General features: G+C 38.4%; 4 protein-coding genes across 4 annotated transcripts; 2 read left to right on the forward strand and 2 right to left on the reverse strand.

Moving 5' to 3' along the window:
- Window positions 1–48,450: 48,450 nt before the first annotated feature.
- Window positions 48,451–74,022, reverse strand: LOC140243076 (major facilitator superfamily domain-containing protein 9-like). Its single transcript, XM_072322811.1, has 6 exons — window positions 73,924–74,022; window positions 71,670–71,757; window positions 67,005–67,048; window positions 59,503–59,632; window positions 49,990–50,199; window positions 48,451–49,163 (listed from the first exon to the last, which is right to left on the reverse strand). The coding sequence occupies exons 1-6, from the start codon at window positions 74,020–74,022 to the stop codon at window positions 48,451–48,453; spliced, it is 1,284 nt and encodes a 427-aa protein (XP_072178912.1).
- Window positions 74,023–77,505: 3,483 nt separating this feature from the next.
- LOC140243042 (akirin-2-like) lies at window positions 77,506–96,337 on the forward strand. The gene is made up of 5 exons (XM_072322781.1): window positions 77,506–77,897; window positions 84,877–85,184; window positions 86,006–86,093; window positions 86,751–86,822; window positions 89,664–96,337. Exons 1-5 carry the CDS (start codon window positions 77,729–77,731, stop codon window positions 89,672–89,674), a joined length of 648 nt encoding a protein of 215 aa, XP_072178882.1. The 5' UTR covers window positions 77,506–77,728; the 3' UTR covers window positions 89,675–96,337.
- Window positions 96,338–102,203: 5,866 nt separating this feature from the next.
- LOC140243131 (ribosome production factor 2 homolog) lies at window positions 102,204–112,376 on the reverse strand. The gene is made up of 8 exons (XM_072322860.1): window positions 112,262–112,376; window positions 108,588–108,758; window positions 107,793–107,914; window positions 106,743–106,819; window positions 106,242–106,341; window positions 105,420–105,522; window positions 104,447–104,591; window positions 102,204–103,931 (listed from the first exon to the last, which is right to left on the reverse strand). Exons 1-8 carry the CDS (start codon window positions 112,273–112,275, stop codon window positions 103,716–103,718), a joined length of 948 nt encoding a protein of 315 aa, XP_072178961.1. The 5' UTR covers window positions 112,276–112,376; the 3' UTR covers window positions 102,204–103,715.
- A 1,882-nt stretch (window positions 112,377–114,258) lies between these two features.
- Window positions 114,259–123,445, forward strand: LOC140243132 (osteopetrosis-associated transmembrane protein 1-like). Its single transcript, XM_072322861.1, has 6 exons — window positions 114,259–114,639; window positions 115,440–115,542; window positions 117,991–118,091; window positions 119,195–119,323; window positions 122,232–122,394; window positions 123,156–123,445. The coding sequence occupies exons 1-6, from the start codon at window positions 114,259–114,261 to the stop codon at window positions 123,227–123,229; spliced, it is 951 nt and encodes a 316-aa protein (XP_072178962.1). The 3' UTR covers window positions 123,230–123,445.
- Window positions 123,446–128,471: the final 5,026 nt, after the last annotated feature.

The raw sequence follows: 128,471 nt of genomic DNA on the forward strand, positions 1-128,471 counted from the left end.
GAGTCGCAACAACACAAGCAAAACGAAGGAGATGATAATGTCATTACAACTTACTATCTTCATATCCGTTTGTGATAAAACTGATACTGTTTGAACCATTTTGCTTTATTACTCTGTTTGTGTGGTTTGTTCGTTTTTGTTTTGTTTTGTTTCTTATAGTCAATTTGAATATGGTGTGGAGTTTCCCGTTGATGGGACTTTGGACCCTTTCTTTGATTTGCTTTGTATTAAAGGCAATTCACCAATGTGAATTTAGTGAATGCTGACGTATCAATGAAAAGCATCAGCAAAGCTCAGGGGAAATTGGGCAATCCGTTCAAAATGTATGAACTACTAGTATAGTGGGCTGTTGTTGTTATTGTGGTTAACTTTTTAATCTATTCGCCGTCTCCGCTAGATCTGGGGCATTTCATGAAGCGTTTTGTCAGATATTTCGTCTGACAAAATGTTAAAAGCTACTGAAATCCTTGCATCTGAAAGTTGGCTGAGAGCAAATTTGTCCGACATGTTGTCGGACAAAATGCTTCATGAAATGCCCCCAGAAGTTCTTGATGTCACAGTACACTCCAAGAAAAATAGGTTCAACTTTGCACCTTTACGTGTGACACAATATTGTAGCACCTTTCAGACCAGAAAGGTGAAAAGTTGTACCCACAAAGGTACTCACTGGTCTGAAAGGTACAAAGTTGCACCCATAAAGGTGCGTGCATTGTGAGAGATCGTTTTCAATGTAATTCAAATATTTTCAATTTTTAGCATCATGAGAGAATACTTAACTTATCTCCTTGTAGAAGATGGGAGGAATAATATTACCCCTGATCATGTCAGCAACACGTCGAGGAAATCTGTATTTTTTATTACAAGAATGAAATCGGAATTTTGTGAATTCCGTTTAGAGTACAGGGGGATCTCCCCTCTAAACGTTAGTTCTTCCTCTTGTTTGCCCTCTCTGTTTTCATTCAGGGTGTATAAGTGACTCACACTATTGTCCAATTCAACAACAAAAAAATTTCTCCACCCAATGTATATTACTTGTACAGCTGTACCTGACCCTGTCATTGCCGGTTGCATAAAAAGATGAAATCAATCATAAGTCAGAAAATCAAACGTAAGTCAGGGACCAGCCAATCACAATTGAGTATTCAGATACTTATGTTTGATATTTGACATGAAATGTGTTTGATTTCAATTTTTACACGACAGGGCCCTGGTCTATAATCATTATCCCGCACCTTCTGGAGTATCAGGGTTTGTTCAAGACGTTACACTTTCCAGTCTTTGATACACATTTTTGGCATGTTTGACTTACTGACGTGCTCGTAGTTTTACGCGAGAAGGACGCATTAGGACTGATTAGGAGCCCTGTTACTCTATCATGGCGCCGCTATTGCCGTAGAGTTCATACATAAACCCATTCTTTTTTCTCTCTCTCCCTCTCTTTTCCAAATCCCATCAATTAACTACAGCTTGAGGTGACAGAAAAGGAACATCTTTCACCCGCTTTAATGCCACCACGACGCAAAGAAAACCCACATCTCCTTTAAATTTGTGATGGCATCCCGTCATTTATACATTGCCCTAAGAGTGTATAACAAACTATACGGATAATCTTAGAAGTGATAACTGCTATGGAAGTACAGAGTTTTTGTATTGTTTCTATCAAATAAAATGCGTAGCAGACATTTCACATTAAACATGACTTATTCAGATAAATGCCAAGGTTACAATTTTAAGGCAATGTTATACTGAAAGGGTTTTGTTTTGTTTTGTTTCACATGAATAAAAGAAAAAGCAGCGGAGGGAAGAGGGTTGAATTGAACCTTTTGAAATTTATAGTGATATAATATGAAAAAAAAAAAATGTGCAGAGCAGAAAAAAGGAGACAAGAGGGGTGACAGAGGTTGACATTGGTTGAGTTCAAAGAGTCTTTCAAAATTTGACAAATTTAAAGTCTCTTTCACATTGGAACTGAAATATCTCTCGAAACTGGACCAAATACTGAGTTGAATTCTTGTCCCCTTGCATCAAATGCATGAGAAAGTGACAGACATCCCGATTTTTGATCAGATATTATTTGCAACAATGGCCTTATGAAGATTTCTTTTTATAACAAGATTTTACTTGAGTTTCCACAGTGAACTCCAAACATAACTTTGTATTTTGCCAGTATGCATGTTGTTAACCATTATCTATCATGTAAAGTTGAATACACGCCTATGTTATAACTCCTGATTTATTCTAGGTTATGTTTTGCTGAATAAGAAAGAATGAAATAAAATGAATTAATGAACTTGAAATCACGGGCATCAATACGTTATAATCCATCTGTATCTGTATCAGCATCGGACACAACTTATTCCAAACCTGTATAGTATGATTTTCCAAGCACTTCCACAGATTCTCATGTGGAATATGCAAATTTGGGGACCTTTTTAGCCTGCAATCATTAAATTCTGCAGACCCAAACCATAATGGGTCTCTGGCAATTTTCGAGAGACCATAAACTCCTCGCTGTTATGAATGTCAAGAGGGAATTATATTTCCTCTCGTTTTTGATGAGGTTATCGAATTTTAAGAAGTGTGTTTACGTTGTATATCAGACTCATTGATATAATAAGAGACCAGTGATTTAGAGTCCATTATGTTGTGAATGTGTGTGTGTTTGTGTGTTTGTTTGTTTGTTTTGCATTTCTGCATCCATCTCTTTTTTTTTTATTGAAGACGCCATATTGACATCTCTGATTTGCCGTCCTGAATCTTAGTTTTCTCATTTCTGACCAATGCCTTTAAGTTACTGTCATGCCTGTTCTATCCGCTGCAGGCAACGTACTATATCTTCCGACCCAAAAAAAAATCCCGAACATTATTAGTCTCACATCCTGTCTTGCGACAATGGACCATTAAATTTCAAAATGGAATACGCCCACTTAACATACCAACTATCAACCCAAAAGCACACACACACCACACGCACACACACACACACACACACACACACACACACATACTTCCTGGTACTTCCAAAATGTGTCAACTTTATCAACAGTGCACTCAATCAGATCGCATCAAAGTGATAAAAAGTTTATTCAGTACACGGTTAGCCAGTGACGTATAAAGCTTAAGTACGATCAACTGCACGTCCGTTGATAAGTGGCGGATGTCGGATATGCGAAATTATATAGTTGAAATTACCTTGCGGTGTACATACTTTATGTCAAAATATATCATAATAATACTACAATTATATACATATCTACAGTATATACATACATACATACATACGCTATAATGCCTCCCAGCTGGATAGTATTTGATGCATTTTTTCATCGAGAAATATGAAAATAAATTGAAATTGAAATTGAAATTTACATACAATCAGTCTATGTATGTTATGTTTTTAGAACATACGTTGTATACAAACTATCCCCATCTATGTGTATATAATTAATATTATATATATATATGTATATGTATATGGATAATTATGTTTCGAATTGTCAACAACCTTTTACTATAGCCCAACTTTCTAAGTACATACATCATGATTCTCGAGCAAATAGCGAGCATATAGCGCTCGATGTGATCAACAAACCCAGGAAAGCCGCTTGCCTTAATCCCCCGGGACCATTGATATAAATCCAAACCACGATGATTACCTCACCCCCTCTCCCCTCTTAATGCCCACCTCGCCCCTTCATTCACTCCATAATTCACGACATGCTGGCGGGCAAAGTTTCGTCGTACACAACTCCCCGTCTCCCACTTTATATGCCAAGAACACAAGAACAATGAAAGCGAATGTAAGAGAGAAACTTTCATGGATAGAGGAAAGAAAGAGAGACGAATAGATCCCGCTTCTCATGATCATTTCATCTCACGCCTAGAGCATTTCCTATTATATCAAATCCAATCCACGTTCCTACCCGTGCTGCCGTTACTGTACAGTTTATGGCGAGATATCAAATTTATTGCAATGGATGGCCCTTCGACCGCACACTCTTACATAGAATGGCACTGTGTTCCTCTCCGCAGTATATATAATAGCATGAGTTCCAGAAACTTGAGTCAAATTAGTCCGCCACGTGTATGCCCGGTGATTCGGAGTGTGTGTGCGTGTGTGTGTGTGTGTGTGTGTGTGCGCGCGCGTGTGTGTGTGTGTGTGTGTGTGTGTGTGTGTGTGTTTGTGTGTGTGTGTGTGTGTGTGTGTGCGTGTGTATTCATGTGTGTATGCTTTGGGTTTGTGTAAGTGTGCAATAAGAAAGAAGAAGACGAAAAGGTAGAGTTAAAAAGGATATGGTGAATAAGAAAAAAAAAAGTATAGCAAGAAACATGTTGCCAATTTGCTAATGTTTCGTTTTTAAAGCCTATACACAATTTATCGGTTTTGGTTTTGCTCCCTAACTAAAGAAAGAAAAAAAAAGAAAGACAATAGAAATTAGATTTTGTTGCCACTGATACCTGTTTGATGAACGCAGGCGTGTCATATCATTATATGACATATTTCTCTTCTCAGCGAGAATAGTCATTTTATCAATGTGCATTTGTATTTTTTTCGAAGCTGTGTTCAGCAGCGCGCATACATTTCTCTCTCTCTCTCTCTCTCTCTCTCTCTCTCACTCTCCCTCTGTCCCTCGTCTTCTTCTTCGTCTTTTTATCTATCTATCTATCTATCTATCTATCTATCTATCTATCTATATACCTCTATTCATCGCACTTAAATGCTGCCCATTAATATTATTACGCAGTACCATCTCTGTAAGACGTTTATGCGAGTGTGAGAGCTGGTGAATAATAATGGAAATAATAAGCACCCAGGGGAACTAAGAGATGACCTTTGATATGTTACATATCACACAGTCGTTCACGTATTCATGACTTGTTCTCTGCGTTTATTTATATCGTACTGTATCAAATATACTTATATAGTCATAATTACTATCTGCAAGCTTACTTGGTCAAGCACTGAAAAAAAAGACCCCCGTTCAGTGAGATTCTCAAAAAAAAAAGAATGAAAGCATTTTGTATCGGTAGCCTTTGGTTTATTACTCGGACTTCCCTATTCAATGTGACCGGAGACAGTATATCCCTCCTTTCAAACAAGAATAAAAGAAAATCTGTACAGAGTTAGTAGTGAGATGACATTTTGTATATAAAAGTTTAGCTGAAATCGCTTAAGAATTTATTACTGAAAAAAAAAGAATCATACTTGAATGGACATCGGCATGCACGATGCATCCTCCAGTCAGTGAGATAGAGAGGGGTGGGGGAGGAGGGAGGGAGAGTGAGAGAAACAGAGAGAGAGAGAGAGAGAGAGAGAGAGAGAAAGAAAGAAAGAGGATTTGTTGACTTTGATTCAACGCCGTTGAAAAGTATGTTGTGATATATCTAGGCTACAAACTAAATATATAATGCTTCGTTTCCTTTTTAGCTGCCCATCCTTTGATTTTCATTTTGCTTTGATTTTATTCTATTTTGTTATTCCTCTTCCATACAAGAATATACCACAAAGTCGATCAAAGTTATTTAGTATAGTATTGTAATCTAATAGTGGTATTACGTGGAAACAGCTAAATAATTGACTTAAGTATGTACAGCACTTTTTCCCCTGCATAATACAAAATGAACACGAGCAGGCGCCATTTTATACGTATTACATGCATGTACCCGCGGTTCAAGTGAATCTATAAAGAAAGAAGATTAAGCAAATCTATAAAACGTAATAGAAATGCAGGAAACCAGTCTCATTGACAGATGCTTGATCCCTTCACAGCGGGTTGCAAATGAGTTTCACAACATTTGAATGGACGGCAGGCAATTTAGTGAAAGTTGTCTCTGGCGGTCGTCTGTAGCGCGCGTAATACAATAATTGCACCGAATGAACAACTTGCGTAGAAGTTAACATCTAACGAAGACGACGCACAAACACGGAACGCCACCACCTTATTTACATTGCACGAATCTACGGTTCGTTGTCCCTCTCTCCGTACATTCGTTGAGAATTGATTTCGAGTTGGCGAAAAGGTCATATTCGGGGACCCACCTATTAAAATACAATGGACTTCTTCTTTTTTTTTTCTCGCGGTCAATAACATGGTCATGGTCATGGTCAGAGTAAGGCACAAACCTTTACTACTGAGAATTGGCTTTTAACTTTTTGCGAGATATCAAGAAAACACTTATGATGTAGTACAGAGCATACCATTTTAAGAGGAATTCAAAGTTTATTTGATGAAAATCGGGTTTGGAATGACTGAAACATCCAAAAACAAAGTAAAACAAAACGATCGTAATAAAGTGTGGGTCCCACACTTCACTCTTTTTGGATATCTCAGCCATTTCAAAGCCAATTTTCATCAAATAAACTTTGAATTCCTCATAGAATTACATTTTCTTTCATATTTCATAAGAGGTTTCTCATTATCTCACCCAAAAATGTTAGAACCCTGAAATTAGTTCTCAACCAAAACTATACGATCCCTTTAGGCCTATACTATTGGCTTTAGCCCATCTAATTCTGGGGGAATTTTGCCTTCGAAAATTATTGTCTTGTGATTAGTTTCCCTTTATATCTTCCATTGTAAAAAGATTAGACGAAATTTGTCAAAATCTTTAAATCTGAGCAATTGTCATATTTTCTCAAGTGAGCCCACTAATCATTATTCACGAATTCACTCAATTTACAAGCGAGCAATAGTCGAAGACAATGATGAGCATTGGAGCAAAATCTTTATTTGATAACTTATTATATGGGGACAACAGATCATTTAATTCAATTTTTCATTTTAAAAATTTGGTGTAGAAATGAATATGAGAATACATGTACAATGATGCTTGGATTTGAATAGATCCACTGGCAGGATACTACAGTTCATACAAATAAAAAACACACACACACACACGAGTTAAGGTGCATTTCCAAAATGGCGTCCGTTTTATTCTTGTTGTACGTGCTGGGGTGACACAAAATCCATGGAAACCATATATCACCAAACGACATGCGTGGTCACATGAAGGATCTCATACATAATTGTAAGTCTTCCACAATTATAGAGTGTCTTGTTCATAGTGGTAGAAAAAAGCTGGCAGTTTAAATATGGTCGTTGTTGTTGTTGTTGTTTGTTTTTTCTCGCTGCAGCTCAATCAAGAGTGCCAGTTAGAACTTACTTCAAATAAGTGACTCCTAGCTGAAATAAAGGTATTGCCAAAATTAGATTCTTGTAGAACGCATGTGATGAAATCCATCCACTTTCAAACGAATCCCGCTATTCGTTGAATAATATCATATATGGTGACTTTGTATGTTTATCACGAGAGCGGTTGGCCTATTGAGAATACATGAAAATGACAACGAGCAGTCTTCTCAATTCTTCTCAAAAACATTACCAATATTATTGCTCTCTAGCCTCAACAGAAAAAGACAGATCACAGTCGCGTTCTGAATCAAGAACCAGACTCGAACGAGCGAGAACGTCGATGACAGCACACGTCCTTGACAATCTTGTGAAGATTCCGTGATCATGATTAACATCGGTAGATTCCAAGGGGTATATACGTCATGATTAGCAGGCGTCTCCAATGGGCACGAGGGCACGAACGATCTGATTGGTTGAACTGGAAAGATACGAATGAAGCGGATTGGTCCAACATATTAATTGCGTGATTCTGTGAGGCATTGCTAAAGAAAGAAGGTGCTTCCAATTTTATATGGCTGCGTAAAGACATATAAAAATGAAATTCCTTCATGTAGAGTTAAATCTTAATGTTCTATAAAAAAAATAAAAAAAAAACAAATGGTTATGAGACTCTCCTTGTCCTCGAAGAAGCTGAAACCATTCATGAGAAGAAAAAAAAAGATGAAAAAGAAATGCAACGACGACAAAGATTGTCCGTGGCCATATATATATCAATTCACTTCTCTTGAAGACAATATCTTGCAGTTTTAGGGCTTTACGACTGTTTGAAGATTAACATAATATCACTTCTTGCGATCTTCCAATTAAAGTCAAAAATCAAAATTTGAGGGCATGTGAAATTAACATTTTGAGTATTATTCGTGTTTCTTTTCTTTCTTTCTCTTTCACACTTTATACAAACACACATGCACACAAACATAATAATTTCTATATTATATACTGAATGTCTTACTTGTGTAACTTTAGAATACAATGTTTTAATTCTTCTAAAACATTTTCATGTCAACACACCAAGGAAAAACATATTCCAGTTTGATTTACTCCAGTGCATTTTAGACTAATGATTGATAATAATAAGGTCCTATTTATTCAGGGTAGCCTCTTCAATGTTGCCACTGTTCTACAAGAGGCCCTGCCATTATCATTACCCTAGCGTTGCCAGCTACCCATCTATACACCTGTATGGGTCGAGAGGGACATGGTGGGTAAAAACATCTTGTCCAAGGACGTGAGCACTGGGCGGGATTCGAACTCGGGTCCTCCGATCGGGAGTCGGGAGTCTTATCCACTATACCACATTATACAAAAAGTAAAAATCCAGACGTGCAAAAAACAAATATACTGTACATCCAGTGATGTCTGTGGATATCTGAGAGGCATGCAGGGCTAATGATATGAAACATGTAATTCCTATGAGGACTTTACAGTTTATTTGATGAAAATTGGTCTTGAAAAGGCTGAGATGCCCAAACAAAAGCGATCCCCAAAAAATGTGACAGGCCACGACTTTCATTACGATCTCTTTGTTTTACCTAGTTTTTGATATTTCAGTCATTTCAAAATAAGCCTTTTTTTTTTTCAAATAAACTTTAGATTCCCTTCAGAATCGTATGCTCTTTAACATTTCATAGAGTGGTTTCTAAATATCTTGGAAAATGTTAAATGCTGAATCTTCACCTCACCCAATACTATGCCATCCCTTATAGAAACATAGGGACAAAATAATTGTACAGATGAGAGGAAACTGAGCGAAGTGCGTTGGACAATTTGGACATGGGGAATTTGAATCATCAATTTAAGACTGCCATACTTCTCAAACGTTATTTAGATGGGAACAGAGAGGGGGAAGGTAGTCCTATGAGAAGTTTTCCAGTAAGATGTGTACGTAATCAGAGAGAAGTGGAAAAAAGACGTATAGAAGAAACAGAAAGAGAAGTTTACCTATAAAAGATCATGGTGCCATGGCTTGCTTTGGTTTTATTTGATATGGTGTAATTTCTGTATCATTTTTAAATTTCATTTGATTTGATTTAATTTGATTCAATCATCTCATTTAATTTTCTTATCTCATTTAATCAATTCCACTTTGTATTCAAGCATAACTGAATCACAATTATTATTACACGACAATAATGCCACGAACCATGAAATCCAAAATGCGCATGTCATGATAAGAGATGGGAATAGTCATGGTGATCATAGTCGCATTGATCATAGGCAAAAGCCTTGAAGTGACAAAATAATGAGGCACTCTCATGACCCTTTAAATTGCCAAAAAGAAGTCTCAGAAGTGATTATTATCTATTTCCCAGCACCAGCAATGTTGAATAGTTGATTTTGCACATGAAAAAAAAAAGTTGTCAACTGTTGATGCAGAGCACTAAGCATGAAATTGACATTCCGTGAAAAAAAAAAAAAAAAATCAAAGGAGATATTTTCACACATACGGCCTTGGAATCTCATCGCCTTTCCAGGAACTGAAATAATTTCGATGAAGATTTCTCCAAAGCGTGATGGTTTACTTATCACTTCTCACTTGTTTTTGTGTTTGTTTTTGTTTTTGTTTTATGAAGGATGATTTGCCTTTCTTCTGCTTTCGAAGATTAGTATAATGTACCTTCTTGGTTTAACCAGGGAGGTGATACATTTCTCACCTCCCTGGTTTAACCAAGGAGGTTCTCTGCGCGTTGTCTAGGTTTTCTGAATTTATTTATGTGTATACTATCTATTCTTTGCGTGGATCTGTGCGTGTGTGTATGTGTGGGAGAGAGAGAGTGTGTGTTGAAAAAAAAGTGTGTATGTGCGTGTGTATGTATGTGTGTGTGTGTGTGTGTGTGTGTGTGTGTGTGGTGTCGTGGGTGGTTGATGAAAGTCAACTAAAGAAAAAGCTCATCTATGGATGACCTCACAGGGGTTTTAAAAATGACATTTCAAAGCATTTTTCCTGCAGTTTAAATTGACAGAATATCATATACCTGTGGATATTTCAGCGATGATACCATACTGTATGCACAAACATACACAGATAATAAATTAATCGCAGGATTATAATCCCATCACACACACATCTACATCCACACAGACTGTAAGACAGACAGACAGACAGACAGACAGACAGACAGACAGACAGACAGACAGGCAGACAGAGATGATTCTTATTAACAAGACCAACACTGATGAATAACTGATTCCGGCGGACACTTTGCTGGCATGGTGGAATTCCCCCCCCCCCCCCAAAAAAAAAAAAAACAACAACAAAAAAAAAACAAAAACAAAAACAAACTGTGTATAAGAATGAGAGAGGACTTAAGCGGCACAGAAATTATACGTGTGGGTAAGAGAAGGAGAGAGAGAGAGAGAGAGAGGGAGAGAGGGGGAGAGAGAGAACGGGCACATTTTTAAAGTATTAGCGACGAAAATTGAAATCGTGGCGCCTAACGATATGGACCCGCCTTGCCGACGTCCTTCTCGAGTTTCGGCGAGAGTTCATCTAGCGATCACGCTCGCCGCTGATCATTTCGCAAGTTTGCCGTCGCCCTATTGGGTGAGATCTGCATCGATGGCAGGCAAGGGGGGGGGGGGGGGTGGTGGAAGAGACGCATGCGTGACGTTAAGATCTCGGGGGAACATTCACTTGCTGTCGTATCCCTGATCGGCACGATAGATAGGAGCAAAGTGGCAAAATGCTTCCAACTGCTGCCATCGACGAATGATAGAAATGGTCGTTAACGCCGTGGTGTCGTGTCTGCATTTTAGGAGTCGTTGGAGCGGTCGCACGCTGACAGAAATTGATCATGATTCGTGTATGCATCCGCTATCATCGTTTGTGCGTGCGTTGGATTTACACTTGCTTCATTAATCGGATGTCATCGCTTATACTGACGTAGATTGATTGCGCTAATCTCTAGTGACGTAATATCGATATAAGTAATCACAGAACACTGTCAGGCGGCGAAACGATCAGAAGATTTTTTCGGCATCTGTCCTTTGCAAAGGCGCCAAACTTTTGATTACGATGTACCGGCATGTATTTCCCAAAGTATGTGGATAGAGTACAAGTTGTGTTGTTGTTGGTACGTGTCATGAAAAAAAAAAAAAGATGGGACCCCTTTGAAAACTGATTTGCCCCAGGCGATTCTGAAATCTAATCAAGCTATATTATAAGAGATTACACAAAAATGAATGTGTCCGTATGGGAGCTCATAGGAACAGGGAAAGAAAAGAGGAAAGGGGTCTCATATAACAGTACAGAAGAAATACGACGACGAAACAGTCTCCACGACGTTGAAACTCATGAAATATCTATTTTGCTTCACTAAAAGTACCGAATGTTTTCTTCATGACGAAGAGAAGGCTGTAAGAGATTTGATTAAAAAGAAAAAAGAAATTCTTAACCAGAATTCTAAATGTTTTCAAAGTATATACGTATATATATATATATATATATATATATATATATATATATGTATATATCTTATACAATTGCCATATTTCGATATGTCTGCTTCTTTAAAGACTAAGGGGCGTATATATCTCACTGGAAGAGACTTCGCCTCGACTGCTGCAACTCGTGCGACTCGAATGACAAAAAAAAAAAAGCCTTGCGCTCTCACCAAAAAGGCGACTTTATGGCGACTTCAGAGACGTCTCCAAATTAGGTGATAACATATTCATTTGTCCAGAAGTCGTGGAGACGTCGCCGCGACTTCTCCGAGACATCTTCTAAGTCGCGGAGACGTTTCTGCGACGTCTCCAGTCTAAAGGTCTCCAATGGGACTCTGCAAAGTCGCGGAGACGTCTCGGGGACCTCGTGAATAAAATTATTCCCCGCGACTTCGCCGCGACTAGAAGGAGACGTCGAGGAGATGTTGCCAAGATGTCTCCATGCTGGAGACTGGAAAGAGTCTCCGAAAAAAAAAAAAAAAAAAATCGAACATATTTGATTCTCTCGCAACTCCCCGTAGACTCGCCTTAATTCCAGGAGACGTCTCCGCGAACACCTTGAGACTGGAAAGAGTCTCCGAAAAAAAAAAATCGAACAATGTTCGATTCTCTCGCGACTCACCAGAGACGCGGCTACATTCCAAGAGACGTCGCAGAGACGTCGTGGAGACGTTTCCGCGACCACTCCGGGGCCAGGGAGACTTAACTCGCCGCCAACCACGAACCATAGTCTCTAGCTCATTGAGATACGCACTAACTTTTAACCGCATTCCAAAACTCGGGCCTCCTTATCTTTATAAGATAATTTCTAGTAAGGGATGTGCTGTTGTAGCATCGTTACCTAGGTCTGCTGAGTTTAAAAAAAAAAAGAGGAAAAAAGAACTGAGGTCATGACCCCATTGACTTTACCGCACATGTATCATCTGCTGGGAGTCCCGTTAATTTCACAATTAAAACGTTCCCTCGTTTGAGCGTGCGCCCAACTTAATTAGGACTAATTAAATTTGAAGAGCCTACGGGACTCATTAATGTTAGCACGATATATTCTCATATCACGAGATAGGAGAGCGGAAGTAGAGAGAGGGAGAGAAGGGGAGAGAGCTGAGCGTATACTATGAATCTGTGTGTATGTATTTGTGTCAGAGGGGGAGATGGAGAGAGAGAATGAGAGGAGAGAGGGGGAGAGAGAAGAGGGAAAGAGGGAGGGGTTTAGGTTGGCTAATATCTCGTCTGTCACGCGACCAATTTTGCCTCCGTGCAGAAAGGTCACTTCGCTGGACTTCGCTGTCGATCACGTGATTTAGAAAGAGACACAAGGGTTCTCATGCAATTCAATTCTTCTTAAGTGAAAGCAGGAAAATACAATCAGACAGGAAGGAAATAAAACCTGAAAAAGGCCAGGTAACTTTAAGATTGGGGTTTCCCGGAAAACAGAATAAGATTTGCACTTGTATACAATACTAGAAGCGCAAAATAAAACACAATTGATTTACATTTACATACAATATGCCTAAACAACCACTAACAAAGACAAAATATATTTGTTTTGTTTTTGTTTTTGTTTTTTATATGGTGTGAGTTGTTGTTGTTGGTTTTTTTCATGTGGGTATCACGTGCATCAGTGATCTACAGTCAAAAAAAAAAAAGTGCCATGGAACGAAGAGGTAGTGTGCCGCTGAGGGCTCAATTTACAAACGTCACAAATTTAGCTAGAACATCATCCTGTAGATTAGGTGTATTAAGTAGCTTACACAGGGGGAATGTGTGGGCAAGATACCAGCAGCTGAAATTACTGCAACAACAACAACAACAAAAAAAAAATACAGAAGGACGCCGTCTGTGAAACATGCAATCGTTGCCTATGACGTGGGTCTATATCTGCTTCCCATGAGCAGCAGTAATCCAGGTGTTCTAGACAAAAGTCAAATCTTGTGTTGTGTTTGCAAACAGAGAACGGGTAAAAGTTTTTTTTTTTTTACATTTTTTTAAAACAATATTGAGTTTGGATTATGAAAAGCTGTTAGTATTAATATTTCAATATCATGAATTCGATTATGTGAAGTCCATATCATAAATGATGAAAAAATGGGGGAAGAAATAAAAATCCCCGACATCAAATGAGAATGAAACAGGAAATCAATTACTCTTTTCGAGGAACAAGGCCAAACATAAGACAACCACGTCGTACAAAAACAAGAAAATGAAAGGCTAATATAATACCATAATCAGTCCATATATAGTGCAGAAAAATTGAGGTTGTATCTTCAGGAGTGAAAAAAAGCACTTGGATCTTACTTTTACACTACATCCTGTTTCCGCTGATTGAGCAGCTGCTCCAAATTACGTTTCTTATTTTACAGGCACTTATTCGACTACAGGTTTATGATACAGGTGATTTTACGAAAGTCATCAGAGTACCAAACAGTATACTAGACAGTTTACGATAATGATTTTATGTAAGGATACATCGCTTGAGGACTTTAGAGCTTCAAGCTATGCGATTCACCAAGTTGTTTCGCCTAAACACCTATACTCAGATGTTTTTATCTTTCGTTTGCTATCGAGATGTGCCTCGAATTTGACGATGCCTACAGCTTATGGTGTCTTATTGGCATTTCACGCGATACCTACATCACGTCCGGCGCCACGTTTTTAAAAGAGGGGGCCCAGTTTACATTTCTGGTGCCACTTCCGGGTTTCTCCAGGTTTCATCGGCTGGCAAGAGAAAAAAAAAAGTCCCTCTGGTTACAGTCTGGTACAACTTCCAATCAGCTTCCACTCGATATCGACTTATACAAGCAAATCAAACAAAGCTTAGCCATATTGCATTGCATAGCGACAATACACATTTCCTGAAATGCTTCTGAACGATGAATAATGAATTAATATTTGACACATCATTCATACATTAAAGGTATTGTTTATCATTAGGCGGAGTGATTAAAAAAAAAATGTTCGAGTCATGACATTTGATGCATATAATTATGTAGGTCAGTTGTGTCACAAAACATCCTCCCATATTAAAAAAAAAATCGCAATAAAGCCTAGATTATAAGGAGATTAACTATTGTCCTCAATAAACCATAACTGAAGACGGTTTATTCTAAAAACAATTTTATCACAACTATTGTTCACATTTTGTCTATTCAACAATACTTAAATCTATCACACTGATAAGCATTTTTACATTTGTTGTTTCTTTCCTTAACTCACATTTAAGAACTATTCTGAAGCACTAAAGCAGAGTTTTTGTTTCATCTGCAATAATGCTAAATAATGCCTTTAATTGAAATATTTCACTGGTTGTTTTCCAACTAACGAATGAACTAGCGCAACTTTCCCTTTATCATTATTTGTTTTTAATTTTCCCTTCCAGTGCGTAGTTCATTATCTTTCCACGTTTTCTATCATTGTCATTGTTTTTTTTTTTCCTCCCTCCCTTTTCATTACATCACTTTTGTTTTCTCTCTCCCTGATATTTTCTGTATCTCTCTCCCTCTTTTTACCTCCCTCTCTTTCTCTTCTTCTCCCCTCTCTCCGCTTCCTTCTCTCTCTCTCTTTCTCTCTTTCTCTCTCTCTGTATATAAATATATACGTTTATAAGTATATCCCTTTCTATCTACATTTGCAAGCACAAAATGAGTCGTAGTCTCCGTCTGGGGAAACGTATTAGTCTTAATGCCACATCTCAGACATCGATCGGTGTGAAACGGATACGCGTGAATTGTTCCTCTCCATTCATTCATCAACTCCTATAAGACTCCCCATTTCTTCGCTGATGGGCATGCAGGGCGATGATTTCCCGATTCGAATTCCGGTTAAAGTACCCGACGTCTCTTGGGAATAGGCCCTATGGACCTGCCTATATACAGTATTGTCATGCAGCTCCAAGCGGCAGCTCCGTCACTGTCTTGCTGATTTTGTGGTGCCACCAAGGGTATAGGGTGAGGCTATCTAACTTAGATTGTAAACTACAGTGGAACAGGTAGATCTTAGTCAATTTCTTTTTAGACCCATGAGCGACAGAACGTTGTTATCTGAGTAGATAGTGGTATAAATGTTGACTCTATCATTACGCAAAATGGCATCAGTACATTATGTGTACATAATATGCGTATATATACAGTGTACGCATAATCATGTTTTCATGTATTTTATCGAGGAAACTCACGTGGACTGAAACTTTCTGGAGAGAGTGCGATCATACACATGGCGCTCGAGAAAATATATATATATTTTCAATTCCTCCTAAATGTCCGGTGGAGATGAAGCCATATTATTGTTCGGGTCTCACAGATATAACGAGTGTGCTCTTGATTACATCATCTCCTCCTTGAGGTCATAAGAATTGGGGGCTTGTCCGGGAATGTGTTATGACTATGCATTAATGCATGATTATTCATGTATTCATGAGTTTGATCGAGGAAGTCCACATTAATGGAAAACTTCCTGGAGAGACGGAGAAAACACACATGGCAATCAAGAAATAAAGTTTTTTCTTCAATTCCTTCTAAATGTCCGGTGGTAATAAATAGCACAAGCGTCATTTCTGTGAAACGCGAATATAAGCAATGGATCTACATTTACATGATTCTAGTAATGTATAGTTTATATAGTTAACAATTGTTTTTATCGTCCCGTCGAATTTTTGTAATGTATTTCTTTCGTACTTCCTATTTACAGTACGTTGTATTCAAAGACGTTTATCATACCTCCCAATTTTCACACAATCAATTATCATGATACAGATGTTTTAATGTTTAATAAAATCATTCCATTTTTAATGTTTTTCTTCACTTCTATTAAAAAGTCACCTATGAAAGAAATTTGATGAGTTTGGTGGCCCGAACGGGACCAGGAAAAAAGTTAGTGTCGAGCCCTGACATATATATATATATATATATATATATATATATATATATATATATATATATAATATGTATATACTATGCGCAACCTTGAAAGGTTCGAAGATCACGAGATCACAAGATCGCATTAAGACATCACTAATTATATCGCTAGTGTGTATTATTTAGGCTATGGCACTGTGAAAATTTTGAGCGGCGACACCGCAAGCTATCGCTTGCTCGCCTGGGAGCCACTGGCGAGTAACGTGTGAGAACAGCGAATTTTGATAAGTATCCGCTGGAGAACTAGATATCTGCTGCCGTTAAATATCTATGAATTATCTATCAAGTTCATACATTCCAGAAAGGTAAATTAGGCCAGTACATGAGCAGTTCTAACTGCGATCTGAAGTGAGTGAAGGTCCATGAAAGAAAATCGGTCAGAATTTAAATCTCGATAATTGTCACGAGCATGCCAGGGCCATCGACTTTTCTTCAGGTTGTGACTTGAGCTTGCTTGTAAGAGTCACAGTTGTGTTAGCGATTTAAACATAAATAAAGACAAGGGGAGAAAAGGATTTTGTGTCACCTATAAGTTAGTTGATGATATAAACTCTGAATCTGGTTTGCAATTGAACTAGGTGAACTAGTATATTCTAGTCTTCTTCCGGATGAGACCGGAATATATATTATACTAGCTATACTAGCCTATGATAATGAAGTAGTACTTGAGTCCAGAATTTACCACAGTCTAGTGAGTATTGGTCCTTTTCGGGACCTCATCCGTTTCAAGCAAGATTTCAATTGATGCACCGGAAACCAGCGGACCAAGATCCTCTCGCAATGCAAACTCTCAGAGAACTATGGCTGAACTATATAATGAGCATCATGTGAAGCGTCTAATATGAAGCATGTTTCAAGGCTAATGTGGGATGCATCTTTCTCGATCCCTCCCATTTCCTCCCCGGTTGATGTTCGTTATTCCACAGGTCAATCAAAATATAATTAAAAAAAAGAAAATAAATATAAAAAAGTGCATAATCACCTTCGGAAATACGAACCCATAATTCGTTTTTGGATTAACGAACCCTCAGAATAACGAACTGTAACTCTTGTTACCATGTGTAGGTCCTATGTCATTCCGATTACGATTTGGGAAATCAGGTTGAGTCGTAACTTTCTTCATTATGTATATTATATATATATGTATATATATATATATATATATATATATATATATATATATATATATATATATATATAAGGGCGTGTGTTTGTATTCATAATATATGGGGTTTTTTTTCTAAATATTTTCTAAAAAGGATGATAAGTATTGTTTTCGTCAAGAAAGAGGATCTCACAAATCTTTATTAGGGTTAAAAAAAAGGATATCCAGAATAAACAATCTAGACATAATGCCATCAATATAGATGCTGCATATGAAATGCTGCTATGTGGAAATACGGTTCTCTCTATCACCCAGCAAAATGCCCAGCTGCAGCTCTTCATCATGCATATCATAATTTTGCTGCTCTCCTTCAACTTGTTCATTCATCCATTATCATGGTATTAGGTGCAGTAAACGATCGTGTGACTGCCGCTTACCCAACTCTCTTACTATCCGTGACGCCCAAAGGATAATTTTGACGCACTGAGATATACATAATTATGTATTATAGTTTATAATGTCTCTCGGGCTCTGAAACAAGGGATTTACAAAGTTGATAGATGCCGGGCCGGAGGCACGTTATTCATCCTTGGACACGATATGCTGTCGTTCCCACGGCGACCTTCCTCAATTCCCAGGTGTGACTACAAATTGATACCTGGCAGCTCTGGGGGTATACGATGATCATGACCGATTCCTCGGATAGAACATTGACAGCACAAATGCCCCTGCCCTGGGAAGACAGACTGTAACACACACACACACATACACACACGCACACACACACACACACACACACACACACACAAACACACACACGCACACACACACACACAAACACACTGACGCTCACACAATCACACACGTGTGCTTAGATAACATTAAGTAGGTAGATAGGGGGTACTGTGGCATAGTGGATACGACTCTTGACTCGTGAGAGAACCCGAGTTCGAGTCCAGTCCAGTGCTTTACGCCCTTAGACAAGATGCTGTTCTCATCGTGTCCCTCTTCACCCAGGTGTATAAAATGGGTACCTGGCAACGCTATGGGGTAATAATAATGGCAGGGTCCTCTGGTCGAACGGTGTCGACACTGAAGAGGCTGCCCTGGATAAAGAAGACCATATTATTGTTACTATTATTAAGGGAGAAAGGAAGAAAGATACATACATACATTACATACATACATACATACATACATACATACATACATACATAGATTGGCAGATAGATACAGATAGATAGACTGACTGATTGATAGACGACGCATACAATCATACTCTTTGTAATCTACTTTGGCCTTCGGACTGATTGCCAAGGTTGCTTTCAAACCTGGCAGTCACGTGTTGGCGGATTATCCGCAGGGGGGGGGGGGGGTAATCACTTCTAAGAGAAGCGCGGAAAATGTTGGCATTATGTTCATTGCCGCTACACTGGTTCCAACAGTCGAACATTCAAAAGTGGAGGAAGAGACAAATGCACACGTAGGTGTATATTATTACTATATGGGGAATGCAACCCGTGCAATGCATGATGGCATATTATACTACAATGATATTAACAAGATAGACTCTGCTGCTACCAGTACAATGCATGATGAGAATGATAACAGTGATGATGATGATGATGATGATGATGATGATGATGATGATGATGATGATGATGGTGGTGGTGGTGATGATGATGATAATGATTGTGGTGGTGGTGGTGGTGGCGGCGGTGGTAATGATAATGATAACAGTCAAGATAACAATAATAATGATAATGGTAATAGTAGTGATAAAAATTCTAGTGTAATTATAATTATTACAGTAGTAATAAAATAGTAGTAATATAGTAATAAAATATCAATGTAGTAGTAATGATCCAGTATTGTTAATGGATTGTTGTTATTCTTTAATGAGAAAGTTAAAGTGGAGTTTTTGGAAAAGAAATTAATAAGGCTCTAAATGAATTAAAGGGTTATGGAGTAAGGAGAATGGTATAAGAAAGGAAGGAGATGTGTTTAAGAATCAGGGGGAAGGTAGAGAGAGAGAGAGAGAAGAGAGAGGGAGAGGGAGAGAAAGGAAATAGAGAATGACTTAGTACGAGGGACAGATGAGGGAAAAATCAGAAGAATAAGACAAAATCGTATTATTAAGATAAAAATGCATGCTTTAGAATCAAATATTGCATATTTTATTCGTTTTGTGTATAAATGTATTTTAGGTCAATTTGGTCGTGATTGTGTAACTGTGTTGAGTGTGTCTTTTATTATGTAAGATTTATTTACATGTTATGCTGTATTGTCCCTTGTCTTTCCCTTGTGTCTCCTGTTTAATCCAGAGGCAACCTAGGCCCTTTGTGTCACATTATTCATACGATAAAGAATGTTGAACAACAAGTAATGATGATATTAATAGCAATGGTAAGAATACTAATGATAATAATGATGTTCTCAGTTCAATTCAATTCAATTCAATTCAATTCAATTCAATTCAATTCAATTCAATTCAGTTAATTTCCATTAAACAAAATGTGATACATAATACAAATTAAAACATTTGTCAACTCATATTGTTGAGCAAATTAAAAAAAAAACAGTCATAAAGTGATCTGCTAAGAAGCGAGGCTTGTACATAGATCATTCAAAAGAATAACACTTTATTATCCTCATTATCATTACTATAGTAGCTATAGCTGTAGTAGTAGTAGTAGTAGTAGTAGTAGTAGTAGTAGCAGCAGCAGCAGTAAACTAGTAGTGCGAGTTAAATGAATTAAACTGATTATCAAAGTCACTTATTTCATGATACTTTCATTTTAAAAAAAAAATCTAACTTGCAGCATGTTTTATTACCACTACCTGTTGATAGCAGCTGCTCTAGTTTGAATTATATCTTTTTCTCCAAGCAATATTACTGAATAAAATAGTGAAAAATCTCATGGTAATGATAACGTTTTACATCTATGCAGTAAAAGTCGCATAGTTTTCAGTCATTCCCATGTTTGAATAAAAAGTGTCTTTTCTGACCAGATACGCTGACAAGTGTTTTGAGGGATATTATTGTTTTCTTACCACCCAAATATACTACTCGGTTGTTGCCATGTGAACAGACTCATGCATATACATTTTAGTTGCATGCTCTCTCAAATTCCTTCCCATCGGTGTTTTTCCTTCCACTTCTAGTAAGACCTTGGTCGTGTCGCATAGTTTCCCCTCCTTTCTTTCTTTCCTTTCTTTTATGCATCATTGCAGCTGGCTGGTATATCACATAAGGGAATTGCAATTGACTCATGTTCTCCATTTTTCAAATCTTTCCCCGTGTCTATGGAAGCCGGAATGTTTAAACCCTAAAATTATATAGTACTTAAGTATTCACGTCATTATCACTCCCATGTCAAAATTGCTTTTAGAGCAACTGCTATAGTGTGCAGCATGTGGTTACTTGTTCTCATTTTATCACACACATAAATACATGTGAGAAGAATCTTCTGAGCCTCGAGTAATAGTCATTCTCTTTTATTTATCCTTACTTTTGGTCTTAATTGTACCCGTGCTCCTCATCCTGTTCCCCTTACTAGGCTTTTGTTGGGACCTACACTCAACAAGCTTTGCTTTTTAGTAGGTTCCATCGTATTTCTCTTCGCATCCTTTACTTTGATTGAAAATGACACATCGACCGTTATGTATTACTTTTGTATTCCTATTTCGTCATGTATATATCCAAGCTGGACATTCTGTATTATATTTTGTTATATACCATGTATTTTCCATCGAGAAATACGAAAATAAATTGAAATTGAAAAAAAAAAATATTGACACGTTGCCGGAACCACGAAATCAAATGATCGTACACATTATTGTGATGTCAGAGAGTGCGTTATTGCCATCATCGACAACATTTTTGATGGATTTTTCATACTTTTTATTTCATTCTAACTATTGCAATATTTATTTCTGTGACCTTTGCGCACAAAAAAGGCATGCAGTTGGCGAGCGGAAAAGGGCATTTTGGCGGTGCACGAGAGTAAAGGATCAAACGCACGCACACACACACACACACACACACACGCACACACACTCACACACGCGCATATTGCACAGCCCCAATAAATCATGGAGGGAAGTACGCCCGTGAAAGATGCGCCGGGGCCAAATTAATGAGTCGGCGAGGTTATACGAGGGGTCGCCATGGCAACGGTTTGACAGACGCAAGCACATCGGGGAACAAAGATTTGGCAAGAGTTCGCGTTTGTGGCGCCACGAGAGAAGCTAGTACATAATGTACTATGTGGTTAGTATGACCATGAATGTGTCACGTCAAGGTCTATAATATCAACTCACTTGAAAGCGAAAGGGTGCGGGGGACAACGATAGGGGGAGGGAGGGGTCTCAATGTAACTATGTTACGGCATGATAATTTAAAGTCTATGTCATAAATGTAAGGTTTACTTTTTGCCAAAAATAAAGAAAGGTTTTCCTTAGGTCGCACGTCTCCTTTCAGTCTTCATCAAGGATTGAAGCAACGGCCTCGTTCATTCATAATGACGTCTAATATCAAACAGCATTATTGAAAACTGAGGACTCTTGTATTTTTAGGTATAGTTTTAGTTTTTATTTATTCATTTATATATTTTTTTTATTTATTTATTTTATTTTATTTATTTATTTTTTTTTATTTTTTTTTTTTTGCTTGACCTGGCTTTACTTAAAGCATGAGCTGTTAGGGAAAATAGAATGGTTTCCTTCATTTCTTTTTTTTTTTCTTTGCCTGCTTGCTTATTCATTTTCATTCAAACCTGGATTCATTTTCCAGCTTTCAGAATTATTTACATTATGACAAACATATCAGTCACAATCAATATAGTATTGCTTTAAATCCCATAGAGCTTATGGAACACATTTTCATCGTATATTGTAGCAATTTTTGTCGCCTTGACGCTATCTCCCTTTCTTTCTCTCATGATAGCTATTAACATGGACATCAAGTCAAAACTACTCATATCATGTAATTTTGCACGATGAGACAATGTTTCTGTTTGTTTGGTTTTGGTTTGGTTTTGATCTTTGGTTATGTTTTTATCTCCCTCCCTCTCTCTCTCTCTCTCTCTCTCTCTCTCTCTCTTGGCTTTATTTAGTTCTTTTATTTGGGATTTCGTTTGCACTGTTCTTGTTCTGGATCATGTCTCTGTTGTTGGTTTTGTTTGTCAGCTTGCAAAATTTCAAAAAAAAAAAAGAATAACGAACGAAGTACGTTACAACAAGTGGTGTCGCCTTGTAAGTTGTGCGTCAGGCGTCATATCTTAGTCATGCCGCTGAAACAGAGTTGAGAATCACGACAACCGAGAAATTCACATGGTTAGGGATCGAGAACTCCTTATTTTGCTGGCTGGTTGCCTGCCATGACAACAGACTTGGTTTTTTTTTCTCTCTCTTTTGGTTTGTTGCTTCGTTTTTTGGCTTTGTTGTTGTTATTGTTGTTGTTGTTGTTGTTGTTGCTACTGCTGCTGCTGCTCCTGCTGTTGCTTTGACTCTTTTTCCGCGTTGTTTTGTTTTGTATTCTATGTTTAGGGATTGAGAACGCAAAAAAAAAAAAATAGTGTTGAAGAAGAACAGAGGTACAAGCAATCCAACAACACTAAAAACAACAATACCAACAACAACAACAACAATAAAGATTTGAAAACTCTGCAAGTTGCACAGAACAGTGTCACTGGAACGGAACAATGCGTGCCAGCCGAACCACCACCACCGCCGTCAGATGAAAGCACGTTTACGTGGAGAATCTTTTCGCTCCTAATCGCGTGGCGCGAGCGCAGCACTAAGAGATGAGCGCGCCAAAAAAGATATCTTAATGATGCGATGATTTAATGATGAGCCATCCACGCCGGGGTGCCTGGGAGCGTTGAGTGGCGAAATAAAGGAGATCACTTCACCCACCCCCCTTCAAGCATGCCGGCCCCGAACCGCATCGGTGCTTAAAGGGTAACTCGACCTATTGTGGGATTGTTATAAAGTAAAGTGAAAATACAAGGAATGGATAGACGTGTCATTAAAGAAAAAGACAATATATCTCATGAAATAAAAAGACAATAAATCTCATAAAATTATTTGAAAAGAATGTAAGGGAATTCAAATCAAAAATCTGTAATCATCAATAATCAAAATTTTCTTTTTGTTTCTTATCTTAAGCAAACATTGATATATCTTGATCGAGATCACATAGACACAAATGTGATGTCATCGTTTGCAACCCTCCCTTGGATTGAAATAAATTTCTTTAAATACATATATATACACACACACACACACACACATATATATATATATATATATATATATATATATATATATATATATATATATATATATCATATATATGAGTATATATATATATATATATATATATATATATATATATATATCATATATATGAGTATAATCATATGTATGAGTATATATATATATATATATATATATATATATATATATATATATATATACATTGATATATATCAATGATTTGTAATTTCTCTGCTACAACCTTTGGCGGCGCCTAACACCAATATGGCATCAAGTGGTGTTAGCCATAAGAGAGATAGAAGCCTACCTTTCTTCATGCTTAATCACAGAATCAAGAGCCGTATATTCTCTCCAATATGATGCGTTGCTGTTATTTTCACTCTGATTATCATTGTTATACTCATTTTGTCATTATTATCATCATTACATAATCATTATTATTAGAATTAGCAGAAGCAGAAGTAGTAGAAGTAGTAGTAGTAGTAGGATAAGTAATATTATGTAGAAGTTCTCGTTTTATAATTATCATATTTTTTTTTTTTTTTTAACTGGGGTGTGAATAAACGTTTCACTGAGGTGGGCGTTAAATAGCTGATTGACGTATCAATTCGCCAACTTCGATGAATATTTTTAATGCTGAGTGGGTGCGCCCTTCTTTAACATCGTCGCCAGTTACATCATAAGGCCACTAGGTCAAATCAGGAAAGAAAAAAGATAAGACATAATTAATGATGTAAGAAATATGAAAACCTCCATTGGTGAATCAGTTTTGAGTGCGTATGATATATTATATAATATATATATATATATATATATATATATATATATATATATATATATATATATATATATATATATATGTATATATATATATATATATAATGGTGATGATAATAAGTACAGCATGTGTAATGCGCCATATATATATATATATATATATATATATATATATATATATATATATATATATATATATATATATATTGATATATATTGATATATAACCTCTGACGTGCAAACGCACGCAAGTGAGAAATATGACAATTTCCTGAGTTGTTGCATTAAGAAGAAATAAATGAAATAAAAATGAAAGTTAAAAAATTACTCATAACTGTGATTTATTTTATTTTTTAACATCAATGTTTACAATCATGATGGACGAGTATAATGGTGTGTGCGTGAGTGTATGTGTGTGTGTTGAGTGGTGTCATGCTGGCAAAAAGCAAATAATCTTCTCACATACGCACTTCTAAATGTCATCAATTATATATGTGTTCCTTACATATTCCGTATTACACAAAGGCACAGAGAGAGTGAGAGACAGGCGTAAGCACTGACACCTTATCATTTGATGAAAATGTCTTAGTAATTAGTAAGTTTCTCAGGTCATTAGAACACTGAGCCCTTCGTCAGATCATTCCCTACCAACGTCATCATCCTCTTGAAAGTGTTTAGGGGTACACAGGCAAAATGAGCGCAAACTCATGATAACTTGCACAATCAAACAAAACTCGATATAGTCGTCCGTATATTGTTCAATTAGATATCTTCTCGCTTGCGCAAAAGAACCACAGTTCAAAGATGAACCAAAGAATTGCAGGGAGGAGAAGGAAAAAAAAAAGGCAAATAAGACAAGCAGGCAGGTAGTGGAGTGGATACGTCTGCTCATATCTAATATTCCGCATCGCATTCATGCAATAACCAAATATAGGTGCTGACTTACGTAGATAGCTGCTGACGTTCAACGTATATCAATACAAAATGATGAATACGCATCGACCGGGCATTAAAGCGACTAGTATACTCAAGATCTTTTTTTTTTTTTCGTTTGAGGACGCCACTTTGATCGCGCGCGCCGGTCTTCCAAGCTCACCACCCCCCCCCCCCCCCCTTCCTTCGCCGCGCCGTGCCGCCGCAATGATCATTGACAAATTGTTCTGACGTAATTCGGGGCGCGGGTCACTAGTGTGCTGTAATGATTACGCAGACGACGAATCGTCGGCATTTTGGCGGAGTTTGATTGTCAGCAATTACCGTGCAGATATAAAATTTATATGCAGTGCATATTTCTATGCAAGACGATGATGCTGCATACGGAATTACATACAACATCAGCTGGTAAATATCACAAATACATGTAATAGATATTTATCTGTACCTTTCCAGCTATGTGTGTGTATGTATGCATGTAGGCCTATCACATTTGTTTCATTTCCATCTGAGAAGATGGCTGGATAGCCCATATTCAGTTGCATGTACATCATATATGTATATATATCTATATGCATGTATATATATATATATATATATATATACAACTTCATATATGATATATATATTCAATTCAATTCAATTCAAATGAAATTGTATTTCCAATAACACGTCTGTTGTACAAATTCAATGAAAACAAAACGTACAATGTAAAACAACAAAAATGCATATATATTATGGAATTATATATATGTACATATATATATATATATATATATAAACAACTTTATAAATGATATGTATATTCATTTCAATTCAATTCAAATGAAATTTAATTCCAATAACACATGTTTGTTGTACAGATTCAAGGAAAACAAAACGTACAATGTTGAACAACAAAAATACATATTTTATGGAATTAATTATAAATATATATATATACGTATATATATATACATATATACATACACGTATATGTGTATATATATATATATATATATATATATACATATATATGTATATATATAAACGTATATGTATATATATATATATATATATATATATATATATATATATATATATATATATAATGCAGCCATCATCAATTTGTCATCTTTTGTGGCCGAAATAAGTACGAGATAGTTTCTTAATTCAAATGTAATTTTGCAGACACTGGGGGAAATCTACCATCGTCCCATGCTGCGACTTTGCCTTTAGTCCCGTGCACCACTGATTCTTTTGTAACATTATCGGTCGTTGAACGTGAAAGTTTAATGTTCTTCATCAATATCACAGCTTGATAATGAGAAGATACTAGGCATGACAAAGAAGCCAAGCAGTGAAGACCGAAGGTTTTTTACTTTCTCTTTAGGTTTTTTTTTTTCATTTTTGTTTGTTTTGCTTTTGTTTTGTTTTGTTTTGTTTTGTTTTGTTTTGTTTTGTCTTGTCTTGTCTTCAGTTTTTGTTTTTGTTTTTAAGTACGGTGCCAATTATAATTATGCTTTCAAAAATATTTCCATCATTCTTGTCTCGGTCTATAGGTACCTGCATCTCCGGACACACTGACATCCAATCTTTGGTAGTCTATAAATTCAAACTCGCCATGTGGTTTTCCATTTCATGGCTTGGGTACGAGCTCGTATAGTGTCTCAGATAATTTCTTGCAGCATAGTCGTCGTTTTAATTTGAATGTTTTTAATACAAATGTTTTAAATGATATGAACGCTAGTTATTCCTAATGTCTATTTGATTAACCCTTTCTGTTCCATTGAGTCGAATATACACAAATTTCAACACAGATACCTATGGACAGAAAATAAACGTAGCAAACAGTGGGTTAGTAGCCAGTGGGCGATACTACAGAACAGCTGATCCTCGTTTCTCCATAGACTAATCATTGCTAAAAAGGTTGTGTGCACTCGGCAGTCCATTCACCAGACACACTGTCACACACACACACACACACTCGAGCACACACACTCGTAGCCTGGCCCCCGTGGTATACACGGCGCCCGCGGCGGATAATCGAAATCTAGGTTGTGAGATGCTGCGGGCATGTGACATGACGATAGCTCAATCGATTACAGACTAATCTTGGTATCGCCGCCCCGCAGTACTGGCTCCTTTGCTGCGCAATGCAAGACTTGCATGCATTCATCACGCAAAATGGCGCCCACGTGAAAGTTTGTCCCATTGAAACGTCCACGCTCCTTGGGGAAAAGCCTGGTATATCAGTTATCATTTTGCAGAATGAACGAACTGCTATCATTTTCAGCTGCCTGACAGTCCACGGTATTGTTATTTTTGAAGGCCATGCAGATGAATTATTTTGTTCACATGCTGGTGATCGATCTGATGCAATGTACTTTTTTTTTTCAATCATATTAATGAACTACTTTATGGTCATTTTTGAAGACGTTTTCGGCTTGTCCACTCAATCTTTGGCTTTATCAAGCATGCAAGACATGAAATCGACACTTTCTTGTTGCTGGAGCTCACCAAGTTTCATAACGAAACCTCCCAAGCGTCATACAGAGGGAGCTATGGTAGAAAAAGAAATGCCACACCACAACATTTTAAAGAACATCAGCAAACAATATTTTTCTCAAAATGACCTTATACTCTGTCGATTCCTCACATCACATCAGCGTGTGCGCGTATTTCTGCCAAAGTGTTCATCAGTGTGAAAATTGGTAAATGGCTGGTCCAAAGTTTGCTGTCATACGGTGACGTAAATGCGAGCTAATCAATACGAAAAGCTTTTGAGACTGAAATGATACTAATACTCATCATCATTATTTTCGGGGGTCGTCAAAGCTCCGTCGCGTAATACAACCCAGGCACGCAGTCAATCGCCTCGGAGTATCATCCGTTGTTATACTCCAAGTCGGCCAATCAGTGCTGAGTAAAGACGGACTGTTGTTGCCATGGTAATAGCTATAGGGGAAAACTATGGCTTCATGACACGAGGCCATACAGTGACATAGAAATGAATATTATGTATATGACTTATAAATTTAGATAGATAGATAGATAGATAGATAGATAGATAGATAGATAGATAGATAGATAGATGGCTCCTCCATTTTCTCTCTTAGAATTGCCTTTTTTTAAATCTTTTTTTCCTCTCCATTGTGCTTGTTTTTTCTTGTACATGGGTATTGTATACTGTTACCAAATGTAATGTTATTATCTTCGCCTTGTTCTTTGTTACATGTATATTTTAATGAGAATTTGGAAATAAATGAAATGAAATGAAAATGATAGATCCCGGAGATAGATGGATAGATAAATAGATAATATAGATAGATAGATAGATAGATAGATAGATAGATAGATAGATAGATAGATAGATAGATAGATAGATAGATAAGATAGAGAGAGAGAGAGAGAGACAGAGAGACAGACAGAGAAAGAAAGAAAAATATGATCATCATCATGAAAACTTTTTACACCTCAGTACTCAAGGAGTATCACACACGTCCTAGATTTTTTTTTTTCAAGATCTTAATCTTAACATTGCATAAAACACCTTAGCTGAAAATGTAACTTGAGCAGATTGCAACACATAATGTATTCTTCCATGAGGATGACAAATTAGCCTGATTTTTTCTTCCTTCGCCCTCAGCACTCAAAGTTTTTCCTTTTCAGCATGTCACGTGTTGCTATGAGTAGAGAACATCGTGATATTGATAACAGCAGAAACAATACATGACACATAGAGCTGTACAGCTCTGTGACATGACATGAACTTGCAATACAGTTGTATAATGGGAAGCGCTTCTCGGTAAAAGATCCCTTTCATGGCCTGTTTATAACAGCGCCCCCCTACACTGCCTACTAGTAATTCTTGAGAGAGTAAGTATGGATAAGTATCATTATGATACACGCAGGATGGATGGTTCGAATGCAAGGAGCAATGACTGAATGACACGTAACCTGCAGAAAGATGCCGGAACAAAACAAAACAAAACAAAACAAAACAAAACAAAACAAAACAAAACAAAACAAAACAAAACAAAACAAAACAAAACACAATAATACATTTGGCACAGTCTTTTCCGGTTTTTGCTTGAAGAACAATACCAATCAACACATTATCAATGATACTGTGTTTTTTCCGCTTGATATAAGAACACATTTTTGTCCTCTTTAAACACTTACATACATAACACATAGTAGGGCTCAACACTAACTGTTTTTTTTTCCCTCCGGTTGCCATTTTGGCCAATAGAATCTTTAAATCTGAAATATTAGTGACCCGAATAAAAGGAAATATAACAATCCATGTGAATCTTATTTGCCCGATCGGGCCACCAAAAGGTAACATTTTAATCTGGAGTTTGGTGACCCAACATCATTGTTCGTGCCACCGGGCTACCGCTGTTAAACTTCGGACCCTGCATATAAAGTGTAATATTGATGAATCACATACGAGCATCTTTTTGGATTGTTGTAAAGTTTCGTTTTCGACATGCATCAACAGAATCGAATGATCAGTATCCATGGCATTATTATAGGCCTACTTATTATTGTTGTAACTACTACTGTAATGATAATAAGGATAATAGAAATAGTAGTAGTAGTAGCAGCAATAACAATGATAACGATAATAATGATACTAATTATGATAATAATAATAATGACAATAATTGTAATAATGTTGATGTTGATGTTGATAAATTAACACACACACACACACACATATATATATATATATATATATATATATATATATATATATATATATATATGTATGTATAAATATATGTATATAATATATATATTATGGTTGTTATTATCATTATTATTATCATCATTATTATTTATAATCATAACCATAATGATAATTTTAATCTTAATTTCAATTACATTACATAATTCCTTAGAAGTTGCAATATATCATTATCATTTTTTTTTTCATCACCATCACCATCATCATCATCTTCATTATCATCATCATCATCATCGTCACGGGCACGTAAAGAGAATTGCATGGAGCTGCTATAAACAGTTAATTCGGAATCAGTGATTTGCGGTTGACAAAAATTTCCATTCAGTATTCAATGATAAGATTCTACTTTCAACGTTCAAAACTGATGGAAGAAGGTGAATATATACTTCGTATACAAACTACAACCAACCATCATTATGCAAAAGCCTCTAATCTCTTGATATCGTTACATCAATGTCACGTTTGTTTCCTGCCCGCCATTCAGATTGAATTTAAAACTATATCGTAATAATATGAGATTGATCTATGTCTGTTTTATTTGTTCTCTGTGAGATAGCCGCGGTCAGTTGAACTTCACAGCACCATTAGCGGATGTAGGCCTACAATTAGTCGGGTTCATGCGTGCGGATGTGCATGGAGGTCCTCCTGGTAAAATAGAGGGTCTATAGGGCAATTACCCCCTGGGCAATTACCCCAGACCCTTCCTCTAACTCTAACCCTAATCCTAATCCTGAACCTAATCCTAACCCTATTAAACCCAAATTCTAACCCTAACATTTAGTAATCTTTACTCTAACCTTATCATTAACCAGTATTTAACGAGGGTATTGTCGGATGAGGGGGGTGGTAATTGACCTGAGACGACAATTTTAGGCGTTTAATGGCTCGTTGAAATTTATTTCCCCGATGTGCCACATTAAGTATATCTAATTTGAAAACGCTTTATAAGCATCAATAAATTCTCCGTACAGATCAGTCAAGATAGTGAAGAAGATATTAATGATCTCGCCAGCCTTCGAGAGAGACTAGCCAGCTTGTTATTGGATATCCCATATTCCTCCGGCGCCCTCTCACTTCCGCTTTGGTCGATCCCGGCAAATTGGGCCATTTTATGGTTTTGACCCATATCTCATATCGCAGCCTTCTTCTAACTGAAAATTAATACATGTACTGCCATTGAGTGAAGGAAGTATAAAAGTCGTGAATATATAGGTCTCGTGGATCCTCCCTCCCATTTTCCATTTTCAGCCTCCCGTATCCTCCCCACTGAACTCTCGATACTCCCTCTGGCATTGGAATCTTCTTCCGAAATCTTTTGACCTAAATGCTTAGATTACCCGACTAATTTGGCTGCAAACACTTTTACAGAACAAGAAAAAAAAAAGATATGTGTGTAAACGTTACCTAATGCTACCATTTATGCAGATTACATGCATAGGATCTGGTAGGGCTGCGATCATAACAAGTAGGATCTATACCTGTCCAGTACAAATTGTATAGTCAACCCTGAAGAGACTATAGCACAGCTTGTTATTAAGTTCATCGCGGATCATGCAATCATAATCATGATTATCATCATCATTACCTGCGTGTAGATATTTGCACACACACACACACACACACACACACACACACATATATATATATATATATATATATACTCCTAGATGGGTCATTTGGAAGACATTTCCATTTGTTTTATATGCAATTTTATTATTACATGTTCAATGGCAGTTTACGCAATGGAGACACGAAAATTGTCTCCTTAATGACCAGTTGTCTCCCTAATGAAGACACTTCCCCCCAATATGTCTCCCTAAGGTGCCAACTAGGGATATATATATATATATATATATATATATATATATATATGTATATACATATATATAATATTCATATATATATATATATATATATATCTATATATCTATATATGTTGATTAGGTAATCCACGTGTTGGCAAGATAAAAAGATAAGTAACAAAACTGGAACAAAGTTCATGCTGTATCACCAACGGTTTATTTCTGCACACAAATTTTCGAGCGTCTCGCCGCCCTTTCTCAAGTGTTGATACTATATATATATGCGTTGATCATAATATATATATATATATATATATATATATATATGATATATCTATGTACAACATTACATGTGGATTTATAGTAATGCTCTCAATGGAGGAAACGATCCTCTTTCAGCTGTTTCTCCCCCCCCCCCCACACTCTTTTCCTTTTCTAGACCATAACAGTCACTCTATCCAACAAAAAATGTACAACACAGCACTATACTCGTATATCTTGAAATCGAAAATGCATCAGGTATCATTATCATAGAGTGGTTTCACCTCGTGTCGTTAAACATTACCGCCTATAATTAATAATACAGGCCTACATTATCTGTACATAATATCCTTTCCTTTTGACGCTTCTTCCTTGTAGGTCATTCAACCTCTCCGCTCGTCCCTGGTCACTGTGACGACAAAGACCTGGAGCTACTGAGAGAACCTTTAAAGGAAAAGTCCATATTCTTTAAAGGTGGATTGAGTGCAAGCAGCAATGTTAGAACGCATCAGCGAAAGTCAGCGAAAATCAGACAATCCATCCAAAAGTTATGAATTTTCTGAATTTCGGTGCCGCCATTACTGGAAAAGGAGATAGCCACACTTTATGACATTTTTGGCAAAATATTCATCTATGAATGATACGCAAAGGAAATCAAAAGAACAAAGAAAAAAAAAACAACCACTATGGACAACGTTATAAAGAAACTACAAGGATAATTCAACAAAGTTTCATTTTTCATGAGAAGTACAAATTCCATCAACGTATTTACTTATAACTAATATAATTTATATTTTGAAAAGAAATATGTCAAGTGCTTTTTCATGAAACTAGAAAAGTGATATGTTGAATTATCTTTATATTTTCTTTTTTAGTAATTGCCCATATAATGACGTCATGAGGTCTCCTTAACCAGCAATGACGGCACCGAAACTTAAAAAAATAAGGAAAAGTAGAAATTACGCGGTGCGTAATATATGTCCCCGCCGGAAGTAGCATTTTGTAGCAAAATGTGCAATATAAGTCAACAATCAAGGTCAAAGGTCAAAGAAGTCAAAGGTCAAAATTCTGTGTAGAAGTTTTGAAGCCCTCACCTAGTGCCATCACATAAAGCAAACGGAAACAAAATCGGGTTAGAAATGGCGAAGGAGTAGCATTTTGTAGCAAAATGTACAAGCTAGGTCAAAAATCAAGGTCAAAGGTCAAAGGTCAAAATTCTGTGTAGAAGTTTTGAAGCCCTCACCTAGTGCCATCACATAAAGCAAACGGAATCGAAATCGGGTTAGAAATGGCGAAGGAGTAGCATTTTGTAGCAAAATGTACAATATAGGTCAAAAATCAAGGTCAAAGGTCAAAGAAGTCAAAAGTCAAAATTCTGTGTAGAAGTTTTGAAGCCCTCACCTAGTGCCATCACATAAAGCAAACGGAATCGAAATCGGGTTAGAAATGGCGAAGGAGTAGCATTTTGTAGCAAAATGTACAATATAGGTCAAAAATCAAGGTCAAAGGTCAAAGAAGTCAAAGGTCAAAATTCTGTGTAGAAGTTTTGAAGCCCTCACCTAGTGCCATCACATAAAGCAAACGGAATCGAAATCGGGTTAGAAATGGCGAAAGAGTAGCATTTTGTAGCAAAATGTACAATATAGGTCAAAGGTCAAGGTCAAAGGTCACGACTGAAATTCTGTGTGGAAGTTTCAAAGCTCCCATGTAGTGCTATCATATAAAGCAAACAGAATCAAAATTGGCTCATAAATGACAGAGAAGTAGCAAATTGAACATTTTGATCACACATGGACGCACAAACGGACGCACGGACGGACGCACGGACACACACACGTACGGAGCCCGTTTCAGAGTCCCCTGCTCGAACTCGTTCGGCGGGGACAAAAACTACACACACTTTTGAATCTATTGTCAGATTTTCCTGAAACTTTCACGGATGTGTTCTCCTACACGTATTTGAAATACAGGTATGTTGCTTTCAGCATCTATATTTGTGCTGTGGTTTCCTTTACGGAAGGAGACCAACTGCTTTCCATAATAATGAAGGAAATTGAACACTAGGGCCCTCGCGCGAATCGAGTCCGCTCTCGAATCGCCGCCACGTTCTCTCCACGTTCTCTCCACTACGCGTGAAGTGCGTCACACGGCAAGGTGACAAGCCGACAAGTGAAGGGGAAAAGGGCAGGCAGCAGTTTTCTCAAGTCACTTCATAGAGGGCGCTATTCCGTTTGAAATAGACTCTGCAAGAATTCAACGAGTCAAACTTGACACACTATCGAGACAATTTTGCTATTGATGATGATGATGTTGTTGTTGTTGATGATGATGATAGTGTTGTTGTTGTTGTTGATGATGATGATGATGGTGATGGCGCATTAATGCCCAGAAGGGTCCTGCATCACAAAATGGATGGATTCAGATATTGATGTTGGTACCTTTGCCACAGATTTTAGGGTAGATTATTCCAACATAAATATAAACTAGAAATGTCGCTATGGCGACTGATGCCTCCGCCATAATGCATGATTCTTCCAATAGGTGTATAGTACAATGTCTTCACAATGTGTGATGACAGTTTTACATAACTGGCAAAATATTGAAATGACAGTTTGTCAGAAATATCTTGAATGTTCACTTTCCTTGAACTGGGTATGCTATAATTGTCTAAGAGTGCAGGTACACATATTTAGGGAATTGAGAATTTTTATTTGACTTCTGATGGATCCTTTTATAAGTTTATGCATTGAGTAATTTCCAAGGTATGAAGAAAGAGTGTAATTAAAGTACAAAATAGTTTTGGTTGTTTGTTTTTTTTTGGGAGGGGGCATTGAAACCTATCCTTTGACCCTTAACCTTTGACCTTTGACCTTCTGGCTGGAAATTTCCCAGAGAATCTCCATTAGGTAATGCATGTATATATTAAGTTTTAAAACTAATAATGCAAGCATTGCATATACTAGTATATGAGGGAAATAGTAAAATTTTGAGGAGTTGACCTTGACCTTTGACCCCCCTGACCATTGACCCACCACCCCTCAATTCCCTAGATAATCCCTGCCAGTCAGTACATGCGTATGCACCAAGTTCCATGAAGATACATTGAACCATTTGCGAGAAAAGAGATATTGCAACATTTTCACCTAACCTTTGACCTTTTGACCTTTGACCTTATGACATGAAACTCTCTTTGGAGAATCTTTACGCAGTAGTACATGTCTACACTAAGTTTCAAGAAAATACCTTTGGGCATTGCATAGATATGAGGGAAATAGCAACATTTTTAGCATTTGACCTTGACCTTTTGACCTATGACCTCTTGCCGATGTCACTAAAATCTACTCAACTAATTGTCCCATCATACATCATCCTTGGACCAAGTTTGGTGAAAGCTGCTTCATCCAGTTTTGAGTTATCACGTCAACAGATAAATTTTAGGATTTGACCTTGATCTTTGACCTTTGACCTCTGTCCGATTTCAGTAAAAAAACTTATCAAGTAATTGCCCCATCATACATCATCCTCCGACAAAGTTTGGTGAAATTTGCTCGATCCAGTCTTGAGTTATCGCGTAAACGGATACAATTTCATGATTTGACCTTGACCTTTGACCTTTGACCTTTGGCTGATTTCACCCAAAATCTTATCAATTAATTGCCCCATCATACTTTATACTTGGACCAAGTTTGGTAAAATTCCAGTCAATATTACTCAAGTTATCGCGTAAACGAAAGTGGACGGACGTACGGACGGACGGACAACCCGAAAACATAATGCCTCCGCCACCACTTCGTGGCGGAGGCATAATAAAAGTACAACGTATATAGAGGCATTGTATGTAAATATTAATTCTCCACAAGATTCTGTTCTTTTGTTTGGAGTAAAAAAAAAAGAAAAGAAAAAAGAAGAAGGTAGGCCTTTTAAGTTCAATTTCTTTCCTTTTTTTTTTTCTTAATTCCTGAAGATAATTTAGATACCTTGCACAATGGATAAAGGGCATAAATATATAATCTCCAGCTGTCTATTTCTGGGCCAGGGGCTGGGAGATGCAATTCAGGTGATGGTAAAAAGTTGGATACATAGAGCATGATCACGGTCTAAACCTGAAATTAGTTTCATTGCCATCACAATGACGACAAAACATAACAAAATCAAAACATAGGGGAAAACAATTCGTTATTAAGAAGGAAATCAGACTCAAAAATCATGCACTACCTCAGCAGTTGGTTTTGATCCAAAATATCATTTATTCCCAGAATACTCTGTCACTTCATCATAAAACTACAATACTGAAGTCACTATGTACCAAAATATCACTTATTCTCAAAATACTCTGTCACTTTTTCATGAAACTACAATATTGAAGTCACTATGTATCAAAATAGTTTTTATCATATTGATACATTATATTCAGACTGAATTGCTATAACAATCTTGTTGGTCATGATAGAAAAAAAAAACAATACTTTCAACAAAACATAATTAAAATGTTGTGCTGTAAAAGTGGACACTTCACATGACTATAGTGCAAGAGAGATCAACTTTTGCATGCAAATATTGATTTTGGTGACCATTGACATAATTATTATTTGTTAAAGTAAATCTTCCACATGGCTGAACTGTGGTATAAATGAATATGATGTTCACACTATTAATCAAATGTACTAAAGTTTCCACTGCAGGAATTGATCCACATTTAAAGAGATATCATCATAAAATGTCATATTGTAACTCTTCCACACATGATCTCCTCCACATATGAATGTATAGCATTTTTTGAGAACAAGAAAGAATTTACCTCCACTGACAATGCATGGCATTTGGATTTGCATCCTTCTGCTTCTCATGTATGACAAACAAGGATACATGTTTTGCTATTTACAATTTACTCCATTAAAAACCAGATAGCAAGGGTAGACTGCGCAATGGAAAGGTTTGTCCAACGTGGATAAATCCTGATTTAGTGCACCTTTATAAGCATCACACATTCAGCCCAAGAATGTTGACCGGAGTTGAACGTTACCCAGGAGCATATGCTTCGTTGCACATATCCACTGACAGGAAATTCTGTTCCACCAGGCCTGCACAGCAGTAACAATAGAAATTTTCATGCATTTTGTGCAACCAGAAGCTAGCGCCAAAATAAAAGCACATGAATATTTTTGCATGCCAAATGTTCCAGTAGTTTAATGTCCTGATTCCGCGGAAGCAAAAACATGGGAATTTCATTATACCCGGCCGAGTGTGAAAAATTACTTGCACGAAAATATCCACTTTTACAGTAGTTGTAGTTATCGGAGGCACCCAGTAGGCAGCGATCAATTCCAATGGGCCAACCTTCCCACCACACTCCCAGCCTCCCCATTTTAATGGGTTTTTAACCACTAACCATTGCACCATTTCAGCTTAGAGACATAGAGATGATAATTACCGGTATGATAGTGAAGGACCTTTCAAGACGCAGAGAGGTCACTCTCCATCGGACATGCTACACACCCATGTCCAAACAAGTGGTTTTAGAGGTCAAATTTCACCAAAGAGATTCTCGACATTCACTCCTGCACGTTGTCGTGGATTACATACAATTAAATGTAACATCCGTTTCACTGAATTCCTTATTGTATTTCAGGAGAGTGGTATTTTACAAATTTCAAATGCCATTCAGGGTATTGTACTTGGTACAATAGTGAGATCCACCATTCAGGGTATTGCACTTGGTAGCATAACAAAATACACCAGTTAGGGCACCTGACATCCCTAGTGGTGCCATTTACGGGTGTGAAGTTGATGTGCTGTAGGGTCCCATTTCTGAGTTGTTAGGATACAGGTAGGTATCACATTTGTCTGAAAGCAGTGGCATATCCAGGTGGAGTGCGTCGGAAGTGCACCCCGTTATATTTTGTTAAAACAAAAGAAATAAAAAGAAAAAATGGGGGTGCATGCCCCCCCCCCCCCCCTTTAATTTTTGTAAAGGCATGCCCTCTTTAGGGAATTGCTGGACCCTGGAGAGTGACCAATCAGACTAGATCACAGCTGCGCTCTCTTCTAAAAGAGGACTCAAGAATATCAACATGAAGTTAAAATGGCACAAAATCACTGCTGACCACACTGGTTGGCACACATATGCCCTTCTTCTCAGGGTTCTGTACACTAATTTTACAGACAAAGTTTTTACATAATGTTAAAAGAATGAGAGATTGCAGTCCTAGACTGAATTCTTCTACAGACACACAAACTTTTGATGACTGTACTAAAGAAAAAAAAGAACACTTTGAACAAGGTTTTATAGGTACTGGAGGTTTTCCTCCTCAACACTAGGCAGCATGGTTCACTGGAGGCTTTCCTCCTCAACACTAGGCAGCATGGTTCACTGCAGTTCACATTACAAAGATTTGTTTGCCTTTCTTGGGTTTTCTTTTCTCCCTACAAATGCTACAGGTAGTTTACACATTACATCAGCACAAGGTACGGTGTTAGCAAGAGATATCTAACAACAAATCATATACAAGCATTCAAGTTGTTGCTATGACAGTCAAAAGGCCTGTCACTCACAATCACCACCCATCTCTTTAAAAGCAGGGCCCAAGAAGTAATGCCTCACAAGAATTTTTGTTACCATCGCCAAGGCAGTTAACTTTTTGCGTCATTTGTTTGTTTGGGTGTTTTTGTTTTTGTTTTTGTTTTTTGTTTTTGTTTGTTGTTTTTTTTTTGGGGGGGGACAGGTATAATGTGTGACTGCTAACAATACTACTTGAAAGTTAAGCACAGATTTTGTATTATATTTTCAGGATATGTCCCCTGTAATAAAAAGGACAGGGTGATTAATATTTGGTGGTGTTCCTTTGCAGCCATGTAAAACAGATCATAATCATACTTTTAACTCAATCTCTGATCAAATCTTGACCACTGAAGATTTACACACAGTTACAATAATCACTGAATGAATACTAGATACAAGTTTATCAAACATGCTACATCATATTGATAATGGGACAATTAACTCATTTAATTCACAGCAAAAAAATACCAGGTTTGCTGCAAAGTTTTAATTACTCCCGAAACCGCCCGAAACCACCCGTCCACTTTTTTTTTTTAGTTTTATGCTTTTCTATTTTCATTGTTTTCATATAGAATATATAATTACATAATTTTAAAGAGGTCAAAAGTCAACAAAAGTACATCAGAATTATTTCTGCGACACACAAGTCTCTTGGTAAAGTCTTAGTAGGCTTTCAAATAAACATAAATTATAATAGACAAAAATAAACATGCAGTGATCTATTTTGCATAATTTAGAAAGTTGTCGAAATGAGAGTAATATTGCTGTACATTCCAGGGAACAACAGCTGCCAATATGTGCAGAGTCTTCAGTTGCAAAAGGGTTAATTTCACAGTGACACACTAAGGTCCACCCCCCTTCCCCTCCATCCTAAAATAAACAGAAGAAAAAAGAAAAAGAAAGTGATTCACCTTGACCTACAGAAGACTGAAAGGGAAATTATCGCCATCTACAGGATAACCTCCTTAAAAATATATACCAAATATACATCTGTATTTGATGCTATTCAAAATTGTCAATATATATGTATGTGTACACGAATATTGCACTTAAGCAAAGATTCTCTGTTGTCACCTCGCTTTACCTCGGGCATTCACGCATTCCGAGAAGGCGACTTCTGTTCGGGTTTGGGGCAAAAATGAAACAACCTGCCAAGGCAAGAGCCATGGTCACAAACCCACTTTTCTTGAACTGCGCATGGCACTTTAATGGGTGTGTACAGTTCTGGTCGAGGTGAGGATTTAGCTTTTAACGTTTTGCGAGATATTCAGAAACCACTGTATGAGATGTCAAAGAGCATGCAATTCTAAAGGGTATCAAAAGTTTATTCCATAAAAATCGGTTTTAAAATGGCTGAGATATCCAAAAACAAGGTGAAACAAAGAGATCCTAATAAAGTTGTGGCCTGTCGCCTTTTATTATTATCACTTTTTTGGATATCTCAGCCATTTCAAAACCAATTTTCACCAAATAAACGTTGAATTTTTCTTAAAACTACATGCTCTTTCAAATTTCATAAGAGGTTTCTCATTATTTCACTTAGAAATGTTCAAAACATGAATCCCTTACCTCAACCAGTACTGTACAGTCCCTTTAATCATGAGCAGGGCTGCCACTATTCATGCATCTAAGCCAGACAGATTCCAACAGAGGTATCAGGGGGATATACTCTTGCGCAATGTGCCATGCATCTTAACCCATTGAGGAGGGGCTGATTTTGCTACAACAGGCATTTGTCACAGACACCTGCCCAAGTATACTCGGGACTAGTCTTCATCACGTTAATAAAGTGAAAATGACTCTCAAAACCACTGAGGCCTTAATGTTCTTCTGCCCGGATATGAATTAAAATTACAGGAAGCCTATTGCAGAATTAGAGAGATATGGCAGACCTTTCAATGACAACCTTGCTGCAACAATGCACCAAACTTGGCACATTTTTTGAAGTATCATACATTAAATGGTAAAAAAGTTGAAAAACTGAATACTGTACAGATAGGGATCATATCATGCTGAAGGCAAACACCTTGATAAATACTAATTTTTGACAGGTACGGGTCAAGGAGATGTATTTAAATGTCTCAGACCATCACAGTGTAGATGGATTTAGGGTTATGAGGTGATTGACTGCTTGTAAATGCATTTAAGCTCATAACCTGAGGTAAGATTTGTACATCAATCATGTACTGCATGATATATACAGGCACATTAGGTGACAACAGAACATCCAGTCATGTCTTTAATTTCTCAGACATATATAATATCAGACTGACAAAACTGTAAAAACAGTTTGTTACTTTTAAACTAGAAATGTTGCTATGGCGACTGGTATGCCTCCGCCACATTGCATGGTTCTCCCAGTATACAGTACATCTTGACAATGTGAGACGACAGTTTCACATAATTGGCAAAAAATTCTCGGTATCGATAATACCTACAAGTCGTGTAGGTGCCGTGCACAGAGCAGCGTTTTAGATGCATTATGGGATGAAAACATAATGCCTCCGGCGACACTTCGTGGCGGAGGCATAAAAAATGGAGTCAACGACCTACAATTCCAAACCTCAGTAGTAATTACAATTCAAGTATAAAGTCATCACACATTTACACTTGCTTCAGCAGGTATACAACTAGAAAGCACCAAAACATTCAACTACAATACATTGTCATCCTTCTTATTGCATTTTGAAATTTAGAATATCCATTCAAGTTAAAAAAAACAAAAACAAAACATACAATATAACAAAAGCATCATGAATGATCAAAACAAAAAGAGATAACAGTAAACACAAGTAAAAAGAAAAGATAGGCTTTCAATGAAGATTTTGGCCTCCACAAAGACCCGTCATTCGATAGCATTACTGAAATAATTATTTCCTCATATCATTAGCAATGCAGCAGGAGTAGAAAATGAAAGAAGACACCACACTCACACAAATCTCTCAAGTTGGAGGACTTCAGCAGCATTAAAAAAAAAAAAAGAACAAGAAAAATACGAAACAAAACATCGTCGGTGGTTCTTAATGTAGGGATGAATACCCAGTTTCAACAAGTGGGAGTTTCAAGTTTTCCATCAGAACTGAGACTCAAGAGTTCTTCTTAGTCACAGAGCACAACTGCTTCACTCCTTACTTACAGACTGGTCAGCATTCACATCAAGGGACGCTTCAAAGAGAGAAAAAAAAAAGCACCAGACTTACGGTAACCTTTGAATATGCCATTTCATAATGAGTGCAGTTCTCCAACTTGACGTGGCCTTGAGAAGCAATGCCAGACAAGAACAAACCAAAAGGTAGAGGTTTCATAAAAATCTGACCTAAAGAATAAGCGTACAGTGAAATAACCAAGTTTCATGTGGTCCTGGGAAACAGAACTATTAGAAGCAACCTCATTGGCAACTGAGATACAAGGCAGCTGTATTACAGCCTCACAAGTCTTCCTTGATCTACATGCAAATCTTGACTAAATTTCCTTATTTCGGGGAGGGGTTCAGGAGTTGACCTGGGCACCACCATCCCCCCCCCCCCCCCCAAATACACACACATGCATGCAGACTCATACACACTCTGGGATTAGAGGAACCACAAACGTATTCCCTGAATCTCTGGTAAAGGGATACTTTTTGCACGACAAAATCCAGACTGAGAATTGCAGAAAAAAAGGGTGAGCATTTGACTTTTCTTTCTGAGATTTCTTTTCAATAGGGATGGTGTTGGGGTTTTTTTTTTCCTCTCTCTCTCTCTCTTTCTCCTTGGAATTCTGAGAAATTTGAAAAAGGGGGATATATGATATATTGAAAAATCAAAGAAAAATTGATAAAATCTTGAGATCAAATTCCTGAAATTCCTGCCGGTTTTGAAAGCTCATCTTTTGTTACAATTGTTTAATTGGTAGTCAGATGTATGGTAAGATTTAAGACACTTTTTTTTTAAATTTCTCTGCATACTTTTCATCATACATGATAATCCATAATCACCCGAGATAGGCAAAATAGGGGTTGTAGCAATGTTCAGGATTTATGGTGGTCTCCAAGGCAGAAAAAGCCTGCAAAAAGGGGAGAAGGGGGTTCTGAAATTTTGCAAGTCCTGAGATAGGGGGTGTTTTCAAAGGGAAAAAACAAGCATTTGTGTACCCTACATAATACTGGAGGGGGGGGGGTGAGGAGTTGATGATATCATCACCTCAGCTACTGTTTGCATATCTGGTTTCAACAAATATGACTACAAATGTACTTGGTGAAAACATGTGAATTTTATAGCTTTCTGACGTAATATTAAGGTTGAAGAACCTTCCGTTGTTCTGCTCGTGTGATTTCACTCCGGTTATCACAGTTGCCCGGAACGTGGAAGTGGGAGTGCCTTTTAAACACACCTGGCAGGGTTCCAGGGTCAGTCAGCACACTCATTGATACTTGCACTCTATCTCAGCTTTGATGCATAAAGTGCACTACAAAGTGTTAATATAAGGCAGCCATTATCAGTCCTGAACCCCTCTCTGGCTCCCACACCTCCCCTCCCCCTTTTCTCTCACCTAATCTCACACTCTATTAATCCCTCTTTCTTTGACAAATTCACAATGTGGTTATCTTCATGTTAGTGAATAAGCAGTATTCGTATCTTTTTTTTTCTTGTTGTTCTTAATTTTTGTCCAGGACAAAAGCCTAACACCTGGGTCTCAAACCCTTGCCAAAATCTCAAGCATTCTCTCACCCACTGAAGAGTTCGATCAGCTGTAGAGTCGATGTGATTGCCTCACGTCATGTGACTGGTTTTGAAAGCCTTTTAAAACATGGCAATTATTCCCCCCCCCCCCCCCCCATAATAAGCACCTCACCTGCATATTGATGCAAGAAGTTTGTATAGAATTTCCCAGGTGCGTCTGCAAAGCAGGCTGTACTTGTAACGACATGTCCGCGTGGTGATGGTTGACCTCACCGAGACCTATAATATACAGGCAATTACTGATGTAAAGATCATGCAGCAACTTGCCTTCAAATAGCCCATTAAGTTCAACAAACTACATATTTCTGTGGTCTAGCTGAGCAATGTTTCTTTTCCTTGTCATTTTTATGATCTATTTTCAGTGGTTCAAAAGGTGGAGTATAGAACTTTCTCTTTCTTTTGAACCATTCACTGTTCATAATCATAAATCATTGTCTGTTCAATCATGGAAATTTGAAAAGCCTTTAACTGATTACAAAGTTGGCAACATCCTGTAGAAAATCAGACCAGGGAGGTGCTAGAGAAGGAGAGGCAACTAAAGCTCTCCTTTGAAGTCATGCGCGGCACCGCCGAGAAGTTATGCGTTCAACTACAGGTGTTACCCATGTGCTTTGACAAAAGAGAGTGTCAATAATTGGGACTAGCGCTCTCACATCCAGAAATATTTGCTCCTACTGCAATTCGCTCTCTCTTTCAATGTGATGGCAACAATGAATTTGTGTACCTTGAATTGGAGCAGCGAATCAAAATGCAGTGTAAAACTCATGATTTTAACAGCAAATAGTTTAAAAACACGCTGGAACACGCTTTAACGGAGTACTTTATTTGAAAGATCAAAATATCCCCTTATTAGCAGATAGAAAATGAACATGCGGAAATATGCCCATTATAGAAAAAATTAGGTTTTAAAGAGGGCCTAATTTTCATTTCCTTTCGATTTGCGAATTACAAGGAAACTAGAAATACATGTTAATAATAATGAATTCTTTCCTAAACTATTCTAAATCAATTCGAGTATTTCATTTAAAATTTTGCGGTGAAATAAAGCTTGTAATTCAACGAAAGGTGAAATACATTTTTCGCCTCCGAACTTCGTCTTGCAACTAGAGCGGTGCTGAGCATGACTTCAAAGCGTAATGGAATGCTAGACATCCCATTGTAACGCCTTGAACCCAAGCATGTGTTTGCATGAATTACGAAGAGTTGCCACTCCATCTTTGTAACACCTCCCTGATAAGACTTCCTATTTTGTTCCCATATGGCCTGATTTTGGCACACTTCTTTCTGATATTGAGCAGTTCTATCTAATCCTTCTTCAACTAAAACCTAACCAGGCCGGGCTTTTTTGGCTGTTCTGTAGCCGGGGTAGGGTTGATTCAACCCCCCCCCCCCGATCTCTGCCATTGATCGCGCAATCACAATGAAAATTGGCACATACATTACCTGTCGCGTAATCTACCAATATAAATGAAAAAAAATGAAATTTTCATTTTCTATATTTTGTACTAATTAATATGCGTGATATCATACATTTTGCTCTAACTCAGAAAATAAAGCTACGAATAATAATTTTGGGTGATATTATTCTTTGTCACATTCCTAACAATGTACCTGACAAAAAAATCTGGTATCAAAATTTATTTCTTATGTATTCTATTGTTTTATGAATTTCTTATGTATTTCTTTGTTTTTTTACCTTTTGGTTTGTCGCTTTTTTTCTACAAAACTACAGAACCTATTCTAAGTATATTCATGCTAAAATTAATTGATTTCAGCCATTGAAAGTGAAAATAATTACAGCTTTTTGAATAAGGTGAGAAAACTCTATTTGCATAGACTTTGTACACAAAATCACGTTTTTGAGCCATTTTCGGGCTGACAAGCATGACAAAATTATTATTTTTTTTCTTTTTTGCCTTGGCAGCAAAAATTCCTGCTGAACTCGGTGGGATAACATAGCCACTGCTGCAGGTTTCCATCGTGCTGCCATCATGGACACACCATGCTCAATGCTGCCCAGGCTCATGCCCCGCTCAAGACCTCCAATTCTGCCGTCAAATGCCACTGGTGCTGGCCGCACAGTGCTTTTCAACATCTGGCTGCCAGCTGTGAAATGCCCGACATTTCTCGCCTAGTACATGTTTTGTTATCTCGATTTCACTTTCTATCTGTCCATGGCAACATGGCTGGTTAACCCATATTCAGCTGCACTATTGTAGTGCTACTGGTCTTCAATGGAGACCAGTTGTATGGATTGTTTTGAGCCTGGGGCGGACCACTTCAGAGGGTTTTGCACTGAGTTCTGGATAATTTTCAACGCATTGTATCACTGCAAACTTTTTCATCCTGACGGGAACACTTTCGATACGAAGTTACTTGAGCTGTGAAACCTACATCTCAGGAAAAAAAAAAAAAAAGTCTTTTAAAAAAATAAAAAGTTGCCATCAAGCTGATTTATGAGACTGCTACTCGGCCTATCGTGTGTTCAAAGTGAATGAAGACGAGACGCTGATATGACCATGACTACCTCACTCTTCACCCAAAGTTTTCTTCGATTCTTCACTGATCTGTGACTCTTACGGGGCAATTTCAATTCAAAACTTTTCAATCTTTGGGGTGGAGTCTCCCTTCAGTGAGACTCTTAAGCCCCAGTCAAGTAATGCTCTGTTTCTGGCATCGCCTCCAAAAAATGGTCAGGAGGTATCAATTTTCCTGGATGGTCTGCGACAAGCTACGGATAGTTACGTTCACTTACTGATAGTTATGTTTAGTTACTGCTACTTGTAGGTCTGCATCCGTGACAACTCTCTGCGAAATTTTGAAACTTTCAAAATTTCACAGGCTTGGCGTTGTTGCGTTTCATAAGGGATCGGTTATGGACATTCGACCCTGCGGATGCCTGCGTCCACACTGTGTCTGGACCACTTATTGGTTTCCATCCATGGTGGGCATAACTCAACGTAAGGAACTGTGTGACTGGGGCTTTACAAAGCTAGGTCATGCATAATCTATTGCATTGTTCTTGATGCCTTGCAGATAGTGTGGTACAGTTAACATATCATGCAGGAACCAGTTAATCTTGTAAAGACCATCAACTATGCAGCTACATGTACTTTGCAAGCGGGACTATAAATGGGGCAAGATTCTTAAGTTGCTCAATGAGGGCATCAAAGTTCATCCAAATGTCATCGAAAACATGTACATATTGACTGCATGTACAGCCACATAAAATGTAATCTCAACAAAAGTGACTTGGAAAAGGAGAATGAAAAGGACTCAACAATGTTCTATGACACTACACATATTCCAGTGACTCTGAGGTCTGAAACTATAGGCAGACTTTTTGATAGTACCATCAAATCCACAACTTCTATAAAAATTTGTTACATAGAGACAGTTTCACTCTCTAAAGAAAAGGAAGTATTTAAGGTATACTATGTCAAAGATAAACCTTTTTGAAGCCAAACTTAATCTTCCCAAAAGAATCCAGTTTGACGGAATAAAATGATATCATTGGTGTTGGTATTTCAGACCCTGTATCTCTGTGACTGTTTGGCAAAACGGTCCAAATAATGAAATCAGCTTCACAATGTTGAATTCTCAGCTGAGGATACACTCCCCAAAAATGCAGAATGTGCTCAGAACCAAACATTTGAAAAACTCCTAATCTTGACCTCGATTTGACCATAGACCTTTGCTTGAGGCCTCACAGATTAACTCTCACAGGAACAAAATTCACTGAGTGAAGGCCATTGACATTGTACATGACCAAAGGCAATGGCAAAATTACTGGACTTCTTTTTTTCATCATACCATTGACATTTCTCACCCAAGAACAGAGGTACATCTTTGCTTACACAGATAATTATTTGTTTTATGTACATGTCTATACCTGATACCTTATTTTTCATGCAGACTATAATCTTGTAAATTTTGCATCTATATGCTTTGGGGGTAAGACAAGAATGTATTTTTTTCTTTGCCATGCATGTTTGTTACTTTCTTGTCCTCTTATACCTTGTAATCTTCTAAAACCACAAGAAAAAAACAGTACCAAGTAGGCAAATCTTATCCTGCCATATGCACATACAAGCCATTGTTCACCCAGCGTTTTCTTGTTTTTTTTTTATTGTAAATATAGGAAATGAACATTATCTATCTCCCAGACAAGGTTGACAGTACTACAGCATTCAATGGTGAAGATAAGAAATTATTTTCTCTTTTTTTTATGTTATAAAGCACACTGCCTAACAATCTCAAAATTCACTATCAGATGACCAGAGCTGATAGGCTTGTCAAAGTTACAATCTTACCCACTGACAATTTATCTACCACTCAAGGCACATGTGTTTGTGTTTTTGAAGGTTTTTCAGGGGGTTTTACTCAGTGAGTTGCACGTACCGACAAGCTCACCGTTTTACAACATTTCAGCAAATGATGGATGGAATGTTTCAACTGTTACATCACAAATCTTCATGATTTGACAAAAAGTTCAATATAAAAAGACAGACAAACGGAAAAGACAGGCACACAGAGATATATATATAAGTGTATCAATTCTTGGTACTACTAGCTAATTCCCTTGATAAAATGTTACCAACGTAAGATACCTATATATTTTTCTAGAAAATAATTACAAAAATACAGGGATCAAGCTGTTTGACATGTGAAAATAGAGAATAATATATTTTGTTTTTGCCGCCTTAAGAAGCAGCACTTGACATCGGTGTCAAGGATTTTTCTTGTCTTCGGACAGTCGTTGCTTCTGCCTCAAGTCCGTGACGGCCACGAGGGCGGTGTTTCCCAGCGAGACGACGAAGGAGAGGATGATGGGCCCGGATACGCTGACCTCTTGAGTAACCCCAGCCACGAGGGGTGAGACGGTTCGACAGACCGACATCAGGGACTGGGCCAGCCCCAGCATGGCCCCCGTATCCTCCACTTTCCCCCGCTCGATGCTCAGGTTGGTGATGCAGACGCGGGCGGAGGCGCTCGTCATGGACAGCAAGAAGTAGAACGCCATGAAGATGTAGATATTTGGCACGAAAACCAGACCCACCAGAGCGACTACACGGAGGACGTTCGCATGGAGGTATAGCCGCGGCACATCGCCGTAGAGCCGCACAAGATGCCCGACACCCAGAGCACAGCCGGCGCTCGCGATCGAGCCGAAGGAGATGATGCGGCCGTTTTCGGCAGGCGTCGTCTGGAACTTTTGCTCGAGGATGAGCATGAAATTGCTGCGGAAGAGCGTCGCCGACAGCCCCTGGAGGAATCGCATGAAGAAGAGCTCGGGGCCAGAGCGGACGATGTTACGAAAGGTCTGCAGCGAGTTGCGGAAGTCGGCGCTGAAGTCATCCTGCATGAAGTTCTTGACGGAGTCGGAGGTGGGTAGGCTGTTACCGCGGCAATGGTGATCTCTCAGGAAGAGAAGCACTACAACTGCACAGGGACATATCATGAAGTAATGAAGAACAGCAAAAAATAGAAATTAGCAACTCTTCATTCATCCTGTGTCTTCATTCCTTCTATAAGGAGGAACAGATCAAATTGCATATCCTTTCAGTGGCAGCATATATTTCAACTGTAACGCTTTACTCAGTTTACTGATGTGTACAATTATTACAGATCATTTGACATGGGCTCCGAAGCTATCACACACATATTTCACTTTTTGTATTAGTAAAGGAGTTTAATAGAGCAATATCTGAACAATAGAAAAACAGCCGATGTATTAAAAAAGATTGTGTGTCATCTGGGGGGCATTTCATGAAGGAACTTGTCGGATATAATTGACTTGTCAGGGGGGCATTTCATGAAGGAACTTGTCGGATAAAATGTCCGACAAGTCAATTATATCCGACAAGTTCAGAGAAATCAGCCAATCAGACTAAAGAATTTCTCGAAACTTGTCGGATATAATTGACTTGTCAGATATTTTATCCGACAAGTTCCTTCATGAAATGCCCCCCAGATATTTTATCCGACAAGTTCCTTCATGAAATGCCCCCCTGGTTTCCAATCCATGCTCAGCCAACACTTCACTGGCTGCACGCAAGCAAGCCAGCATCATGTTTCAAGACAAAAGTAATTCAAATTTACCGCAACGACCTTAAACCAGCCAAAAATCTCATCACTTGCACTTGACCTGGAGTAATCGGGTTTCATTGGACACTTGTATTCATTATTCCCCTAAAACCAAGTTACGATTACTGTTCGAAATAAAGGCCATATTGGGTGGGGGGGAGCAAATTGTAGCACTACCCACGGAAACAGAATGCAAAGATGGAAGACGTTGCTACGGTGACGATGAAGAAGCCGTTCTCCAGCTCGGCCAGGTGGCCTCCGACCAGGGGTCCGATGATGAAGCCCATGCTGGAGAAGCCATTGAAGTAGCCCAGGGTTTTGGCTCTCTCCTCCTTGGGTGTGGACTGGGTCAGGATCGCCTTGGTGATGGACACACTGTGCTTACAGATGCCTACATCAAGAAAAGACAAGAGAGCATTCAGGTAATGATATTAAAGGACAAGTTTACCTTCATAAACATAAGGGTTGAGAAAATGTAGCAATATTAGTAGAACACATCAGTGAAAGTTTGAGGAAAATTGGACAATTGATGCAAAAGTTATGAATTTTTAAAATTTTTGTGTTGGAACCGCTGGATGAGGAGACTAGTAAGGCTTGTGATATCGTATGAATACAACAGTATAAAGAAAATATAAAGAAAATTCAACATATTTTCACTTTTTTCGCATAATAAAAGAGCACTTGACTTGCCTCTTTCTAAAGGCAATGGGAATAGTATTACCCATAACATATGTCTGTAACGAGTCAAGGGAATGTGTACTTTTTTCAAAAGATGAAATTTTGTGAAATTCTCTTTATATTTTCCTTATATTGTTGTACGCATGTGACATCATACACTGCAGTAGTCTTCTCATCCAGCGGTGACTGCACAAAAAATTCAAAAATTCATAACTTTGGAACGAATTGTCCGATTTTCCTCAAACTTCCAATGATGTGTTCTACTAATATTGCAACATTCCCTCAATCCTTATGTTAATGAAGGTGAACTTGTCCTTTAAGATTATGACAGTAATACCAGAAGCAGTCATCACAATTATTATCATTTCCTTCATTATCATTATCATAATTCCTGTTACAATAACCACAATTAGTGGTAGCAGTATTGATAGAAGTAGTAGAACTATCAATATCTTTTTTATAAGCATCATTAACCTCATTACTATGACTGTTACTACTTCTATCACTGTCAAAAGATCACTTTTCTCTTTTGAGAATGCAAATCTCTGCATGTTCAATCCACAATCACAAATGATACACTGTAAATGAACAAACCAAAGTACTGATTAAGCATAGTGCACAGAGGTAAGGTAGCAAAACGAAACTCTTCAAGGGGGAATGAACATATTATAAGGTCATCATGTCTGTCCATATTATGATTCAGACAGCATGCTTTGCTACAGTTGATGCAAAGCGCGAGTGATTTGCGTCCTGTTACCTTTGGGAGCAGTGATTTAAAAATGTTCAAGATATCTCTTTTGATGCATATGTGTAGGTCAGTTGTATCACAAAACATCCTACCAAATGAAATTTTTGCAATAAAGCCTAAAATATAAGAAGATATCTCAATTTTTCTCATTAAACCATAACTGTAAATGGTTCAGTCTGGAAACATTCTCATTATAGATATTATTCACATTTTGTATATTTAACAATACTTAACATCAATCATACTGGTTCAAAATTGGTTCAAACTAATTTCTTTTGAAGCACTAATGATGGGTTTTTGTTTCATCTGCAAATGGTATTAGTTGGTTGCTATCCAAGCTCATGAATCAACAACAAAAAAAAAAAAATGATCTCTTTAAACACAATATTCTGCTTTTTTGGGTAAACCCCTTTCCAAACAATCAACTACAACAGCACAACATTCATCAAAGGCAAAGGCACTGTCAGGGTCAGACCAATTCCCCCATCCCCCCCCCCCCCCCCCGACATGGCTATAGCGTGACAAGCTAGTATAGCAAACGTGGCTGCGTTACATCAGCGGTCCTCCATGGTAACCTTATAGCCACTTGCTTCCCCACTCTCCTCTCGTCTTGCTCCCATATCAGTTATCAGCGTGAGGAAATCTCCTGGCAGCACAGACTACCATCTTACAGCCACTTGACACAAGACCTGTTCTCTGAATGCTGCATTCAGCGAACACTTATTCCAAGAAAGCCATTGAAAAAAAAAATACATATATATATATATATATATGCATCCATATTTTCATGTATATATCTATAGATCTATGCACAGATAAACAGACACGTACATGTCTTATGTACACACATATTTATATACATGATATAACATCTATACACATATGTTATATGCACATATAATAACAATTCACAATATTTATAAGATTTACAAAACATATATATTTTTTCAATCTATAATGACATGTACATGTATACTATATTTGCACATGGATATTTACACTAACACCTGATATCAACAATATATTGTTGAATATGCTTTAAATCATTCAAGATTTGTCATTTGCATCAATGAACAGGTCTGAAAGGTTCCTCTATTGTCACAGAACATCACCAATACCCCATTTAGACAGGGCATTTAGAGCGCTCCCAGATTACTCCTGAACCCCTCACTCTGCATGGACAGACAATCAGGTCCTGGAGCATGCTAAAGTTATGCCCCTCTAGAGACTGGGCTCAGGAGCACTCCTGAAGCGCTCTAAACTCTGTATAAATAGTCACCAATGTTTAGAGCACTCCAGAAGTGGAGGGCAGTGCACACTGCGCATAAAATTTGAATAAGAGGAATTCCCGCACATTCAAAGGTCACCACGAGTTATACCCTTCTCAGCCACTTTGCATGTACATTAGTCTCAGCAAGCAGTGATTCTCTGTATGAACGGACACAGATGGACATATCAAAAGTCGAAGCGCTTCCAGGAGCACTCCTGGGCGAAATTTTGTGTATACAATTGTAAATGGGGTATGAGATGTCTTTTGGCTTTCTGTTTGGAGGATGGGAGAGGATGGCTGAGGATAGATGATGATGGGTGCGGATATGTGAGGATAGGTGAGGATGGGTGAGGATTGGTGAGGATAGGTGGGGATGGGTGGGGATGGGTGAGAATGGGTAAGGGTACGTGGGGATGGGTGAGGATAGGAAAGGATAGGTGAGGATAGAAGAGGATAGGGGAGGATCTATGAAGGGTCAGGATAGGTTGGGTTAGGTGAGGATAGCCGATAAGGATAGGTGAGGATGGGTGAAGATAGGTTAGGATAGGTTACGATGGGCAAGGACAGGAGAGGATGGGTGAGCATAGAAGAGGATAGGTGAGGATTGGTGAGGATTGGTGAAGACAGGTGAGGATGGGTGAGGATAGGTTATGATGGGCGAGGACAGGAGAGGATAGGTGAGCGTTGAAATGGATAGGTGAGGATAGGTGAGGATTGGTGAGGATTGGTGAGGATAGGTGAGGATAGGTGAGGATGGGTGAGGAGAGGATAGCTGAGGATAGGTGAGGATTGGTGAGGATAGCTGAGGATAGGTGAGGATGGGTGAGGGTGGAAAAAGAGAGATGATGACGTCAGCATTTGACTGAGATCTTCCAAGAAAGTTGTTACTGGTCAATCTTAAAGGGGAAGTTAACCCAAATATAGTATGTGGATTGAGTGAATGCAGCTATTTTAGTATCTAGAATACATCAGTGAAAATTCGCAGAAAATTGGATAATCCATTCAAAAGTTATGAATTTTTAAAGTTTTAGTTCTGCTACGGCTGGAAGAGAAGACCACAAGAGCTTGTGACATCACACCAGAACAATATACATTATGATGACATCCATGTGCAAAATATGAGGGTGATAGGTATGGATAAACCAGAATACATATTGAAGTACTTTTCACCCTTGACCAGTTTTAAAGGGATGGTACAGTATTGTGGAGATGAGAATTGGGCTTTTAACTTTTTGTGAGATACCAAGAAAACACTTATGATATAGTACAGATGACACCATTTTAAGAGGAATTCAAAGTTTATTTTATGAAAATCTGGTTTGGAATGACTGAGACATCCAAAAACAATGTAAAACAAAGTGATTGTAATAAAGTGTGGGTCCTACACTTTATTAGAATCGCTCTTTCTTGGATAAATATCTCAACCATTTCAAACCCAATTTTTATCAAATAAATGTTGAATTCCTCATAGAATTACATGCTCTTTCATATTTCATAAGAGGTTTCTCATTATTTCACCAAAAAATGTTAGAAACCCGAAATTAGGTCTCAACCAAAACTGTACGATCCCTTTAATAGGCGCAGTCAGACTGGCAAAAGATCAAGAAGATTAAGTTCGCAATCTTTAAGATCTCAAAGTTTTGCCAGTGTGAATGAAAACTTCCCGCAAAACTTCTCGCAAAACTTCTCGCGAAACTTCCAACTCCAACAAGGGATATTTCCCTCATCCCTGCCAAACTTCTTGATCTTTTGGCAGTGTGACCACTCGCAACTTAAACATCACGATATTTTTCACGTGACCAATCCACCGCATGTTTGCAGGCAGTGTCTCTGAAGCACAGGGCCATTGTCATATACAGGTGTGCATTGTTACATCACAATCACGAGCCATCAGACAGCACGCTCTTTCTTCTTTCTTGAGCGCATGCACCAATGACTCAAACTTCTCGATCCACAGATTAAGAAGTTTGGCTGCCAGTGTGACCGCGTGACAAAAGATCACATGAAGACTTCGTGATCTTAAATTTCTCGATCTTTTGCCAGTCTGACCACACCTATACTATATATTTACAGCCAAGATGATATCCGATCAAGATGTTTAATAGTTTATATAAAATGATCAATGCAATCCAGCAATGATTTATCTCTCAATTTAAGTATACCAGGAACCACCCCTGGGGGTGTTTCATAAAAGCTGTTCTTAAAGTTAGGAACAACTTACGAGCGACTGGTGATCAGTTCTTGTGCTGAATCATTGACATTCTGGTAAGTATATAGCACATCACAACTGATCACCAGTCGCTCGTAAGTTGTTCCTAACTTTAAGAACGGCTTTATGGAAACACCCTCCAGGTCTGTCAAACTGTACTGCCATGAATCATTGGGTGCCTGCACATGAACTTCAAATAGAGTCACCAGGTGATAAACCCTGGGAGTCTCTACTACCTGTTTTGTATAGCTCCCTGAAGTTTTTAAATGGACTCTACTGCACTGACGTGAAGGTGTTTAAGCACTTCAACTCACTGGTAAAATGTTATCACAACGATGAATGAAAATGGTAATGATATAATAAATGAATCATTACGAAGTTGATAGTGTTGATTTGACATCTGAATGATGATGATCATGGCACAGATGATGATGATAATGATGATGATGGTGATAATAATAATGATGATGATGGTAATGATAATGATGATAATAATAATAATAATAACAATAACAATAAAAATTATAATAATAATCATTATCATTATCATTATCATCATCATCATCACCATTGATCATTATCATTATTATTATCATTATCATTATTATATCAATAGTAACAATTACAATAACAGAAATGATAATCACAATAAAAATACAACAAAAACATTAGTAATGACATAGTAACGATCAATACAGAAAATATGTGTTAGTGTTTTGGGCTGTACACAATATTATATCATAATGGCATTGCAAGGATATTGTGCAACAGTGTATAAAGTACAAAGTTTTACTGTACATGATTTTGCCTCTGACAAAGATTCCTCTGGGATCGAAAGCTAAGGCCCTTTTTTGTGGGTTAACATTCTTGGCACAACGCTAGCCAAATGAAGGTTAGATGTGGAATTCCTCATAAACAGGAAGGAAATTATCTCAAACCAATCAAATGACTTAGTTTGAGGTCACCATATTGTACAGACTCTTTTTTGGACAGTAATCAAAACCTCCAATCGGACGGTAGATATTCAGCATTAAGGGCCAGTCCATAATTCAGACTATAAAACACGCCTCATCACCTAATAAAACACAAAGAAACAAACAAATCAGCAAACACAAAATCCTAAAACAGAGTTAAGGAGTGAGGAGCTTTTCTAGTTATGAGGTAAACCAACATGGGGTGTCGGGTGAAACAAAATCTTTTCCAGACAACATTTAATTCATTTGGACCTAAACAATTTTTTTTTTTTCTTTTTGGTCTTTTCTTATACTCATCATTACAAGCACTCCATAATGACATTGCACAGTTTCTGGGCAATGTCCAGGGACCTGGGTGAAAAGCGATACCTAAATTAAATTGTGTAAATGCCTTGCCGGCATTCGTGGGGAGAAAAACGATACAGGGGGTACGCTTTCACGCTGAAACTGGAGAGACGATGACTCACTTGAGAACAATTAATCAAGGCGATGCATTTCAGTCAGTGTGAGGGACCTTGAATGTGACACTGGGCTGACCCATTCATCTGTAGGGGTGTCCGGTCTTTTGTTCTCACAGCTGACTTTAATGGTGTGACTGCTTCCTTGAGTAAACTAGTTCATCAAGCTGTTTCTATCTTAATTCTGCTACTTTTTCACAGTCAATGCTATAGGATTCACCTTCCCACCTCTTCAATAATCCCTCTTCAATAATCCATCTCTCTATCTGTGTTTAGTATTCCATAAACTTCTGGCCAACTTTACTTTTTTGTGCAGACTCTGATATCGATAGAACCGCAAGATCTAATCTGTGTATACTTCCTTTCAAACACACATGCTGTTCCTGTTCCCTATCGATTTCTCTTGTTCTGTTTCCAGCAACTTCTCATGTGACTTCAGATCCAATCACTCACACCAGAAAATGACCTCTTTTAAAACTTGATTTTGAAATGTTTTGCAAAAACTTCACAAACTTCGCAAACACATCACAATTTTTAAAAAAGTCTATCTCAAGTGGTTTTGTTTTACAGCTTCCTGATACAATGGGTACGTTATGTATTTTGTCTTGTGCCATGCAAAAAAAAAAACAACAACATAGTTTCACTTAAATAAAAGAAAGACATTATTCAGAGGGGTGAAGGTTCAGGTGCGAGTTTCTTCAATTTGTCTCCCTCTACAAATTATACAAATATGACTTTTTTCCGACATGTTTGTTAACTTACAGATCAGCAGTTGCAATCTTAACAAATTTAATTTGTAGAGGGAGACAAATTGAAGAAACCCACACCTGATATTTTCACTTTTCTAGCAAATTATAGAGCAATTGTACCTCTTCCAGAAAGCAGGGGGAATAACATTACACTTAATATACATCAGGAGCAAGTGCAGGGAATGTGTATTTTTCATTAAAAGAGAAGAAATTTGTGGAATTCTCTTAATATTTTCTTTATATCGTTTTCTACGTGACGTCATTAACTTTAGCAGTCCTCTCATCCTGCAGCGGTGGCATCAAAATATTTGAAAGTTCATAACTTGTCAGCAGATGGTCTGATTTTCTTTAATCTTTCTCTGATGTGTTCTACCAATACTGCTGCATGCACTCAATCCATATGTATATTTGGGTTTCATTCCCCTTTAGAGCCCTCTGCATGCAACATCAATTTCCTGCCCATAGGTATGTGTGTGAAATTTGTGCATACAGTCAAACCTGTCTATAGCGGCCACCCAAGGGAGACGAAAAAAGTGGCCGTTATAGACAGGTGGCCGCTATCAGATAGACAGACAGGTTATCCAACTTTGTGTGCATTGTCTACATGTATATGTATCATCGTTGTACATACATCTATACGTACTTACATGTATGTGTGTACGTATGCACACGTGTGTTTCATGCCTTGAACAATGCCGATGTTTATGAAATTGTTGCACAGCAGCATGTGTACAGTCGTGAAGAAAGCTTAACACTAGTGCAGTACTATGACTGAATGAGTGATGAATGCAGCAGTGGCGATCACTGCACGTTGCCCAGGAATGACGGGCACGACTACGAAGCAGAAAAACACACTGAATTACTGGTTCGGCTACGGCTCCATCGGGTCTGTGGCCACTATAGACAGGTTAAAATCTACTGCGGGAAACAAAATTTGTGACCACTGGCCACGTTAGACAGGTGGCCGCTATACATAGGGTCTTTAACAGGGGTTTTCTCTCAGAAGGGATTTTCCAGTGGCCACTATAGACAGGTGACCACTAAGTCAGGTTTGTCTGTATTTGATTAATTGGCACAGATAGGGTAAACTCACCTAGTGGTATCCTGGCCAGCAGGTATAGTGGAAGAAGTTCCGTTACCTAGTGGTATCTTGCCAGGAGGTGGAAGAAGTTACTAGTGGGGCAGATATGTGAAAAAGATGCTCACATCCGGGGGAAAGTATGAAATTTTGCACATAGAGGTATTTTGGGGCGCTGATTTCAAAAATTGCCGGAGCCAAGAGATCTGACCACGGGGTCGGTCGCCATTTTGAATTCCAATATGGCCGCTGTCAAAGATCCCTATCTTCAGTTCTGAATGACATAAGCCATTGAAATTTGATACATAAAAGCATGGTGATATGATGACTTCAATAACAGACTTATTTGATATGTCTGACAAGCTGCACGGCAGCCAATTTGAATTTTCCTACATAGTTGCCATGTTGGAGTGTTGAAAATCTCTATCTTGGGTTTGTAAATTAGGCTACCTGATTGAGCGCGCGTTTGTAACTGATTGAGTGCGCACTGCTGTATTTACATTGTGACGTCAGTGAAAGGTGCATTGTGCTTCATTTTTGCTGCACTTTTTGGCATGCCTGTGAATGTTAGTCGTGATGTTTGTCTTCGCAGCCATATTGGAATTCAAAATGACGCGCATTGCGTTTGTTAGACACATCACATTAGTCAATTTTTAAACTCAGTATGTTAATATACTTGTTTGCACCTAATTTCAGCGCCACTCACCACTTAGAACTCGAGATAGGAATTTTCAACATTTCATCAAGGCGGCCATATTGGATTTCAAAATGGCTGCTATTCGATGTTTGTCAGACATTTCAAATTAATCTGTCATCAAATTCAATATGTCAAAACGCACTTGTGTACCAAGTTTTGGTACCACAGGTCATTCAGAACTGAAGATAGGGATCTTTAAACTTGTTTTGTGATGGCGGCCATATTGGAATTCAAAATGGTGGCCGATCCCGTGGTCAGATCTCTTGGATCCGGCAATTTTTGAAATCAGCGCCCCAAAATACCCCTATATGCAAATTTTCATACTTTCCGCCGGATGTGAGCATCTCGACCAATTTTTGCTACATATCTGCCCTACTATACTAGTAACTCATCGAATGGTACTGTATACGCTGTTATTTTTGCGTATAGATATATTCGCAAATGATGAGGTCATAAACATTTTCGCGAGATGTTGTTTTCACGAATCGCCGCTGAAGCTTACATTAATGCTCTATTTACACAGCGCAAGGAGTCATTTTCGCGTGTTGTTTAATTCGCGATCCAACTGTGATTCGCGAAATTTGCGAAAATTAAACCCTTGTGAAATTCGCGAAAATTAAACCTTCGCGAAAACAACAGCTTATACAGTATCCTAGAGAATCCTTGCCAGCAGGTGAGTAGAAGTTGACCCACATAGCGATATCTTAGCCAGCTGGTAGTACTAGAAGTTGACCCACAAATAGTGGTATCCTAGCCAGCTAGCAGTTAGTACTAGAAGTTGACCCATCTAGTGGTATCCCAGCCAGCAGGTATAGTGGAAGAAGTTAACTCACCGAGTGGTATCCTAGCCAGGAGGTAGTAGAAGATGGAGGGGGCCACGCCCATGAGGATGTACCCCAGTGAGGTGAAGAAGAGACAGATTAGGAGGCTCCGCCTCCTCCCGGACACGTCGCTCCATCTCCCCTGAAAGGAGGATAAAGCAAGAAGGCATGTCATCACATCCAAAGCTCTTTCATTTTTTGCAGAATCTCTTCCATAGTGTGCTGTTTAAGAAGATTATTACCTCCGCCAAGGGAGGAGGTTATGTTTTCGTTACTGTTGGTTTGTTTGTTCGTTCGTTTGTTTGTCCGTGTGCAAAATAACTCAAAAAGTAGTTAACGGATTGGGATGAAACTTGCAGGAAAGGTTGAGAATGACATAAGTAACAAACAATTAACTTTTGGTAGTGATCCGAGAATTTTGGGGGAATTTATGAAGGATTTTTTATATTTTGGCAGGTAGGGTCAATGAACTTGGGAGTTCAGGCTGCGTGTATTTGAGGTGTGCATGCGCGCACTAAAGTACGTGCTCTAGTTTCTGCTAGAGCAAGGCGCGCTGTGCAGCTGAGGGTTTATGACGTAACAAAGGCTTCTATATTGGGAAATCGGGCGACTTTCAGCACACAATGCTATATATTTAAGTACGTATGGGTGAAAATCACCGATATCTCTATGGATGAACAAAATCAGTAGTGGAAATGAGCTGCATGCTTGGCGGAGGTCTGCGCTCTCAGAGTGCTTTTCTAGTTTGTTAAAGGTCTAGTTGATGAACCTGTCATCAGGCTCAACACTGTTCATTGAGTTGATGATGGCTGATGATTCAACACTGACCATAATGTGAAAAAGAAAATTTGAGGAATTTTGGTGTTTCATATGTCCCCCCCCCCCCCAAATAAAAAAGGTGATAATGCTCACATTACGTATCCAGTTCAGCTGAGGTGTTATCACTACATCACAAATCTTCCATGTAAATAGAATAGAAGGAAGTCTCAACAAAACTACATATAAAAATGATACAAATGGTGGAATTTTTAAATTTCATATGTTTACACTAAACATCATCTATCTGCATAGCCAAATTAGCTGAGGTGATAATGTAATCAAGTCATAAAGCTCTCAATGATTTCTGCATAAACTGTCATTAAAATTTTATGTGCGTGTGTGTGTGCGTGAGTGTGTGTGTGTGTGTGTGCAGTAATTTTGCAACTACAACCCTTTCTCCCATAAACAATGTCACCATAGCAAGGTTATTCTTATTGTTACACAACAACACATTGATACAAAGCATTCAAGTCTGTTTTCATCTCACATCAAGGAAAGAAATTTAGCGAAGATTTGTGTGAAAGTCTGCAGAGGCCTTATAGCGCAACAACATCATCACAGAATCTACATGTAATTTACATACTGTAAAAGTGGACATTTTCAGAGTGTTTAAATTTTCGCGCATTTCACGCAAACAGAAACTAGCGTGAAAAAAAAAGCATGCGAATATTATTGCTTGCCATATGCTCCAGTAGTTGAGGTCTTGATTCTGTGGAATTAAAACATAAGAAACTCTTTTTATCCAGCGAATGCAAAAAAATTAGTCACGCAAAAATATCCACTTTTACAGTATTGAAATGCAGTGACTACTTCAATCACTGCTTCATACAAATGAACTTCTTAGGGTTGGCTTTGATGCAACCTTTTCTGGCCTGTATGACTAACTGAACTCCTCACGAAAGCCAACATGAAAATGGTGTTGAGTAGTACTGCAAAATACAATGGCTTCCATTTACCTTAAAGATAATAAAAAGTTTTGGTACCTCAAAAGTTTCCCTGAATTTCCTTGTCTTAGTTTGTGTTTCAGGTTAAAGTACGTTGTCTGTGAGACTTACTCGCCCCAAAGTGCTCTCATGTCTTAGTAATCATGCAATAATGGTTTCGTACCAGAGCCGCCGCCGTACGGCGGCGAGGTAGTATTGTACGAAACCACTGACTGCGACCAGCAGCGTGCAGCCCCACACGCATAGCTAACTGCGACCAGCAGCCCCATACGCATAGCGTAATGGGGCTTCGCATTGTAGCATTTAGGATCATGACAGATTTAGTATCGCGGGTTATTATCAACTTAAAATCCAAAAATTTCTTCAATTTGAAGACTTACCAATTAATTTGAAGTATTGAAAACAGGCTTCGGACAACGTTTGGTTCTGCCAATAGTCCCTTTCTGTTCGAATTGATGACTGAATGTGACAAGAGGACCTTGGGAGGCCTACACACACTGAATACTACGGCCAGCGCATGCGCACACAAACATCTTATCCGTTCATGGCTTTGAAATTTGTGCGCATGTGATGTGTTCGCGATCGCATGCACTGGCTGTAGTATTCAGTGTATGTAGCTCTCCCAAGGTCCTCTCGACCGAGTCAAATTCAGTCATCAATTCGAACAGAAAGGGACTATTGGCAGAACCAAACGTTACCCGAAGCCTGTTTTCAATACTTCAACTTAATTGGTAAGTCTTCAAATTGAAGAAATTTTTGGATTTTAAGTTGATATTTACCCACGATACTAAATCTGTCATGATCCTGAATGCTACAATGCGAAGCCCCATTACACTATGCGTATGGGGCTGCTGGTCGCAGTCAATTGCATGATTACTAAGACATGAGAGCACTTTGAAGCGAGTAAGTCTCACAGTGTTAGTTATATGAAAGGTACTTTAACCTGAAACACAAACTAAGACAAGGAAATTCAGGGAAACTTTTGAGGTACCAAAACTTTTTATTATCTTTAAAACACATGTCAGTATCACTTCATTTCTTACAGTATCAGATCATGATTAGAATGTGCTCCCTGAATGAGGCTTTTTATTTCAAGGCTACAAAGCAAGTATTAATCTATTTTAAAACATAGCATTCATTACAAGTTCGACCACCGGGAATAGAAAGTCTCCCATTCTTTGTGGCACAGTGAGCACTTGGAGCTTTATGCCTTGAAAGCACTCGAACATCTTAATGAGGATAACCATGCCATTAGAAGGCAATCATGTATTCCCCTCAAAATGAAAGTAGGTATGAATGGTCATTCTGGAGATAGTCCAGCGAAAAGTCCCATTTCTTTAATGACTTATCCCATCACAACTGAACTCAAACAATACTTTCCTGACTGAGGGTTATTATGCCGCCCAAAAGTTTCAGTTTCATCTTCTAAACAAAATGAAATAAATTTAAATATCTCACTGCACTACAGTACTTGCAATCCTATGCTATAAATTGCAAGCACAGGCTTCTTCACAGTGATAGTCTAATCACCAGTTTGGACTATAGAGGGGGCACTTGCTCTGTGGGTGCTGGTACTAAGTGCACACATACATGCCCACTAAGGTGGGATTCTGAAGTTCCTATGGCCATATTCTTGATCTGGAATTAAGTGTACAGAAGTGGTAAGAGAAAGCTGTAAACGTAAAAATGATGGAATAAAAAGACACAAAAGCTAAAGAGTCAAAGTTGTGTCTGTTTCATCTGTTAGTTTCTGGAGAAAAGAGTTTGATTTTTTGATGTCAAAGGTGAATGATTAATTATGAATGAAAAACAATCCTGTGGAGCTGCCTTCCAGCTATTAAACATTTGATCCATGTGACTTCCATTTTTTTTTTGGATCAACTGCAAGTATTCAATCCAGGTATGCTATGATATAACCCTGAGGGAGATAGATCATGGCATCTCAGAAGTAGTGAGTTACACAACACCCACACAGTTTCAAACAAGCACTAAACATGACAGCTGTCCAGCATTTACAGGCAGAGTGTGTGCATTGTCAATTATGGCACTTTATATAACACCTTTAGATCCTTGTCATTTGATTGGTTGTTTGACATTGATCATTTGTCCCATTTTACTATGCCATCATCATTCGTGCTATTGTGGCTCCATTTATCATGCAATGTCGGATCTACACGATTTGCTCCATTGCACACCGAGAGCCAGGCGCATTACGTATGTGGAACACTTGCGCTTGCAATGTGTATGCAAGGTGCTAGCGTATAGCACCCAGTGAGCATTCTCTTGATCTCAGAATGATCTCGCACCTTCTATTTTGTTTCCAAATTCATTAAACATCAAATGACAAGGATCTACAGTTCGACCTCCTCTATTATCCAGATGCGTTCACACAGTGAAGGACTTTTTTTTTTTATCCAAAAATTGAGAAAATTTACAGTGACTTTAATGGATCTATTTAACTAATTTCATAAGATATGCATGATAGGTTTCTCAATATCTAATGAGGTAAAACATGTATGATTTTCACATAAAGATATACTTTATTTTTGTGAAGAAGGGACTACAATTTTGCGCAGGCTAGCATATATTACAACACCGTTGCTGGGTACGCTAGCTGCCTAGCTGCCTAGCTGCCTAGCTGCCAGTGCACTGGGACGGCAGCTTGGACGGCAGCTATATACATCAACATTGTGTCTCCCATATCTGGCCAATTCGCTTATCCGGATGAGCGCCGGTCCCAACATGGTCGGATGATCAAGGTCGAACTGTATTTTTTGGCATCATGTAAAACAAATAATAAATGTTCTTCATTAGCGCAATGGACAGAATATTTCATTCAGTGAAAGATGAAATTATTTCATTTTTCACCTCATGAAATATTCTGTCCATTGCACTCATAAACATTCATTATTTGTATATTATACAACACCTATTTAGAATGTAGCTATCCGATTGGTCGATTGCCCATCACGTGACATTTAAGGAAACGTTCTATTGCACGCTCTGGCTGTTTCAGCCGTGCAATTTTGGTTCGACCAAAATGTTCTATTGCACGTGCTCTGATGTCACAATAAACAAACATGTGCCACGCGCACTCAACAATCCCCAAATGCGCTTACAAGCGCATACTTTTGTCAATCATTTTTGTAAACAACTTTGTTTCGCATGTACGTACAATACGTACATACGTACACATGTAGTGTTACACAGTGACTGCGACCGTGAAGCTACTCATTCGTCTTTCTCGGAAACTGGTTGCCATTTCTGTGCTAAATTCAAGAATCTGTGAGTACTTAATATGTTGACGTTCGAGGTGTTGTATAAAACAAATAGTGTATGGTCTTTACTCGTGCAATGGAACCAGATTTCGCACTCGGTGAAAGATAAGGCGCACTACTCAACTCGGCTTCGCCTCGTTGAACAGAGCGCCTCTATCTTTCACCTCATGAGAAATCTTGTACCATTGCACTCCTGACCATTCACTATTTGTATACTATTCAACAAATATACATGTACGTTGTATATCCATAAAAGAAAGCATTTTAGGTACTGGGCATTCTGTCGACACATGCCTTGAAACCACACCCTCTTAAAGCCATCTAATTGTGAAAATGTGGTTAAAAACTAGGGGCTCACTACAATAAAGACACATGTTACTCATTCATAGACTTGAAAGTAAATTAATCATTCAGAACCATTTACTAGATTTGAAAGTTATGGCAATGTGAGAGCAGGGGCACACGGCTTTCTCACTTTCTATGTTACTTTGCGGAGTATGTTACTTTAGCAGTAGAACAGAAAGAGAGTGTGCCCTCAAGATACCAAAAGCTTTGGGGAATCCCAGTCATTGCTTCGCATTCTGGTTATGAGACATAGGGAGCTCTATGCGCTAAATCATCACAGCATTATGATGCAACTTACTAGAAACTCTTCTAAAGTATGATAATAATAACAATGCAGTAAGGTGCACTGTAGAAGATACATATATCGATAATTTGTGATCACTGGGGAGGAGGAGCCCTGTCTGACAAAGCAGGATTTTTTTTTCTTCTTCTTAAAGGCACATTCACAGGATGCCCCCTCCCCAAGTTTTTTTTATTTCTCTCTCACTCTCAGCATTGCTCCCCCCCCCCCTTCTCTCTATCTACCTATCTATCTATCATTCACCCACATAGCACCGTACACCTGTGCATGACCTCTGCTGACCCCATACATTGATGACAAGCAGGCTATAGGCATCATAATTGCACAACACATCCACTCTTTTATTTTCCCCTTGTATTATGATTCACCATATCCCCAAGGTTGAGTACCTGTATTGCTGTTGGAAGCATTCTCTACTGCCTGTGTATGACAGATTGAAGTTTGCACTATACAAATCCAAGAATTTTCAGGTGCACAGCACGAGACCGACACCCACGAATCATACATACCACGAGTTATACAGCCCATGAGTCATACAGCCCATGAGTTTGACACTGAGCAAACAAGGCCCACGAGACCGACACATCAAGCCCCATTATGTACTGTATGTGTCGAACTTGTGGGCTGTTTTTACCTAGTGTCAAACTCATGGGCTGCATGACTCGTGGGCTTTACGACTCCTGGACCTCATTTCAATGTCGTACTGTATGACTCTTGGGATGACCCCGAATTTTCTGCTCTTTTTCCAGATATACAATCGACAACAGACACTTGTACGTTGGGTGACAAGGCAACTTGTTGAAAATCGCCATGGCACATCGATGAGAATGAGAAGGCAAGAAGGCAACTCCTCAGAACGCACCAAGGCACCTTGCTTGACAAAACAAAGAATAGAAGAAAAAGGTGCCTCACTACCTAGGCGAGTCTTAAAACGGTGTTGTCTGGCCATCTTGTCCTCAAACAAAGTACCGAGGCCAGTTTCTCATCTCCTCCTAAGGCAGCACCAGGGCAAGTTCTAACAAGCCACCTCCTTGCCACACATTGCAAACTCCCTCACAAAGCAGCTTGCTAACTTCTGCCTACATTCCGCAGCAGCTTACATATAATTTCAAATACGCTGCTGAGACTGGGCCAGTTAGCACCTTCCTCATTAAAAGACAATAAACTTCAATGCATCCTGCTGTGCCTAGGGCTATATTTCCTACCATGGAAAAGACTTACTTTTTATCTATGTGGGACCTCCATTTTTTTTCTCTCTCTCTCTTTCTCTCTTTTATGTGTATATATGTATATTACATCAATATCTAAGTGTTATTGGGCTCCCCTATCTATACGCATTGCTTCTCCTGGGGTTCCCACCATCAAGTTCACATCTTCTTCCTTTGTTCTAAGCTTACTTCTTGTATGGCACAATGTGCCTGGTTGATATGGTTGCTGACTACTGCTAGTCACCCTGGAGTGAACCACGAGGGGTCAGCATCATTTCCCATTTTTCTCATGGGGGAAGGTTGGTGGACCACTTCACCTGGCTAGTGCCCCGCTTTTTGCAATAAATGAATGAAGCGGGTTCTCCTACATGCAGAAGTCCTGAGTAACTTACACACAGGACATACATGTAATGTCCTATCAGAGAGACAGAGTGTTATGCCTATCATTAGAGGGGACAGTGTGATTACAGGCAACATTGCTCAGCTACGAATCGAACCTGGGTCATTTGCATAGGGAGGCTGATGCAGTACTGACTGAGCCAAATCACCACCTTATGGAAAAGATTGAACATTGTAATCAAGAGTTTCGACGGATACGCATCTGCATCTTGATACTAACCACAAGTGGACTCGAAAGCAGCTGAAGAGTCCCGTAAATGGAACCTGAAAGCAAGAAAAAAAAAAATTAAACACAGACAAATAAATGGTTAGTCCTCTTGGTAACAACAAATCCTTTAAAACAGAATGTACTGGTAGTCTTGATAAATTGCACCATCGAACCCTCGGGTAAACATGGCCTTCAATTCTGGACAAGTGGAATGCTATAGTGTCTTGGTAGTGCAAGACAGAGGTATCAAATTAAGAGAATTTTATAAATAACCATCAAATATATTCAAGTAATGTGCAGTTCAATGTTTCCAGGTTATCATGCCTGTACAGTGACGGGGTGATCGTCAATGGCCGGTTAATGATCGCCTTGTCGCTGTACACACAACAATAGATATATAATGTACTCTTAAATGAATCCCACAAGGATGGGAACAATCATCCCCAAGCATTCACACTGATCAGTTACTAGCTATCCCCTTTAAGGCTTGATTTCATGTGGTCCAGTACAATGTCTTTGCAGCCTTCTTGACCAAAAACTTGAGTTTTACAATGTTCCCATTTGACAATGATCTGCATCAAAGGATGACTATCCCCCATTTTCAAAGAGACAAAACCTGCAGACAGAATTCATTTGTTAAAATCAGCATAAAATGAAATAGTATATTATGTCATGAATATTCCTTATTTTTTCTCCTCCCCCACCCCCCTCCCCCCCCCCTTGCTAGAAAAGAATAGAAAAAAAAAGGTGTGATATCTTTGCATGGACTTGCATAATGATACAGCATACAAACATGTCTGGTTGTAGGCTCATCAAAGGTATTTTATCATATCGATCAGTCCTTCATTGGACACAAGGTGGCGCTCTTACAGGTAGCACTATTACAACTAAACTTAGAGTTTGATTGCAAAACATGTCAATTCCATTTGTGCTCATTTGAGATATTTGTGATTAAAGCTGTCAATGATCCCTCGCATTTATCCCCAAGTTGAATTATCCTTCTGGTTTATGCCAGGTTCAAGTGTGTACATGTACTTGTGTGTCACACACAAACACATTGCTATAGCTTCTGACCATTCGAGCATTGAGAATTTAGGGTTTCTGGGACGAACACTGAACTAGGGCTTTCTATAGCTCAGTCGGTAGAGCACTGGGCTAGCAATCCAGAGGTCTCGGGTTTGAATCTCAATGGAATCCCATTTTCTTTGCCCAATATTCCACTAATAAATATTATTCATTTCTGGTCATTTTTTTTTTTTTTTGTGTTTGTTACACTCAAAAAGCTGCATCACTTCGGTGATCCCTCGCATTTATCCCCAAGTTGAATTATCCTTCGGGTTTATGCCAGGTTCAAGTGTGTATGTGTGTGTCACACACAAAACACTGCTATAGCTTCTGACCATTCGAGCTTTGAAAATTTAGGGTTTCTGGGACGAACACTGAACTAGCTCTTTTTATAGCTCAGTCAGTACAGCACCAGGCTAGCAATCCGGAAGTCTCTGGTTCGAATCTCGATGGATTCCCATTTTCTTTGCTCAATATTCCACTAATAAGTATTATTCATTTCTGGTCATTTTTTTTTTTTTTTTTTTTTTTTGGTGTTTGTTACACTCAAAAAGCTGCATCACTTCGGTGATCAGTTGCATTTATCCCCAAGTTGAATTATCCTTCGGGTTTATGCCAGGTTCAAGTGTGTATGTGTGTGTCACACACAAAACACTGCTATAGCTTCTGACCATTCGAGCTTTGAAAATTTAGGGTTTCTGGGACGAACACTGAACTAGCTCTTTTTATAGCTCAGGCGGTACAGCACCGAGCTAGCAATCCAGAGGACTCTGGTTCGAATCTCGATGGAATCCCATCTTCTTTGCTCAATTTTCCACCAATAAAAAATAATAAGAAAACATGGGGTATTTTCAATCATAACTTTGAAGAATATTCCTTGTTATGTAACAAGTGAAGCACTGCTGGAATTTCACTCAATCTGATGATGGACTTACTTTAATATGTTAATATCTAAGCGTGGGGGCAACCATGCTGTTGCTTGTTCACTCTTTTCCTTTCTTTATCCCTCTGTTGTTCCTTAAATATCTGTTTGATGTTGCCTCCCTATTCATCCTTATCCTTCACAGGTTGCCCCTCCCCCCCCCCCCCCAATGGTCCTCGGGATCATCACTGTCCCTCCTCTGCCTTTTGTCTGTCTACCCTCCTGCTCTAATCCCCTCCCTTTACCTGTTGGGCTCCTTGCCTATGAACTCCTACACTCCCCTTTTGTTTTCTTTGTGTCCCTAGCCCATCCCTGACTGTTCTTGTTGTGTGAAGTCCTTATGTGATTGCTTTCCCTGCCTGTTTTGTCATTTTGCCTCTGACAAAGATTCTGCTAGGATCGAAAGCTCAAGCCCCTTTTGACTCTATGTTGAACTAGGCAAGTGCCAAAATGTGCCTCACCCATTCACAAAGAAGAAATTAATATTTTTTTTAACTCCCGGAAGTTCATTGACCCTGCCTATGACCGTTGACCTTGTGGTGACCTTCAACTCCCAAGGGACATTTACCAGCCAAGTTTGATCACAAACGGACATAGGGATCAAAAGTTTTGAGCCATAATGAAAACGCACCGTAAAAACTTAACATTGGGCCCTAAAAGTTCGTTGACCCCTGTCTGTGACCTTTGACCTTGTGGTGACCTTCAACTCCCCAAGGGACATCTGCCATCCAAGTTTGGTTACAAACGGACACATACATCAAAAGTTATGCGCCATAGTCGAAACGCGCAGTATCAACTTCACATTGGGCCCTAAAGTTCATTGACCCCTGCCTATGACCTTTGACCTTGAGGTGACCGTCATGTTTAGCGAAATGTGTAACTTTGTATAACCACTCTTCCCTCCAAGTTTGATTGAAATTGAAGTCCTCAGTAGAAAGTTATTCAAGTTTTTGTATCGTTATAGACGGACGAAGGATGGACAGACGCTGCAGGCGATCCCTTAGTCTCCCCGCACCTCCGGTGGGCTCGACAAAAATGGCGCTTAACCCGTTTTGCAATCAAACTCTTCCCTTCTTCCCTTCTCTTCTGTCCCTTTCTCTTTATCATTCACTTGTTCTTCTCAATTCTCCTCTTGCTTCCAAGTATTCTCCCTGCGTCAACACAAGCTCAAATTCTGATAGGAATGGAGAATGCAGTTTCACCCATGCTCAACTTGGCTTTGAAACAGTGTACAATCAATTGAATAGAAAGTCCAAGAGAGGTTTCATCACACCTTGACCTGAACTGATAGAGCTTTCAAACTTGAAATCAAACTTAAATTTTCAAACTTACAATGTAACATAATTTTCAGGGAAGTGATACTAGTTAGCAGCGACCATATATGCAAATCAGGTAAGGCTATGAGGTACATGGTTTCACAAGCCTCCCCAGTGACCTACGACACACAAAACTTCACAACTTGTCCCTTCTTAATGTGGAATCAAAAACAAAAGCCTTGTCCTTCCTATCAAGTATTAGCTGCATATCAATTATCCAGCAATTATGACCTTCAGGGAGAAAGAACTGCAGTCACTAAATCATAAATAAAACATAATTCTTTTAATTTTTTTTCTTTAGTACGAAATAGGAGAGTACTCAGCGAGTGTGTTTATGACTCAGTTGATATGAATAATTCTAAGTGGGTTTGTAACTAATGTCACAGTTATGTGAAAACATGGTGAAAACTTTTTTTTTAATCCAGCTTTTTTACTTATATGTCCAATTTTGATGATATTTCCATCATTTTCTTGATCTGATCTTACTCTTATTATTGCAGTCATCTCTGATCTGACATGTAGTGTCATTTCACTGCAAGAGTAATGCTTAATGTTCTGTATCAAAGTTATGGTAGGAAGCAATTTGAAAATTTTAGGATCTTATTTACGAGTTCATGTGATACAAATGTTAAAATAATACATTTAATGAAACGGAAAACTCATATGCTCTGAGATTAAAGAGGAAATCCAGTCCAAATATAAGTTAGTCTGATAAAAAAAAGAGTAAAATTTTATGAGTTTAGCGGTAAAAATTTGACTGAAATCGGATGTAAAATAAGGAAGTTATGAAATTTTTACTGTTTGATAATTTCTCCAAAACAGTTCTTGTACAGTGGGTATGAATTTAGTAATATGCAAATAAGTGAGCTAACCATGCCATACCCTCACAATTTTTCATTGATCATGTACAACAACAAAAAATGACGACAATTCAATGTTTCTGTCCTTGAAGTCAGAAATATGATACTATTCCTGGTTGAATAACTGATCAGTTAGATATAGTGATCAGTTAGATATATGAGGATTTGAGCCTCGAGCATAATTGCGTTTGAATAAAAACCTGGAAATTTAAAAAATATTATGTACAAACAATATGGTAAGTTGAGAGGGAATGACATGCTCACTTTGTCATTTGCATATTCATATTGACTGTTGAAGAACCGTTCCCCAAAAAATAGCGAAATTTCAAAATGTCATAACTTCCCTATTTTTCATCCCATTTCGATCAAATTTATACCGTTGAACTGGTAATATTTTACTCTTTCTTATCAGACTATTTATATTTGGACTGGATTTCCCCTTTAACATTCTTTTTTATTCTGTACGTGCTGCTGTTAGACAGCACGTTTGGCCTCTTCGGACTTAAAAACTTACCTGATAAACCCACATATGTTGGAGACCCACCCAATTGTGTGGCATGTCTTGTAATGTTAGGAACAAGCAGTGCAACAGCAAACAAGTCCTGTTTAAGATAACAATGAGGAAAACAATTAGACAATTACTTGTAGAATGAACATATTAAGTAGATACTGTTACTACTGTAATTCAAGTTATAAATACAGTGTAAAATACAGATCATCAAGTTTCATCAAAGCCAAGCTGGACATCATCATCATCATCATTTATACAACCCCTAAAAAAAATGTACATATATCTGATTGGTCGATTGCACATCACATGACATGTAGTTGAAAGTGCCATTGCATGCTGTCCCTGTCAGCCATGCAATTTTGTTCGAGCAAAAATGGATATGGCCCAAATGACGTTATAATACCAATTTCCTTTGACTCCCAGTTAAACTCATGATCGACTCATAGTTTTTGTTCTAGTGCAAGGCTCTGACATCACAATGAACAAACACCCTTCACACACACTCAACAGTTACAAGCACATATATTCTGTTAGTCATTTTACTGTCAACAACCGGTAACCAATCAGTTCCATGTACAACTTAAGATTGACTGTACTCTGTTTTCTCATTTACCTTTCAAAAAAAATGGTTGCTATTTCTGTACTAAATTCAAGAATCTGTGTGGACCACATCTGTTGACATCTGAGCTGTTGGATACAGTTTGTGGATGAATTTTTGCGGTACATAAATTTTGTGCATTTCGCGCTACTTTTGGCCAGCACAAATTCTAATACCTGCGAAAATATCTTCACAATTTTCTCTGCACATTTTGAAAAATATCTTCACAATTTTCTCTACACTTTTTGAATGGGTAACAATCATGTAGCGCAAATTCAAGAACCTGCGAATATGTTTATGATCTGCTCAGCGCAAAACAATTAATTGTGCAAAAATTTTGATGCTTACAGTAAAACAAATAGTAAATGGTCTTAACTCATTCATTTGAACAAGATTTCGCACTCAGCAAAGATGACATGCACTGTTCAACTTGGTTTTGCCTCGTTGAATACACAGTGCCTCTATCTTTCACCTTGTGTCAAGTTTCTACCATCTCACTCATGACCATTCACTATTTGTAGTTGTATACTGTACGGTAGGGAAGGATAGTCCTGGGGCTGTGAATCTCCTGGTCAAATCTGCAGTGTTGAAGACTTTACATGGCAGGGTAGGCAAACTGTACTCTCTTGTGCGTGGACATCAGAGAAAAATAAAATATTTGTGTACCAAAACAAAACTTACCCAGACTGTTTTTGAAAATGGCTAAACTTTTTAAGCAGTATAGTAAATATAAAACTGTAACTACAACTCTGGCAGACTATACCATGCATATTTTTTTTTCACTAGTAAAACAGCATGATATTGGTCAGAGGCAAATATGCAATTTGATTAGAATAGGTGATGATGTCATCACTACATAACCCTCTCACCAACTTCATTGGTTTCTATCCCAAAGATTAGAAAAAGTATAGACAGAAGGGTGAAAACAAACATGATATGTGTTTGGCTTGAGCTTGGTTGATAACTTGCCACTTTGATGATATAGGCCCAGTTAATATCAATGTTCTGTGGTGAAAGCGTGTGAAATCTCAAAAATCCAATTTACAATTTAGTCTAGAGATGGCTATAGTCCGTAGACCTGGTCTACCTAACCTTAGTCCAAATTAACACTCATAACAGACAGCTGTTAAAGATGTTTACTCTACACAGCAAATTTGTTAGTGTTGTGGAGAATCGATGTTTCACTCTTTTGAACTTTTTAATTCAGAATTGTAAATTTATTGTTGAACATCAGCTTTCAACTCATGACATTGACATTTAGATCTAGACTTAGAGCATTTTACACACTTAAATAGCGAGTTTTGTGTTATTCGGTGAAAGTTGAATTATGCATTCAATACGATTAGAAACCTAGGTCAAACAACATAGCATCATGTTTTCATGAATCATGATCATGCCGGTTAGTAGTTACGTAGTACGGGTGGTAGCGTACAACGAGCATAATTTAGCCGGAAAGTCCGGGGGAGATGATTGGCAGTGGCCGGGCGGCCCCCCGGGTGCACCGTGGCGAGTCAGTGACGGATGTGCTGGCTGGTACGTGGCACCATGCACTACCGGCCGGCCGGTGAAGAAGTCAACACGTTGAATTATGAATGTATTATAAAGTCACATTCAGATTGCGTAAAGTTCACAAATATTGCTATGCTGCCTTATACTTACTAAAAACCCGAAGGCGTATAAGCTGTAGGTTAAGAGACGAGATCTTTTCTCGCCTTCACTTGTAGGAGAGGAAGAATTTTCACAATCAAGGTGAACCATGTTGACTTCTTGATTGCATTAGTCTAGTTTACCATCCGTCTTTTAGGAAGATCGAGTGGTCGTTTAGGTTTCAGCATGCACATCAAGCAATATCAAGCAATACAAAAAACTGGATGCCATAGACTAGTACAAAACACGGGATAGCTCTCTACTTTCAACTTGCACAGTGCTACCAAAGTCATGAGTCTGGTCACCCTATTCATTATTCAAGCCCTTTAGAAGAACTGCCTTGGCAATTTCTTTATTCTAGCTCTTATGTAAAATGACAACACCTGGAATCAGTTTGACATGATGTAGCACTACTACCCCTATGCCTACCCAGTTTTACGGCAGCAGTGCAGTGGAAACAACCATTTGAACCAACATGTTGTTATTATCAGTATGGCGATGTGAAGTTGAAAAGACTTCATAGTTCGATCTCAACAAAAATGCAATTCAGTACCAATATCGATAATGTTAAGGTACCCCTAATGAATTATCAGTTCGTGATGTGCTTTTTCCATGTTCAGCGCCCTTATATCCACCGTCGATATAATTATCACCATGTGTGTCTTTTCGTATGTGCATAAATCACAACTTTCCGTCTCTTGATAGATTTTCTTTTTTTATCAAAACAATAAGATTTAGTACAACCCTTTCTTAGTAATACATTGTACTGATAGGTCTGATCATATCCTATATAGTCGTAGGAGTGGAAGCTATAGAAACGATGATAACAGTAACTTGAAAAAATGATGATAATGAATTACATAATTAGTCCTATCATCAGATTCAGATTTTAACTTTTTGTGATGTATACATATATTAGAAAACAATAGTATAGGCCCCTATGAAATATGGAAGAGTATATAATGTTAAGGGGAGTCAAAATCTATTCAAATGAAAGTCGGTTTTGAAATGGCCGAGTTATCAAAAAAAAAAAAGCAAAGTACCACAAAAACAAAACAAAAAACCAGGTCCCTATATAAAGTAGGTCCCACCTTTTATTAGAACTTTGTTTTTGGATTTCTCAGCGATTTCAAAATCCATTGTCATCAAATAGACTTTTAATTCCTCTTAGAATCGTATGCTCTCATAATTCAAAATCCGGGGTTCAAAATCAGGTTCATTGACTCTATTTTCTACAAATATAAGTATAATAAGTAAAAGTAACATATGCGATCAATTTGAAAATGCTTGGGGCACATCTCTATAGAAGTTTAAAAAAAAACACAAATAAATAAACAAACAAACTTGTAACGGTTTCTCATTATCTCTCGGCACACACAAAAAGTTTGAAACCTGAAGCCACATCTCACCCCAAAAATATTTAACCATTCCTTTGAAAGATGACTGGTGCATCTTGCGACTTCAGCTGTTCATGGAGATAGGAGAGAGTTTTGTGTGTGTGTGTGAATTATAATTTCTATTAATAAGTGGGAGAAAAAAAAAACACACGAACAAACTTAAATCGGATCAGCCCACTAGACTGTCAGTGAATGGACTGACAGGTATAATAGCGTGGTTAGATTTCTGAGTTAAGTATTCGCTTATATTGCAAGTCTGATTGAGGAGTGTTCTGTGTTTCTGTGGAGTTCCTTTCAAAAATCCACTTTTGATGTTAAGGAGAGGAATTCATTTATTATCATTTTATATGTTTCTACGTTTTTATGCATGCAGTGATTTTATTATGTCCCGTCACTGATTTTATTAGGCCTTACCCTGGGTCCGAAAAGGAATGAAGAAAATTTACACATGCCTCCGAAAAATTTACGTGACTACACTAATTTTGAAGAATTAACGATTTTTCAGATATTGTGGATTTAGCACCTTTTGCAGCAGAAATTTTAGCTTTAATAAAGCGTAAATGATATATAGTTACTATATAATAGTTTTTCTGATCTTGTGTATTTTTATGTGATGATTTGTTATCTCCCTACATTCTCCCGCCTGCTTCCTCCATCTCTCCGACGAATTAATCATGTTCTCTAAAAAAATCGAGTGAAAATATTCACTCTTCTGAAGGAGTGAATTAAAAAAGAGTGAATTTAGAGTGAAATTGGAATGAATTTTGAGTGAAAATGTTCATTTTCACTAATTTTGGAGTGACCTCAGGGATCATTCGAAGATTTTGAGTGATCCCTGAGGTCACTCTAAAACGAGTGAAAATGAATATTTTCACTCAAAATTCACTCTTTTTAGTATCCACTCCTTCAAGAGTGAATATTTTCTCTCGATTTTTTAGAGAGTGGACATATAGAAGTGGAACATTTCACATGATAATCATGAGATATATAATCTGCATATAAATCAACAAAGATATTTAGGAGCGCTGACAAGCCTGCATGGCCTTATAACAAGCACTCTGGCAATGTCTGGGGTCAAAGTGCGGTCAAGCATGCATACTATCTTGTTTGTGATTGGATCCTGCTGGATTCAGCCCTTTATTTTACAAAACAAAAATTGAATTAACACCTTTGAACAAAATTTATATTCCATTGCTTGATTTATCCATTTTCACACAACACTTTCAATACTTTGAAGAGTTTACTTTACAGGACTATTGAAAATGGACACAATAGATGTTAATTAAAAAAAGTTCAATTCAATGAAAAAAAAAAAGATTTAGCACCTTTTTGAAACAACTCTTGTCATTTTCTTATTTAATAATCATTAATAACGGTGAAATATTGGAGTTGGGTAGTCCAAGGAGTAAACTTTCACAATGGCAAACCTGCCTAGTTACTAATGTTCCTGATTTATATGATGCGAAGGGAAAAAGATTCCTTAAAAAAAAAATACACTATCCTCTTAAAAAAAAAAAAAAAAGACAGAGAGAGACGTGAAATTACAGTGGAGATTTTTTGACACTAAGGTGATGGCATCACTATCTATTTAATATGCAGCAGTTAATGGGGTGGTGCCAATTTTCATTTTCTCACGAAAGCATGCATGTGGTAAGCAATTACACCACCATGCATATTTTTCTTCTTTTCTTACCATTTCAATGAAAATTCTATTCAGATTAGATGATCGTAAACACAATAAAGCATAATTTATTATTATACCTTGTATCCGCTTTTGAGTTTATGGCATCTATTAACTTGCATTGTAGTGAATTAACCTTGGATATTTGCGATAAAATTACATACCATGTACATTTTGACATCACATTGTATTTCATGGTATGTCTTACCTAAAAAAAAATAATTTCTTATAATAATATTAGTTTAGTAACCCGTTGCTTTATTTTTGTTTTCTTTTTAGTCTTGACCTGCAAAGACGCAACCTAAGTTATTCTGCCACATTCTCTATGCTGGTCCAAGACACAAGAAGCAATACAGCGCCATCTGTTGAGTACAATCTGCCATTTGTTTTGTTCTTTAGAATACTTCACACACAGCAGTTAGCAATACGCAGAGCTTTTATACACACTCCGCATACGTACCGGTTAGCTATGCAAATTGCTGCTTAGGCAAAGTGTACGTACAGCGACGACGACGAGAGTGGTTGACAGTTGACCGACGTACAGAAACCGTGGATCGGGAAAGCGGTATCATATTTTTCAATCGTCGATCATCGCCATATTTCACGCAAATTGGGAGGAAGAATCGTGCTTTTCAGCTGAAGTGGAATCCAATCCACTTGTTAACCTCCCTCTGAGAAGAATTGGCCATCGCGTCGGTGAGAATTTAAGCCCCGAAGTGCGGCTTTCTTTGGATAGACGATGGCCTGTGCAACACTCAAACGGACTCTAGATTTTGACCCACTTCACAGTCCTGGCACATCACCTAAACGAAGGCGATGTTCACCAATCATTACACCGTCAACCCCTTCATCAAAACCTAGTCTTCAGCAATCACCGTTTTCACCAGTTACTCCACGAATTTCACCAGGTGAGAATTCGACATAGAGTTCTGGAACGGAATGTTTTATTCGAATAAAGGGGGGGGGGGTGGAGTTGATTTGGGACGAAGAGGAAACACAGTCGATGATCTACTTCCGGGGTCAAGACTTTTTCGCTTTATTGGGACGACGAAAAGCATTTTCTCCTTTTTTTTTGGGGGGGGGGTAGGGGGTGGGAGGATGATACATTTTAGGTTTAGGCCGTCCTTGTTTCCTTAATCACTTGACTTTTGTCATTGTGTAAGTTCGTGATATGGTTTGGTGTCCTACGATTGTAACAAGTTACCACTCCTAACGTTAGCAATGGCTGAACCTAAATTAAAGCAAACTGTCCCAAGTGACCTCGCCTCCCATGCCAAAATTCGACCACACGCAAAAGGCTAGCGTTATAGTAGCCCGACCAGACGCTGTTAATACGCTACACGAATACAGCGTCTGACCAACGAGCGGGCACCTACAAAGTGGGGAACCACAACACAACTACACTGCCTACAAAACTTATGAAAATTTATACGTTCTTTATAAACAATGTAGGGTTGGGGGTACCACGTATCGACACCCTAAGGATCTGTAGCTTGTTTATTCTAAAAATATAATACAAATCTGCCTAATTCTTACCTCAAATATGCCATAAATACTGCAGTTTTGAATGTCGTGACCGTCTCGTTGATTATGAATCTCCGTTTTAAAATAGCGCAATTTTAGTGCGTGCGTTCCGTTTTCTTTGCGCAGCTAAAAAGGGAACCTTGCGATCGGCACCCCCTCTCCTCCATAGGTATACACGTGAATTTCACAGCATAGGTAATACACGTGAATTTCACAGCCATGCGTCGTTACTGATCGGATGTGTAATTTTTAGCTTGGTTTGTTTGAGTTTGATTTTCGTTTCTTCGCTTTTATTGTTTTTATAGCTAATGACACTTAATCCCGCGCGTACTTTTTCGTTCTATACGCAAACAGCCATGATACGCAGGGTGTCGATGGGAAGGTGCCCTGTCGATAGGTGGTGCCCCGACCATACACGTTACCAAACGTTTAGAATACTCACCTTCAGTGCATGCTTGTATTACAGAAGGTTCGTACAGTAAGTCCATTGAGAGCCCTCGTGATAAGTCCGTGGAACCAAAAAATGATACTTTCTGGCGGATTCCCTAACACCGTTAGGGTTCATCGTTGCAGAATTCAAAATGGCACCTTGATCTCTGCGGAAATCTTTTGCGTGCGTGCGATGCGCTGCTTGAGTGTTGGTGTAGCAGCACGGTCGACAGCGCGACCTTTTGAAAGGGCATTCAGATCATGTGACCTCCCGGATATTGGAAATGGCCTGGCGTGAAAGACGATGTACCGTTCCTGAACCGTTCACACATGCTGCATATAACCATCATTTTAGGTAAGTTATTAAATCTAAATTTCAATATTCATAGCATAGATATGAAGTCTCATTATCATTTTGTTCGTCAGATGAGTTTGAAGTGACAAAAAAATGATCTAAAGTATCAAAATTCAATCCGATGGCATGCGATCGTTGGACCCTCTTCGTGTTTGGAGCTTCGTTGGTACAGCCCTGTCGCGCTACGTATGTACAGCGGCGACTGGGCTGTGTATAGTTAACGTTATAGGTTTTACAATACATGTAGCGGGCAGTCAAATTTTTGGGGGTGTTACTGTTGAATTATGGGCGGCTTGCTTTAATGTTAGGATGGGGGGTCCTGTCCGGACACCCAATGACTGGGTATAGAGTAAGTGTTGCAGTTAGCGGCCGTCCGGCGGTTTGCGGCCACTACAGCATAATTATTTGGTTATATAACGCTGCTGAACACAGCCACACACTTTATACATGTATACCACACATTCACTAACACACTATCATTCTACAAAAACCAACCAATAACATGGAAAAAATCTCCAACAAAAGTGAAATTTTCTCACTTAAATGATGACATCTCGCATCAAAAACTTCATTTTCAGTACTTCTTAACATCACAGTTAAGGGTTAAGAGTCTAAGAAACTGGATATTTTGTCGTTTTCCCGATGTTTGCGGATTTTGAATACATGTCCTCACCTAGAAATAGAATTTTTGCGAGCCGATGTGGGCCGCCATTTTTTTCCGGAAGTGGATGTTACGACTGAAAAAATAGGAAAAACATGAGAAAGACAACAATAACACTGCCATGCCTGTTCGCGGTCAGTGCTAGCGCGCGAGCCTTTTTCACGTGCTTTCGCAATGGGACTTGGCACTTATGCAACGTTCGCGAGCCAAAATGAGGCGTTCAGCAGAAGATCGCGGAGCACGCGCGTATCGCATAGGAATTGTACATTGGGCCGCAAACCAGACTACCACGGTCACAAACCAGGGGACGCTCTGCCGGATCGCGGCCGTGGTCTTTTTTTACTATCGCGATGGACATTGGTCTTGCGATTTTCACAATATTGTAAACTGGTAAGTGGTCAACCGCTATGATATAACCTGGGTTAAAGCAATTAGCAAGTTTGCATTTCAGAGTGGAAAAACCCTTATGCGGCCGCAAACCGCCACTTTTGCTCTACTTAGATTTATCTATAAAGATTTTCTTCTATTCTTTTTCCTCCTGTTTCTGAATACGCTATGCGTGTGTGTTCAATTTCAATGTGTACATCATTTTAATATCGTAAGGGCACCACATATCAGCAGGGTACCTTAAAATCGGCACCCTGCGTATCATAGCTGTTAGAGGTTAAGAATGATAAAGTACGCGTGGGATTAAGCGCCATAAGCTATGAAAATAATGATAACGAAGACACAAAAAACAAACTCATAGACAAACTAAACTAAACACGGTTCAGTTATACAACATGTGTACATCCGCTTAGTAAATTGCAAACATGACGCATGACTGTGAAATTTGTATTATATTGTACCTATTGAGGGAGGGGGTGCCGATGTGGAGGTACCCTTTTAAGCCGCACAAAGAAAATGCATCAAACACACTAAAATAGTGTTTTTTTCACTAAGGAGATCGAGAATCAACAGGACGGTCATGATATTCGAAACTGCAGTATTTATGGCATAATATTTGAGGCAAAGCTTAGGCAAATTTGTTCTGTACTTTTGGAATAAATAAGCTACAGATCCTTGGAGTGACAATATGTGGTACCCTCAGAAATACAGGTATGATATTACCGGACAGCATAGTAATTCCGGACACGCACATTTCTGTGTACTAATGACATTCAACACTTGCAGGACTTCGTAGACTAGCCTCACAGAGCCTTGTATGGACCGAAATCGCAAAAAAAAAGCTACACAAAAATTAAAAGAATAAAAAAACACGCTCAGAAATTCACATTTCACCTCAGATTTAGAAGATGTTGATCTATCACAAGATTTTATCTCGTGAACTGTTCGAAATGTTCATGTTAGACATTTTACCGTAAAATACAAAATTTGAGCCTCATTTGCCCATTTTTTCTTTGTCGTCCGCTCAGTAAGAATGTAAGAAGCATTGCGCGTACAGACAAACATACACGTATGAGACTACATGCAGTACATGTAGTTTGTATTCTTCACTAGGGATTTGAAAATATCTGAATATTAGTAAAAAAAAAAAACCTGATAATAAACATGATCAACAGCAAAACAATGATACCATAGATTACCTGTTGGAAAATTATGTGCACTTCACAAGTATCGGTAATAGAGGATAGGGGTGTTGGTTTCAGATTACGGCACAGCTACAGTACACAATGTACATTGTAAGTGCGTCAAAATAAAACCCCATGGCCCAAATTCACGAAGGTGGTACAAATGAAACCATGGTTTAAACCATGGACAAAAACCATGGAGCGCCAAGTGTCGCATGGAATATTTCGTTACGAAATCAGTCATTTCGTCGATAAAATGATTATTTTGTAACGAAATGATAACATTTTGTAACTAAATAAACATTTCGTCCACGAAATGATAATTTTGTTAAGGAAACGGTAATTTTGTCTATGAAATGACCAATTTCGTAACGAAATATTCCGTGCGACACTTGGCGCTCCATGGTTTTTGTCCATGGTTTAAACCATGGTTTCATTTGTACCACCTTCGTGAATTCGGGCCCATGTGTTCGAAGCACTTATCCTAGAGCGTGTACTGCAAATCATTTTTTTAATGTGCACTTGTAAATTCGGAGTATTTTCTTTACATGTGAGTAAAATTTCAAGCAAATTGTAAACCCATGTAGATTTCTATTCTACAGATTTGTAAGTTTCTATTGATAGGAAAACGTTAGGGTGTCGATGTATTAGACACCTAACCATACCTTGTTGGCACAAAGTGTTCATCAGAGACTTTGCGGCACCCATTTGTGGCCAAATTCTGGCAAGTTGGCACTTGTATTCAACCCTTACAACTGTAGATCTGTATTGGCACCCGCACCAAGGTTCGACCTCCCATGCCAAGGTTTGATTGCCGCAAAAGGTATTGGGGTTTTTACATATACATGTACATTGTATATACTGTACGTGTACATGTATAGCAGGCGGTCAAATTTTGGATGGCGTTTTGGTCGAATTATGGGCGGCTTGTGGTACATTTACCAGGTAGTAACTGCATCAGCGTGTACACTTTATGGGGTTTGTTCTTCTCTAGCTTACTAATGCATTGTGAGTGCTTTTTTTACACATTAAACAGCTACGGCTCTACGCATTCATCGAGTGTAAGCCAACCAGTATTCAGCCACTGGCTAGAATTCGATCACCTACCAACAATTAGAAGCCAGCAAATTCTATTGTCACAACACACGCATATCACATCATTTCACATATTGGCACTGCATTTTACAACAGGAAAGTCCCTTTTGAGTCACCGCCAACAATCCATCCAAAATCCCAAAGTTTCCCACCAGACTATGCAAAATCAGTGCAACTTTTCCAAAATCTGTGGGAATTCAGTCCAGCGTTAAGAATTAGGGTCACCAAAAAGTGCTAAAAATCAAGAAATACACTGCTCTGTTACAAGATTACAAGATTACAGGAGTGTGACGGTATCTGCAAAAATGCAAAAGAAAAACAAAAATCTCCCTATGTGTCAATGCAATGACTAAATGTACGTACAGGGGTTGAGTACAAGTCAAAACTCGGACACCAACGTCTAATGGGCGCCGCAATGCCCTTTGTGCAACCTTACGCCAACAAGGCATGGCACGGCACATTTTTCAGTGGCTTGAATGTGCATGCCACCTGACCGAATTCTGGCGGGGGGCTGTTGTATTCTGGTTATCGTCTAGCGATAATTTTGATTTTCTGAAATTCCTCAAAATTGAGATTAAAGGGAAGGTAAACCCAAAAAGCAATGTGGATTAAGTGAAAGCAGCAACATTAGTAGAACACATCAGTGAAAGTTTGAGGAAGATCGGACAATCGATGCAAAAGTTATGAATTTTTAAAGTTTTGGTGTTGAAACCTCTGGATGAGGAGACTACTAGAGGATATGACGTATGAGTGGAAAACAATACAAAGAAAATATAAAGGAAATTCAACAAAAATTCACTTTTCTAGAATTATGAAAGAGCAATGGACCAACCTCTTTCAGAAAGCAGGGGGAATAATTGCTACCCCTAACATATGTCAATATCAAGTTGATGGAATTTGTAATTTTCATGAAAAATGGATTTTTGTAGAATTTTCTTTATATTTTCTTGGTATTGTTGTCCACTCATACGTCATAACCTCTAGTAGTCTCCTCGTCCAGCGGTTCCAACACCAAAACTTTAAAAATTCATAACTTTTGCATCGATTGTCCGATTTTCTTCAAACTTTCACTGATGTGTTCTACTAATGTTGCTGCTTTCACTCAATCCACATTGCTCTTGGGGTTTATCTTCCCTTTAAAGTTCATAAGTTTGATATATTTTACATGTACATTGTTGTAGATTTAATTTTGTATGTACATGTATTATTTTAGTTTAAAAAATATTGCAGAAAAGCTAAAGCGTCCGAATTCTGGTAGGTTTACTCTTTTCATGTTGTTAATTACAAATCCATATTCCTTAATACAACAGGACTGTGATTGTGTCTGTGTGTATACATGTACATGCACATCACGAATCAGGATCATACATACATAACAGGAGTGAATGGCATTGCTGTAGGCAACAAGTCTGCATGTATTGTACACATACACCATACAGCTGCATGCATGCACACACAATCCAGCTTTGGGCCACAAATAAAATACCATGTGATGGCGATGTGTGTTATAAACGTGTGCACGGATGTTACCATGGGGCCTTGCATACGTATATGTAGTCATGCCTAAAATGTTGGCTGCATCACAAGAATGATGATAAGAGGTGTCCTAAGGTATTACATCCACTTGAAGACATACGACATTGTAGAGCCAGCGAGAAATAACTACACCGTCGAATTCAGCATATCCAAAACTACGTACCTGCATGCCTCACACTGGTTCATGTACGGAAGCAGATGCTGAGCTTTGGGATTAAGTGTGATTCTAACAATGTTTACATCAATCTGTTGTCAGACTCATACCAGCGCTCTCATAAGATAGATGAACTAGTTCTTTCATATGATACCAAATTTGGTAGGATTCACTCGCAGCTAGACCTGGAAAATGCAATATACTGTAAAACACAATATTTTCGCGAAGCCGATGGAGCCAATGGCCTTCTTCACAACATGAAATTTTCGTGAGTTGCCTCTAACATTTAATGCGTATAGTGTAGACAAGAACTTTCATGTGCATTTTAATTTTGCAAATCTTGGCTCTTGTGAAATTCGCGAAATTAAAATGCATGCGAACATTCCTCGTTTTACAGCAGGCAATATTTGGCTCAAAATTGCGGGGGTATACATGTGTACATATATGGGGAGGATCCGTAAGTGTGAATGGAAAAGGAAGGTGGCTATTCTGTGAAATATGTGGCGTAATTTACATATGATTGAGTTTAGCATTCCCTCTGTCTCACTTTGATGCTTCACAGGCCAGCTAGCAGCTCACATAAGTCAAGAATGGCGGCGGATAAAGAGGAGGAGGCGGCTAGAAGACTCGTACACGTCTGACGCTTCCCAGTCCGAGGAACACAGCCACATAACATCACAAGTGGTCCACCAGGCCGCCATGCATGCCTCTCCTGCGAGCTTTGCCTCGGCTGCTGCGGGGCTTGGGCTGAGCGCCACCTTCCCCGGTGTGGGCAGCTCAGCACCGTCCACCTCCAGCGCCTCGCCTGGCTTGTCGGTTGGGTCGCTGTCACCGCAAACCAAAGATCAGCCAATGTTCACTTTGAAGCAGGTGATTAATGTTAGAACAGTTACTGGGAGCTTTCTGTTGTCCATCCTCCACATGCACATAAACACACACATATGTAAAGTTGTCATAAAACATCAATATAGTTTATCTATTTTGCTATATCTGACATGCAGTAAATATTTATCGTAAGTACAGGATATATTGTAACCATGGACCAGTGTTTCCTACTAGCACGGTCACAGTTTCATGTCTCATTCTATCATGTTCAGATACATATACAGGGTATTATATTATTACTCATCCTTTGACACAAAAAGATGTTGATTCCTTCCCAATCAAACAAGGAAATCATATTTTAGTTTTGAGGAGAAACTACACATGTACTTGTCACTACCTTGGTAGTTTTGTTGTCATTGTTCAATTCTATTGTATGACGTGGGGAATAATTTTCCAATTAGAATTTGATTAGCAATTTCAGCTAATGACTAATATTTCAAGTGGTGTTCTGTACACTTTTGTTGAAAAACCGCTGCTACGCAAATTATCTTTTGTGTAGCAGTGGTATAAATATGATTAGCAAATTGCAATGCAATGTGAGAAAAATTATTCCCTGTGACATGCCCTAATTGCAAATCAGTGTAGTGAGGGAAGTTTGGCTACCAAAAGAAAAAATATCAATTTTTATAAGTGTTTTACCAAGGTTTTTGGTCTGTGATAACCAGTTCTCTTTTAACAAGATTTTGATGATGAGCTAGTCTGATTAATATGTAGAGGACTATGTCCAGTTGCCGAAGAGTTTCCCAGGTTTTCTTTATGAATCATATTTTGTTTTTCCTTTAACTCCCACGTGTTGTTGTTCACAGGTGATTCTGATATGTGAGCGGATGCTGAAGGAGCAGGAAACTAGGATACGAGAGGAGTATGACAGAGTTCTAACTTGCAAATTAGCAGGTAGGTACACGTGCAAGTTGGACCTTCTCCCGTGAGCTCACCACAAAGTGCAGTGCCACTGTGCTTTAATTGGTATGGAGTGCCAAACTTGCTGTGCTTCTATGAGGCAGTAATCGTAAGCTTTCATCTCTACCTCTTGCCATGATGATAGTCTTAATTTCCCCACATGCTAGCATGCACCAATATTATTGGTCATTCTATGGTCATTTGTTCTGCAATTTTACCTGCGAATTTGTTCCTTAGTTGGGGAAAATGCAATTATTTCTCTAATATTTGTCTCACAGTCTCAGTAGATAGGTCTTGCTCGATATATCAGAGCCATTAGAGGGCATCTTGTAAACGTGAAGATTAAAATTGAGCTTGAGAATTTTTTGTCATAGTTGTCCCCTTCCTTGACATAAGTACTCTTTTTAGATTTCTATTTAATATGGTACTTGTCTTGTTCGACATGCACCCTCTGTTGATTCCACTTGCACCCATCTTACCAAGTTTCATTCTAGTTCAAGTGCAAAACTGCTATTCAGACATCGATTGAAATTGTACTGTGTGATTGAATTGTCACACAACTGCATGGTGAGGTGAAAAAAAAAAAAAATGGTTTTGATGGCACTCCTACAAGTTGTTGATACACGCCAAATCTCGTTTCCTCATTTGCAGAGCAATATGACGCTTTTGTGAAGTTCAACCAGGACCAGATTCAGCGTCGCTTCAGCGCCTCCAGTATGAGCTGTGAGTAGTGATCCCCTCCTTTCTCTCTTTAATCCTCTTGTCTCTCCCCTTGCTCTCCTGTGAAGAGGGTTCTTGCAGCACATTATATCTAAATCAGTGGACTTTTGTTAGGTGGGCGAATCTGTTCATAGTTTATTTGCCATTGTGGTTTGATCAGAATGCACACCTGGTAACTGCTTTGTGGCATGTGCAAAGGTATGTTAAGCCACATCATGAAATTGTTTAAGAAAGCAAGACCATTAAAGTGAAAACAAAGTTCTGGTAAGGGCCTGAGAACCCGTCTGGCACCCCCTCATATTTGCTTGCAATATATCGAAAGAGTCTACAAAGAAACTTACCTGGCTGACGCGGTTTGCCGGAATGATGAGTCGTTTTGGAGTATTTTGAGAAAAATAATAAAAGTCGGTAGACCGACTTTTATTCCAGAAGGCTCCAGACTAACTCGGTCTCAGGGAAAACTCGACCCTATTTCAGACAATTTACACACAGTTCGTGATCGCCATGTCAGTACTCTATACTACGGGTACCAAACGAGGCCTTGATGAGCAGACAGGAAAGTGCGTGCTTATCCTGTACAAAACAAATGGACAGCGCGTGGTCCTCAAGCCTATATAGTATACGCACATCACCTCAGTTGCTAGCTGAGACGCGCGGTCTTTGAAGTTTTTGTTGTTGTTTATCAAGCGTCTTTGATTGTTTTTAGAGGTGCTTGAGAGGCGCACACTAATTTTGCATGCGCGCCAAAGAGGTTTTTGATGCGCGCGTTGTAACAACTCGGACCATTACTCCTTCACCAATTGCATATAAGAGGTGGGGTTCATCCTTTCAAATTTTAAAGGGAAAGATTCCCTCTCTGAGATTACTGCAAGGATGTGGTGAGCTGGCGATCCCCACTACACTGGAGGTGTCTGGCAAAGTGTGAAGGCTGTCTGTAATGTTTCCTGTGCCTCTTCATTGAACTCTCACAATTAGAAACTAGAGAAGCACTCTTGAGAGCACAGACCTCTGCCAAGCAGCTCAATTCCACCACTGATCTTGTTCTTCCATAGAGATCAGTGATTTCCACCCATACATACATTGTATGCATGCTGAAAGTCGCCTGATTTTCCAATCATAGAAGCCTTTTGTTACGTCATCCAACTTCCAGCTACACAGTGCGCCTCACCATAGCAGACTTTAGTGCGTGTATGAAAACCACAAAAATATGCAGCTTGAACTCCCAAGTTCATTGACTCAACCTGCCAAAATATTGAAAATCCGTCATAAAATCCACAACAGTTCCCGGATCACTACCAGAATTTAATCATCTGTTACTTGTGTCATTCTCAACCTTTCCTGTAAGTTTCATCCAAATCTGTTCACAACTTTTTTAGTTATTTTGCAAACAGACAAACCAAAGCCGATGATCACTTAACCTCCTCCTTCCTTGATGGAGGTAAAAAAGACCAAGCCTACCACTTCTCAGAATACGCAGAGACGGCTGAACCTTCCCCCCCCCCCCCCCAAAGTGTGGTTGAATAGTTTGCTAAAGTCTAGTCATGTACATTTATGCAGAGTCAGTGTAATAAACTTTGCAAAGCAGCTTCTGTAAAAGTGGAAATTTTCATGGTGTGTAAATTTTTTGCACATTTCGCGGTATCAGAAACTAGCCAAATATTTTTTGCTTGTTACGTATACCACTATGCAAAGTCTTGATTCCACGAAATTAAAAACATATGGAACTCATCTTAATTGGCAGAGCGCAAAAAATTACTATCTTGTGCACTTGTTTTCTGTGTCAGTAGATGCAAATTTTAAAATGTGAAGCCTCTGATTACCTCATTTCTTTCCTTCATTTGAAATACAAAACAGAACACTTTATAACCTCTAAAAATGAGCAGTTTAACGCTCATTAAAAAAAAAAAAAAAAATTAAAAAATTCCAACTTTGATTGTAGGCCAGGTACACTGTGTTTATCATGTTGTACATATATGTGCATTTTTTATTGATTTATTATATATCAATATAAAAAACAAAATATAAAAACAAGGAGGGACTTGATGAAAAAAGTAATTGTCTATTAGGCATTCTGTCAGAGAGATGTTTGTTGTCATAATTATACTAATTCTCCCCACATCAGCAGTCCAAACTTATTGCGGAAACGGTCAGTAGTGATGGGTTGTTAGGCAAAGCTCAGTCTTCTGACAACGTTTCAGTGGAAATCATGTGAAGAAATGATTTAAAAAAAAAAAATGAGGAAGTAATGGACAATGAATGACCTCAAAGAGCTGCAACTACTACATTGTATCTTCAACTTCCAAGTTTCGGTTTTGAAAATCACAATGGGGTAAGTGCGAGCACCAGAGGGGTTCTCCACAGTCATTAAAAAATAAGAAAAATAAAAAAATAAAAATCATTCAATATGTCACAGGCACAAGTTAAAAAATGACAAGGAAATTGCTGGAAGACCATTATGATGGTATGCTTTATTCTAACCTACTAATATTGGTTTACAACTGAATAATCATCCCACGAGTCTTTCATGTACATGTATATTGTAAAACTAGAAATTTTCGCGAGCATGAAACTTGAGAGGAACCCAGATTCGCAAAAAGTAAAATACATGCGAAAAGTCCTGTGTACAAAATGCATTGAATACCTGTGACAATTTGCCAAAGTTTCACACTCCAAAAAGACTGTCGGCTCCAATCCACCAAAGTTTCGTGCCGCAAATGTTTCTGGTTTTACAATGCAGTATCTATTTTTGTCTTGATACCAACTTGAAGTGGACAATTTTCCACAGGATTTATCTCATCTTTCCCCCCCCCCCCCCTCCTACTTCCAATGTGCTTCTTCAAACAGATGTATCATAGATCTACCCCAATGTGCAATCTTGAGGGAGTTTTTGAGAACCTCGTTCGACTCGCTTCTCTTCCAACGAACCACTGACAACAACAGAACTGAGGGCGCACTTCGGGCTCTGCCAGCCAGAGAAGGCAGCCACGCTGACGCCAGTACACGGCATCCCCTCTCTCCAGCTGCTTGCGGACAAGAAGCTGACCCTGAATTTGCCGTTCCTACAAAGTGTAGTGGTGGAACATGTACATACAGTGTATAAGAGGACCTATTTCCGTTTGGTGCATTTTACATTTTTAATCTATCGGGTAACATAATTTAAGGTAAAGGCTCACCTTCGCTCAAGGTTACATTGATGTCAGTGCCTCCCCTGATTGACTGTTCTGTGATATCATTGTGAGCTCTTGAGCTTAAAGGAAGTAGAGTTTGTGTATGTGCAGTCTGGTTCGCGTGGAGATCTCATTCATTCTATAATGTAGGCACTGCAGTGCCTGCAATCTGCACAGCATTGTTTACCGATTGTTCAGTTCACTAGACAAGCTGCGGAGTTTCTCGTAATTTGGAAGCTGTGATTTCATCAAAATCCCAGCTTACCCTCCACTTCCATAGAAGATCAGAAGAGTTTCTTTCTTTTTTTTTAGTCTATTTTTTAATCTCTTCTATTGTGAATGCATTCATGTAGCTATTTTCACACTTTTATATTTGTGTTTTTGTGCCATTCTAGATAAAGGAAGATGCAGGTTTAATTCAGGTAGACGTTATATGTACTGTGATGTATTACATCTCATCTTTGTGTAAATATAAAATATGCAGTCTCCATGTACAATGAGACTGATGAGCTAAGTCATTAATATGAAGAGGAAAAATATGTATATGATCAATAATTGTAATATGCTATGTCTCTGCTTTTCTTACTTTGATCATCAAATCACACTTACATATATATGAATATATTTTTTCTTCTTCTTCTTCTTTTTTTTTTGTTGCATCATTTATATCTTTTGGCCAGTGTTAGACCACCTTTGCAAAAATGGTAGTTGCTCATGTTGAGTTCTGCTCACAGTTGTGTTTTCACAAATTTTCTGATGTTGATGATTGAGGGCGTTAACCTCAGCAGTGTGTTCAGATAGTTTCACGGATTAGTTTCCCCATCCGTTAAGAATCCTTTTGTAGCATATGTTAAGACTGTAAATAATGTTTCCATTGCCCCCCCCCCCCTTTTTTTTAGTAGTGTCGATATCAATGTTCAGTAGGAGGAGTGAGAGTTTGTTTTGAAAGGTTTTTGTGTTTGCTCGGTTTGCTGGGAGCATACGATCGTTGCAAAAGCTCCCATGCGTGTCAAAAGACGTGAAGTATGGCTAATTACAGGGCTAGCTGTCATAAATGTTGCGATAATGATTTACAACAGATCTTCACTGTGTTCTCTTGTGTGGTGCATATTGTGTATAATGTCGATGATTACACAAACATTACAATATTACACACATCTAAAGGATGTACAGGTACTACAATAAAGGAAATTTAAAAAAAAAGGAAATTTCATTGAAGCCTATGATGAATGCGAATCTTATTTTATTAGGAACAGACTAAAAAATTCCAAAGTGATGATGTCGTAGTCTTTTGTTTTAGCAGAGTGCTCATTCCAAACAAGATGTCCTTACACAAGGCTTCGAGCAGTAAATTGGAGCTGGGTATGAGCATGCTTGGCAACTGTTCTGTTCTCACAAATTTGGGCTAAGTTAAGTTCTCTCAAGTTTGGGCAACGTTGGGTTGTTTGGAACCAGTTTCCATGGCAATGAATGGATGTGACGTCACACTTTGGTACTCTGACCAGTTGAATGTTGGCATGTCATTTAACATTCTTGGAGGATGCTCCCAATATAGTCACTTTGGTCTTGTGACTGCAGTATTTGACAAAGTACCTCTCATTTGGGTAGCGTATAAAATGATAAAAAGCTGATTTTTCTTCTGTGTGACCCTCCTGTCTTGCAGTATGTACAAGAATGTGACATCCCAGAAGTATCTTTTGCAGAAAAATTTAGAAAAATTTGTATTGGGTACAAAACCCAAAACAGGCATTGGTTATGTTTTGTGTACACACTCACATACATGCACAAACATAAGTTTCACACCAGCAGTATTGGAAGTCATAGGCTCTTCCCCATTGTTGGATGCAGACAAACCTCTTTGGTTGATTTGCCAACATTCAAGTGGTCAAGGTAGTTTTGGTGTTAAAACCCTGTTTCACAACATAGCCTCACAATATTACCTAAACCAGGGCTCCACACTAACTTTTATTTTTGGTGGCCCAAAGGCAAACATCTGACCTTTTTTGGTGGCCTGATCAGGCCACCAAATTCTTCATTTCTGAAATTTTGGTGGCCCGACATGCATTTTTGGTGGCACCGGGCCACCGTTGGTGTCAAGCCCTGCCTAAACTATTTGTTACCAGTGGCCATTGGCAGCAGTGTTCATCAAAGGAGCTGGTGTAACACAAACTTTTTGTTTGCATTGTCACGGCAACATCTTACGAGTTCATCACAATATGCCGTGAAGAGGAAGAGGAGATGATGACAGCTCCTGATGGTGGATTGACTGTATTCAAAGATGTGTCGTGAGATTGGGGGGGGGGGTGTGATAGGGGCATTTTTGTACCCCTCAGTCTAGAGTTGTGCAGTTAGTAGTACTCTTCATGTGATAAGCCAAGAGGGAGACTGCTGTTGAGTTTTCTGTGATGCAAAAGCGTGTTGACTAAAATGTAAGTCTCAGAAGAAGAGGCACTAGATCTACAGTATTTATTCTATCATTTATTCTAACATAAGCTTGTCTGTTCCCCATGTTATATTTTCTGTTGATTTGTACAGCTGTGATTATTTTATGCATAAATTTGCGGCCATAACCTACAGCAATATTCTAGTAAAAGAATTTATATTACGCTTATGAATTGCTGCATGTAACAGAAACAGATGGAAGATTTCATAAATTTGCATGCAAGACTGAGAAGCATCTGTTTCGTTCATAATCTGTGCTTGTATTTGTCAGGGTATGTAAAGCCCGCCGCACACTACACAGCCTGAGGTCATACAACATTCCGACTGTCAATTTGATGTCGCCAAACACCCAAGTGTTGGGTCGTAGGACTAGGCCGCATGACCTGATTGGAAGGTTTTGCCATGTTGAATTTGTTCAAGTGTTCATGCATTCATAGCTAGCTGCGCACGCATTGTGTGCTAAAGCGTGTGGGAGGCAGGTTGCAGGTCCCAAGGTCAGATCACATGCAATAGTGTGCATTGCCAGGTCATATGACTTGGTCTCATGGTTGGACGGTCGTACGACTTCAGGTCGTGTAGTATGTGGCGGGCTTAACTCGTCTTCATTTACTTTTTTTAATGGAAAGGAATAGAAACCCAAAAGGCAGGTAGAAGATTGGCAAGGCTTTTCAAGCTGGAGGAAGGAATGCTATTTGTGTGGACTGTCGGGCCACATTGAACCACCACATGATTGAAAATGCATTTGTGTGGAAATGATAAAGGCCTGTAGACTGTGCTTTCGATGCAGAGGGTCACTATACATGCATTTTACTAATCGATCTGCCTGTGACTGTTGAGATAATTCCATCCAGGGACATTCAGTGTTTTGTTTGTTTGTATTTTGCTAAATTTTTTTTTTATTGTACTGTAAAAACTTGTTTTTCGCGAGGGTCTAATTTTCGCATATTCAACAACACGCGAAAATATTGCCCCCAGATGCACTAGCAGAGTGAACAGACAGGCATTATAGCACCTATGATATCCTCAGTGTCAAATCGCGAAAACATCTTGCAAAAAAGTCTGTGACCTCATTCACGAAAATATCTGTATGCGAAAATAACAGCATTTACAGTAAGTTGTGATACTATGGGCTTATGTACAGTATTCAATGTCTGTCTGGCATCAGTCTTGCGTGTGGAATCGGTACATCAAGAGGAGGGGAAAAAAATTCATGTTACTCTATTATGTGTGGCTGGCTTTCCATCATTGCTTCGGGGCCCTGTTTCATAAAGCTGTTCTTAAAGTTACGAACAACTCACGAGCAACTGATGATCAGTGCTGATGTGCTATGCTTATCAAAATTTCCATAATTTAGCATAAGAACTGATCACCAGTCGCTCTAAGTCGTTCGTAACTTTACAAAGAGCGTTATGAAACACCCCCAGGTATAATTCCATACCTGAACACTCTCCAGGTTGCCAAACCTCCCCCCCCCCCCCCACGTGATATGATGTGCTTGGATAATGCCACATCTGTGTATTGTGGTGTTACCTGAAGTGCCATGTGCTCTTAAACCAGCATGTGCTATCTTCACAAAGTTGTTCTCTTGCCTCTGGTACTGTGGTAGATCATTTAGCAGGCAGAATCCCTGTGGTTGTGTACTGGGTATCCCTCCTGCCTAACAAACAGTGAAACAGAAACCCCCCAAGGACCACGATCTTTAAATACCATGGACATCATGTTGAAATAAGTTAGAGATGGTAAATGACGGAGCCATTTCTCTCTCGCTTTGAAATAAAAGAGGCATGGGTTGGAAGGAATCTTGCACATCATGGGTTAAAAGATTTAACAGCCCTTCACAAAAAAAAAAAAAAATTAGAAGCTTATGACATAAGGTCTGTGTCACCCAAATCTTGTAGAATGTAAATGGCTCTTTGACTGTGCTCAGAGTTTTCGTTGAAATGGGGTGCACACAGAGAAATATACCAGCTGCAACACATAAGAAGATTGAATTTCAGAAATGTTGTTTTTACAGTGTGTAGATTACTACATGTTTGACCGAAAGATCAGTCTGTAACTGGTCGTCGGGGATATGTTCCGCGGAGACTGCGTCTGGCTTCACGGAATCCCCTCCTATTGCCCACGGAGGAGAGCGATAACGTCAAAAAAATAAGACTTCTCCAGACGGACGGATCTTTCTAACTACAAGTATACTTCTTGATGAAGATGTACGGTACCCAACTGAGCCACACATGCAATAAGACTTTATGCAGAGACATGCAGCCCTTTGTATGGGCTGTGGAATCGCCGTGCAGTTATCCCCCCACACAGAAACCATGGTCTGCAGAGTTGTATGGCACAAACTACTTTTCTGTGTGTGAAAACGTGATGTGCAGTGTTCTGAGATTTTGGACAGTTTGGCTGTTCAATACAAGTACAGCTGCAAATGAAGTCATAGTATTGTGGCTTTGAAAGAATGGGAAGGGGTTGCTGCTTGTAATATTGCACCCACCACCACCATTGTTACATATGCACGTATGGAAGTTTTTTTGATCCAAGTGTTTACCTTCAGGGATTGGTCTTATTGCGAGATTGAGTTTTGCTATAAGGCATTGAAGACTAGCCTTTCTTTCTTCATTTTTGTCATGCTTATTTCTGCTGTACCTAATATTGTTTCAGTGAATTCCCACCTGCATGAAGATAAAGCATGTTTATGTGTCCATCCAATGATGTTGGAAAAGTGTATGTATGTGATATCCGTAGCAGAAACTCACCTCCAGTGGTATGGTATGTATGATTCTGTGCTGGAATGTCGGTGTGTTTCATGAAAATTGCTTGGTAACTGTATGCCTGTCATCTGTAGCGTAGGAGATGGATATAAAATGCCACAACCAATTTATATCTCATTTCACACGAAAACCAAAAATGTTCAGTTTCTTTGTTCATTGCCAATAGCCAATCTCATTTGTAAATATTGCTTGGGTATTAAAAAAAAAAAAAATGAGATGTGTGGATTACCTCTATCCAAGTACAGATATTCTGTATTTAGATTTGCTACTGTACATGTTTTCGAAAAGTAGTCAAGACACTTGTAGTTTTTACCTATTGTATTAATATAGAATATGTGGAGAGCAGTATTCCGGAAAGAGATTGTGCGTAGGGAAAAAAAAAAAAAAAATGGTTCCACCAGATGACATAGACAAAAACAGTAGTGTGTAGTAGATGAAAGACTAGCTGTAGCTACTGTTGTGGTACTAGAACCATGAAAGCACTCTGTTGTACTGCATTTGAATCTATGGAGTGTAAGTGTCCCGTTGTGCCATCACCCAACCCCACTTCAACAGAGAGAGAGGGGAAAAAAGTAAGGCCTTCTGTCAAGATTTGTGGTGCAGATAGATATGTACAGAAGAGGATACCATTGGAGCAAATAACTTGTTTCCTTTAAGCTCCGTGAAAGATGGAAAGAAACAAGTAACTTGCTGAATTCTTATTAATGTTCAATTTCAAGCAGCAGAGCTCTTGGACAGAAAGAAAGTGTATGAATGCCCTCTTTCATTTTTTTTCCCCTTCTTGTTTTTGATAACAACACATTGTACAGACCCAAATGCACATACGCTTGTATTGTGTTATCGATAATGGAGAAGCGATAGTAAGAAAAGAATATTTTGTTGGTAACAAGATGTGAGAGGAATAGAGAGATAAAGAGAGAGAGAGAGGGAGAGAGAGATAGGTGAATATTATAATGCAGAATACCTGTATGTTTGTGAACGGCAGGACATGGTTAGGAGACTTGCCGGCAAAATTGGTCTAGATGACAGTGGAGAAGTCACAGTGGAGTAGGGTTGGTCTTTTTTCTCTCTCCTTCTTTCCTTTATTTGAATTCTTGTGTAAAGACTCAACTATCTAATAAATAACATAATCAAAACAGAATGTATGGTGTCCAATGTGTATGTTGCCAAATACGGTGTAGTTACATGCTGTAAAAGTGGAAATTTTTTGCAGAGTGAAAATTTTTGCGCAACCAGAAACTAGGCGAAAATAAAAGCATGCAAATATTTTTGCTCGCCAAACTTTCCAATAGTTAATGCCTTGATTCTGCAGAATTAAAAAACAAAAAAATCACGCTACCTGGCTTTGTGCGAAAAATTACTAAAGCAAAAATATCCACTTTTACAGTATACTGTACAATGAAGTGTTTCTGATGGCTGGCTGACAATGGATAGCAGTGGTGGATCCAGAGGGGGGCGCACCGAGCGTGCGCCCCCTCTTTATTTTTTGTTATTAAAAGAAAAAGAAAAAAAATGAGATGAAACCTGGAAGCAGCACCAAAAATATTTTTTGCAACCCCCTTTTAGAAATTTCTGAATCCGCCCCTGGGTAGAAAGACACTTTTTTCTACAAAAAGGCTGAGATTGAAAGAAACCTGTGAGTGACTTTGGAGATAAATGGTGCAGACTTTTGTACCCTGGGGTGTACCAAATAGAAAGCTGCCATTTTGTTGATTTATTTTTTCTTCAGTGTGGTACCTTGGGTTATGAAACAAAAATAGGTCAACATACTTTGTAGTGCTTTAGGGAAGAAAGATTTGTTGCAACAATGAGCTTAGCAGTGCAGCAGCCTCATTAACATCAGCGCTCATAACACACACACACTACACCAGTGATCTCGGTGTCACACACACATACAGCAGCACCACACTATGCGTTACCATATGGGATAAGTTTGCAGATTAAAATTACCAGGTATCTAATTCTGAAGTTCTGTTCAAAATTTTAGTACTAGTAACTCAAAAAAAAAAACTGTTTTAAAAACATTTTACCCATTGTAAATTGTGGTAAATGTCACAACATGGGTGGACTGGGCATTGGAATCATTATTGCCGACTGCTAAAATCTGACTGCCTCGATGGCAGTGTGTTTAGCTCTAAATCTTTAATGCTGTAAAAGTGCTGGAAAGTGGGACGGTCTAGTTAGATGCAGTGAGCTTTGCTATCAGTGCCCTCGCAGTGCCCTAGTAGTGGAGGAATTTGAAGTTTGAATGCAAAAGCAATGTAGAGATTGAAACAAACATTTGAATTTGAATGGGGGTGGGGTGGGAACTGCGGCAGATGGGGGAGTGTCAAGGTTAATGGTATTATTATCCCCCCCCCCCCCCCCATGGCCTGCAGCTCCCCAATCCCCAGTTCTGCAGCTCCTGCCACTGAAAATTCAAAGGCAACTTTTCATGTGAGAACTTCCGTTACAACTTAATTTAATGCATATTACAATACAGTGAAACCCCGTTATAACGAGGTCCGTGGGACCGGCGATATTACCTCGTTATAACCGGTACCTCGTTATAACCGTACGCATCAAAAACAAAGAAAAACATAAGCACGACGTCATAATATAACCATCAATGAAAGTTAAGAACATGCTTTGCGTTGTTATTTCACAATTATGGATCATTATTATTGAGAGAATAAAGGGAAATTATTTGTGAATTAGGCGAAAAAGTCGGGGCTGAAATGGGTTAATTCTGTATTTTTCTTCCGAAAATCTCTTCGCATAATAGTTGCACATTATGCTCTTGAGAAGTATAGGCCTATATTATATAAAAATCAGATTGTATAAAATGCGTTTGTTAAGTTTTTCTAAACACCAGCGCAAATAGAGTAACATGCATGCGTTGTTTACCGTAACTTGCGAGGTATTTTTACGCTGTTGGTGTCCAGCGGGAATGCGATGATTTCGTGAATCATTTCGGCTGTAATCTTATACAATGTACGATCGTTGCGACCGAAAGGATTAAAAATGCGTTGTTTATTTTCTTCCGGAAATCTCTTCGCGTTTTGTACATCCGTTCTTGAAAAATATGCGACAGGATTGAATTTAGAAGGTTGTGATCCTTTTTAAGCAAATCTGTACCTCGTAGACCATTCTGAAAGAAAGAAAAATCTTCATTGTGAAATGCGTTGTTAAAATTGTGATAATGAACAAACCCAAATCTATTCAAATTATCTCATGCGTTTGTTTCTTTTTCTGAACACCGATTAAGTAGCTTAGCATGCGTTATTCAACTATTTTAACGCTACAGTGAACCGGCGAGATCGCGATGATTTCAGAGTAACGTACATGCGTCGTTTACCGTAACTTGCGAGGTATTTTTACGCTGTTGGTGCCCAGCGGGAATGCGATGATTTCATGAATCATTTCGGCTGTAATTTTATACAATGTATGATCGTTGCGACTGAAAGGATTAAAAATGCGTTGTTTATTTTCTTCCGGAAATCTCTTCGCGTCTTGTACATCCCGTTCTTGAAAAATATGCGACAGGATTGAATTTAGAAGGTTGTGATCCTTTTTACGCAGATCTGTACCTCGTAGACCATTCTGAAAGAAAGAAAAATCTTCATTGTGAAATGCGTTGTTAAAATTGTGATAATAAACAAACCCAAATCTATTCAAATTGTTATCCCATGCGTTTGTTTCTTTTAATGAACACCGATTAAGTAGCTTAACATGCGTTATTCAACCATTTTTACGATACTGTCACCCGGCGAGATCGCGATGATTTCAAAGTAACATACATGCGTCGTTTATTGTAAATTGCGAGGTATTTTTACGCTGTTGGTGCCCAGCGAGAATGCGATAATTTCATGAATCATTTCGGCTGTAATTTTATGCAATTAATTATCGTTGCACCCGAAGGGATTCAGATGCATTCTTTTTTTATCTTCCGAAAATCTCTTCGCGTTTTGTACATCCGTTCTTAAAAAAATAAGCGACAGGATTGCGTTATTCAACTATTTTACGCTACTGTCACCCGGCGAGATCGCGATTTCATTAATTATTTCGGCTATAATCATACACTCATATTTGCTAACCAGCAAAAGAACTGGAAATCGGGAATACAAACGGAAAGGATATAATGATGAGTTGCACACGCATTCCAATTTCCATTTTTTTTTTTTTTTTTTTTTTGCCGCGAGTGTCGCTACATGAAAAGTTTTTGAGTGCGTTATCTTTTTTTCCCTCGTTGCGCTGTGGTTTGACCTATAACATCACGCACCCGAATCAAATAATTATGTTTAATAATTTAGTAGGAACATCGGAAGGTATTATTGTGTCTTATCGCGTGGATTAGAAGAAAACATGGAAGGAACCGTTCTCTGCAAAACGGGAAAAGACATGATGGATAGCGTGAATTCGGTTTTCAATGTTTCGTTTGTCGCGTGTTTGAAAGCGGCAAGTCAAGAAATGGAACCTCGTTATATCCGATCAAATTTCTTATGTTTTTCTTTCTCATGATGCACCGAAATTGTCCTCGTTATAACCGGAAACTCGTTGTAACCGAACTCGTTATAACCGATTCGTTCTGCCATAGGTTTACACGCAAAGGAAAACGGGACCGACGCGATCACCTCGTTATAAGCGGTTCCTCGTTATAACCGAACTCGTTATAACGGGGTTTCACTGTATTGTGTTCTATATAAATGAGCATGCATTGTGCTGCTACTTCCGTTACAACTCGATTTAATGCATACTACAATATTGTGTTCTACATAAATGAGCATGCATTGCGCTGCTGAAAGACTACAGAGACAAAAATTACAACTTTGTACAGTGAAACCCCGTTATAACGAGTTCGGTTATAACGAGGAACCGCTTATAACGAGGTGATCGCGTCGGTCCCGTTTTCCTTTGCGTGTAAACCTATGGCAAAACGAATCGGTTATAACGAGTTCGGTTATAACGAGATTCCGGTTATAACGAGGACATTTTCGGCGCATCATGATAAAGAAAAACATAAGAGATTTGATCGGATATAACGAGGTACCATTTCTTGACTTGCCGCTTTTCAAACACGAGACAAATGAAACATTGAAAATCGAATGCACGCTATCCATGCCTTTTTCCCGTTTTGCAGAGAATGGTTCCTTCCATGTTTTCTTTTAAACCACGCAAAAAAACCAAACCACACATTAATACCATTCGATGTTCCTACTAAATCATTAAACATAATCACTCGATTTTCTTTTTCGCGAGATCACACGCGTGAGTAATGTTATAGGTCAGACCACAGCGCAACGAGGGAAAAAATATAACGCACTCAAAAACTTTTCATGTAGCGACACTCGTGGCAAATATGGAAATTGGAATGCGTGTGCAACTCAACATTATATCCTTTCCATTTGTAGTCCAGACTTCCAGCTCTTTTGCTGATTAGCAAATACGAGTGTATGATTATAGCATTTTATAGCCGAAATAATTAATGAAATCGCGATCTCGCCTGGTGACAGTAGCGTAAAAATAGTTGAATAACGCAATCCTGTCGCAATTTTTTAAAGAACGGATGTATACAATGCGAAGGGATTTTCGGCAGATGATAAAGAACGCATCTTTAATCCTTTCGGGCGCAACGATAATACATTGTATGAGATTACAGCCGAAATGATTCATGAAATCATCGCATTCCCGCTGGGCACCAACAGCGTAAAATAACCTCGCAAGTTACGGTAAACGACGCACGAATGTTACTCTGAAATCATCGCGATCTCGCCAGATGACAGTAGCGTAAAAATAGTTGAATAACCCATGTTTAGCTACTTCATCGGTGTTCAGAAGAAACAAACGTATTTAACAATTTGAATAGATCTGGGTTTGTTCATTATCACAATTTTAACAATGCATTTCACAATGAAGATTTTTCTTTCTTTCAAAATGGTCTACGAGTAACAGATTTGCGTAAAAAGGGTCACAACCTTCTAAATTCAATCCTGTCGCTTATTTTTCAAGCACGGATGTACAAAACGCGAAGAGATTTTCGGAAGAAAATGAACAACGCATCTTTAATCCCTTCGGGTGCAACGAACATACATTATATAAGATTACAGCCGAAATGATTCATGAAATCATCGCATTCCCGCTGGGCACCAACAGCGTAAAAATACCCCGCAAGTTACGCTAAACGACGCACGAATGTTACTCTGAAATCATCGCGATCTCGACGGTTGACATTAGCGTAAAAATAGTTGAATAACGCATGTTAAGCTACTTAGTCGGTGTTCAGAAAAAGAAACAAACGCATTTAACAATTTGAATAGATCTGGGTTTGTTCATTATCACAATTTTAATAACGCATTTCACAATGAAGATTTTCTTTCTTTCAGAATGGTCTATGAGGAACAGATCTGCGTAAAAAGGATCACAACGTTCTAAATTCAATCCTGTCGCTTATTTTTCAAGAACGGATGTACAAAACGCGAAGAGATTTTCGGAAGAAAATAAGCAACGCATTTTAATCCTTTCGGGCGCAACGATCATACATTGTATAAGAATACAGCCGAAATGATTCATGAAATTATCGCATTCCCGCTTGACACCAACAGCGTAAAAATACCTCGCAAGTTACGGTAAACAACGCATTTTATACAATGTGATTTTAATATAATATAGGCCTATACTTCTCAAGAACATATTGTGCACTATTATGCGAAGAGATTTTCGGAAGAAAAATAACGAATTAACCTATTTCAACCCCGACTTTTTCGCCTAATTCACAAATAATTTCCCTTTATTCTCTCGATAATAATGATCCATAATTGTGTAATAACAACGCAAAGGATGTTCTTAACTTTCATTGTTGGGTATATTATGACGTCGTGCTTATGTTTTTCTTTGTTTTTGATGCGTACGGTTATAACGAGGTACCGGTTATAACGAGGTAATATCGCCGGTCCCACGGACCTCGTTATAACGGGGTTTCACTGTACACACGTGGTCCTGGTACAAATTGGATGACATTTAATTGTGTGTCGTGTTCAGTCCATGAGGGATGTTTTTTTTTACTTCAAATCATATACAGTACATGCCTCAGAGTAAGCACACAAACTTTTACTTCATATAATATATGATCTTTCTGGCAACCAAACTTTCCCCTTCATCCTATATTCTGCTTTCAGTAAATATAGAGGACAATCGATACAGAAAAGTCATAGACTCCATCTACAGCTGAACCCTGTTAAAATGAGATAGTTGGAAACGCAAGAATATTCTCATTATAGCCAAATCTCATTAACACAGACAAAGCAAGAAAACGAAACTACAATTTCACAGGTAAAATTCTTTCATGCTAACAAAAAGTTGTATCTGTATTCATTATAACGAAGTTCACCTGTATAACAAAGGGGTACTTTCTTTCAAACCGCGATATAACAAAATGCGGATATACTAAGGATTTAACTCAATGATTTTGTTACGACAAGAGCCCCTATAAAAACCACTCCTCGGGGTTATTTTTCCTCGTTCACACCAAAACAGAACAAAGGCTTCTTTCGCAGCTGCTTGTGTCTATTGACTACTTGCTTTCAGAGTGCCATTCTTTGCTTCTCACCATTGCAGGAACTGAAACACATATTTTGTAAACCAATGTTGGGAAGGCACTGGTAAGCCCACAGAGTCTTTACTCCAATACTCAAGTGGACATTTAACCAAACTGTGAGTGGCTACAGTATTTCTAGGTCTGCATATACCTGTACATGTACTGCCATGTCTCCCTGGACCGAGGGTGTCTAAAATAGTGGGGCAGATATGTAGCAAAAATTGGTTGAGATGCTCACATCCGGCGGAAAGTATGAAACTTCGCATATAGGGGTATTTTGCGCCGCTGATTTCAGAAATTGTCGGATCCAAGAGATCTGACCATGGGGTCAGCCGCCATTTAGAAATCAAATATGGCTGCCGTCACATATCTGCCCCACTAAATTAATCATTGAAGCATATTCGAAGTCCTCTATATATTGATGCAGTCATTACTTTTCAGGGAGATATCAAAGTTATAACACACAGAATGTGTAGTCCCATGTGTCCACATATATGTATGTCTCTGTCATTACCATCGAGATATGGCTTCTAAGAGTACAGTCTTGGTCACATCAACCAGATTTTTAAAAGCAGTCCTATGCATTACAGTGCTAAATATGGGAACTGCAGCAAAGAGAGACTGATTTAGCTGTAAATAAAGCTTTGGAAGAAGGATAAAACAGCCAGAAAATATTTCTAACAAACACCGTGGCACATGTTCTACGTTACGCCCAGTTTGTCGATAAGAGACAGTACGATCTGCAAAGTTCTAGGAAGGCAGGTGGCTGTGTCCGTCAAACAACAAACTTTGCCTGCCAGCAATGCCACAAAAATCTTTATATTTGACTGCGAGTCCACCGCACAATTCACGCTTCAGCCAGAACATCCTGTCCTCTTTTCTTGGCACAATGCGCAAAATTGTACATCCACAGCATGATTGTTCTCTAAGCACATGCTTGCCAGGTTCAGTCCGATTTGGCAGTTCGCACCCTCTTTCCACCGGCTCCCTCCTCTCCCGCTGCACCTCCGCCCCCTTCTGTCGTCTGGCTCTCCTCCCCTTTCCTCCGCTTCAGCGCCTTCATCTTTCTGATCTGCAGCTTGCCCAAGTCCTGTTTCTCCATGTGCACTCGTCCGTGCATGGTCTTGAAAACGTCTTGGCTGATGTTCTTCTTCTTCTTGGGCTGAAAAAAATAGTTTTGGCAAAGAAGACCCAAAGCATATCTAAATACAAGATATTGTATATGCCATATATTTAGCGTGGGTTTTTTTTTTTTTTTTTTTTTTTGGGGGGGGGGGTTTGCATATCCTGATTTTGTGAAAATTTTGCCAGTTCACGATCCTGGAGTAGAGCTATGAATTTTTCAATGGATATTTGATGATGGCATGATCATGGATGTCAACATTGTAAACAACACTGCAGTATTCTGAGGGTTGAAAAGGCATGTTTTTGTTGCAAAAACAATATTTTTACATTTCTTCAAATAGACGTGTAATGATACAATTTGGGAGGGGAAAAACAATATTTTCCATGAAACCTGGAGTATTCTTGGCAAAATGCAATACAACAATACTGCAAAAACAAGTAACAGTTAGTATTTCTGCATGACTTGGCATCTACAGTTGACTACCTTTTAGCACAAGATGCATAAAAATTAATGGTAATCATATCAAATATATAAGAGAGAACCAGATGTACCTTGAGGGCTTTGGGCTTCTTGCATGCCCTCTTGAAGAGGTCATGTGTGGCAAGTCGGGTCCTCCTCTTGACCAGATCCAGCGACGGACCAATTTCCGCCAGCTCCACCCTCGGCGTTCTCGTTCCGGACTTCTTCAAGAGGACTCTGATGACAGCAATAAAGACAGGAGTGACTCATAGCAACAATTTTTAAAAGTGAATTCTCAGCAACTGATTTATTTTTTTGTAGTTTCCAAGAGTTACAGATACAAAAATCCTTTTCTACTCTGGTTTTCTTGAAATGTGGTTTGACACTTATTCCACACAAAGTCAGACAGGTAGATTTTCGTTTTTGTTCCATGCTCTACAAATCAATTAATTGACTGAAATTGAGAACATGCCATATCAGTTTATAAATACCTCATTACCTAAGTGATATCAAGCATAATTTGTTCTGTTTTTCCTGTATTTGTACATTCCTGCATACTTAATTATTGCAAATGAGTGTATGGAGATGATACCAAAAGGTAAGTACAGCAAGAAAAAAAAAAGTGATGTCTCTTCCTCTGTTGCCCCATGCACAATAGCCATATTCACACAAAGGAGTTACTGGATTTGTATCGTGATGCAAACATTTTTTTTTTTAATCGACTATATTTTTGACTGTCATTCAGCTGCAAATATAAGTGCTCTGAATCTCTGAACTGCACAAGCCTAAATGACAACCATGAGTGTGATCCTGGGCAGATCTTGTATGGCCGGTTAAAAAAATATAGATGGCTTCTTGCGTGCCGTTCATGCATGCCACATAGGGCAATTTATTGCAAGAGTTTAAGAAAACATATAAAGCTTGACCCATTTTGCATCAAAATGTGTTTCACATTAGCTAACAAACTTGTCCACACACAGGAATAAATAATATTTGCATCACGTTGCACAAATTTCTTTCCAAAACAAATAACTTTGGGTGCCTGGCAATGGAAAAGTAACTCACTTGTAGCTGCGGATCAGAATTTTGCCATCAATTGCTGTGAAGCTGAGAACATGTTCCAAACCAGCCAGCCGCACCGCCTCCACAACGGGGCCCCGGAAGAAATCTGAATCAGAATGACAATAATCACACAAATGTTTGCTATTACTTATCATCTGTCCACCCCCCTACCCCCTCGTCCCATAAAAAGTGCGCTAAATGATGAAAAATGATAGCTGCCCTTCTTTGAGCAATTCATCCACAGATCCCCAATATTTCATCCGCAGATGTTTGCTTGCTGTATAAAGAATGTTACATACAAGGTATATCACAGTTTGGTTTCTGACATAGCTTCTACAATGCTGTTTATGACCAACAAAAAAAAAAGAAAAAAATCATAAATGTCACATTTTATAATAATACTTGATACAAAAGTATCCACTGATGGCACTGAAACTTCCAAAAAAAAAAATCATTTTTTTTAAATTGATTGTCAAATTTTCCTTAAACTTTAACTGATGCATTCTTCTAATATTGCTGTGTTCACTCAATCCACATTTTATATTTTGGTTTCTGTTTCCTTGAACTATTTTAGACATTACAACAACCACATGCATTAAAATGTAATGAAGGAGAGTGAAGAAATAACATCAACAGTGCCAGGAATGCAACTGCACAATCAATTGCTGTAAATATTAATTCATTTGCTCTTTCACAGCCAAATCTGATTTGCAAGAATGCACAATATCAAGTTCATGATCTTCTTTTCTGCATGTTTACAAATTTATTCAAAAGGAAAGGGGAAATATACTATTCATTATTACATAATTCATCAGTACTACATACCTATTAGCAGGCTCTTGACTCTTTGTAAGTCAGGATCATTTTCAAACGCTTCTCCTGTAAATATCAAGCACGGCTTAGTCCCTGTTGTGCATTTTGGTGTCTGGAAAACAAGAAAAAGGAGAAAGATCTGGTATTTATAAACAGTTTGCTTGGCTCCATGTGGAACCCCCGGATATGTATATATAAATATAGATCATTTCAAGAAGTTTATAACAAAGCAGACAGTTGGAACATCTGACACATTAATGAACTCAATCGCCTGACTCACTTCTATTACATATTTCTTGAAAGCCTTTTCTTCACATAAAGCTACACATGTATTACAAATATAATTTGCAAAAGAAGAGATAACATGCAGTGCGGCAATCTATAAATTACAAAGTTTGAAAAGAAAAACTACTTTTGTGACATTACAATTACATGAACAATAATACAGCCTATTAAGTTCAATAAAACAACAAAACCTTGGACACAGTGCAAATGCAGGATGCATACACTCACCTTGAATTCATGCATCGATTTGAAGTTATCTACTCCAAACTCCACCATATCCAACGTATGGTAGTCAAACATGCGACCTGAAAGTGAGGATGTGAGAGAATGGGAGAGTGTCAGTTTTGAGGCAAACCATATTTTCATAACATTCTGCATTAAAATAAGAAGACATACATGCAAATAGGGCTGATAACAAAAAAATAACTTAATCACAATTTCTTAGGTGCAGACAAGCAAAAACAACATTTTTGATCACATGTATATGCTGGGAATAATTTTCCTGGTATCGCATAGCAATTTGCTATGCATTTTTTATATTACTGCTATACAAAATATCATTTGTGTAGCAATTTTTCTGTAGAAGTGTACACAATTCCACTTGAAATGTTGATCACTCAGCTGAATTTGCAAATCAATTTCGAGGGGGTAAAATAATTCCCCGATATGACTGTTAAACCTACCAACTCACTCATGGGTAAATATCTAAAAAAAAGAATGTATAGTGTAAGTGTGATTGGTTGGTCTTTGCTAGTAATGAGCTTTGACATATTCAACTTGTTTTGTTATGACAAGGAAATTCTTTGTACTGATAGTATGACAAATAAGGCAGAGTGCCAGGTGCTTGTTTGTTCCTATGTTTCTAAACTGTAAATTGCCTTTGGAACCCATAACCCAGTCGGGGTTATGAATACACAAACAACAGCCGGGGGAAGCAGTATGCTCCTTATAAACAGCAAAATTCACTACACCACAGCAATGTACACAAGCAAAATCTACTTAAGCATGTTTATGTCATGCACCTACATCATGTGTACACAATATCGGTTTGCTGAGTGTTCTGCAAAAGAACTTTCCTGGCATTTCAATGTTCATGGCAATAGGAAACCAAATTCAGTGATCACTGCAAGAAATGCTCTCTTAACTCCAGATGACATGGCACCTTTCAGAGTCATATTAATTTTGTTATTACTCGTAGTGTATCATGGTCACATTGCTTTGAAATCACTGCTTTCACATTACCCATTTTTACATCTATTTCTTCCATCAAGCATTTACCTAGGACAAGGTTATTTGGTCTCTTCTTGGAGTGAGATCCGAACGCAAACAGTGAAGCATCATTCTTCTGGGCCATAAATTCCAGTGATGTTTGGTCATCAAATGGGCGCATGATGTTTTTTCTGTGAAGATACAATACCAAGAAAGACAAATTTGCAGTGCTCACCACTTTAACTTCATTTACAGAATAACCCTGACACATCAGAGACTGACATTAACTGCCAAAGGAAGTACCATGTACCACAAACTCTAGAATCAGAAAATTTTATGAATTTCATTTAGATCGCCAGGTGAACCCACATGTTGCAATTGCCTTGTATCAAGGCTTTTCAAAGGTTGTCTTTTATGTCATTTCTCAACATTAGATCTGTGATTGTTTAGTATCAATGCCCAAAACATGGCATTTTGACACAATCTGGGTAGAATTTGGAGGATATGAGATGGGTTTGCCAGCAAGGGCTGTACCTGTTCTCATGAAAAAATAAATACAAAATAAAGAAAAGAAATCAATTTCATAGTATAACTGGCAACAAACTCAAACTCTATCACCTTGCAACAAACAACGGCTCTCCCAGACCTATTTAAAGTGAAAGCTATTCCTGACTAACACAAAATTGGAAACATTCACACTTCTAACTTGTCCTGCTCAGCCAATCAAAGATGTGGACTTTACTTGACTATGAAATGATGAATGAGAGAAGATCCCTTAATGTTATTTTTTCATGATTTTCACATAGATTCTAGATCCATGCAGCACCAATACTTTGCCACAAGGTTACAGTAGTGTCTACACACCTCCTGAATATCTGGCTGTGAGGCTTCCTCAGCATGTGGAGCTCGGTGAGGACAGCGGTAATCCTCTCGCTGGTGTGTCCGCCCCGGATGAAGAGCGACGTCTTGTTGTTCTCGATCAGCTTCGGCTCCCGCTTCTCAAGCGCCCTCTTCACGCGCTGATTCTTTGGCTTTCTGATATTTCAAAGGACAAAAAACAAAAACAAAAACCAAACATTCAAAGGTATAAAAATGAACAACCGCAACAATTATTTATTTATTCAGTGCTGCGAAAATATAATTAACTTGAATTTCAAACAGGTTATCCATTTCTAATATACAGTAGCACTAGATAATTAATGATATTGCAAAACACATATCTTTACTGCCAAGAAGGCTAAACAGCAGGATTTTTTAAACACATTTACAAATATCATGAATATCAAACTATTGCACAATAACAATTACAATTATTACAAACAGTAATTGTGTCATATCAATTCTTAAAGACCTTTAAACGATTTCAGAAATACTGTAATCTTAGCTTCAAAACCTGACCTTTGACCCCATACTTCAAAGGAGAAGCATTGTCATTCAATACATGTACATACAAATGTACAGTGGTCAAATAATCAGGAGGGGCCCGAGACAATTTTTCTCCCGTTAATCTCACCCTAAATATTTCATAACCTAAACACACTTGCATTTGAGTCTCCAACAAAGTCGGGTAAAAGACACTTTTACGCATTAAGGAATGACCTCGATCACTTGAACAGAAGCCCTGCTGCATGTGCTGAACTCAATCAGTCAATAGTCAATTTTTAGATGTTCAGGTTGCACACAGCAGTGTTGCAAAGTCATTCCAAAATTTTTAGAAAGCGTTAATATTAATGGTATATTCAACTTTTATCTGACTATGGAAACTCAAATGCAAGTAGTTTAGCTTGTGAATGTACATGGTTAAAAATCATAATACAAGACAGTGCACTAGTGACTTATGCTGTACTGTGGCTTTGAATAAAAAATTGTAATATATCAAATAGTAAGGAGGGTCTCCCTTATCACATCTCTCAGAAAATCCAGAGGAGAAACTATTTCTTTTTTACCGGTACTTGGCCTAAAATATCAGAGATAAAACTGTCAGAGGTTTTGAAGTCAGAGGAAAAATGTCAGCGTTGAAAATGTCAGTCAGCTGTTGATGTCAAAGGTACATTGTACAACACAAAATGGTAAAAATATTATTTACGTATAGAAAAATCCATTTAGTTTATTTATGTAATTACTCAGATATTTATTTTCATATTTATCATTATATCCCTTACATAAAGCCAATACAGAAACTTGGACTTAAACTGCCCATTAAAGGATAAGAATGATGAGAAGCACCACACAAATAGTAGTAAAGTATCACACCTCAAATATTCGGTTTAAGCTTTTCTGCAATATTTTTTTAACCAAAATGATACATACATAAATTATATCTGCAGCAACATATGTTAAATATATCAAATTTCTTTAATCTCAATTTTTATTTTGAGCATTTCACGAAATCCCAAAATATATCACCCTAAAATCCCCCAGAGTACAGTCACCACGATGAGAATTTAGGCGGGCGATATGCACATTCAAGGCTGCTGAAAAATGCACTGTGCCAGCCCACACCCCTTTAGTGCAAAATTGCAACGGGGACGTTGCAGCACCCGTTGGTGACCGAATTCTGGCAAGTCGGCAATTGCATTTACCCCCTGTACATTTAGTCACTGCATCAGCACGTACAGGTGGTATGGAGATTTAGTTTTTCTTTTGCATTTTTGCGGATACCATAGTCCATGACACTCTGAGCTGGCGATAAGCAAAATATCTCGCAAGAGAATGGTATATAATTTCTCGATTTTTATTGCTTTTTCAGCGACCCATACTCTTAACAGTTAACACTACGTTAAATTTGTGCGCGCGCGCGCTTTGGAAAAGTTGCGCTGATTCTGAATTTGTGATGGTAAAATTGGGGATTTTGGATGGATTTTTGGAGGGGAACAGGGCCTGTGCAGCGCCAGTGGACTTTCCTGTTGTGAACAACAGTGCCTGTTGGTATGTGAAATGTGATTTGAGTGCGTTGCATGTGACTTGTACTTACTTAGAGAGCTAGCTTTTGATAAGTGATAGGTGACCTACAATTTAACAAAGTAATTCCGGTATCAGAAGGTGACCGAATATGAATACTGGTAACCCGACCCTATATTACTAGTACAGGCCTGGCTGAGCTGAGCCTGAAGTTAACATGTTATTTTCTTGTTAGGGTAACATCCCCAGTATTCGGTCACTTAAGCCTTTTTGCAATATTTTTCAAACTAAAATAATACATACATACATCACATCTACAGCAATGTATGTGAAATATATCAAATTTCTTTAATCTCAACTTTCATTTCGTTAAATATCTCACAGAATTGCACAAAATCGCGAAATATTTCACCTTGAAAATTCCCCAGTATACGGTCATCGGCTCCAGTATTCGGTCACGCGATGTGCGCGTTCAAAGTCAATGCGTGTTCAAGGCAGCTGAAAAGCGCGCGCGCGCGCGCGCTACCTGGTTGGCGCAAAATTGCATCGGGGAAGTTGCGGCGACCATTGGTGACCGAATACTGGGGCCTCGGCACTTGCATTCAACCCTTGTACATTGGGACACTGTATCGGCACGTACGGACATTTTGTTTTTCTTTTGCGTTTTTGAGGATACCATTACACTCCAAGCTTGTGATAAGCGAAAAATCCCGCGAGAGAACGGCATATTTCTCGATTTTTAGCGCTTTTTCGGTGACGCGTACTCTTAAAACTGGGCCTTATCCGCGCGCGCTTTTGGAAAGTAGCGCCGATTCTGCACTTTTGACGGTAAAATTTGGGATTTTGGATGGATTTTTAGAGGGGGCTAAGGGAGTTTCCTGTTGTGAATGAGAGTGCAAGTATGTGAATTAGTGTGATTTGCGTGTGTTTTGACAGTTGAACTTACTGGCTGGTGACTAGTGATAAGTGACCGTATACCGGTGCCTGACCGAATACTGGTGCCCTTACCCTACTCATTGTTTAAATGTTAGAACAACAAAAGGCTCAGCCACCTGTCTCACCTTCAAGTGTTTATAAGATTAAAAGTAAATTTACTGCCCAATTCACTCGCTTCGCTCTCTCGCAAATACACAAACAACAAACAAATAATCCTGGAAAGTCCATAATCTAACAAAATGTTATTGTTAAATGTATAAGCCCCGCGCCCGCCGGGTCCCTCATGGCCTCAGCTCATCAGCCTCACTCCCTCCCTGATCCTCGATCCCTCCCCATCCGCATCCAGTCCTCGCTAAAAAAGCTAAAGCTACCTAGACTGGAGTAAAGTTGGACTGGGTTGACTGAACATACTCTAGCTCTACTAGCGCTAATCCCGGGGCGCTAGCCAGAATTAAACACGTAAACTTTACGTTTTGGGGTCGCTGGTGGTGCAGTTATACTAGCGCTAGCCTACTACATCTACAGCAGAGCAGAGAGTATGTGGGACTGTAATTTACTACGTATGAGTATACTGTGTGTGCACATCAACAGCATGCATGCAGCATCAACATCAACACTACAACAATTCATACAAATCGCCAATGTACAAGAATGAAACACACTTATAACACGGTTTTCAAAATGTTAATAAATTTACTGACACTATTCGCTGCATCTTCTCGTCAGTGGCGGGAAATTTCTTTCGGAGTACAGGCCTTCTTTTCGATTGCACCCGCGGAAGCTAAACAAGCACACTACGGTCACTGCACTTCACTTCCCACGTGTTGTGCTGTGCAGTCATATGGGTTGAAAGGTTAGAGCATTTACAATGCTTGCCTCTTCCCAAAGCTGTTTTTGTTTATGATCATATAACTTTAATAAAACAATAACTCTTTTCATAAGTTTACATAATTTTTTATTTTTATTGATTATTTTTAAGTTTGATTAGATGAAATTATTGTTGTTACGTACACGTATGATAATTCTCTTGTCGCTTGAGAGTATTCTCATAATAAAACGACTTTAATTAGGCTAAACATTGTCACATGACATTTTGCGGGTCACGTTATCGCGATCCACTCAAAACATCATGAAAGTACAAACAACCGGATACGACGAGTCGACATTGTCATAATCATAGACGAGGTCTCAGCTTCGCTTGCTTGGACTCGGCGATCCGTGTTATATTGTTTCGTCTATTCACATGATTTTGACCGTAATATCTCTTCTTATCGGCCACAGAAACTTTGGAATCCGTCGGAAGTTTGACGTAAGATTGATTCTGAATTCTTTCATATTGTAACAACAAATAAATATCACTCATTCTAGATGAAATTCCAGCTCTGGGGGGCATTTCATGAAGGAACTTGTCGGATAAAATGTCCGACAAGTCAATTATATCCGACAAGTCTTGAGAAATTCTTTAGTCTGGGGGGCGTTTCATCAACGAGTTCGTCGGAGATTTCACCGACAAATTTGCTATCAGCCAATCAGACCAAGGATTTCATTAGCTTTTAACAGTTGTCAGTGTAAATCCTTGCATCTGATTGGCTGATAGCAAATTCGTCGGTGAAAACCTCCGACGAACTCGTTGATGAAACGCCCCCCTGATTGGCTGATTTCTGTGAACTTGTCGGATATAATTGACTTGTCGGACATTTTATCCGACAAGTTCCTTCATGAAATGCCCCCCCCCCCCCCCGAACAGCAGAGACAGAGTACAGAGTCAGAGAGAATTGGAGAGAGAGAGAGAGAGGGGGGGGGGGGGGGGGAGGGGGGGGGGGCTAAGTGAGGAAGTTGGACAACTCGACAATTCAGATGTTGCTTGTTAATACTTGTTAGAATTATAAAATTAAGCTAAGTTGTCCTTTTGGGTTCAGATGGCTCTGGGCATAGTCTAACTAAAGACGTAAAGTCAGAATACCCCGCAATATTAGGATCAGTTTTTGGCCCAGTTTCTTTCGATCACTATTTTCAAATGCAAAACTGTGGCTAGTTTGGTTAGTCTATTTGCGCTCGACTAAACATGAGTATGTGATTAAATCCAGTCATTAGAAATAGCATAGGCTGCCAGTTAAGCAGAAATTAACTTCAAGATTTTAACGCTGATGTTTAGGTGCTTGTTTCAAAGTAGGCCGTGTTTATCAAACAAGATCGTCCAGCAAGAAAATTTCATTGTCAGTCATAATTTCACTATACCCACACAAGCAATACTGACAAATATTTGTCAGCAAATGACTTAGTCTTTGGAAATCATATTTCTTTAACTTGACAGTGAATCAGGAACTGCACTGTACATTTTATAGTTTGAAGTTTCATCACTTTTCATTAGGCCCCATTTTCTCTATTTTATGTCTAGATCTACTTACCTTTATTTCTGTATTCTTCTTCCTTCAATGTGCATAGGGTTTCTAGAGACATTAACACATTTTTGTTTGTGATATAATTGATATCATAATATCTATATAATTAGTATGTTATTATGATTTGTTACTGTTATGTCATTTTGTAGTCATTCCCAGGTCCAGTCACACTCGAAGCATTCAAGGCAACAAGGAACTGCTGTGCTGAGGGTTGATGTCATTCGTGTGACTCTTGACTGATGAAAAAGCTCGCCGAGACATAGATCTAGATTTACTGGATCTACTAGCTCATGGAAATGGCGGCACTTCAACACATACTTTTCAGGGAACTTTTGTTCAAGAGTGTCCTGTGCTTGATGTTTCTTCTGGCCAATGCTGACTTAATGACAGAAGTGGGGCAAGCTAATGGTGCTGACTTGAATGGAAGAGAACTTACTTACAATCTACAAGGGCATGTGGCACTCCAGCATAGTTTTTCTGAATCATACAGCGGCGAGGGTGAAGGGGACGACACCTTTACCAAATGTCACCACAGAAATACCCTCCTCAAGAACTACAGCGAAGCATCATCAGAATTCCTAGAGTGTGCTGTTAAAAGCGCTAAACCAGTTCGCATCTGCGAGAAGTGCGTGAGAGAGTTCAAAAATGTGCACTACGCATGGGACATGATTAACAAGGTAACCAATCCATACTGGATATGTGTCAATTGCTGTGTCAGTGAAATCATTAGGGGTTGTTTTTATATCACTGAATAGATACCTGGTATTTCTAATATGCAAGATACAGAATATGCATTACAACAGCTATGATAAAGCTACGTACAATGTGGTGATTGCTACAAAATACTGTACTGTGGCACACTTATACAACTTGGTATCTACTAATGTGTAGTATTTTTGTAACGTTCTACATGCTGTTCAGCATTAAATGCAAAGAAGTTTGTCGATCATACCCAGTCATTGAAGTGAATGAAAGAAATGTTTTGGTCAAATTGAAATTGTCTTTGACCAGTTTTTAATGTGCCGTACAATATCCCAATACAACTTACAAGATCATACATTCTAGTTACGGTATCTACATTTTCATGAGACATCTGGATGGTCATATGTCACCATTGCTAAAAATATAGAATGTCACAGTGCATGTTTCTATGTAGGGCTAGATTCTCCATTTCAGTCAATATGTTGGCAAAAAGTATTTGTGTACAACTTAAATTATAACCACATGAAGCATAATGCTAGGTCAATTGCTAACTTTCCTTTTTCTTTTAAATCAATGTAATTTAGGAAATAAAACTGGTCACAATGTCTGCTTGAGTTTCTGCTTGTACACATGTTCTGCTCTGTGAATTATTCCTTTGAATATTTGTCCTGAAATGAAGGTTGCAGTTGTGAGTATCCATATGTTCTCTGTTTATTCCTATTCTATTTCTTTGATTATTTCTGACCTTTTCTTTTACCAATTTGTCTTTTATTAGGATGAAGAGTGCAAGGATGACATCCTTGTGTCAGACACCCTCCAAATTGTTACACAGACACACTCATTCTTGCAGTCACTGTGGGATGTTGGTCTATGTGAGAGTAAGTATACTAGCTGGTATGATATTGGAATGATTACAACAATGATTGCATCCAAAGATAGTAGATAACAAGATACGAAGGCGCGCGATAAAAATGGAAACAAAATGGCTGCCCTACATGACGATACAAAAGAGAGCTAAGTACAAACTCAGTACACCTAGGAACATCACTCATTTCAAAAGGTAGTGGTATTTTTATTATCTTAAAAAGATTTAAAAATTATAGTCGTAGCTTTTTTCCGATTAAGGGGATTATTTTGAAGAACGAGATTTTAAATCAATAAGGATTATTTTGTGGAGATAAAAATTTGGCAACAACATGATCTCACAATCAAAGACGCTTGATAAACAACAACAACATCTTCAAAGACAGCGCGTCTCAGGCAAAGACACACATCACCTGAGACGCGCTGTTCCTGAAGCCGCTGCTGCTGTTTATCAAGCGTCAAGGCAGCGCGTCTCAGTTGATGTGCGTATACGCTTGAGGACCGCGCGCTGTCCATTTGTTTTGTACAGGATTAGCGCGCACTTTCGTGTCTTATTAGTTAAGCGTCTTTGATTGCATCTCAATCAGCGATGCAGACTGGTAGATCTGATACATCAGGGGGGCGTTTCATGAAAGAACTTGTCGGATAAAATATCTGACAAGTCAATTATATCCGACAAGTTTTGAGAAATTCTTTAGTCTGATTGGCTGATTTCTCTGAATTTGTCGGATATAATTGACTTGTCAGATATTTTATCCGACAAGTTCCTTCATGAAACGCCCCCCCCCCCCCCCCCCCAGGTTGCTGCACTAGCCGTGTATTGGGTAGCTTAAGATAGCAATGTTGCACAAATTCAACCGACAAAGGCTGGGGTGAAATCTGCAGTGTTAAACCTTAATTGTTGTAGTAAGTTTTTCCACCAAAAAAAAAAAAAAAAAAAATTAATTCCCATGGCTTTCATTTATGAGTATATTATAGACCAAGTATGATTTTATGCATATATTTAGAAATTAATGGATTTCAGGGGGGAGGGGAACCCCCGGATATAGCATAAATATATAGCCAAAAAAGCCCAACCTGATTAGGGTTAAAGATACTAGCTACCAGATATAATATAATAATGGAAATCTTCCTGAGATTACACATAGCATGGTTTCTACCCAGTTGACTAGCATACTAATATTGTAATGCAAGTTCTGGGATGCCTGTGTGTTCAGGCTGAAGAATAGTCTGTCCTCTTGCCCATCGTTTCATATCAGAAAACTCTAAGTCTGAGCATTTCCATTACATTCTGCAACTTTTTCCTTTTTTTTGTTTTTTGTTTTTAGTAGAGAAGGTGGATGGAACAGGAGTGCAATGAGCTTTCCTTTTTACTAAGCTAAACTAAGTTAAACTAAGACCCCGTTTACAGTGCGAGGCTCGGCCGCGGCCGAGCCCGCCTTCATTTCGGTGTAAACGCGCAAAAGGCCAAATGCTGGGCCAAAATTGGCTGCGCATTTGGCCTCGCTCTGGAGGTGGTCTCGGCCGTGGCCGAGCCCCGCTTTTTCTCAGTGTAAACGCAAACTGGGCCAAATGCGCGGCCAATTTTAGTCTGGCTTCCAAACCCTCTGCCCGTACTATTTCGCTATTCAGGATATTAACCCCCTCAACGTCGAAAACTAGTATAGTTTAAGGTGGTTTTGTCCTGCAAAGGATTTTTCCTTCGGCAAAGGCCTTTGCCCGAACGGCGACTTCGTTGCCACGGAATCCAGTTGGCAAAGGGTCTGAAAACCAGACTATACCAAATTGCGTTTGTTTACAAGCAGAGCGCCACTACAACAAAATATTGAAAGGTTTGAATTAAAAGCGCGGCCGAGCCCAGCCCCGCACTGTAAACGGGGTCTAAGCAGCTTGAGGTTTGTAAAGTACCCTTTTACATACCAACAAGCATATTAATTAAGATATTCAGTGTATTTGACATGCATGGTGCTTATTGCATGGCTGCTGTAAATGTCTTTTACTGTGAGCCAGAAAACTCACTTCTTTGTCTGAATACTCAGCAGCTTTTTATGGTTAGAAAGGGCTTTAGGAATGTGCTTGCAAATACCAAGTTCTGTTGTATATCGTCGCTGGGGTGACAAGACCTTGTATCTCAAATTTTGGTGAAAATGACTTTTTTGCAGTAGTGGTCAAATAATCGGTTAAGTGATGTCCTGTCCAAATCCCAGCTGTCTTACCCCAAAAATGAAGCCACCACGGCATGTCAAAGGAACGGCTATCCCATTCAGTATAGTGCTTTGGCCGCCATGTTTTTTGGCTCTCCTGAACATTTGACATTTTTGAGATACGAGATCTTGTCGCCCCAGCGACGATATGTATGAGAAGTTGCTTTTCATATTGTGTATGTAATGATTATTTTGTTACTTGAGATGTGGGACAATGGGTAAACACAGTGCCTCCATATTTTGTATTCAACATTGCAGATTGTTACAGCGCATCTTCACATTTCGAGGCGAGCAATAGCACGGTGCAGTTCCTCAGACAGTACAACGAGACCATTGACTGCTTCATTGCATTTGGCGGAGTGAGTCGTCATGGAAACATGAAACAACAATCTTGAAAGGAATTGCCAGAGAGGCATGGAATGATAATTTCATTGGCTGATTTCAAAATACAATGTATATCTTGCTTTCACCACCAACCCCCCCCCCAAAAAAAAAAATAAAGAAAAATAATATATATATATATATATATATATATATATATATATATATATATATATATATATATATATATATATATATATATATATATATATATATATATATATATATATATATGTACATATATATATATATATATATATATATATATATATATATATATATGTATATATATATATATATATATATATATATATATATATATATATATATGTACATATATATATATATATATATATATATATACATATATATTTCTGTGATGTCATGCTGTATCCACTTGTTATCATTGTTACTATTACTTGCTAGTGTTCAATAAGGTAGAGTGAAAAATTATATTTTTTTGCGTACTAGTACTCTGTGTCATCTTATTCATATTGAGTCATCTTATTCCATTGTCTGTTTTGATTTAAGAATGTTCAAAGCCTCCTGATCGCTGAGTTTATTTTACTGATTCTCAGATTGACAACGCATTTAAGAACATTAAATTTCCTGTCAAATTTACACATTTATGTTTTTTTAAATTGTATAGATTTAATGGTATTAAATAGTTCCATCTAATTCAGAGGTGCCCAATTCAATAATGATATGATAATTATGTGTGGCAAATACATATTCCCAGGATTTGTCGGTTGAAATATGTGTTGTTTGGTTGTTTTTTTTTCAATGATGTTATCAAAGATGTTTGCTGGGCCAAAATGCAAGTTCACTGGAATTGTGGAACAAACAAACTAGCTTTTTTTTTTTTTTTTGTGGTCATTTGACTATAATTGCATTAGTCAGTATGGCAGAATGTTCATGAAGCTTGTTGCATGATCACAGATTTAATTTTGGTTTTCAGATTCTGGAAGATTATATTTGGGATAAATGGTAAAGAATGTTGTGCAGTTTGTGTTAAATTGCAGATGATACTTTTTTTTTCCCTTGTAAATGCATTCACAGTTAACTATCTGATCTTCCACAGCATGCACCTGGTCCTGAGGATAACAACTCTACAAGTATATGCACAAACTGTAGTGACCAATACAAGGCTCTGAATCATGTGTACAATAACATTCCTGAAAATGGGCTGTGCATGGACATTATTGACTTGGTAAGATTTAACTTCTCTCTCATTTTAACCCTAAAAGGGCCGGGGGGGGGCGGAATCCGCCCCCCCCCCTCGACGTTTCGCGCTATAATTCTGTAACGCGAGAAGGCCTCATCGCGAGGCTTCTTGACTTTCTTCGTTCAAGTCTCGCACAACTTTTGAGACCAAATTTGCAACGTCCGCGCATACTTTTGCGAAGCCACGCCCATTTTTGTAACGGAATGTCGCTCCAAAACTGGCACAATTTTATGATTTTGTGTACATTTCCTATGGAAAACAGTGCTCTGTCATGAAAGGCATAAAAACCTGATTATTTTTACAATTAATCACTTTCATTGATTAATTTTGTGCTAATTATGGTAGAAAAGTGGTCAGTGACAATTTCCAATGAAAAAACAAAGAAAAACAAAAGTTGAAAAACAAAGAAATACATAAGAAATTCTGAAAACAATAAAATACATAAGAATTGAAATGAGTTTTGGAAGTTTTTGTGATGTACAATTGTTGAATATGCTAAAACAGATTTACAGATCAAAAATTAGACTCTCAATGCTTTTAATTAAGCTAAAATATCACCATGAGCTTAATTTGCATAATTAATTAATTAAAATTAGAAATCGATTGTTTCAAAAAATCTTATAACACAATCTTGTAGATTATGACGCGGGTCTCACGCATGCAAAATTTCATCGCGATCGCACCACCGATGGCCGAGATCTCGGGGGGGGGGGGGGGGGGCCCCTTTAGGGTTAAAAAAAAGGTTTCATATTCATCAGACCAAGAATCTATGTACTCCCTTTCTCTTTACATATTTTCCTTCAAATGCATTTCATCTTAGTCTCATGTAAAATCTGTAATATGACATAGGATTCATGCCCTGAACAATGTCATAAATGAGCAAGAATCATGACGTGTTGCTTCTAAGAGTACACTCTTACACATGCACAATGGAAATTGTTATCATTATTGTTATTATATGGCAATTACAAGACTGCTACTATAGGTTTTCCCGTCATATTTCATCAGATTTGCATTCGATTTAACGATGCGGTCATTCAAGTTTGAGATAATTTGAATGATCACCGAGATCGACGTTAAAAAAGGCAACTAGTTCATTTAATTTCATTTCATCAGCAAGCGATTCCATGAGTTTCTCACTCAAGGGTGTAAAAAGGGCATTCAAATTAAAAATGCAAGTGCAACACATTCAAATTTGCATCAGCACCGCGGTAGAGAGTGTTAAGGAATTCAAATTCACGATGAGGCAAACAATTACAGAGTATGGGCAGTCTTTTACGTCGTTGCTTTTATTCTTTGTAGTTACTCGGCTGTTTGAATATAGGCAAACTTAATATGCCGGTAGCTTGAAATTTGATTTCTTACTCATACTAGCTAGTAACTCGTGATAACCCCACTTTCAAACGCATACATTTAAACTTTATTCAAGCACAATTTTAGCAGCTGCTACATTACAAAGTATGCGTGAACATCTCGAATATGGACAGAAGTAGTGGATAAAGCATGACCTTGACAACCAGCAAAACTGGCGATATAACTGTTTTGTGAAATAGGTCTATCTACAGATGATCCGATTGCGGCAACTTATGATATGGACATGGGGAAGTAAGGAATGGAATCAAAATGGATCAATATGGATTTAGACTTATAGGACCCCAAAGATATATTCTGGGATATGCCTATTTCCTAAATGTTACATCGGTACTATTAGGGATGAATTGAAAGTGACAGAAAGGTAGACAGGAAAGAAATACATCCAATACAATCAAGATAATTAAATGAGACTTTGAAATGAAAATGAAATTCTATCATCCAGTGGCATGACAGTGAAAAAAAGGCCTGTGGAAGTTGTGTATGTTGATTGAATTCGAACGTGCAAAGTTGTGTTCCTATAAATGAAAGAGAAACTGGTATTTGGCACGAATTTGAACGTCTATCCAGCTGGTGCGAAATTGAATGCCAACTCTGAGTTGTTAAATTGAATGAGTTTCTCTCTAAATTAAATGAAATAAAATCTATGACATCTATGACATAAAATGAAATTGAATACTCAGAGAATTAAAATGAACCATGAAAGGAGAGCAGTGACCAAAATTACTTGAATTTGAACGCCTTTTCATTAATTCGAATGCAAATCTGGTGAAATTGGGAGGGAAAACCGATATTAATTCTCTTTTACTGTCGTTATTGCCATCCTTAACTATCTATGTGCCATGGTGTAAACCCCCTGTGTGCCACATTATTCTGAGATAGCAATGCAGTCTTGCTTTACATTTAGGAAAACACTCTGTTTTTTAAATCTGCCTAACTTTTATAGATTTTTGTTACCCTGGACACATAAAGAGCAAAGTTATAGAGAAAAATGCCAAGCTTTGCTTTGATATAAATTGTATGAATAATCTATGATTGTTTTGCTTTCAAATGACCAGTACCTAAATTATTGTAGAGCTAGGGATGACTTTTGCACGCAAAACAGTGACAGAAATTTAAAATTTAATCACAAGAGTATAGAAAACACCACTCGATGGTCAATCTCTGCATAAAATGCAAGCTACATGTGACAGGAATGGAATATAGCAAGAAAAGCTTTCATTGTACTTTGGCATTATCGATCGGTTTTGGTAAGTTTGTGCGTTTGAGCAGAATATGCAAACTTGGCTCGCCGCCGACTGAGTCGGGCGTGCGAGCGTGGCACATAAAGAGGTCATGAAATCATCAGCAATCCATGAATTTATAAGTCTATGTCAGATATTGATGAAACTGCCTATTGTGTATACCTTCAATTGTACTCCATCAATAGAGACCAACCCTGACGTCAATTGGTGCTGCATTTTGATTTGAATTGGGTTTATTATTTTACTTTTCTGTGTGCGTTTGTGTGTGGTTTGTCCAGATGAATCGGACGCGTATGCAGTGGAAGAGCAGTGGCTGCACCCCAATAACGAGAAATTTCCTCTTTGTGATGGCCGTCAGTGTCTTCATCTGCATCCTGCCGCTCTTCTTCTATCTCACGGCCAAGATTCATGGCACCAAGAAAGAGCAGAAGCTGGTCAAACGTGAGTTAATTCACTCTCATTTTTCCCTTTCCTTTCCAAATATACATTTCCAGGAAAGGTCTTATAATTCATAGCGTGCTATTTATCTAACATGTGATATCTTAAAAGTGATTTGAAATGAGCTAGATGATCTTTGAGTCTGCGTGTATTTCAGAGATACCAATTTATAAATAGTTTTGACTCAATTAGGTTCATAGCAGTGAAATCAGACCTCAGAAAAAGTTGAATTATACTGTATTCGAGCTTAACGTGACAGTTTTTCTTTTCAAAAAGAGATTGTACTTGAATGATTTGCGAGAGTTCATGTAGGACATATGAGCATGAATGTTGCAAAGCACGCAGAAGTGACAGAAAACCAGTTGAGTTTCGAAAACACTTGGTTCCCATAACTCAGAAGCATGAGATAGAACATGAGAAGTCAGAACATTTTGATGCAGTATTCAAAACAAAACAAAAAAAATCAAATTGATGTAAACCCATATTACCAATTATAAAAGTACTGTAAAACTAGACATGTTTGGATTCTTCACTAGAGCCAAGATTTGCAAAATTAAAATCAAATGCACATGTATATTCTTGTCTACAATGCATTGAATACCAGTGGCAATTTGCACAAATTTCATGCCATGAAAAGGCCGTTGGCTCCAATTCGGGAAAACTTCATGCTGCCAAGTCACTTATTGTTGACGATTTTTATTTCATCCTAACATTTACTGAGATGATTGCAATCTGCAATTTATATCTCCTTGTCCACATTGCAGAAAGCAGACAGCAAAGAAGAGGTTTGACAGCGTCAGACAGACTATTCGCGGGGACAACGGATTCTTTGCGCTGAAGCGTTCATTCCCAAGTTGACATTGCTTCATCGGGGCAACAAGTACAGCCAGTGGAGGGTAAACGTAAACAGGAAAACTTCATCGTAACAAGGTCACCAATCTTGCCTGCTTGTAACCAGTCCCTCCTCGTAAACATACTAAAAAAGTGACCAGCTACATAGAGTAATGGAAAATTGGGACAGCCAAATCCACCTGGTTAAAAGCGGTACATGTACCTCTATGTAAGCGAGCCAGTTGTAATGGTTCCCTGTATGTACCTTCAAATGCCAGTCTTTTCCTATATGATGCATGTCAAGGGTCCCTATCAATTTGAAGATGCAGTTTGTGTGGGGCATTGTCTGTCATTATCACACAAACTCCACGATATAATATGTCCACTTCTTCGCACAGTTCATACTTAATACATGACACTCAGCGAGAGAGAGGGTGAGATATATAGAAGGAAAAAAAGTAAAAAACATGAGAGTATACTGAAATGCAATTCCTCCGTCAATGTTCATCTGTACTTTGTTATTATGCTATGACTGTATTTTCTTTATCCTGCAGTCAAACTGTCAAATTTCTTCAATGTTGATAAAACTTGTCACTGTTCCATAGCTTTGATTTCATTGTCTTTGATAAAAAAAATTGTAGCTTGTTTTCATTGTCTTTGCTGAGATAAAATTCTGAGGTAAAGTCCACTTGAATATATTTTGCCCATTCTTCCCACCCCCCTCCCCCAATTTAAAAAAGAAAAGAAAAGACAGATACAATTAAAAGTTAGCAGATCAGAATTGAATTGAATTAAGATCTGTTACACATGGCCTCTATTGAAAACACTGAATGCTAAGAAGAATTTGCAGTGAAGCATTGTGGAAACATGTACACCAATATCATGAATGTCCTAATTCATTTCATGTATATTTCACAGCCCACATGTGTTTCTGTGTACCCCAAAAAAACAGACAAAATCAAACTTGACAAATTGCTCTGTTTTGTCACCATTGTGATACATGCATAAAATCTCTTCTTTTTTTTTCAAAAATGGGTAATCAGTCTAGGTTTACAGGACCTCTAAATATTGAGAGAATCACCTCAGCGTATGTAGCCCCACCCCCTCCATAACACATTGGACATTTGATGACATAAATGGTATCCCGGGGTACCAAATAAAAATCAGCCATTTTGTTGAATTATTTATTTTTTATGCCTCCGCCACGAAGTGGTGCCGGAGGCATTATGTTTTCGGGTTGTCCGTCCGTCCGTACGTACGTCCGTACGTACGTCCGTACGTACGTCCGTCCGCTTTCGTTTACGCGATAACTTGAGTAATATTTACTGGAATTTTACCAAACTTGGTCCAAGTATGAAGTATGATGGGGCAACGATTTGATAAGATTTTGGGTGAAATCAGCTAAAGGTCAAAGGTCAAGGTCAAATCATGAAATTGTATCCGTTTACGCGATAACTCAAGACTGTATGGAGCAAATTTCACCAAACTTTGTTGGAGGATGATGTATGATGGGACAATTACTTGAATAGTTTTTCAGTGAAATCGGACAGAGGTCAAAGGTCAAAGATCAAGGTCAAATCCTAAAATTTATCTGTTTATGTGATAACTCAAAACTGGATAAAGCAGCTTTCACCAAACTTGGTCCAGGGATGATGTATGATGGGACAATTAGTTGAGTAGATTCTAGTGACATTGACAAGAGGTCAAAGGTCAAAAGGTCAAGGTCAAATGCTAAAAATGTTGCTATTTCCCCCATATCTATGCAATGCTAGCAGTTATTTTCTTGAAACTTAGTGTAGACATGTACTACTGCGTAAGGATTCTCCAGAGAGAGTTTCATGTCATAAGGTCAGAGGTCAAAAGGTCAAAGGTTAGGTGAAAATGTTTCAATATCACTTTTCTCCCAAATGGTTCAATGTATCTTCATGGAATATGGTACATATGCATGTACTGACTGGCAGGGATTATCTAGGGAATTTAGGGGTCATGGGTCAATAGTCAGGGGTTCAAAGGTCAAGGTCAACTCCTCAAAATGTTACTGCTGTATTTTCCTCATACATGTATACTAGTATATGCAATGATTGCATTATTAGTTTTAAAAGTGTTTGATATATGTACATGTATTACTTGATGGAGATTCCTTGGAAATGTCTAGCCAGAAGGTCAAAGGTCAAAGGTTAAGGGTCAAAGGTCAGGTTTAAATGAAAAAAAAAAATATTTTGTTCTGTAATTACACTCTTTTTTCATACCTTGAAAATTAAACTCAATGCATAAACTTATAATAAGGTCGGTCAGAAGTCAAGTAAAAATTTTCAATTCCCCAAATATGTGTACCTGCACTCTTTAATAGACAATTATAGCAAACCCAGTTCGTGGAAAGTGAACATTCAAGATATTTCTGACAAACCTGTTATTTCGATATTTTGCCAGTTGAGTTATGTGAAACTGTCATCACACATTGTCAAGACATTGTACTATACACCTATTGGGAGAATCATGCATTATGGCGGAGGCATCAGTCGCCGTAGCGACATTTCTAGTTTAAAAAGGTTGTACCCTGGGTGCCAAAAAGAGGAAATTATTTTGGTGCTGGAGCTATCGCAGCTTTCATGCACGCATAGTATAACATGCAGTGGCATGGGAAGGACTATGTACACGCACACAGTGCATGCATTTTTCTCTGACTGTTCTCGAATGGACGTGAGGTGGCGCTACACAACGCGGTAATCCGGGGTACTACGGTACCCAGGGTAACGCGTGGTGCATCATTTGCCACATAATTAGATCTCTGTCATTTTGAACATGTACCAAGCAGTTTCAGTCAGTGACGATAATAAATGTCAGTGAAGCTTCAGGTTTGTCTTGACATCTGTCATATCATAGTGCTTCCAATTCAGAGCTTTCACAATAAACAAGGAACTAGGACTTTTTTTTTTATTTGTGTGAGAGAATTCTGTCTATATCTGGAGTGATAGCATTATAATTTGGAGGGGAAAAAATAAAGCAAAAAAAAAAAATGAAATGGAGCAATTACAAGTAAGGCATTGCAAAGTGTCCTGTACATTTTGACGCTTGTTACAGTGCATATAGAATAAATTCTGTATTTACAACAGAATTGTATATTTTGTAATTGATGCATGTAATTGTAATTTATACGTTGTACTACTCTGGGGAAAGATAGTTTATACTGCAGTATTTGTACTACATTGTATTATATTGAAGTCAAAATGAGCAGAAATCTGTTGATTCTGATGCATGTTGAAGAATGCCCCATGATGATCTGAGTGGAACAGATGGTCAGCATGCTGGCATAAAGAAACATGATGGAGCCCAAGATGATACATACAAAATTGTACTTGTCATCAAAAGGGGAATTTCCCATCCCGTCTGCAGTAGTAATTTTTATACCCCCGCCAAACGAAGTTTGAAGGGGGTATATAGGAATCAGCGGACGGTCGGTCGGTTGGGCGGGCGGTCGGTCGGTCGGTCGGGCGGTCGGTCCGTTGCAAATCTTGCGTCGCGAACTACTTCCTCAGTTTTCAACCGATTCCCATAAAACTTGGCACAGATGTGTGCCTTGGGTTGTAGATGTGCAAGACGTATTTTTTGACAGTACCCAAAAGTACGTTGCCATGGTAACGGCATATTATGGGCAAAAATGGGTACAAATCTTGCGTCGCGAACTACTTCCTCAGTTTTCAACCGATTCCCATAAAACTTGGCACAGATGTGTGTCTTGGGTTGTAGATGTGCAAGACATATTTTTTGACAGTACCCAAAAGTACGTTGCCATGGTAACGGCATATTATGGGCAAAAATGGGTACAAATCTTGCGTCGCGAACTACTTCCTCAGTTTTTAACCGATTCCCATAAAACTTGGCACAGATGTGTGCCTTGGGTTGTAGATGTGCAAGACGTATTTTTTGACAGTACCCAAAAGTACGTTGCCATGGTAACGGCATATTATGGGCAAAAATGGGTACAAATCTTGCGTCGCGAACTCCTCCCACAGTTTTTGATCAATTTTTATGAAATTAGGTACAGATGTTCATCTGAATATGTTAATGTGCAAGACAAATATTTCCGCAGTGGCAAAAAGTGCGTTGCCATGGTAACGGCATGTTATTGGTAAAATATAGGGCAAAATGCTTCTTGGCAAAACTGCTTCATCAGTGTTCTTCCAATTCTCATGGAATTCATATTGAATGTTTGTCTTAGGATATAGGTCAGCATGACACATTTCTTGACAGTGACAAAAAGTATGTTGCCATGGTAACAGCTCACATATTATGAGCCAAAATGATGGAAAATTTTGTGTTGCAAACTACTTCCTCAGTTTTTGCCCAATTTCCATGAAACTTGGTACAGATGTGTGCCTTTGGTTGTAGATGTGCAAGACGCATTTTTCGACAGTACCCGAAAGTACGTTGCCATGGTAACGGCATATTAATGGCAGAAGATCAAGGAAAGATCTTGCGGATTTAACTACTTCCTCAGTTTTTTGACCAAAGCTTATCAAATGTTGTTTTGACCAAAGCTTATGAAATGTTGTTTGGCGGGGGTATAACCAGTCGCTGTAGCGACATTTCTAGTTATCATCTCCTTACAGTGATCGAAGATCACACAGCTTTATTGTTTACTATGTTCTGATTGCCACCTGCATAGGACAGGAAATTCATCTGTGTCTTAAGCACATTCTGTATAGACTATTGACAATATCTTGGATATAAAATGCCCCTTTACATCATCAAAGACTGTGGGAGCTGTTCAAAATCTTTGGTACACTGTATATCTACAGTAGCTAGGTGAAATGTCAGTTCTATAATTTTACTGAAATATGAATGCAAGTGAAATCAAACAGAACAGTACCAGTTCTATTTAAATCCAACATAAAATGAAGACAGTAGTGGAATTTATATGTTTCATGTTTTCTTACCACAGCGATATGCTAGCAGTTCAACACTTGGATACTATACGTGGTAATAACAAAGTTTTGGAATTGCAAGCTTTAGCATGTTTTCAGAAAAAGTGTAATAAATGTATCTTCAGTAACTGCACATGCACAGAAGACAAAACAATGTCAATTTTTTGGTTGATGAAATAGAAACTGTAATCTTAACCTTAAAGGGAAGATAAACCCCAAGAGCAATGTGGATTGAGTGAAAGCAGCAACATTAGTAGAACACATCAGTGAAAGTTTGAGGAAAATCGGACAATCGATGCAAAAGTTATGAATCTTTAAAGTTTT

This window comes from Diadema setosum, chromosome 19 (assembly GCF_964275005.1).
Source record: "Diadema setosum chromosome 19, eeDiaSeto1, whole genome shotgun sequence".
Classification (NCBI taxonomy): Eukaryota; Metazoa; Echinodermata; class Echinoidea; order Diadematoida; family Diadematidae; genus Diadema; species Diadema setosum.

Excerpts from the sequence above, each read along its gene's own strand:
- LOC140243076 (XM_072322811.1), bottom strand. The coding sequence starts at position 74,022 with ATGGTTCACCTTGATTGTGAAAATTCTTCCTCTCCTACAAGTGAAGGC. Across the intron at positions 71,758-73,923 it reads TATACGCCTTCGGGTTTTTA|GACTTGTTTGCTGTTGCACT; the intron begins GTAAGTATAAGG and ends TATCTTAAACAG. Across the intron at positions 50,200-59,502 it reads CCTGGCTAGGATACCACTCG|GCATCTGTAAGCACAGTGTG; the intron begins GTGAGTTAACTT and ends TTCTTGATGTAG.
- LOC140243042 (XM_072322781.1), top strand. The coding sequence starts at position 77,729 with ATGGCCTGTGCAACACTCAAACGGACTCTAGATTTTGACCCACTTCAC. Across the intron at positions 77,898-84,876 it reads TACTCCACGAATTTCACCAG|GCCAGCTAGCAGCTCACATA; the intron begins GTGAGAATTCGA and ends GATGCTTCACAG. Across the intron at positions 85,185-86,005 it reads CAATGTTCACTTTGAAGCAG|GTGATTCTGATATGTGAGCG; the intron begins GTGATTAATGTT and ends TGTTGTTCACAG.
- LOC140243131 (XM_072322860.1), bottom strand. Across the intron at positions 104,592-105,419 it reads ATTCTGATCCGCAGCTACAA|AGTCCTCTTGAAGAAGTCCG; the intron begins GTGAGTTACTTT and ends TGCTGTCATCAG. Across the intron at positions 103,932-104,446 it reads AGAAGCCCAAAGCCCTCAAG|CCCAAGAAGAAGAAGAACAT; the intron begins GTACATCTGGTT and ends TATTTTTTTCAG.
- LOC140243132 (XM_072322861.1), top strand. The coding sequence starts at position 114,259 with ATGGCGGCACTTCAACACATACTTTTCAGGGAACTTTTGTTCAAGAGT. Across the intron at positions 115,543-117,990 it reads GGATGTTGGTCTATGTGAGA|ATTGTTACAGCGCATCTTCA; the intron begins GTAAGTATACTA and ends TCAACATTGCAG. Across the intron at positions 122,395-123,155 it reads AGAGCAGAAGCTGGTCAAAC|AAAGCAGACAGCAAAGAAGA; the intron begins GTGAGTTAATTC and ends TCCACATTGCAG.